Source organism: Triturus cristatus, chromosome 7 (assembly GCF_964204655.1).
Source record: "Triturus cristatus chromosome 7, aTriCri1.1, whole genome shotgun sequence".
In the NCBI taxonomy this organism is placed as follows: Eukaryota; Metazoa; Chordata; class Amphibia; order Caudata; family Salamandridae; genus Triturus; species Triturus cristatus.
In genome coordinates this window covers 1,719,053,203-1,719,197,381 of record NC_140590.1, presented here as the reverse complement: position 1 = coordinate 1,719,197,381, position 144,179 = coordinate 1,719,053,203, and positions in this window count along the sequence as shown.

Below are 144,179 nucleotides of genomic sequence, written 5' to 3'. Positions count from 1 at the left end.
TGATGAATGATACTAAAGTTACTGTATTATCCTGGTCCAAATGTGGACTTGCATCATTCTCGTCATTCCTCTTGGCCCCCCCTTCCATGGACACTCCGCACATCAATCTTGGGTACCACTGCCTGCCTGATGCGGATTGGTAAGGTAAGTGTGAGTCGTTTCTCCCACTATTGCACAGGTTAAAGGCCGGCCTGTAAGTGTAGATGGAAAAACAAATGGGGTATTGAACAATTACTGCATTTAAAACAATAAACTCAATTACAGTGGAGTGCAAGACGAGAAGACAAGACTCTGGAGAGAACACTTTCAGACTGAGGCAGCTTGGATAGGATACATAGTGTCTACTCTACAGCATTAAGCTACAACAACAACAGGACAGGACTCAGGAGCCAGCACAGCCACAGAACAGGAGAACCGCGGCAAAGGCCAGGCACCCTACCCCTTACTTACATTTTGACCGAGCCAGAGAAATGTCATATGCACTGCAGCAACCTAGCATTTTCCAAATGAAGTGACTAAATCAATGTGCCACTGTCCCTCATACCACTACACTCTACTCCAATCCACACCACTACACGGACATCTAGCCTAGGTCTGCTGTGGTTCCTGTTCAAACTGTTTACCTTTTAAGTCAGCCCATGAAACAAAGTTATTCCATCAATTTTCTCCGATCCAACTGACTGTGTGCAAAGATAGTATGCTCAGCAGCATCATCATGATGACCGTGTGGTACGTATTCAACAAAACCAACTCAGTCTGTAGTGACTGATTAAGTATAATATATTCCATATTACAAAATTGCAACGGATATTGGCCGGCACCTGCAGTGGTAGGAGTACAATGTGGTTCTTATTAAACAACAAGGAAACATTAACTGTCACCACACCTGAGTCACTTTTACTTTGTCGATAAACTAGTATAGTTCTACTTCATGCACAATTATTCGTAGTCACCCAGCATCCAATGCAATACATGCCATCATTCACAATATTAATCACTCATTACCTGTCTTGCTGTTCTCTTTGGCTGTCAGATCTGATGCCTGCCTAGCCTTCTGACAGTCAGTAATGAGTTTCTTTCGGCTTGGAAACAAAACGGAATATAGCTGGAGTCATGTTTCACTTCTTATGGAGGGACTGTTAGAGGCAACATGTATTGTACTATTCTCCATCTCCATCCAATGTCTGGCTTGCTTGAAACGTACTTAGGGAGAGTAAGGAAGATGGAGCAGGACCCTGAGGAGTGGAGTGGACAGTTATGCACAGACGTGCAACTCCAATAGGGAAATAAAAAGAGGAGACTGTTGATGGATTTGTTGTGATTAGATTTTGAACCAGAAAAACAGATACACAGTCACACACAAATAAAGGAAGGGAGAACAATTTGAAAGCCTAGTTGTCAGGGAAGAGGAGCTCGTCCTCAAACTCTGGTGGTTCGGACATAAGTACGTCTAACAACCCACTACTTATGTCATCGAAGTCGCTCTCCTCTTCCTGCTGTGATTCACGTATTTTGTACTCCGGTGGTATACAGTGTTGATTCATTTTGATCATGGTTAACCTCTCAACGCTTTTGGGCGAGAGACTGGTCCTTTTGACAGTAACAATGGCACCAGCAGCACTGAAAACACGCTCTGAAGAGACACTTGCAACAGGGCAAGCCACATACTTTATCGCCAGCCTGCTGAGCACTGGCCATTGGCTTCTTTTCCCATACCAATACACCAATGGGCTTTGCTCCATGAAGACCTCTGTTGTGTCATCTAGATAGGCCTGAACCATCCGCTCAATGTTCAGGGGTGCTCCGATTTGCTTGTCCTCTTTTGCCTTTGCATCAGTCATGGACGTACAAAACCCTTTCCGTAGAAACCAATCACATGCCGTTTTTTTAAATGTGCCTGATGATCCTGTTGGTGCTGTTGATGTTATTGCTGGCAGTGTTGTTGACTGCTGGGAGGCAAACACACTGCTCTCGGCCTCTGAAGTAGAACTTGACTCTGGGTGCCCTGCAGTGCTTTTTCTGCCCTGGCGGGGCGGGCCTCTAATTAAGATCCTTTCATTTTCAAAGTCAGTGGCTTCCTCAGCTATCAAAGTTTTGTACTGGGCAACATCCACTTCTGAAAAACGAATTACTTCCTTACTGCTAGCAATAATTTGTAACGTGGATCCAAAATTGAGGCAGTAATGTAATGTGGATGTGACACAATGTTATTTTGAATCCTTGTATTGTCAGATAAGCGAGCGACTAAGGTGTCTGCCAAATAATATGCGTCTCCTTTGTCATCCACACCTGCGTACATTTCTGACACCTCCTTCAGCTCTTGCTCTAGCATGTACAACAATGGGATAGCTTGGCCCATAGTACAGTCCTCCCTGCTCACTTCACGTGTGAAGACCTCAAAAGGAAGTAGCATCTCTGTCAGGCATTTGACGAGGTCCCATTGGGCCATCTCAACTCTCATGCCTTTCACAGTAGGATCCCCTGACCTTTTCATGAAATAAGTATTAAGTGGTATGTACTGCTCAAACAGACGCTCAAGCATGTAATACGTTGAGTTCCAACGTGTTGGCACCTCCTGGATGAGTGCTTTGACTGGCATTTTATGCTCACGTTGAATGACCCTCAGCTGCTTCCGGGCCTTAAAAGAATGGTTGAAATGTGTGCATATTCTTCTGCAGGTGGTCAGTAAGCTGCTGACTTTGCTTTCATTGTTCAGAAAGTCTTGAACAACAATGTTAATGCAGTGTGCCAAACATGGGACCCTGAAATAGCCACCATCTTTCATGGCCCTAACTACATTACTGCCATTGTCCGTGGCAACAAAACCAATGGTAAGCCCTCTTGGTCGCAGCCACTCAAACGCCTTGCTGTTAAACTCATCCAAAATGTTTGCAGCAGTATGAGATTTCTCCATAGCAAACATGGCTACAGTTGCATGTTTGCGAGTGTCTTTAAAAATCTCAGCGGTGTCAACAAGACCGTCAGATATCTTATCTTTAACACCCGCAAAAGAGACCCAGTGTGCAGTGATGCACATGTAATCAGTGGCTTGGCAACTGGTCCACATGTCTGTTGTCAGGTGTATACTCTGAACAGCACTCTGTTTTAAGGCTTTTCCAAGCAATTCCAGCACGTCGTGATGTAGTGCTGGAACAGCAACTCTTGTGAAATAGTAGCGGCTGGGAACTTTCCATTTTGGGCAGATGGTGGTCACAAATTCAAGAAAACCCACCCCTTCAACAAAAGAAAAAGGGAGAAGGTCCAGTGCTAACATTTTAGCCAGCTTCGCATTGTACAAACGTGCTATTGGGTGGTTGCGTTCGTACTGCCCCTCCGGCCTACTAAACATGCTAAGAATGGTAGGCTGCATGGTATTCCTTCCTGTGGTCAACGTCGCACTTTTTGGGCCAGCAGTACTCCTTGGTGTCTCAGGCTGACTCTTACTCTTGTGCCAATGAGATGTGGCTGAGGATGTGGGCGTTACCACTGCAGTGCTGGGGACAGGGCTACTTTGTGTACCACTAGCACAGAGAATGTCTCCCTCTTCTTCCTGTTCCACCGTGAGCAGACTTTCTACTCGTTTATGCCCAACAGCAATGGTTCCAGTTTTTTTCATGCGACTAAGGTGCTCCTTCCACTGGATTGCGTGGTGTTTTTTCAGATGGGTCATTTGGCCTCCGGTACCATAGTTTGTACCAAGCTTACCACGACTAACAGAGGTATGACAAACGGAGCATATAGCAATGTTCTCCTCCTTTCCGCTAACCGTAAAGAAGTCCCACACTGGGGAGCTTAACTTTTGTCTCCTGCTGGAGGTGCCACTCCCACTTCCAATGCCGGATGAACTGGAGGGTGTGTGTTGAATTAGACTCTGTGCAGTACCACTACCTACTTCTGCTGAGGTGGTGCTTGTGCTGGATGTAGGACGCTGCCGGCCCTTTGCTAATGTAAATATGGAAGCTGGAGGTTGTGTTGGTGTTACCTGTGTTGGAGGTATGCGTGCTACATCCCTCGCAGCCATTTTGGATAGTGTAAAAATATTGGTCTCCATCTCCTCAGGCCCGGGAGTGATGTTCGTGATGACTGGCTCACCATCATCATCATCATCATCCTCCTGCTCTTCTACATCAACCTCCATAAGTGTAAGGCTTTCTGGAACCTTCCTTTTCCCATGCCTGCTCTTGTGACGTGTTGCCCTCTCAGACTCAGTTTGTGGCTTCCAAGTGGCATCTAGATCATCAGAAGAGGGGCTTGGTGAAGAACTTGATGTACTAACCCTCCTTTTCCTTGCTGGGGATTTGGAAGCCAATGGAACTTCTAAAGGAGTGGCTTCCTCTTCTTCCTCTGCATGAGGCTCAATTTCCTGAACTGCCCCTACTTCGGGAGGAACTACAGGTACTATTGCAGGCGGTGGTTGCGGCTGTTGACCACTTATCTGCTGTGTTCCCTCCTGCGTTGATTGTGTACTACTTTGAGATAGCGATAAGTTTAGTTCAGGCTCAACATCACTGCTTTCCACCATAAGGCTGGCTACCTCTTCCACACTCATCTGCTTGGGCCTGGGTTGGTGGGTTGGGCCCACTGATGTGGAGGTGCTGCCCCCAGCTTGGCCCCCCGACACCGCTGCTGCAGGCGTCATTTTTGGTGTTCCAAAAAAGGTTTTGAGAGGCACACCAGACTTAAGTAACACTTCCTTCTTCTTCTGTTCCTTCTTCTCCATGGCAACTTTCTTGGTACCGGAGGACCTGCTACCTGCTTTCTTTGGGGGCATCTTCTTCAGATGTCAAACCAGCACTCAGTTGCACAAGTTGCAGAGATGCCTGGTCAGGTCACGCACACGTCACGTCGTGTACAGCAGCAGGACGTCGGTCTGGCACCACAACGGTCGATGATGATGACACACCTCCTCTGTCTTTTGTGCACCTAAAAGCAAAAAAGCCAGAAGAACATCAGTCAAAAGATTAATAATATAATATATAACTTCTTAGTGTCTGGTGGGTGGTCACAATTATTAAATTTTATGAAGTCAGTGAACAACAACAGTATAGCCAGCGATTAAAGAGACTGACAAGGCCAGGGATCCTGGTGTATTTGTACTGTGTACACTCAGGAAGAAGAATAGCAAAGAACAAAAACATAAATGTAGTCTAGCCTGTTTGCCCTAAATAAAAATTTGTGCATCTTATGGGATGGATGCAGCATCAGGGATAGGCCTGGGCTAAAATTTCGTTCCGTTCGCGTAAATTGCGATAATTTGACATTTTCGCGTTCCGCGAAAGCGCGAAAATGTCAAAATTTCCGCATTCCGCAGCTTAGCGATAATTTGGTTCTTGCTCGCGCTGTAAAATAATACATTCTCGCGCGCGCGATCGCCTTACCTGAATCCCTGCGTTCGCCGACAAGTTTTCTTGATCCGGTCACGTTCTCCATGAGATGTTGTATTGTTTTTAGCCATTTGCGCTGTCTCGCGACAGTTCGCGCCCGCAGTGACGTCATGCGTCGCGCGATCACGTCTTTCTTCTCGCGATCATGCACCGCGAGACAACTGAAAACAAGGTGGCCGCGCCCGCGAGCAACCACATGGGTAAGTTGGCGAGCCGCAACCATGCAGAAAATCTCGCGAACATGCGGGAAAAAAACTTCTGCATCTTCGCGATATTTCCGCGTGTTTGCGATAATTTTTAAAATTTTCACGATAATTTGCGAAAGTGGATTTCGCAATTTCCGCCCACCCCTAATCAGGGAGCAACAACAACGAACATATACACATAAAAACTAAGGGCATTTATTTACAACACCCAAAAAGTGAAATCTACCCCCAAAAAAAAGTAAAGGCCATATTTTACAATTCCATCCAAAGCCATACATGATGTTGAAATTTAACGCACAACACAAAAACACTTGTTTAAATTCCATGCACCCGTGATGATTGATGAGTAGTACCCCTGGGCCTACTGTACAACTAGGCCACAAGCTTGGAGGCCTATGGAAAAAGCACAGTGGCTGGTACCACAAAATGGCCGCCACCACATGGCCAGGCCACTCACAAAAACAAGAAAAGGTCAGGAATACAAGACAGACAATGCAGGCCTATTGCAAAAGCACAATGCCTGCCTCCACAAAATGGCCGCCACACATGCTCAGGCCACCCACCACAATAATAACCAAAAAGTGATTACAAAGGACAGGAACAGGAAGTTGTAGTCTCTGTGGGATTTACTTCCTCTCTCAAAAATATTTTAAAAAAAATAAAAGCTTCTCCGTGCTCCAAAACTACAGCTGAATGACAACCTGAGGAGTTTTTTTAGCAAAATGCACAAAATCAGCGTTTACGAGATGGATTTATGTTGCTCGCGAGATATTGTTTGCCAGATTGCATATGCTGCATGTTCGGGATCGCGAACTGTACAAAAATGCTTTATCGCGTGCGCGAACACGCATATTGAGAGCGCGAAAATGCCGAAAACTGTAAGTCCGCGTTGTCGCACTGTGCAGAGTCACCGAAAGTACGCGAGCTGAATCCCTAGGGTTACCTACTGGCTGAAAAGCCCTATTTATTTAACACACACAAAAACTGCTATCCCACCCCAAAAAAAACCTTTTGCAATGAAACCCAAAGCCATACACGGTGTAAAAAAATAATTCAACACACAACACAAAATGTAAATTTAAATAATGCACCAAAGATTTGAGGATGACTACCTCCGGTCGTACTGGCAGACTAGGCCACAAGCTTGGAACAGAATGGCAAAAGCAAGCACACTGCTTGGATGGCTCCACAAAATGGCCGCCACACACCCACAACAACAAGAAATGGAAGACAGTCAATGTACGCCTATGGCAAAAGCACAATGCCTGCCTTCCTAAAATGGCCGCCACACACATGCTCAGGCCATCCACCACAATAATAACCAAAGAGTGATTACAAAGGACAGGAACAGGAAGTTGTAGTGTCTGTGGAACTTACTTACTCTCATAAAAAATATTTTTAAAAAAATAAAAGCGTCTCCGTGCTCCAAAACTACAGCTGAATGACAACCTGAGGAGTTTTTTTAGCAAAATGCACAAAATCTGCGTTTTCGAGATGGATTCATGTTGCTCGCGAGATATTGTTTGCCAGATTGCAAATGCTGCGTGTTCGGGATCGCGAACTGTACAAAATTGCTTTATCGCGTGCGCGAACACGCATATTGAGAGCGCGAAAATGCCGAAAACTGTAAGTCTACGTTGTCGCGCTGTGCAGAGTTACCGAAAGTACACGAGCTGAATCCCTAGGGTTACCTACTGGCTGAAAAGCCCTATTTATTTAACACACACCCAAAAACTGCTATCCCACCCCAAAAAAACCTTTTGCAATGAAACCCAAAGCCATACACGGTGTAAAAAAATAATTCAACACACAACACAAAATGTAAATTTAAATAATGCACCAAAGTTTTGAGGATGACTACCTCTGGGCGTACTGGCAGACTAGGCCACAAGCTTGGAACAGAATGACAAAAGCAAGCACACTGCTTGGATGGCTCCACAAAATGGCCGCCACACACCCACAACAACAAGAAATGGAAGACAGTCAATGTACGCCTATGGCAAAAGCACAATGCCTGCCTTCCGAAAATGGCCGCCACACACATGCTCAGGCCACCCACCACAATAATAACCAAAAAGTGATTACAAAGGACAGGAACAGGAAGTTGTAGTGTCTGTGGAACTTACTTACTCTCATAAAAAATATTTTTTAAAAAATAAAAGCGTCTCCGTGCTCCAAAACTACAGCTGAATGACAACCTGAGGAGTTTTTTTAGCAAAATGCACAAAATCTGCGTTTTCGAGATGGATTCATGTTGCTCGCGAGATATTGTTTGCCAGATTGCAAATGCTGCGTGTTCGGGATCGCAAACTGTACAAAATTGCTTTATCGCGTGCGCGAACACGCATATTGAGAGCGCGAAAATGCCGAAAACTGTAAGTCTACGTTGTCGCGCTGTGCAGAGTTACCAAAAGTACACGAGCTGAATCCCTAGGGTTACCTACTGGCTGAAAAGCCCTATTTATTTAACACACACCCAAAAACTGCTATCCCACCCCAAAAAAACCTTTTGCAATGAAACCCAAAGCCATACACGGTGTAAAAAAATAATTCAACACACAACACAAAATGTAAATTTAAATAATGCACCAAAGTTTTGAGGATGACTACCTCTGGGCGTACTGGCAGACTAGGCCACAAGCTTGGAACAGAATGACAAAAGCAAGCACACTGCTTGGATGGCTCCACAAAATGGCCGCCACACACCCACAACAACAAGAAATGGAAGACAGTCAATGTACGCCTATGGCAAAAGCACAATGCCTGCCTTCCGAAAATGGCCGCCACACACATGCTCAGGCCACCCACCACAATAATAACCAAAAAGTGATTACAAAGGACAGGAACAGGAAGTTGTAGTGTCTGTGGAACTTACTTACTCTCATAATAAATATTTAAAAAAAAATAAAAGCTTCTCCGTGCCCCAAAACTACAGCTGAATGACAACCTGAGGAGTTTTTTTAGGAGAATGCATAAAATCAGCGTTTTCAAGATGGATTTATGTTGCTCGCGAGATATTGTTTGCCAGATTGCAAATGCTGCATGTTCGGGATCGCGAACTGTACAAAAATGCTTTATCGCGTGCGCGAACACGCATATTGAGAGCGCGAAAATGCCGAAAACTGTAAGTCCGCGTTGTCGCGCTGTGCAGAGTTACCGAAAGTACGCGAGCTTAATCCCTAGGGATACCTACTGGCTGAAAAGCCCTATTTATTTAACACACACCCAAAAACTGCTATCCCACCCCAAAAAAACCTTTTGCAATGGAACCCAAAGCCATACACGGTGTAAAAAAATAATTCAACACACAACACAAAATGTAAATTTAAATAATGCACCAAAGATTTGAGGATGACTACCTCTGGGCGTACTGGCAGACTAGGCCACAAGCTTGGAACAGAATGGCAAAAGCAAGCACACTGCTTGGATGGCTCCACAAAATGGCCACCACACACCCACAACAACAAGAAATGGAAGACAGTCAATGTACGCCTATGGCAAAAGCACAATGCCTGCCTTCCTAAAATGGCCGCCACACACATGCTCAGGCCACCCACCACAATAATAACCAAAAAGTGATTACAAAGGACAGGAACAGGAAGTTGTAGTGTCTGTGGAACTTACTTACTCTCATAAAAAATATTTTAAAAAAAATAAAAGCTTCTCCGTGCTCCAAAACTACAGCTGAATGACAACCTGAGGAGATTTTTTAGCAAAATGCACAAAATCAGCGTTTTCGAGATGGATTTATGTTGCTCGCGAGATATTGTTTGCCAGATTGCAAATGCTGCGTGTTCGGGATCGCGAACTGTACAAAAATGCTTTATCGCGTGCGCGAACACGCATATTGAGAGCGCGAAAATGCCGAAAACTGTAAGTCCGTGTTGTCGCGCTGGGCAGAGTTACCGAAAGTACGCGAGCTGTATCCCTAGGGTTACCTACTGGCTGAAAAGTCCTATTTATTTAACACACACCCAAAAACTGCTATTCCACCCCAAAAAACACCTTTTGCAATAAAATCCAAAGCCATCCATGGTGTAAAAAATATCAACAGACAACACAAACCGTAAATTTAAATAACGCACCAAAGATTTGAGGCTGACTAACTCTGGGCCTACTAGCAGACTAGGCCACAAGCTTGGAACAGTCAATGTAAGCCTATGGCAAAAGCACAATGCCTGCCTTCACAAAATGGCTGCCACACACATGGCCAGGAGGACACAACAACAACAAGCATAAGCCAAGAGGAACAAAGAAAAGAAATGCAGGCCTTTATGGAAAAAGAAGCACACACTACTAAACTACCACCACAAAATTGCCACAAGCCACATGGGCACTCACAGTCACAACAGGCCATGGAAAAAAATGAACTGAAGCAGGCCTATAATAGATGACGGGACAAAGGAGGCCTGCTAAACAACACAGCTTTAATCCAAAAATGAAAATCAACAGGGCTACGAAAGGATTGGAAAGAAGTTACACATCAAGCACACACATCCAACAAAGGTATTTCTCACACACACACACACATCAACAGTCAAATACACCACAGCCACATTTAGCATTTCAATCCTATGCCATCCATGCCCTACATGATGTTGAAAATTCTACAGACACCACGAAACATGGACCCATGGGTACCCTACTGGCAGAAATTGCAGAGAAAAACAAATAGGCCCCTATTGAAAGTACAGGCCATCCGCCGCAACAATAATTTTAAAAAACAATGAAAATCCCAGAAAAATGTAGGTACAAACAAGCCCCAATGAAACAAACACACCAATTCTCCAACCTACTTGTAGTAAATTAAATCTCAAATCAAAAAGTCCTCAAATAAATCCAATCCAATGGTATGATGCAGCAGACAGACACAAAAAGTGAACCTTCCAGCTCCAAATCCAAATGAAAGTGAACAGCACATGCACAAAGCACTGGGAGGAGCCTGCTGGACAGGAATAGGAAGTTGTAGACTCAGGGGCACTTCCTTCCTCTTGAAAAAAAGAGTTAAAAAAATTAAAGGACTCCTCCTTACACAAAAGACTACAGCAAAATCACAATCTGAGGAGTTTTTCTGAGCAAAATGATCATTTTAGAGAAGGTTTTATGAAGCTCGCGAGATATTCTTCGCCAGATTGTAGTTTTTGCATGTTCAGGATCGCGATCTTACCAAGACAGCCGCCGGAAGTCAGCTCGCGTGCCCGAATGACGTGTTCGCGATCGCACACTCTCGCGGGCTTGGGCAGCCATATTATAAATTTCGTGGCGCTCGCGAACGGACAGAAAAGCAAGTTGGCAATCGCAGAATCACGGTAAGACGTTACCGCGCGCGCGAGAATGAATATTGAGCGCGCGAGGAAGCAAAAGTACTACGCTACGCGCTAGATTGCATAGCAATCTGCAACTTCGCGCTCTACGCGAATCGCGAAGTTGCCTAAACTTCACAAGCTCCGCGAACGGAGCGTAGTTCAACGCCCAGGCTTAATTAGGTGGTTAACTTACCAGTCTTAAGTTGTCGAGTCAGGTCCGTGGTACCTGTAACTAAAAAATAAAACATTGCTACCTAGCGTATAACACTGTTACAGCAATTATTTAAGTATCAAACCATAATGGTGATGCTAAACAAAGCGCAATAGTCAAGCGCTATTAATAGTGTGGAGCGGTCTAAGAGAGGGGAATAAAACCCGGTAATCGAATTCTGTATACTTCATAACATGTGTTGACTACTCATGATGTACGTTTAATCACAATAATGCATAGGTAGTGCTGAAGTACTAATAAAGATTCACATCAGAATGACGGTATCTATTTAATTTGTACTACGAGAATTGTCAAATGTCGAGAAGGGTCTGGCGAGTTTAGTTATAACCTGAATGGTGGGGTGACACTACAAACAGTCATTTAGGTATATATTTATTTATCAAGCACTTGTCACTAGTTCAGACCGTGTTCATATCAGTAACTCAATCGTAATCGTAATGAGAGAACAGTTGTGTAGTATAATACCGTGGGAACAGGGCTGAAATGAGCGTAACTTTTAAAAGAGCAGATAGTCAGTGTTATAAATACCTCGACGTTCCTTAATTTGTGCTTCGTCGGGTTGCCGGTGAGCTCGCGGGACCTGTTTCTGTATGATAAAAAATAAAAATAATTTTGCCTTACTTGAACTATGAGAGAGGCCACGAAGTCTTGCGTCTCATGCTCACCGCTCCGCGTTACATTGCAGTTTGTGCTAGCTCTGTGTGCGGCGCCCCAGGTGACGTGGGCCCGCGTCGAGCTTCCGGATTTCTCTGTTGGAGTCTAATAGAAATAATAGAAAGACTTTCCGAGATCGGCGTTAGTGTTATACGACTTGATCTAGATATCACAAATCCTTTTCATTAGGTATGAGTGTAAACATCAGATGTCTGGTATATATCAAAATCATGACAATAATATTAGGGTGGAAAACATGGCTAAAACCCACGAGGTAAAAATTAAAGACTAACCTGTAATGAAGATTATCATTTGGTAGCAAATGTTTTCTGTCAAGTATTTTTTAGACTGTAAATGAATTCTAAATTAACCCTATTCCAATATTTTAGGATTCCACGTGATTTTTAATGGCCCTCTTTAGTAATTGGTTCTTTCAAGAGAAACTAGTGACTTATGGTGTTGTTAGTTATGAATTAACTTCAAGTTCTAGTTGTAACATCATGCCAAAGCGTGCCACGGAATATTGTCGTTAAGTCCCTCTGTGTCAGTTTTGAGTCGGTGCACCCATCATTGCTCTTTCTCGACCAGAATTCGTTCTGCATTGTGACTCTTTACTGACAGTGTTTCAAGAATCACCCAGGTCAGTTTGTCGATAGTATGGTTGCTATCTATATAGTGTTTACTCATCTTTGTGGTGGCCCACTTGCAGTTAACGTTGCTCTTGTGTTCACAGATGCGCTGTTTTATTTTGCGGCAAGTCATCCCTATGTATTTTCGACCACAGGGACACACTACCATATATACCACGTGTGTGGTATTGCAGTTTGTGAAATTGCGTAATGTCCAGATGAAATTTGGTAGTAGCTGTAGTGTTTTGGTGACTCTAGTTAACTTGCAGACTGAGCAGTGGCCGCAAGGATAATGTCCTACAATGGGACTCAAATTCCAGGCCGTGATGATAGTCTCATTCATTATGTTTGGTGTTGGTCTCGTATGAACCAAGATATCTTTGATGTTACATGTTCTTTTGTTGGCAAATCTTGGTTTTGGCCATTTTTGTGTACCTGACGTCAGTATCCTCCTATTTTTATTGATAATCTTCTTCACGGTGTTAGAAGACGTATTGTAGGTCGTGACGCAAGTCAGAAGATCTTCTGGTGGTTCTCTTGGTGTGGTAATAAGTAAGTTTTCCCTTGGTTGACTACAGGCTCTCTTTTGGCACTTTTTATTCGTCCTGGCTGGGTAATTCTTTCTTTGCAGTTTTTGGCTTAGTTCACCTGCTTGTGTCTTATAGTCTTCAAGCTTGTTGCAATTGCATCTAAGACGTAAAAACTGGCTGTAAGGTAGATTTTCCCTCAATGGACGGGGATGAAAACTATTGGAGGAAAGTATGCTGTATTTTGCTGTGGGTTTATGGAAGGTTTTTGTATGGAGTGTCTGGTTCTCAGCATAGATGGTGATATCCAGGAAATATAGTTGTTTCCTATCAGAGGTTTGGGTGAACTTCAGACACTCATCTCTGGTATGTACCCATTCCAGAAATCCTTCTAATGTTTCCTGTGTGTCTTCCTAAATCATGATGACATCATCAATGTAACATCTTCAGAACTTAACTTGATTGAGAAATGGGTTGACTTGATTCTGGATGTATTGTTTTTCGAAATTGCTTACATACAGTCCAGCCACACTAGGGGCAAATGTACTGCCCATCGATGTTCCGTGGCATTGTTCAAACAAAATACCTTCATACTCGAAGTAATTTTCAGTAAGGGCCAATCTGCAGCATTTCAGAACAAAGTGCCTGGGTGTCTAGTAGTTCCATTGTTCGGAGAAGAGGATGTCCTCCAGTGTATCTAGAGTCTTCCGTTGAGGCAAACTCGTATATAGACTCTCTATGTCAAGACCTTCTAGTTACATATTTTCTTCATTGTAATGCTGTCCTTCTAGTTGGTTCAGTAAGTCTTGAGTGTGCTTAAGATATGTAGGTGTTCTCTGTACCAGGGGTTTGAGGAATTGATCCGCAAATTGTGACAGGGGCTCCAGAACGGACCCTAGTCCAGAGACTATGGGGCGTCCTGGAGGCGGTGTCCTGGTTTTGTGAGTCTTTGGTAGCGAGTAAAAGTATGGTACTCTTGTGTTTTGTTTTTTTGAAAATAAGCTTCATGTTTAAAAATTCACTGATGGACCTCAGCTTTATCGATCATCAGTTCAATTGTCCGTTGTAATCGTTTGGTGGGGTCAGAGGTTATCCTTTTGTAAAATCTCTCATCCGAGAGAAGATTACAGCATTGCTGGTCATATCCTTTCTTGTCTAGAACTTAAAAACAACACCACCCTGGGCAAGATCACCACATTACATAAGGACTTCAAGTCCAACCCCAGCACACTTCCTGATTTGTCTGTCACAAACCCATGTTCGGACACCTCACACTCCCCTTCCTGGTCAACTATCCCTCTCAAACGGTGCAATCTCAGACCCAGACGTGCTACACCTGAAATGTCACATAATAAAGTGGAAGCCATGATCAACTCCAACGCCACTGCCAACAGCCTTTTCTCTTACCCCCCAAATCCCGGTGATGCTCAGTACGAGCAGAATCCCTCTCACCAATTTCCCTCCCAGACCACCAGTCCAACTCAGCTCCATTCACCTCATACTATCTGACCGGAAAACAGCAACTGCATTACATTTCATGCTCCTACGCTGTTAGCCAGCATCTAAGCACACCACTGAAATAGCGGAAATTATCCTACTTCATAAAATTAACCTATACTTTCTGACAGAAACCTGACTAAATGACCACCCATCAGCAATCATGGATCTCCTCACCCCACAAGGTTTCGCAATCATTTGTAGTAATGTGATGTAATGTAACAGGCATTTATAAAGTGCTCTGTTACTGTGGGGAGTCTCCTGTCTCTCTGCATCAGGTGTGTGGGACTAATAAAGTGACCTCACTATTAATTTTGATTAAAAAATACACAAGTTTTCCGTTTTTTCCGGAACTGGGAGGTGGCTGAAATGTTCCATAGGTCAAAAGGGAGTTTGTTCCATGTAGAAGGACCTTCGAAAAAAAAGGACAGGCCTCCTGACCCGGACCACCGGATCCATGGAATGTTTATCCCAAAACAGGTTGGCTGAGTACAAACGTCTGGAAGACATATAAAAGCTGATCTTTGCTCTAAGATCAGCTGCACCAGACTGATAGAGAGCCCTGTGTTTTAGAAGATGGGTCTTAAAAAGGATCCTTTTCCTAACGGGAAGCCAGTGCAATTCCCTTAAATATGCAAATATGTGTGTTCTCAAAGGTAGACCGAGAAGAATTCGGGCCACTACGTCTAGACCACCTGCAGTTTGGTAATCAGGAAGTGAGGCAGTCCTAGGTACAGTGCATTGCTGTAGTCAAGTATAGGTGTTATTGGCTTGAACTACCTGTTTCCTTGCTGAGAGTGACAGAAAGAGTAGAAACTTTCTTAACACATGCAGCAGACCAATACAGGTCCCAACCACAGCATTAACCTGAGGCAGAAAAGATAGCTTACATTCAAACTTAATACCTAGATTCTTCACCGTATAGGCCTGATGTAGTGGAGAAAGAGAATCCGCCAGCCAAAAGAACTGCAAAGGTTCTTGTGCCCTGACACCAAAGAACAGTATCTCCGTTTTTTCTGTGTTGCATTTAAACTGATGACAGGCCAACCATTGAAAGACAGCTGTTAGGCAGATTCTGATGTTTTTTCCCAGGAACATCTTATCCCTGCCCGATGAAAAAAGTAGCTGGGTGTCACCAGCAGAGGAAAATATTTTTACTCCCAGTGCCTCTGCCAGAGAAGCAAGGGGGGTGGGATAGAGATTAAAAAGACTCTGGCTTAAAGCAGAGCCCTGTGGCACTCCCACTAGCAGCTCATAAGACAGAGGGGGCATCATACCCCCCAACGTCTCCCCTCTAGGAATTAAGCTAACCAATCCCATGCAAGACTCCTAATTCCAATGGCTTGAAGATATTGTGACCGCAAAGATCGCTCCGGTGGTGGACTTGCAATCATATACAATAATGACCTCCACCTAATTCCCTTCCACACATTTGAATACTCAATCTTTGAAAGCCTAGGAGTTACCCTTCCTTCTAAAGACCCCAACCCCCTGAAACTCCAAACATCTATCACTCTCCAGGTGAAAAGCGTCATGTTTTTGAGGAAGTAGCAGACCATATTACAATGAACTACTTGAACAATTCCACAGACATTGTCCTAGGAGATCTAAACTCACACCTGAAGGATGTTGAGGACACTACTGTACAAGCACTTGACTCCCTCCTGGAATCGATAGGTCTTATTCAACACTGTAATACGCAAACACACAACAAAGGTGTTACCATTAATGCTGTCATCTCCATCCACAATGCCGTATCCCTCCGCACCATCCTTGCCATTGATTAGTCCGACCATCACCTAATTCTCCTTGACCTCAACAACAAACAACCTATGCCCCTACTCAAACTTACCTGCCAAAGCAATGGACAAAAAACATACACCAACTCCAGCGATCAGAGTTAGAATCCCCAATTATCTCCCACATTACTCCTCCACCCGAAATGACCACCACCGATGAACTCGCCTCCCACTACAACACAAAAACAAGCATTTGCAATGCAATAGGTCTTGCAGTTGTTAAAGTTTGAGCTATTGGCATTGTAAATGGCAATGCCATTTATTTATGTGTTGGTTTTTAAAACATAAATAAATGGCATTGTCACTTACAATGCCAATAGGTTAAACTCTCGCAAATGCGAGACCTATTGCATTGCAAATGCTTGTTTAGGACTTGTGCCCTGTCGGAAGCACTCCCCTTCAGCTTGCTGTAGGAGGCTGCTCATTGTAGCATGACGTCACTGCCCTAATGAAGTCCGGTAGGCGAGGCTGCTATGGGCTCAGCAAGAACACGCTAACATTCGTGTGAAAGGCATTCGAGGTACTACTTTCTATTTAACGCACACAAAAGTAGGACTCTCTGAGAAGGCAATGATTTGCTCGCGGATGCAAAGTGCAAGGGAGACGGATGCCTGGATCCGGCTCAGCTTGGGTGCCCTAGGACCACTAAGAATAAATGAGCCAAGTCTCTCCCACAGTGACCCTTCACCCCTTGGAGCCTGCCAACTATTCCTTCTCCACATAACAAAGTGCATTGGGTTGCTGTATTGCACCAACAAAAACAACAACTGATGGACAAAATGCACAACAATGTCATACATTCACCCCAGTACAGAGATCTGGGCCTAAATCCATCGTCTGTGGCATGGAGAGCACGGGACCCACGTCTGGGCATACCCTTCCCACTCAGGTATGACAATTGCAAAAACAACAGTTGATGGGCAGAATGTAGAACAATGTTATACATTCACCCCAGTACAGAGATCTGGGCCTAAACCCATCGTTTCTTTGCTCACCATGCCGTTCCAGTTTGAACCCAGCCATATGCAAATCAGTCTTGACCCTGTGCCTCATGAGTACAGTCCATCCCGAACTGCCAAGTCAGGTCCTCCCTGGACTGGAAACAAGCATCTTACGACCGGTTTCGGGGTTTCACCCCTCTTCTTCCAGGATAGCTTGATTCCAGTGGCATGGAGAGCACGGGACCCACGTCTGGGCATACCCTCCCCACTCGGGGTGACAATTGCAAAAACAACAGTTGATGGACAGAATGCAGAACAATGTCGTACATTCACCCCAGTACAGAGATCTGGTTCTAAATCCATCATTTTTTTGCTCACCATGCCGTTCCAGTTTGAACCCAGCCATATGAAAATCAGTCTTGACCCTGTGCCTCATGGGAACAGTCCAGCCCGAACTGCCAGCCAGGTCCTCCCTGGACTGGAAACAAGCATCCTAGGACCGGTTTCGGGGTTTCACCCCTCTTCAGACAGGATAGCTTGACTCCAGTGGCATGGAGAGCATGGGACCCACGTCTGGTCATACCCTTCCCACTCGGGTGACAATTGCAAAAACAACAGTTGATGGATAGTTGATAGCTCACCGGTCCTAGGATGCTTGTTTCCAGTCCAGGGAGAACCTGGCTTGGCAGTTCGGGCTGGACTGTTCCCATGAGGCAAAGGGTCAAGGCTGATTTGCATATGGCTGGGTTCAAACTGGAACGGCAGGGTGAGCAAAAAAAACGATGGATTTAGTCCCAGATCTCAGTACTGGGGTGAATGTATGACATTGTCCTGCATTTTGTCCATCAACTGTTGTTTTTGCATTTGTCACCCCGAGTGGGAAGGGTATAGCCAGACGAGGGTCCCGTGCTCTCCATGCCACTGAAATCAAGCTATCCTGGCTGAAGAAGGGTGAAACCCCGAAACCGGTCCTAGGAAGCTTGTTTCCAGTCCAGGGAGAACCTGGCTTGGCAGTTCGGGCTGGACTGTTCCCATGAGGCAAAGGGTCAAGGCTGATTTGCATGTGGCTGGGTTCAAACTGGAACGGCAGGGTGAGCAAAAAAACTATGGATTTAGGCCCAGATCTCAGTACTGGGGTGAATGTATGACATTGTTCTGCATTCTGTCCATCAACTGTTATTTTTGCATTTGTAACCCAGAGTGGGAAGGGTATGCCCAGACGTGGGTCCCGTGCTCTCCATGCCACTGGAATCAAGCTATCCTGGCTGAAGAGGGGAGAAACCCCGAAACCGGTCCTAGAATGCTTGTTTCCAGTCCAGGGAGAACCTGGCTTGGCAGTTCGGGCTGGACTGTTCCCATGAGGCACAGGGTCAAGGCTGATTTGCATATGGCTGGGTTCAAACTGGAATGGCATGGTGAGCAAAAAAACGATGGATATAGGCCCAGATCTCGGTACTGGGGTGAATGTATGACATTTTTCTGCATTCTGTCCATCATCTGTTGTTTTTGCATTTGTCACCCCAAGTGGGAAGGGTATGCCCAGACGTGGGTCCCCTGCTCTCCATGCCACTGGAATCACGCTACCCTGGCTGAAGAGGGGTGAATCCCCGAAAACGGTCCTAGGATGCTTGTTTCCAGTCCAGGGAGAACCTGGCTTGGCAGTTCAGGCTGGACTGGTCCCATGAGGCACAGGGTCAAGGCTGATTTGCATATGGTTGGGTTCAAACTGGAACGGCATGGTGAGAAAAAAAATGATGGATTTAGGCCCAGATCTCTGTACTGGGGTGAATGTGTGACATTGTTCTGCATTATGTCCATCAACTGTTGTTTTTGCATTTGTCACCCCGAGTGGGAAGGGTATGCCCAGACGTGGGTCCCGTGCTCTCCATGCCACTGTAATTAAGCTATCCTGGCTGAAGAGGGGTGAAACTCCAAAATCGGTCCTAGGATGCTTGTTTCCAGTCCAGGGAGAAGCTGGCTTGGCAGTTCGGACTGGACTGTTCCCATGAGGCACAGGGTCAAGACTGATTTGCATATGGCTGGGTTCAAACTGGAACGGCATGGTGAGCAAAAAAACAAGGATTTAGGCCAAGATCTATGTACTGGGGTGAATGTATGACATTGTTCTGCATTCTGTCCATCAACTGTTGTTTTTGCATTTGTCACCCCGAGTGGGAAGGGTATGCCCAAACATGGGTCCCGTGCTCTCCATGCCACTGGAATCAAGCTATCCTGGCTGAAGAGGAGTGAAACCCCGAAACTGGTCCTAGGATGCTTGTTTCCAGTCCAGGGAGAACCTGGCTTGGCAATTCGGGTTGGACTGTACCCATGAGGCACAAGGTCAAGGCTGATTTGCATACGGCTGGGTTCAAACTGGAACGGCATGGTGAGCAAAAAAACAATGGATTTAGGCCCAGATCTCTGTACTGGGGTGAATGTATGACATTGTTCTGCATTCTGTCCATCAACTGTTGTTCTTGTATTACACCAGTAGCACAATGGTCATGTTTGCACACTTTTATTTTTGCTTTGTGTGAAATGTATCTCACATAAAATAGTGTGCACATTCAGTTCCTCAAAAAACAACTACCTGAACAAGTCAAGTAAACAAGAACCTAACCAGGGTAAACAGGTGGTGTCAGAAGTAGGGGTGGGCGGAATTTGCGTAATCGCGTTACGCAAATCTCCGCGAAACGGTAAAAAATCTCCGCGAACATGCAGAAATTCCGCGAACACGCGGAATTGCTTGTTCGCGATACTTTTTTCCTGTTCGCGATCGCTGTTTGCGTGCTCGGGGTGAAATATCTCGCGAACACGCATATTGAGAACGCGAACAAGCAAAAAATTTCGCGAAGTTGCGGAACGTAGATTTTTTTGCAATTTCGCGTTCTCCGCGGAACGCGAAATTACCCAAATTTCGCAAATTCCGCGAACGGAACGGAATTTATCGCCCAGGCTTAGTCAGAAGTCAATTTGATCCTGAAGAACACCGATCAGAAAGAAAGGGAAGGATTATCTCTTTCTTGAGTCCCCTCACTCACCAGGGTTTCCCCACGGTGACATGCTTCATCATAGGGGTCCTCCCAGTCCTCTACGGACTGAGGCGTGCTACAAATTGCGAAGTTACGTAGGAGCACTAAAAAAATGGATTATGTGTAGTGTAAGTGAAAATGTGGTGGAGTGGGATAATTAAAATAATCAGCTAGTGGGCCAAGAATAAACTTTATTAGTGCTCTAAGCTGAAAAGATTAAAAACGGGGTAATATGCCAGGGAAACCTAACTATAATGGAAAGGTGTGCCTAGCATATGATCTGGTCAACTAGTTTCGAGCTTCCCCAGCTCTTCTTCAGGAGCCAAACCTCACGGACCGCATTCTCAGAATGTGGTCCGTGAGGTTTGGCTCCAAATAGGTATTAATGAATGTGGTGTTCGACGTACAAATGTACGAGATCGCCGCACCCCCTCCGTTGACCATGAAGCACATTGTTGCTTTGTACTAAACTATTTGCTGACGTACATTACGTATGTATTTTAAAACGCATGCCTTATAGTTACGGCATCACACTTATTGCACCTTATTCAGGTTAACTAGGAGTAGCAAGTTTCTCGACACTGGGCTGGTCCCAGTGTAGTCCTGAAGAAGAGCTGGGGAAGCTCGAAACTAGTTGACCAGATCATATGCTAGGCACACCTTTCCATTATAGTTAGGTTTCCCTGGCATATTACCCCGTTTTTAATCTTTTCAGCTTAGAGCACTAATAAAGTTTATTCTTGGCCCACTAGCTGATTATTTTAATTATCCCACTCCACCACATTTTCACTTACACTACACATACTCCATTTTTTTAGTGCTCCTACGTAACTTCGCAAGTTGTAGCACGCCTCAGTCCGTAGAGGACTGGGAGGAGGATGTATGTCGTTACAACGCACACTTTTACAACGCATGCACTTACAATGCATTTTTTACAACGCAAAATCCATTACAACGCACTACACTTACAACGCATGACACTACAACGCATTTTTTAAAAATACCTTTACAACGCATACCATTACAACGCATAATATTAAATTGCATTAAAGGTAAGTATTAGATAGTATAAGGGTAAAAATTACTTTTCTAACTGCAGGGGGTGCAACAGTAGGGTAAGTGTTGGATAGTATAGGGGTAAAAATTACTATTCTAACTCCAGGGGGTGCAACAGTAGGGTAAGTGTTGGATAGTATAGGGGTAAAAATTACTATTCTAACTCCAGGGGGTGCAACAATAGGGTAAGTGTTGGATAGTATAGGGGTAAAAATTGCTATTCTAACTCCAGGGGGTGCAACAGTAGGGTAAGTGTTGGATAGTATAGGGGTAAAAATTACTATTCTAACTCCAGGGGGTGCAACAGTAGGGTAAGTGTTGGATAGTATAGGGGTAAAAATTAATATTCTAACTCCAGGGGGTGCAACAGTAGGGTAAGTGTTGGATAGTATAGGGGTAAAAATTGCTATTCTAACTCCAGGGGGTGCAACAGTAGGGTAAGTGTTGGATAGTATAGGGGTAAAAATTACTATTCTAACTCCAGGGGGTGCAACAGTAGGGTAAGTGTCGGATAGTATAGGGGTAAAAATTACTATTCTAACTCCAGGGGGTGCAACAGTAGGGTAAGTGTTGGATAGTATAGGGGTAAAAATTACTATTCTAACTCCAGGGGGTGCAAAAGTAGGGTAAGTGTTGGATAGTATAAGGGTAAAAATTACTATTCTAACTCCAGGGGGTGCAACAGTAGGGTAAGTGTTGGATAGTATAGGGGTAAAAATTACTATTCTAACTCCAGGGGGTGCAACAGTAGGGTAAATGTTGGATAGTGTAGTGTAATATTATGCGTTGTAATGGTAGGCGTTGTAATGGAATGCGTTGTAAAGGTAGTTTTTAAAAATGCGTTGTAGTGTCATGCGTTGTAAGTGTAGTGCGTTGTAATGGATTTTGCGTTGTAAAAAATGCGTTGTAAGTGTAGTGCGTTGTAAAAGTTGCGTTGTAAAGGTTGTTCCCCCTGGGAGGACCCCTATGATGAAGCATGTCACCGTGGGGAAACCCTGGTGAGTGAGGGGACTCAAGAAAGAGATAATCCTTCCCTTTCTTTCTGATCGGTGTTCTTCAGGATCAAATTGACTTCTGACACCACCTGTTTACCCTGGTTAGGTTCTTGTTTACTTGACTTGTTCAGGTAGTTGTTTTTTAAGATATGTATTAGTGGAGGGTGAACCTAACCTATAACCTCTACTTCCCCCCGTTTTTTGGTAATAATTCACATTCAGTTCCTTCCAGCTGCCGACTTTGGAACTGTGAACCAGGTTCAAGTCTTGCAGTCGGCTCAACATCCTGTGATTCTGGTCAAATCTCCACGTGCCTAAACAAAATGAATGTGTAATTGTGTAATGTAAACGGTGCTCATGTAAAGCACTCTAATACCTTCGGGTCTAGGTCACATTATATAAAAATTAAAGATGTCTTCAGCATTTACTGCCCCTTCTAAGCCTGTGAGGCCAGGCTTCAGAGATTCAGATCACACCGCCTCGGTCTCCCCTGGGATCAATTCTCCAGGTTGCTCCTTACCTACATGGCCAGCTCAGGCTCTGTCAGTGTAGGGAGAGTACATGCAGGGCTGGCCTTTGCAATAATTGTGTCTTGTGCGATTTTAGTGCGTGTAGAGTGGGGTGGGGCTTCGGTTTTCACAAGCCAGGTCTTCTCCCCCCCTCACCGGAATAACCTCTTCAGGTGCTAAATTAGAGGTGAGGAGCCGTGGAAGGGGGTGGTGGTAAAAGAGAAAAGAGCGAGGGAAGGAAGCAAAGACAGATTAAGTGAAGGGACAACATAATCACGAATGCAGCGCCTCAGAAGACCGAACAGACACCAGTGCGCTGAAATAACAAGCGCGTGCGCGCCTCGTGCTAAAAGTGGGAGAGGTGGGGGGAGTGCGACAGCACACAAAGCGTTTCCCTTGCGGGAGCGAGCCAGGGGCACCATGTGTTTGTAAGTTAATTACAAACATATTGTTAAATGGTAGCGGCAGTTTCAGTCGATAACCCTTCAAGTATTGCCCGGCGGTAATCGCCTCTCATACCATTCGATAATTTACCAATGAAAGAGGCAGGCGCCGGAGACTGGAAGGCAGGAAACAAAGTTTTTATTCCGTCGGAGCAGAACACATCAGATCAGACAGCAAGGTATCGTCACGAGGTGCTCTAACTGCATCTCTGAGGCCTGGCCTCTTATACACAGGTTTATGACTTTATTGCAGGGTTATCATACATGGCACATTCTTGAGATTGTCTTGGAACATGAAAGAACATCCTCGGAATCCCCACTTCGAGCTCGTTCCCACACATATCTACAGTGGAAGTCCCCACCCCATCCACAGTAGGAGATGGCTATCACACAGCTGGACATTCCGCCAATTCCCGGGGGTGTGTGCGACCGGCCGGGTCTCAGGGGGTAGGGGCTTTGATCTACTGTAATCCCTTACAGTAGGGGCAATAAACTGCATCCGCAGGGCTAGGTGATGGCCTGGGATCGATTCGGACAATGGGGCGCAGAGGAAGGGGGTTATCAAAAGAGATGCATGACCATGTATGGGATGTCGGTCAGGCGTAGGATGTGGTTCCATGGCAGGGTCGCGCAGAAGGAGAGGGTTTATGGCCCGTGTATGAGAGAGCGGGGTTGGCCGGCGCGCGGGGGATGCTTGCAGCGCCAGGGGAACGCGCTGGCGATCGACAATGAGCGGGGGAGAGAGTGGGGTGCCTAAAATGGCGGCCGTGCGTTCGCTGTGCGTGGCGCTGGGGAGAGGCAAGATGGCGCAGATAATGTTCAGTTACAAGCTAAATTTCCACAGTCCTCCCTTTTAACATATCTCGCCAGCTTGCCTGGCCGACATTCACCTTCGTTAACCCTTCTGCTATAATATCGTTAATGTTTTTCATACATTTCTTAAAGATACAGAGTTTTTAGGGCAGGCAGGAGTAATCTGACACATTTGTACATAGTTACATACAGTTGATAAAGTAGGCGAGGAGGTAGTACATATAAAATTACATCAGCTGCGCCGCATGTCAGGCCCAGGGATAGGAGGAGGGGAGCTTGTTTGAGCACAAATAGGATACTGTAAAGCAAAAAAAATGTTTCTGGCAAAACAAGGGATATTTCGTACATTACTTAAGGCCCAGACTTCGTGTAGATCAAAAATAGTCAGTATAGTCGTGTGCATGGCATGTGTTGTATGAATGTCATTATACAAAGTTAGATTTTCTTAACTTCTCAGTGTACAGTCGGAAGTGATTGATGCAACATCATGAAAACTCGATAGGAAGATAGTTAATATAAAAAGGTGGTTGGGAGAGGATTTTCAACTTAACATGGGTTCTTCTTTCCAGTGTCCTATTATAAAGAGCCATCACTGGTAAGCTCTTATTGTTGTTCTTCTTTCGTTGGCACTGTTGAGCACCGGCGGTGGAGCTAAGGTCCAGCTCAAATCCAATTTCTCACGTGGCAGGGTGTGACCATTCGCTGTTCTCCGATCACAGTCCTGTTCCCTAACACAGTTCATCATAGGTACTTTGAGACAGGGTACCCGCTTTTTGTTCTTCTGTAGTTAGGTCAAATTCATAATCCATATAAAAGAGGGAGAGAGAGAGAAGGGTGTGACGTGCTTCGGGATGCCGAGGGAAGAGGGGGTGGAGTGGGATCGGATCAAAAATGCGGACCAAGGAGAGCAGAATCTTCCAGCACTGGGCCCATTAATCGGGCCCGACGGGTTGGGACTTCAGGCACGCTGGTCAGTGAGCAGGGGGCCTCGATGTAGCCCTTCGTTCTATTGCTTATCATCCTGATAATGGTGCCTCGTCTCACGCCCTTTTTGCTTCGTTGCTTCCCCCTTGGTCGATGCCATAGATGTTCCATGGTCTGCAGCCAGGCTGTGCGTCACGTCCGACCCCTCTCTTCCGATGGCAGCACGTTATCTTTAAATGAGTACAAGAAACAAAATCTTAGAGAGTTGGCAGGGAAGACATTTACATACTTCATTCTCTCTCCCAACCACCGAGTAGTTGCGGACATGCTTTTATCGGTTGCTGTATGATTGATGTCTATTAACTCTGATGTTAGTGTGCGTGTTACTAATCTATTAATCATTGCTGTGGTGCAAGTTTCTGTGAGTGTCCCTGTCCATCGTCTGGTCTTCTAGGTGTCGATTCCTGCGCCCTATAATCGTTGCAGGAAGCCTGACATCTGTCAACCTTCTGGTCTATTAAAAAATTCGAACCGGCTTCTCCGGTAGAGACTCGTTCATCTCAACACAAGTTTTGTTAATACACATTTTCCTCCGAGGACTGCTAAGTTTATGAAAAAAGTGCGAGGTGCTACTGTCATGGGTTCACGAGTATCCATTTCGGGGAGGAACATAAGCTAAACATTATTCTTGCTGGAGACAATAGGTAACCCTTATCAGTTTAGGCGATGTATTTTTTTTTTTTTTAGAGAATAAGGTCATCAGCTGTTTCGTTCGAAATACTCTGAGACGGCTAGTATAGGGCTGGGGTTATTTTGGGAGAACGGGATGCTTTAGACATTCTATTTCGGGGTAATTGGGCGGGGGCAATTCTGGGCGGTGGAGATGGTGTTGTTAAAGCTCTAAAAACGAAAACCACTGACATATAGTCCCCGTGATGAGGGCCAGATTGGGAGACATCAGTCGTCTTACCTGTCCTTTCTTTCTCAGCCAATTAAGCTCAATATTTGCAGAAAGGAGAGGTAGTAACGTGGTAAAGTATGGTCGTTTTGTTTCTGTCAATTTGTTCGAACACCACCGTGTTTCAGGCCAATTATACACTTACCGAAGAGGTATGTGTCGTTAATTTATTTCAAAAAGAAAGAGGGTAAGAAAGCCTTTAGAGAGGGAGGGAGAGAGAGAGAGTGAGAGAGAGAGAGAGAGAGAGAGAGAGAGAGAGAGAGAGAGAGAGAGAGAGAGAGGAGGGAGAGAGAGTGAGAGTGAGACGTGTGCGTCAAGTAGGCTATTTGGCATCTGTACGACACAAAACAAGAGAGAGAGAGAGAGAGACATGGGTACGATAATAGGCCACTTGGTGCACACACAACATGGAGTAGCATGGGTCTGTTCTATGTAAGAAAACACAAGCGGGGAAAAGACATAAATTCGGTGATCACGTACACACAAATACCGGATAGGGTGTGACAGTACATACATCAAGCGCAGAAACTTAAGACGGAGACTCAGGGCTACGTTGAGTATGGGGACCTCTCCTTTCCTGTCCTCTTTCCTATGCATGCTGCGTATTTTCAGTATTTTGTAGTTTATCTTGGGGGGGTGTCGGACCTTTTACTCTCCTCCCTTTGATCGATGGACGAGCACTTCAATCATACGGTGACGCTCTCTTCAAGTGACCCAAGCATGAAATGCATACACATTCATACCGTATAATCGTAGCACACACGCACAATCATACCATACAGTTTCTCATGTTCCCAATGGTGGTCTGCACTTTACGCACTATCCCACAACGTTTGTCTATGTTTTTCCTGATATTGAACACGGTGCGGTCCATGTCCACTCCATTCTTCAGTCGGAACTTCGTCGTGACCTATAGAGGGGAAAAAGAGGGGAGGGGATGTGCAGTATTCAAAGTACCTCAGCGCGCGTAGACACGAAAAAGTTCTACTTACCACGTACCAGGCTAGCCGCAGGAGTGGGTAATACCACAGACCTATTATTCTTTTTGTCCGAGACAAAGATGCTCTATTTCATTCATCTCCTAAATTCGGGTTCCCTGGTCGTACATGCATTTCTCAATCGGTCGTGTATTATGGTGCAAGATACCATACCTTGCGTTCGGCATATACCTTAAGCTATAGTTGACCATCGATTTGACAACTCTTGGAAAAGGACAGGTGTGATGGGTACAAATTCCGTTAATCAAAAAGATTCAGGCAAATGGGGTCTGCATTATCTGTCTTCTTTTGCTTGGGAGTAACAATCATTTATTCAAAAGAAAAACCTTTACCAACCTAGATGATTTGTCATGACACTGATTCCGTAATTCCTTTTAAGAAGCCCTTTATTTAAAACAATGTCAGTATACAAATACGGGCCTACAACCGCTATAGGCCGGCCACGGCGTGAGAGGCGTCGAGTATCACGAGCTACACTACTTTAGCAAAAATCGGTTCCCTCCCCGATCCCCCCCCGACCATCATGTGTGGAAGCATCGCATACATATCTCTTTTTAACACAAATGCCACGTGACTGGAACGCCACAAGGAGTTGTAGGCCTCTCCTACATCGGCGCCATTTTGGGGCGAGGTCGGGCCAGTGTACAGTCTAAGTCTTTCCATGAATTAGCTGTTGGACCAGAATTCCTTTCGGTAGTTCGAGAACTTTCGTTAGCGTCAGCTTGCGTCAGCATGGCGTCACCGCGATCTTGTAGCAATGCCGTGGTCCGTTCTTGGGGCGGGGCAGCAGGCGGGTTCTTCCGCCGACGTCTTGAATCAGTCTTTCTCACTGCACCAAGCGGAGGCAAGGTGGCTGCCGCCCGGGGCAAAGAACAATGGCGGCGGTTTGTCCTTACCGGAAGTCCCCGGGAGTCGAGTGACAATGACTCCCGCAGAATCTGCAAAGCTGAGGGGGCGTTTTGTCAAGGGTGGGGCCCACGCCCAAGCAGACAAGCTTTCGAGTCCAGAACCGTCTCACGGTGGGCTAGGCCTGGATCCGAAGAACCGACCGCCGGAGTCCAAAGGCAGCAGCAGCTCTTCGGTACAGCCACCGGGGTGGGTCCAGTAGCAGCAACAGCAGCAGTTCGGATGGTATCGCCACCGGGGCGGGTCCAGTAGTAGCAACAGCAGCAGTTCGGATGGTATCGCCACCGGGGCGGGTCCCCGATTACTCGGCTGCGGGGGCCCACTCCTCGCGTCGGGCGCTAGTGGCAATCCTGGTGAACCCGTGCTTGGGTGGTTGTCCGGCGGTCGAGTGCAGGGGCGCCAACTCAGCCGGACGGCGAATGAAGTGGCAGGGTGCAACTCAGCCGGCCGGCGAGTAAAAATGGCAGGGTGCAACTCAGCTGGCCGGCGAGTAAAATGGTTGGGGTGCCCTCATCTGCTGGTGAGCCTCCACCTGGGGAGGCGGGGGAAGCCCGTCCGCGTCGCTTCCCCCCGCCAGGGCACCCTTCGCTATTGAAGGAAGAAGAAGAGAATGGGAAGATCCGCACGGCGTGGCAGACTCCGCCTTGGCGCTGCCAGAGTCTTGGCGCTTCGTGTAGCCTCCGGCCTATTCGCACAGTCGTCCGCCACTGATGTCGATGGATTTTGCATGGCTTTTATAGCCCAAAGCCGACTAAAAGGACCGCCCAAAACAGGCCAATGTTGCAACTTCGAGGAAGGAGAGGCGAGGACGGTGTCACGTGGACGTAAATGCTTTGGGATGCAGTTCGCAGCAGACTGTCATGTAAATAGTTGTTTAAAACGTGTTTTAACCTGTTCATCTTGTCGGAATGTTGTTATACCTATAAGTTATTAAAATGTTTAACCATACTACTTTGTTGGAGTGTTGTACATATTTGTAATCTAGTTAGTGTAATCGGAAAATGGCATTGTCCAATTGCACGTGATCCTAGTCAAGTTCGGTGACGTTGATGGTGGGTATCAACAGACTTCCGGTTGTGTCTACTGGGCGGGGTGGGTGGTAGGGCAGACATGTTTAGGCAGCGAGAGCGATGGAGCCGGGCTACCTCGTGGCCGTCTTGACCGTGAGCTTGGTTCCTTCCCCTAGTTCCATATATCCCACAAAGGGCTATTTCCTAGCGTTTCTTTAGTTTTGTAGGGTCAAAAAGGATCCTACCAGTGGCCACTGACTCTCGGGGTCCCCCTTTGTATATTTTATGCCATAGCTTGCTATAAACTACGGCGATTAGTTCGTATTTTAGTGAGCATGTCCTTATTAGGGGTGCCTTCCAGAGGAGCCGGATGGTTCACCTCTAATAAGCGGTCCGGGCAGAACCAACTACCAATCAGTGGGGAGAAGATAGGCATGACGGGTTTCAACGGGGACAAAAGTCAGCACTACCTATCTTTTCACTGCTTGCAAAGACTAGACAGAATATCTCTATTCCTCGTTATTTGTAAGCAGAGAATACCTCCAAAGAACCAATATCGAACAACTAGTGTTCGGACAATCAATCAATCAATCAATGGGGAGATAAAGATAGGCACGACGGGTTACAACGGGGACAAAAGTCTGCGTTACCTACCCTTCACTATTTGCAAAGACTAGACAGAATATTTCTATTCTACGTTATTTGCAAACAGAGAATATCTCAAAGAGCACTATTCTTCAAAACAATCAATGTTCGGACAATCAATCAGTGGGGAGATAAAGATAGGCACGACGGGTTACAACGGGGACAAAAGTCTGCGTTACCTACCCTTCACTATCTGCAAAGGGAGAGAGAGAGAGTATTTCTACTCCTCCCCGTTTGTAGACAGCGAATATCTCAAAGAGAACAATCAATGAGCAATACTAGTATTTCAAAATTTCAAACAATCAATCAATTATTTCGCAATTTGTCGTGTTTCACGACCTTACCCGGACCGCGTGGACAGTTTCTCGTCTTCCGCCTCCAGCGCCCGATCGTCCTCTACTCTCCGTATTTGCCGCGGCACTCCTGATGGTTCCCAGTCAGGACCGTAGATCACTCGAGAGAGGTCTGCTCGGAACCAGTGAAGTTCGGATGATCGGCTGCCAGACGAGGGTCTATCGGGCAGGAGCTCTCCCGATCGTTGCAGTTGTTCACTCTGTCGTCAGGACCTCTCCCACTGGATCCACGTGTCGCTGATGGGCCCCACGCTTGGGACGCCAATTGTTAAATGGTAGCGGCAGTTTCAGTCGATAACCCTTCAAGTATTGCCCGGCGGTAATCGCCTCTCATACCATTCGATAATTTACCAATGAAAGAGGCAGGCGCCGGAGACTGGAAGGCAGGAAACAAAGTTTTTATTCCGTCGGAGCAGAACACATCTGATCAGACAGCAAGGTATCGTCACGAGGTGCTCTAACTTCATCTCTGAGGCCTGGCCTCTTATACACAGGTTTATGACTTTATTGCAGGGTTATCATACATGGCACATTCTTGAGATTGTCTTGGAACATGAAAGAACATCCTCGGAATCCCCACTTCGAGCTCGTTCCCACACATATCTACAGTGGAAGTCCCCACCCCATCCACAGTAGGAGATGGCTATCACACAGCTGGACATTCCGCCAATTCCCGGGGGTGTGTGCGACCGGCCGGGTCTCAGGGGGTAGGGGCTTTGATCTACTGTAATCCCTTACAGTAGAGGCAATAAACTGCATCGGCAGGGCTAGGTGATGGCCTGGGATCGATTCGGACAATGGGGCGCAGAGGAAGGGGGTTATCAAAAGAGATGCATGACCATGTATGGGATGTCGGTCAGGCGTAGGATGTGGTTCCATGGCAGGGTCGCGCAGAAGGAGAGGGTTTATGGCCCGTGTATGAGAGAGCGGGGGTGGCCGGCGCGCGGGGGATGCTTGCAGCGCCAGGGGAACGCGCTGGCGATTGACAATGAGCGGGGGAGAGAGTGGGGTGCCTAAAATGGCGGCCGTGCGTTCGCTGTGCGTGGCGCTGGGGAGAGGCAAGATGGCGCAGATAATGTTCAGTTACAAGCTAAATTTCCACAATATGGTGTCAAGCTCACTCCCACAAGGCAATCGCCACATGTGCACGCGTTGCCATTGAAGGCAATGGAACGCGTGCACGTTTTCGGCTGAGAAGTCGAAGCGATTGCTAAAGGTCTTTTTGCCTATGCAGCGCATGCGCGCTGCGTAGGCGAGACCTAATGACGGAACTTCTTGACACTATCGTCCCCTTAAAACACGAAAAATCAAGAAGTGGCCCCACCAGATCATGGTTCAACACACATCTTAACAACGAGAGGCAACAACTCAGACTGACGTAAAGAAAATGGAGAAATCAACCCTCTAGCCCCTTTCTCTCGCCTCCAAACAGAACACCTAAAATATAAAAAACATATCTTCAGAGAAAAATCTGCCTTTTTTAGAACCCAAGTGGACCATACCAGAAATCATCCTAAAGACTTCTTCAAGGTCATTAAAAACCAAACCTCTTCCATTCCGCAACATCCTATAGAAGTCTCCACCAAAATCTGTTAAGAATTCGCAAAATTCTCTTCAGACAAAATAACAAACATTGAACTCTCGATGGTCCCTTTCCCCTCTTCTCCTCCCACTAAAAACCCCACCCCCCACCAACAGATAACAACCTTTACAGCTCCATCCTCTCTGAATACCAGAACTCCATCTTCAATCACCTTCATCCAAAAACAACGCAACATGGTCTGAATTTGACTATATATCTGAAAAGGAAGTCAGTGAAATACTATCATCCATGAAGCAGACCTCCAACCTCTCTCACTAATATCATCAACTCCTCCCTATCCAGCGACTTCATGCCAGCTTTTCTCAAACTTGACCAACTTACCCCCCCTCATCAAGAAGTCTGATGCTGACCCCAATGACCTTGATAATTACAGACCCATTACCAACCTGCCCCTACTTGCTAAAACAATGAAAAATTTCTCCTCTCCCAATTAAACAATCACATTGAGAAATTCAACATACACAACATATTTCAATCCGTATTTAGAAAAGGTTGTGGTACAGAGAGTGCAATCCTGAACATCACTGATGACCTACATAGATGCCTCGACAAGAGAGATGCCTCTCTCCTAATCCTCCTGGACCTCTCAGTGGCCTTTGATACCATCAACCACAAAATTCTTCTTAAAACCCTCTCTCAATGGGCTGGCATCAGCGGTACCGTCCTACAATGGTTCTTATCCTACCTGAATGAAAGATCCAACGTAATCAAACTAGGCATGTCCACATTGACAGCAACATTAGTCAACCAGAGTCCCCCAAGGTTCTATTCTTTACCCTGCCCTCTTCAACCTCTACATGGAACCCCTCACACTGTTCTTGATACAAGTCAGGATTGCCTACCTTCTGTATGCAGATGACACCAAAATCTATATCAAAGTCACTTCATTTAAAGTATTCCTTACCCTCAACAATACTCTCTCCTTGATAAACACCTGGCTAAACACAACCACCTAAAATGAACCCCATAAAACCAAACTCCTCCTCATCCAGACCCCAAAAAATCCCTAACCCATCCACAACTGGCTCAACAGTTAAACTTCACTTAACAGTAAATTATCTATATCCAACTCTGTCAATTCTCTCAGGATTATTCTTGACAAAAGTCTGAACTTGAAAGAGCATATCAACACCTCAGCAAAACATGCCTTCTACACACTAAAACACATAAAAATTCAAACGATTAATCCCCTGCGAAGCCCATAATCCAATCCTTTGTCCTCTCCAAGCTGAACCACTGCAATGCAAAGCTCACTGGCACCCCAAAAATCCATCTTCTGCCAATTAAGTCCACACTCAACGCAGCAGCTTGATTGCTCTCTAAAGGGAGATGTTTCAACCACATCACTCCCACTCTCAAGAAACTCAACCGGCTACCAACTGAAGCGATACGTATATTCAAATCTACTTGCCTAACACACAAAGCACTCTAATCTGGAAAACCAACCTACTTTGCAAACAAACTCACAAAAGTAAGCTAAAAAAGACCTCAATGAAGCTCCAACATTCTTCTCGTCATCCCTCCCAAATTCAAGACATCCAAACCTCTCACCCGATCCTTCCCAGGGAACGCCCTTAGAATTTGGAATGCCCTTCCTCAGGAACCTCGGACCATCCAATCCTACCTTCCCTTCGGGAAAAATGTGTCTCTTCTCAACAGATTCGTAAACTCATCCGCCTAAATGACTGTGTTTGATTTACCAAATACTGCATCCAACAAATTCACTGTTCACCTCTATCCCCCCCTCTATGTACTCCAACCCTACCATATACTGTATTAATATACTTCTCCCACTAGTATCCCTCTCGTATAAACACCTCCTGCTTACCATATAATGTATGTCCTTTTCTTCCCATTTTTTGACACCTCATGTGAACGATGTTTATGTAATCCATGTAAAGCCTTATATTGTATGGCTCCCTTCTCCCCACTTTTGCTATACCTCCTGTAAACAATGTATATGTAATCTATGTAACGCCCTCTGATGCCCTCGGGTCAAGTTTGCGCTATATTAAACTCAAATAAATAAATAAATCTCCTGCATCAAGCCCTGCAGGTCTTGTACCATCTTCACTAGTTTTGCAAACACACCTTCCATCCAACAACCTTGTAGCCATCCTAACTAATGCCAGATCTGCAGTGTAAATGATTTCTTCCTGCATGATACAGGCATCCCCACATCTTCTGGGCATCACTAAAACCTGGTTTAAAATTCTTTATCACCTCATGTTGCCGACCTTCTACCTGATGCCTACACCATTCTGATCACAAAAAGCCCAGAGGGCAGAGAAGGTGGGTATAATGCAGTGGGATTCAGGGCCTTTCTCTGGGTTTATTTGCATAGTTACTCTTCAAATGCACCCTCAGCTCTGTTTCTTTGTTTGTGCACTAATGTGTCACCACCACAGAAGCATCTTAGTTTATTCCTTAGCAAACTGCTCAAGCTGGTTTGTATAGCTCCTCTATCTTTTAAGCATGCAATACTTTTAGGTGATGTGAACATTCGCGCAGATGAATCATTGCACAAATGAATCCAAAGTTTTACTTGGTTACCAAAACACTAATTATAAGTTCATGGAAAATGTCTTGACCTAATATTCTGGAACTGCTGAGTTGATGTAGAGAAGACGTTACGCTACTGGGAGCACGGGTGTGGCTGGAACAACAGGGCAGGAGGTATACGAAGATCTTGGGCGTTCGCATCTGTATTGGGCCTCAGAGAGCCGGCAGCCAGTAGCCTTCTACCTCCAACCAGTAACCACCAATGGCCTAGGCTTAACCCGTGACCTGCAACCTGTGCTATTCCTTGCACCGCGCGACCTCCTAGCGGCTCGCTTAAGGAGGACATGGCCACTGGGGCATCTGGAACTGCAGCAACAAGCAAGTAAGTGTATAGGCACTGCAAGGGGGTGCACCCGAGGCACATGGAGGCAGCAGACATTAGGTCGGTGCAGCCTGCAAGCTGTGGGCCCACCCCTATGCTTGTTGTTGCTTGTCTGCTTGTTTGAAGGTTCACTGAGGGTTCGCTTCCGCTAAGGCGGCTATTTTGAGACCCGGGCCATTGGGTACCACCAGCCATCAACCACCAAGTGGCAGCGCTGGGGTTTATGCCTCTTACTGCTGCAAGAAATAACTCCAGTTTGCAGCCCTACAGCCTCAACTCAGCCCACTTCCTCTCCTTATTGCAGCTGCAAAGGCCTCGTCAGGCCAATTCCAGGAGAACCTTTTGGCAGGGACTTCTAGCGTGCTTGTGCCCCTTCCTTGGAATCATCGCACAAGTAAAGTACCAGAGAAGGGGAGGTGGGGCTCACTGAAGATACTACAATACACCCCCACAGCACAGCACAGGGCACAGCAGAGACTGCATTATGTTTATGTGTTAGATAAAGGATAAAGCAAACGCTGCCAAACTAAGGATGAACTCGGGAGGCGAATATGATGCAGAAATATAAATGGATGATCAACTGAGCGGGGAAGTTCCCCTAATAGGCCTTAAACTAGGCCTTAATTAAGGCACAGTGGATAGAGCTGCAGCAAATAAATCATATGCCAGTATCATTGAGTGCATGTCAAAGCGGAGAAAAACCGGTCCCCAAGGGTCCAGCATTACCCAGAAAAATCAAGCAAATAATGGCCAAACCATTACAAATTATTTTGGGTCCCTTTTGTAGAAAGATTTGGTTGGTATTTCCCCTGTTGTGTCCCCACTGGTAGAACTGCAACAGCAGCCCCCACAATTATCTGGTCTATCTGGCTTGACTTCCATATCCACATAGCTTAAACTGATGGCCTCCAACATTCCAACGGCGCAGTGCAGAAACTAACAACAGACCAGAATCGAATAGCACGAGCTCCTAAGCTCACTCAAGTAGCCGATGTGGAGCTGGATGCTACAAGACACAAGGGAAGGCATACACCCTATGAAGCGCAGTGCGCAACAGATCCCCAAAAATTAAATAGCCACTTGGTATGGGCAGCGTGCACCAGACCCCAATGATCGTACCCTCACCTCCCAAGGTGTTTTCCTGTGTCTCAAGTAGCCCATTGAACTGGTCAACTAATGAAGATAAAGGGGTCCATGCCTCTTGCAGCCTGGCGCTTGAGGAGTGCATACAGTCCCAGGCCTATACCGGATTCCTGATCGTTAATAGATTCCAAATTGGCATTGGATTAATTTCCCATAGACGATGAGGATCTGATCAACATGAGAAGTAACAACGATGCAGATGTATAGCCCAAAGTGGGTCAACAGACAAATAGTTATGTGGGAAATTACCTACTGTGGACTCCAACCTCACCAGCAAAGGGTGATCGAAGAAATATAAGACACCACCTGCCCAGCCTGCCCTAAGTCTCATGAAAGCCATGTGTAGGACACTAGATTCAACAGCTATTACACTGACCTCACAGTCATTTTAAATGGATCAGGAAACCCAGGCACTAAGGAAACCCCTAAGCGCCGTGAATGCAATTACCAGAATGGACCAAAGAATGGCTGGCTTTGAGGAAGCTGTGAAGAGCATGCTTGCACAGCTAGCTACACCATGAGAGGTGTGCTCCTGTTCTCCCATGATGAATAAGCTGTGTGAGATTCCACACACCCCAGCCTCAACAATAGAGGACTGCAAGACAGCTCTCAAGGAAGGTGTGGTAGGCAGATTAGAAGATTCCTGCTCCCAGTAACACCAAGCCCAAAATTTAACAGGCAGAATAAAAACTGAGGAAAAGGTGTGGAACAAGGCACGTGGAGAGGCCACCAGCGCACATGGACTCCCCCCCCCCGAATCTCCCTTACCAGTACGACGTCCCCCGAATCCCCCAAACTATCGTCAAGTGCACGGAACCCTACATTGATCTCGTCTGCTGAGGCTTTGGAGGGGAAAGATGTCAACATACTCAAAACCCAACTAAACAGCACGCAGTTTCCGCAGCCTAGCAACCCACCACTTTCCGCACTTTTCCCCTACCTACACCAGCCTTTTATGTGATAACCAGTGCAAGATATATACACATATCAATAGATTACCCACTGACCAGAGACCCATCCAGGCAACCAGCCTGAAGACTAGTGAAGGCAAGGGAGCCCTCCTCACCGGTTGCACTTATGATAAAGCTGCATGCATCTCACCAAAAGCAAGCTGAATTCCATCCCCCAAGTGTGTCGCTGCCAGCTTAAGAAGACAACCCCACCAGGGCTCCAGGGTGGAGCCTTGGAAGGAACAGTGCCAGAAAATGTTCTCGGGGAAGGGCCATATGGGTCTCTACCAATGATGGCAACAGGATTTGCCCATGGATAGAGTTCACGGGGGGAATCATGGTATGCTAAACCGGAGCAATATTCTCAAACAGGCTAACTCATTACCAGGTTCAGCCTGAATAACTTCTAACGATCTGCTAAGCTTAAGCTTATCCCATGAGGGGGCCTGCAGATGCTAATGCTCTTAAGTAATTACACCGCACAGACCATATAATTAAGCATGTGAAAGATTTGTCAACCTGGGATTTAATAGTTGAGAAGTTGCCTGTTGAACCATACCCACCCATGTTTGAGGTAAGCTCTGAAAGGGATCATAATCCACATTTTAAAGAAAGGGTAGATTACCATCCAATTCTAAACAGAGCATGTGGCCCATCCTATCCTCTTCCATCAAAAACCAATCTTAAGAAGCTGAAGTTCTATGTAGCAACAAACCGCGCCATGCCATGGAATTCACAATTCCAAGCAGGTGGGCAGCCAGCAACCAGCTTTCAGTCCCACCTACTTGCAACCATATTTTGTCTGGTATCCCAATGGCACTGTTGGGCGACCAAGCTGTTATTTATAGGGAATGCAGCAATCCCCCAGCCAGCTCTCAATCAGATGCAGAAAACAAGCTGGAACAATGATGCAACAAGCAAGAAGCTGGAGGGTAAAGATTGGGCAGCGTATTGAAGCTGCAGGATATCTGCTGCCTGCAAGAAACGTGGGCATTAGAGAACACAGACCTAGAGGGGCTCATTTCTTTCTATAAACGTGCTTCAAGTCAGCCAAGATCTAGGGCATAGGGTGGCCTTCACATTTGGGTTAAAGCCTCATTTACTCCTAATACTAAACTATCATTCTTCCCCATAAGCAGTGCCATCCAAACTTGAAACTTGAAAAATGCAATGGAGTAATAGATCTTATCATTATATTAATTTACCACCTTGTGGGAAGAATGACACTTCAATGCTGCTAAAATAATAGGAAACATTGCTTTCGAACACAAGGCAGGAAAGTGCCACCACCCACCCATTTCTTCATCAGCAGGCGAGAATGATAATACTATGTAGGGACTTGAACACCAGCCTTCACCCAGCCCCGAAGGACCAATAAGCAAAATGGAGGAGGACCATGCCTGGGGTCCCCCACAACCCCCCTGCAAATGCTATAGTCATGGAAATCCAATAGAGCGGGTCAAAATCTTTGATTACATGGGTAATCAAATTGACGATAAGCTTAACTGGGGCGCCCAAGTAACCAAGTCAAAAGCGGTTCTGTCCCAACAGGCTAGTGATTTGCAAGCAAATGTAAAAATTGTGTAATAGAGCCTGCATTGACAGCATACAAAAATAAAGCGGTGGCCGCAAGTTCTTGTGGTGCCGCAATTTGGGTTATGTAAATGTACAGGCTTTACAAAAAGTGGAAAGCTCTTTCCTAAGACAATTGTTGTATTTCGGCCCAGGGACTCCAGTGGTAATCCTCTGAGTTCAATCTGGAACGACTTCTGTAGCCGAATTAACCACTTTCCACCCGGTAAGCTACTGGATACAAATATGGACCACCCCTGCTCTTGCAGATGAGTTTAAGGGACATCCTACTGGAAATGTAGAAGTCTGCCTTGGTTCGGCACATGGAGTACATGCTAAAATGAATAGATTGTCCAGATTTATGGCACCACCCAGAAAACATGACCAAAGCCACTTTACCAATGGCGAAAAGGATATATTGGGCTTTTTTGTGGCTAAAGCACAAGGCTACAAAAAGCGCCCTATTATCTAAATATCTGGACATGAAAGCTGAACCTCGTTGATTACCTTTCTTTGACCTGATTTCACCACTGGAGAAAAGGGCTTTATACCTCAGATTCAGGTTAGGCACACTACAGGCTCAGTCCTTCAAGAAATCCTTAAGGTAAGAGTGCTGGCTTGTGTGACTGCCCCCTGGGCAACCAAGAAACTCTGAGGCATTTCACGCTACTCTGTTAAGACAGTAGACCTCCGACGGTGTTACCTCCGCCCCTTGTTTTTAAAATACCGCTCGAGGAACTGCAAGGATGCCCTCTCACTCTGTTATAGATTGGACCGACCAGCAGGAAATATAGCAGGCTGTAGCATCATACTATGGGGCATATCAGCAACAGCCGGCGATAATTATCGCTCAGCGCTCTTAGCGTGAGGATAATTATCACCAGGTAACGTGGATTTTTATCGCTGAGATAGCGTGCTATTAGCAACGCTTATCTCCTCAGCGATAAAAATCCTCACGCTAACTGCCTAACGTGAGATTATCGCTGGAAACCCAGCGAAAATCTCACGTAGTGTGGCGTTAGCTTGCTGATAGGGCCTCACATACTTAGCCATGATATCCACCTTCCATAGAATATCATGGCTAAGTCAGTCCTGAAGCAGACGTAAGGAAAGTAGCGATAACAGATGCTATCGCTACTTTTCCTGCTGCTATGCTTCATAGCGTGGGGCTTGATGATAGGAGAAATGTCGCTTAGCGACATTTCTCCTGTCATGTTAGGTCAGGAACGCCCACTTTGCATCTCATTAGAGATGCAAAGCTGGGCGTTAGGAATCCTGACGCTAAAGCAAGGTTTCACGCATTAGCGTGGTCTTGCTAATTAGGCAATAAAATTATCGCCGCTTTTCGGCCGAAAACGGCCGCAAGATCGGCGATAATTTTTTATCGCCAGCTTGTAAATATGCCCCTATAGTTGCTGCTTGGAAGGTATGAAGACCGTCTAGAACACAGGGCTATTGGCGTTGCAACCCCAGTAAGACAGAGAATTGAGGGAGTTCATCCATGCGTCCTTCCAGCTCGGGGCATCAGGCTGATAATGTTTTATCTAGCGTTCAGTGTTTACACGAGGGGTCACTTAGCATCCTCAGTGAGATGGCTGTGTAGGGATGTTTAGGACCACGGTTGGCACTCCTACATCATGTCCTAGGCTGCCATCTACAGGTATTCTTCTCAGGTATTGCTGCATGGGCAAAGGTTCCGGAACAACGACACACCTCACTGCTCTGCTACCTTTATCTTAGGCTCCGCCCCTTTATTGACACCTTTTAGTTGCTATTGTTTTGGTAAAGCCTTCCTGTATGGTGTTTGGAACACATGTTTGTTCTTGGTCCGCACTGCACATGCACTTTCACCCGATGGGAGGATTAGGGGGATGACCTGAGTCTATATAGGTGCTACTACACATGAGCGGCAGTGCAGCACTTATAGCAGCTTAAGGCTGTATAGGTCTACCTCTTGTATTGATACATTTTACTCAAAGGCTGTGCACTGCACGAACACGCTCGAACTGTTTGGCACTAATAAAGTCTTCAAGGAGCGCCAACATTTTTAAAAGTTTACTAGCCGCCCTAGATGATAACTATAGATAGCATTCTTACCTTCTCCCTTAACAAAAGCATTTTTTTTCATATCTAAGTCTGCGGCCTGCACGTATGCACTTTAGTTGTTTTTGCATAGATGAAGCTCTTGATACTCACAAGCTCTCAGCAGCCATAGATAAAACCAATTCATAGCACTTACATTTGCCCTTTTCATGGATACTATACCATTTCGCGCCCGGTTTCTCCTTTTTCATACTCAGGGACCATAGTGCAATAATTTCATTACTCGTATATACCTAGATACCACTTTACGTCACAGTTTCTTCTGTACTGGAGAGGTACTTTTGAGCTAATTTATCTATGTTTTTATTTGTTGTGTGCCTACCCAACAAATCTACACTTTACCAGTGTTGTAGATGACGACGTGAAACATACTAAAACCTTTGAAACAGACTTCTGTCATCAAAGAAAGTCACGTGGACTAAGTGTAAGCCCATTGAGGTGCTCAACCGATGTAGGCTGCATCTTGCATCCAGAAAATAAAATAGAAATGAGACATGCTAGAATAAGGGAATATGCTGATGGGAATGTTTTTATAATGTTGTTTAGCATGGAGCATGTACATTTTAGGAAGTGTATGTGTTCAGGTATTCTGTAATATGTAAATATTATATTTTACTAATGCATGGCTTTATTGTGAGCTGAAACGAGAAACTTTAACTTGACATCATATTCGAGTTGTTACCTGACTTTCCGGCCCTGGAAAACAAGAAATATTCCGAGACTGATTGCAGTACTATGAAATCTTCGATCTAAACATTCTTTTCAGTCCTCTTGTTCACAGCTGTAGTAAACCCTTTTTCTGTGTGGTTACCCCATATTTTTCTCTCCTTTTGCGGGACCCTATATTTTTGCTGGCTTTAGAACTCTGTCCACTTTAACCCTGCTTGTCAGTAGTAAAATGCCCGTGCTCCCCCTTTGAAGATAATCGAATTGAGATATTTCTAATTGGTATATTTACCTTACATATACGTCCCTAGTTTATGGTAGACAATGTAACCAGCACCTTTAAGTTAAATGTGACAAGTAGACTGCAGCACTATTATTTTATCTACTACGATGACAGTGTAAAACATGGCTTCATCCCTACCACTTTAGCCTGACTCTGGCAGTTTAAATACCGCGATTCGACCTGTCAAAATAAAAAGAAATTCAAAACCAGGCCAAATACTCCCTGTCAAATATTAATAAGTCATTGGGATGTAGGCATTGTAACCCACAAGGCAGGGTGCATGATATTTCAAATTAGGACATGTAGACATTTAGTGTTAACATGTCTTTACAGTGACTGGCACCCAAAATCATTTTTTCACTGTGGCAGGCCTAGCTGTCCTATGCAGAAAACTAAAGTACATATTAAAATCCTTTATCTTAATCTCAGGAACGGGACTAGCTACAAAAATAATTCCACATCTATTTTATAGTTATTTAAAAATCCTTTCCAACGGTAAAGTCGGATTTTTAATAGATATTGAGGAAAAGTAACTTTTTAAAAGTTACCTTTTCTCTCCTTGACATTCCTGGAGGCCAATTTACATTTGCTGTCTGTGAGGAAAAGCCCTTTATGCATGATCACCTCAACTTTTTGCGTCTAGTTTTTTAGGTCTCGCCTGAGCCAGCGCATGCGCTGCACTGGCGAGACTTTTAGTAAGTGGGCTTTAAAAATCCGACCACACGCTTTTTGTGTGGTCTAAAGCGTGCAGTTACGCGCCCAGGCGCCATCTGGCTTACCTCTCTCGTCATGGTCACGGGCACCCTTACACTCATGGGACGCTGCAGCTGCTTTCACTTTTGCCGCCGCGCACGCACCACTCATGTGCTTTTTAAAATTTCCTTTTAGCGCTCGCACACAACTCCCAGGCTTGTTCTTAGAGCTCAACTGCCATTCTCTCCTGTCTTTCCCTCCACTGTAGATTTATCTTCCCAGGTATTTCGCCTTCCCTTTTCAACAGACCCACGATTGCCAACTCTTCTATGCTTCACGCTTTCCTAGAGTACTTTCTCTTGTTTTTTTTTTTAAACTTTTAGCGTGAGGCATGCGCGCTTGTTCTTCCAAGCCGTCCTCCCCCTACCCCCTCCCCCTCAACAATGCCAGCTGAAGGGTGGGGCTTGTCAAGCAAATTCCTTTCCAGCTCTCATTTGCTCATTTATTGCAGGCAAAAGGCATGCTTCATGTAACTATGACGCCCTGAAGCCGCCTCACCAGTTACTGTTCACCAAGTGACGATCGACTTGTGTAAATGCACAAGCCTTCTGTATGTGATTTTTGCAGCGGGTTACCCCAGCCCCCACGACTTTACTGCTCTTGGGCCCACGCTGCAGCCTCTTTTGAGACTTCCAAACGGGAATTACAAGACATCCTGGAGTGACCAAAATGACTTTTCTGGATTGCCCTGCTGCTGCTGGTAACGAGCACTCACATCCAATAATTTCTCTATCCCTCCCTCTCATGCATCGCTATAAACAGTTCACCTTTTTATTGCCAGTCCCTCCATATTTGGTGACGGAATGTTTGAAACAAAGCTGTCACAGTTATTATTTGTAAAGTGTTTTTCTTGTACAGCAGTTGCCCGCTTTAATTTTACTTGCACTATTTTTCTATTCATCAATTGCATTTCCAATGATTTTGATTTCGATTATCTTGAAGAAATAGGAACCTTCTTAGGGGTTCAGTGATACACCTGGTCCTTTAAACCAACAAAGAAGAGATTGGCACGGAAGCTGTAATATAAAAATAATGCATTTATTAACCTCACATGAGGGAGACTGCATCATACAGTACCCCCAGGCCACTGTAGGAGACAGTCTAAGGAGTACAGAGAAGAGGGGCCTTATATACCCACACAGGGGCTCAAAAGGAGGCGGTACAAGTACACATGAGAAGAGTTACACACATAGATGGTCATACAGAAAATGCACAGTCAACAAGTAGGAGGAATAATGAGTTGCTGACATCAGTTAGAACAGCCTGACAGTTACAGTCTAAGGCAGGTGCATTCTGGCAGCTATAGGTCTTTCTGAGCATGTGCAAGGCTCTGGAAGAGGGAGAAAGCAAATGGCTAACTAAAATGGCTGCCAGGAACAAAATGGCTTTTAGCCCATGCTAACAGCAATTCCTGCAATCTTTAACAGATGGTCCTTTTAGCATGAGCTAAAGACATCCCTATAATCTAGAACAGGGGTACTCACAAACTTTCTCTTGGGGGCCAAATTTACAGTGTGGTTTGTGGTCGAGGGTCGCACCCTGGGGGCGGGGTCATTGGGGAGGGGGCGGGGCTAGAGCAACAAAACAAAACTGTGACCATGAGGTAGAACACAGGTCCCTGCAGCGGACGCCTTCGTCCACTGAGCCACCGGACCCGGCATACACATATCTCTCTCTCTCCCTCTCTCTATCTCCCTCCCTCCCTCCTCCGTCTCCCTCCCTACTCCGTCTCCCTCCGTCCTCCGTCTCCCTCCCCGTCTCCCTCTCTCTCCCTCTGTCTCCCTCCCTCTCCCTCCGTCTCCCTCCCTCTCCCTCCATCTCCCTCCCTCCTCCATCTCCCTCCCTCCTCCATCTCCCTCCCTCCTCCGTCTTCCTCCCTCCTCCGTCTCCCTCCCTCTCTCTCTCTCCCTCCCTCTCTGTCTCTCTCCCTCCCTCTCTGTCTCTCTCCCTCCCTGTCCGTCTCCCTCCCTCTCTGTCTCCCTCTGTCTCCCCCTCTCTGTCTCACCCTCTGTCTCCCTCCCCCCTCTGTCTCCCTCCCTCCCTGTCTCCCTCCCTCTCTCTCCCTCCCTCTCTCCCTCTCCCTCCCTCTCCGTCTCCCTCTGTCTCCCCCTCTCTGTCTCCCCCCTCTGTCTCCCCCTCTCTGTCTCCCCCTCTGTCTCCCTCCCTCCCTGTCTCCCTCCCTCTCTCTCTCCCTCCCTCTCTCTCCCTCTCCGTCTCCCTCCCTCTCCGTCTCCCTCCCTCCCTCCCCCTCTCCCCCTATTCCCCTCTCTCCCTCCCTCTCCGTCTCCCTCCCTCTCCCCGTCTCCCTCCCTCTCAGTCTCCCTCCCTCTCAGTCTCCCTCCCTCTCAGTCTCAGTCTCCCTCCCTCTGTCTCCCTCCCTCTCAGACTCCCTCCCTCTCCCCGTCTCCCTCCCTCCCCGTCTCCCTCCCTCTCCCCGTCTCCCTCTCTCTCCCCGTCTCCCTCCCTCTCTCTCTCTGTCTCCCTCTCTCTCTGTCTCTTTGCCTCTCTGTCTGTCTCTGCCTCTATCTGTCTGTCCCTGTCTCTGACTATCTGTCTCTGTCTGTCCCTGTCTCTGTTAGTCTCTATCTCTATCTGTCTCTGTCTGTTTCTGTCTCTCCCTACTGCCCTCTGTCACCCTCTGTCCCCTTACCAGACACTCACACCCTGCTGTTCTCTTGTCATTCTTTGTCACCTCTCCCCCCCCCCGCGTGTGTGGCAGCTGAGGCAGCTTCCCTTCCAGGGCACACACACAGCCCCACCCGAGTACTTCACAGGTCTTTAAGAGACCATTTGCATGATAACAAGGCTTTGTTGTATTTCACCTCTTAGCGCCCCAGCAGCTCCACTCGGACTATCGCTTGAATCGCCCGGCCCCCACAGAGCAGAGTCTGTTTGCTGACACTGTTAAAAAAAAAAAAAACACCGTTATGATGTCTGCAAGGTCCGCGGGCCGCCAAGAAGGAACATAGAAAATATTTTGCACATTTATTCTCATAAATTCATCAATATTCTAATCCATTGCTAGGTGAGCATTTCTCATTCTAAATATTGTTAAGCGGGCATATATATGGTATAAGCAGGATTACAAAGGGAGCAGAGCATTGGGTCATAATTAACACACAGGTATCAGGAGAACACATATCTAATAAAAAACATTTTCAATAGTCTTTTCCAATGTTCTTTTCATGAGGGCTAGAGTATCACTTAATATACTTTAGGAGGAGGGCAAAGTAACATTTGTCAACTGCTCAGAAGAACGTTTCTCATGCAGAATAAACATTATTCCTAATGCAAATATTAAATTAGTCAGATATATTATTAAAAAAACAATCCTCGCTCCAGGGGACCAGGAGGACCCAACAGGGCCATGAGAATTAGGACGAGGAGTTGCAAAGGGCTGCTCCTCCTCAAAAATGGGACGACCAAAAGGGTACATTGGTAACAAAAAGAAGTCCTTGGGAAATTGAAGCCGCTGTACAACCAGCCAGAGGGAAGTCTTCTCCCTGTGTCCGTTTGAGCCTCACAGGCAGGCTCCTATTGTTCATCCAACGGTGGAACTGCACAAATAGCAACTCAAAAAAAATAGTTACGGCCCAGTTTCAAGGGAAAAGTTTCTTCTTTCAGGATAGGGCAATCACCTTCCGGGGCAATTGCCCTCAGCTATCCTGTCCAGTGTCTCAGGCAGTGCACCAGTTTTCTTCACTTTAATCTAGCAGGCACCAAAGACACAGCACCTGTACCCTGAACTCAAGTCCTTCCCTAACTCCTGTATTGCTCTGCTGACGCACTGCTCTTTTGTTGGGGCCAAAGATTGTATCCAGTATGCCCAGGCACTCTTGATCAAGAAACAAAGGTGCAGACTTTCATTTACTTCACAACCAGGATTCAGGGGTGTGATGCTGAAGTACTTGGAGCAACCCTTATTTCAAAGGGGGTCACCTCAAGCAAAAGCCTCCTTGCCATCCTTGTCGGTCTGTGACTCTCTCAGCTGGGCACCAAAAACTGCTTTCACAATTTCTGCATTCTGATTTGTGACCCTGTCTTTCGCCCAAGACAGTGGCAGGGGTACACACTTCACGTCCCAGTGCTTTTGGCATTCTACTTTCACTGAGGTCCTAGTTGCCAGCAATGCCTGTGCTGGTTCCCTTCACCTTAGGGCGAGAAAGCAAAACACACACAATTGATGGACGGAATGCAGAACAAATCAAAACATTCACCCCCAGTCAAGAGATCTGGGTTAAATCCATCATTCTTTTGCTCACCATGCCACCCCAGTTTAGACCTGGCCATATGCAAATCAGTCTTGACCCTGTGCCTCATGGGAACAGTCCAGCCCGAACTGCCAAGCCAGGTCTTCCCTGGACAGGAAACAAGCATCCTAGGACCGGTTTCGGGGTTTCACCCCTCTTCAGCCAGGATAGCTTGATTCAAGTGGCACAGTGAGCCCAGGACCCACGTCTGGGCTTACCTGGTGCACTTAGGGCGAGAAAGCAAAAGACACACAATTGATGGACGGAATGCAGAACAAATCAAAACATTCACCCCCAGTCAAGAGATCTGGGTTAAATCCATCATTCTTTTGCTCACCATGCTACCCCAGTTTAGACCTGGCCATATGCAAATCAGTCTTGACCCTGTGCCTCATGGGAACAGTCCAGCCCGAACTGCCAAGCCAGGTCCTCCCTGGACCGGAAACAAGCATCCTAGGACCGGTTTCGGGGTTTCACCCCTCTTCAGCCAGGATAGCTTGATTCCAGTGGCACAGTGAGCCCAGGACCCACGTCTGGGCATACCTGGTGCACTTAGGGCGAGAAAGCAAAAGACACACAATTGATGGACGGAATGCAGAACAAATCAAAACATTCACCCCCAGTCAAGAGATCTGGGTTAAATCCATCATTCTTTTGCTCACCGTGCAGACGTGAATCCCGTGCTCTCCATGCCACTGGAATCAAGCTATCCTGGCTGAAGAGGGGTGAAACCCCGAAACCGGTCCTAGGATGATTGTTTCCAGTTCAGGGAGGACCTGGCCTGGCAGTTCGGGCTGGACTGTTCCAATGGGTCACAGGGTCAAGACTGATTTGCATATGGCTGGGTCCAAACTGGAATGGCATGGTGAGCAAACAAACGGTGGATTTAGGCCCAGATCTCTGTACTGGGGTGAATGTATGACATTATTCTGCATTCTGTCCATCAACAGTTCTTTTTGCGGTTCCCTTCACCTTGGCTTCAAGCTGAACTGGTGTTAACTCCTCAGGCTGGATCTGATGTCCGGGCCCCTGTGGCAATGGTTGTAAGGCAGCAAATATCTATTGGTGGACAGAGCAAAAGGTCTTTAGACACGGCACAGAAATAATCTATCAACAGAGAGGATAGTCTCAGAATACCTTCTCAGTCTTGGGGCACCCCATACATTAGCAAGGCACCCAAGAACCACTTCATCTATCTAACATTGTACGCTTAGGACCATGCTCTTATGTTATAGGTGCAACAGGAAAATCTAAAACTCCTATAAAACAATATTTTCCTTCAAAAATGTTTGCTGAGGATCACATGGGCATATTCCCTGACATTATAAACCTTATGCTTTCCACTTTTCACGATGTGGACTAAGCAACATAATTTTCAAAGGAAAACACCCTATTTACCAGCTCTAATAAGGGCTGTCAGCTCAATTACACAGACTAACTCATAAAAGACTAACAATGCCCTTGCAAAACTGTATGTAGCATGAGAATAACATATAGTTTCCCCTTAAAGGTCAAATAAGGGAACAGCAATCTAGACTACTCATCCTTTTATAATTTCATTAGACAGGACGGGCAGTAACATAGCATATTTATTTATTCATTTAATTAATGCAAACAACTTTAAAACAGTATTACTGAATAGCCAATTTAATGTCTCATGGCCGTTTCGCATACAGCTTAGACAGGCTCAAAAGAGAGTGAGACAAAGAGAGAGAAAACATAAATTTGCCTACCCTTAATTTGCAGAGGAGCTAACCTCCTTCCCCCATTTTGACAGTAGGAAAACCTGAAACAGGTTTACCTTCTATCGACACTATCTCCCCTATTTGTGGCAGCTGGGCACAAACAAACTTGTAGGAGGTAAATAGCACATTGAGCTAGCTAGAAAACATTAATAACCAACTACCAATTCCTTTAGCAATTGTACTAGTGTAACATGAAGGCGCATGAATGCAAACTGAATTTCATTGCCTCCTTATTGTAGCCCTTGCACAGTAATCTTTAAACTAAAAGCATTATTTTTATACACAGGGCCCACATATACCACTATATTTCCTTCTGTTCATATGACTACACAAAAACTTGCTTTTGCCAAAAATAGTAAGCAAAGCTTCTCTTTTTCTCCCTGCGCTGTCATCTCGTCTTTCAGAATTTTTCAGAGGCCGAAGCGTCAAAGCAAACCTTGCCCGTAGCCCTGCTAGGCTGCTAAATGTAGAACTCGACCTCTAACCCTTACCAGCTGTCCTATTTTGTGCAAGGCTTTTCCATGCGGCTTTCCCAATTCAAAGCAACTTATGGAGACTGACAGCTGAAAAGCAGTCCTGTTCCGTTCCTGTTCGCCAGTAATTTAGAGGTAGGATAATAACTTCAGCTGGTTTTTATATACTTATTTTCATTTGTGTGCAGTGTGTGGTGTGCTTTTCTAGCAGTATAGAGGTCAGCTGTTTGTTCTGTACTTACATGTGTGCATTACTGAAGCCTGAGATCAGTTTGAAAACTGCTCTGAGTGGCAGAACTGCTTTTAAAAAGTAAATTTTGCAAAAATTCGACTTTGGTAGTAGGAGCACTTAAAAATGAATAACCTACAATGTTTTAGCATATTCGGGACCCCCAGGGTGTTTGCTAGATATCCCAGGAATGGGGAATCAGAAATGTATAAGGTACACCCTTAAAAAATGAGTTTTGTACACATGGGTAAAGTGAAATTTCACATTTTACTCCCCCCATTGTTGTAAAGCACTTCTCAAATTTAAACTTTGATGCTAGGAGCTATATATTTTTCACAGTATGATTATTAGACATTACAAAGAAAAACAAATTTAGTGCAATTATTTTTAATAATTTCTTTTTTCATATAGTCACATTTTCTTTTTTTTAAAATAATTATCACCAACCCTTTTTTTTGTGCAAATCTGTTTTTATTGGTTTTACAGTTTGGTGTGGAATTACTTTGTACGGCAGCATGTTTTACACACAGTGAGACATAAACTTAAACAGGTTGGCAGATCGTGCCGGCAGTCAAGGGGAGACAACCTGGTGTCTGGTTGCGCGCCAACCACCACCCGCCTGAGAGCCGGTCACTTTACCCTTAGCAGTTCCTGTGTCGTCTCTTGAGGAGGGGCCATCGCCACCACCCACCAGCCATTGAGCCGCACAGGGAAACTAATCTCGCCTACACAACTGAGGCATCAATAAAGACAGAAAAGTTACATGCAATACAAAAAGAAGAACCCATAACAGAGGCAGCGTGAACAGTGATTCGCATGTTGTAATTATCACCAACCCTTTTGATGGTTCTACATATGAAAAGCAAGTCTCATTCCTTTCCTTTTGCCTTTAAATGCATTTATTTATAACACTAAGCACAGAAGTTTTACTGAAACATGAATTAGCCTGCGCCACTTTTTAAAGAGCAGTGATAATTTTACCATCAGATCCACAGATGTACTTATGTAAAAAGGCATTAAGAAAGAAAATCCCTACTTTTAATCCTTTCACTGTTATCCAAAATAATGAAACTATCTTTTCTAACATTTAAAATCAGCAGATTTCAATGCACCCTTTCAAACCATGTTTGCACAAACTTAAAATATAGTTGACCCAGCAGTTTCCTTGTGGCTTGGGACCAATAGAGCAGAAACATTGACATTTTCAGCATCAGAAGTTAAGGATATCTATGCTTTAATTCAGGATACACCGTCTTTTAACGTCCAGAGTCGGTCCATCTCACAACAGATTCGGCAATTGGAATTTATAGCACGAAGAGCACTAAGTCAAAGATTACACGCATCCACATTGATACAATATCATAAGGTGCAACGAATTCCACGGGGATTACGTTTACCCATCAAGCCTCTTTTATATAAATTCCAATTTAATAAAGCTTTTATGGAGAAATGGCAGGCCATCTTGAATAAGTGTTCTCTAGACTTAATTCTCTTACTGATAGAAGAATTATCACGAACTATCAGAGAGCTTGAAGAAGAGATGAACGCCATAAAAACAGATCTTTCTGCTCGCTGAGAGGCAGACTATTGGAAACTTACTTTAGATGATCTCAATAACAAGCTAGACATCTATGGTAAAGAAACTCAAGAGAGAAAATGACGCAAATTTCGATGAGACACAATTTATTATAAATTAAACGAGGTGTATACATGGGCAGAAGTGTATGCTCGCAGACAACCCTATCAGAAACCTCACACTTCTTCCCAGGAATCAGTTGTGTCGGATCGCGAATTAGATCATGCGAGGGTTCCTATCATTATTCAATCAGAATCAACTAGTGCAGAGGAGCAAGCTACAACAGCAGCACCCCAACCATCAACATCCCAAGCACATTCTTCTTCTTTTTTAGCGAGCGGCCAGTCCACCGGTCGCCCACCAGATCCAAAAAAACCAGGAGGGGTAAAAGAAGGAGAAATCAGGAGCATGAGGAGCAGAGGGAAAGTCTTGTAATTAACATTTCCTCGATCGAACTCACACCTAGTCAATTGCAAGTTCTTAACAAAGGTACATCTTTTGTACCCATTTACCAAACCAATTCCTTTGAGCTAGAGGTTTCATTATTCAAATTCATGAGGAATTTACGCTTGAAACATTTCTTTACCAATGGAGTTCCTAGCTTACCAACCCAACTTCCTATTGAGGAAGATGATGATCTTGAACTCAGGAGATTTAGACCTCAAAGTGTGTTTTTGCCACCTGTATCACACAAGACATTAGATACGTTTGAGACGCTCATTCGGAAGGATTTGTCCCAACTCAAGTTTCACGCACCCACAGCAACAAACTTCAAGAAACACGAAGCTGCTATCATACGACATCTAGCTAAAGATGATAGACTAGAATTTCAAATGGCTGACAAGGGAGGTGCTCTAGTTATTATGGGCAGAACTTTTTACGTAAACAAAGTAGAGCAACATCTACAAGATACCAACACGTATCTCAAATTAGATCAAGATCCGACTGCCAAGATAATAGACACTTTGTTTCAAATTCTAGACCATGCAGAAGAAATGTCGTGGATCTCCCAAAAAGTTTGTAGCTTCTTAACAGTAACACATCCTAGAAGGCCAACACTGTACATGTTGCCCAAGGTTCATAAGAATTTACAAGACCCTACTTTCCGTCCCATTGTCTCGGGATGCGAGTCTTTGTTTACACCAGCAGGACAATTCGTTGATCATTTTCTCCAAAGATTTGTACAATCGTGGAGAAGTTATGTCAAAGACACTACACACTTTTTAAATCTTTTGAATAATGTCACAGATAACTTCTCTCCATCTTGGCTTCTGTGCTCTATAGACGTCACATCTCTTTACACGTCAATACCTCTAGCAGAGGGCATTGACACGTGTGAATGGGCTCTCCTTCAGCTACCTGACTTGGCTACCAACAAGGTGTTCATTTTAGAATTATTAACATTCTGCCTTCAGCATAGCTATTTTCAATGGCATGATGAGTATTATCTCCAGATCAGTGGCACCAGTATGGGGTTTTCCGGGGCCCCAGTATATGCCAACACATTTATGTCCAAATTCGAACAAGACCACATTTTCAATAACATTCATTGGAGCATGAACCTAGCATTTTACGTTCGGTTCATAGACGACATTTTTTTTATTTGGACAGATTCACGAGCCAAACTAGAATCTAGCATCAAAGAACTAAATGACAAGAACAGCCGTATTAAATTTACACATAACATCAGCACAGAATCTTTGTCTTTTCTGGATGTTCTCATTACCAAGAAAAGTAATTCTTTTGCCACTTCAGTATTTTCAAAACCTACTGATAGGAACAATCTACTGTTGTACTCGAGTTTTCACCCACCTTCTTTGTTACGCAATTTACCATTTTCACAAACATTACGCGTCAAGAGAATTACATCAGACCCAAATCAGCTAGAAGAGGCACTTTTTCAACAAAGCACTAAGTTTCACGAACGGGGTTATCCAGAACAATTTCTCAGTACAGCAATGGCTAAAACCAAACTTAAAGATCGTAGCGAGCTATTGAAGTCACAACCAAGGAGTACTCACAAAAGACAGGTGTTTGTGTCTAAATACTCCATTACATCACCCTTTATTAGCAAAATCGTTAATAATAGGTGGGAATTGCTTCAACACGAACCTGATTTCAATGGCTTGTTTCAGGAACAGCCCTTGTTTGCGTACAAGCGTAGTAGGAACATTCAAGAATTGCTTAAAAGACCATCCGCTGAAATTCAGACATCTTTCACAGGCATGCGGAAATGCTATAATTGTGTCAACTGCAATAATGTGATGCCAGGGAACATTATTAACCATCCGCACACTGGGAAAGCTATTCATTTGAGATACAGAGGTGATTGTAATAGTTTGAACGTGATTCACACCATCAAGTGTCCTTGTGGACTCTTGTATGTTGGCAAAACATCGCGAAAGACAAAAATTCGGATCTCTGAACATAAGAGTTCGATCCGCACAAAAAAACAGAAGTCTCACCTAGCTACACACTGGATTGAACACCAGCATACCGTAGCCCAATTAAAGTACACAATACTTGAAGTTGTACCACAGAAAATGGATTTGGATATTCCCAAATTATTGGCACAAAGGGAGGTCTGGTGGGTAAAATTCTTACATACACTGGTACCAGCAGGACTGAATGACAAGATAGAATTCGCTTGCTTCTTGTGAATGTGTCAAGATTGTAAGTACTGTCCTCACCACTTGTTCGCGGGAAACTACACTTTGCTTTTATACTTTTACTCAGCATGCACTATTTTTTCTACATCTTTCTTTGTTACAGTGAATTTACCAGCAGCGCACACTTTTTGAGGTAGACTTGATTCTCACACTTTTAGATTTTATTAACATCACTTCTTTATCTTAATTTTGATGGCTTTCATACATTTTCATTCCTGGGTGCGTTGTTGAGTTTCTCCTTTTGTTATTAGTTTTTTTCTATGGTCTTTACTCCTTATGCAGTAGTTGTTGGCTTCATTTACATTCATTTCATATTTTATTGTATACATTATTGGTTTCCAGCTTCCTCCAGAGAGCGAGCTCTTATCTTTACGTAGTATCTTACAGTATCACGAGGTTCGTTTTTCGTGTTTGAAGGCGTGCCATTTTAGATCGGGTCGGCAGCAACAACATAGGTCTTTAGCGTTAGTCCTTTCTCCAGTGTGTTGGCACGCGCATTGCGCAGTTGCACGCACAGACGTCTTCGTTGGATTTAAGTTCCGCTGTGAGCCACGCTAGCTCGCGGTTACAGCGTTATCTCCCATTTCGCATCAGCAGCTGTCTCAATGCTTAAGAAATCTAGGTAAGGTCTAACTCAGCGTCTTTACGATGGAGCTTGTTAGTTCGGTTGTGAATCAATATACCAGGATTCCTCACCATTAACACAGGGTTTGCGGTTTCTTGTTTGTAATAACAGGTTGGAAACTCTCTTTTACCGAGTTTGGGCACGTTGTGGTCATCAACTTTTAGAATACATAGCCTTCTGAAGCGACACTTACTGGCAGAGGACAGAGGTAAAAGCGTCTTTTAAGCATGGGATTTGTTTCGTTTTGATTAGATTACCCACACGAGTAATACAGTCAGTGACCTCATCCCTATTTTGTACACAGGCACCTGACCAGCTAGATTTTCCCATGGGGGTCATCTGCCGCAATACAGTGCTTTGCAGTATTCTTCCATGAGTGTTTTTTGGAGACGTGTTTAGTTGTTACAGCGGAGCTGTACCCTTTCAGTCAGGAGGACATTCTTGTTGTCACTGATTAGCAGCTATGGACATGGACACGTGACGGCTTTTCCGTAAGATCTAGCAGCTCAGTTTTGTTTACTTTCTTCACTTTTTTGAATAACTTTATTTCACAAACCTTGTTAAAGCAATGGGGAGCGGTGCACAGTGGTTTACTTTGGGGTTAAGGTCGTTTCTTAGTTGTTTTCAACTTCAGACACTGGTTCAACACTTGACTTTTCTATCTTTTTAACTCTGCGTGCAGGACAAGTACAGGTGTGCAAAGGCCACTCTGGCCATTAGACGATGTATCTGTTAAACATTGTACATAACATTGCATTGTACACAGTTAATTGTTGCAAACATGTTTCTCTGTTTTCTTTTTTTCTTTTATTTATAGGCCCCTGAAGAAGGGATTACCTATAATCCCGAAATGCATTGGGCTACATCAATCTCAACCGTCATTATGTCAAATAACATTTGCAATTCTGATAATTCAAATAATTGTTAATTGAAAAAATATATATATTTTCACAACTAAAGTGATTATTCATGTGATTGTTTGTAAAAAGTTCGTCAACCAAGAAGTTGCTTAAGCTCATGACTTCAATGAGTAAATGCCAATATCAACAATGTTTATTTAGTTGTTTATTTTATTAACAATTGTATACAACTGCTGGTTCAGTGGATTACACGCAGAAGCATACATTTTAAGCTGTGCAACCGGTATACAGATGCATAGCATCTGCCTTTCTCATGGGACCAAGAATAGCCATGTGTTATTGACTCAGCTGTGCTCTTGACCAGCAGGCGCCAACATCTCACGCCTTTCAAGCCAGCACAAATCTATCGTTCTGTAATGTTTGTACACAAGAGGCGCTTTTATGTAACCAGCAACTAATTACTCAGATAATGTGAATTTTTTAAATATCTAATACAATGTATCTAAGGAGAATGCTGTAACATTTTATATTGAGTCCTAGGTGTGTAAAGCACACAATTTCGGTTTTTTCTTCCTTTCTATGATGCCTATTTTCTTCCTATTGAATGTGAATTCTAATTTATCTTTAGCATTATGGCAATTTGTACACGTATGGTATCTTACTCTTTCAATTTTAATGATAGTGTGCAGCTATTTAGCATATGTTACATAATTAATTTCTGGAATTTTTAATGTAATTCTTTCAATGACAAAATTATGACAAAAAACACATTGAGCTCATTCCAGACATTTTCACAAAGGGGTCATACACTCAGAACATACAATACAGCGCGCTTAAGGCTTGCCATTCTAACACAAAGAGCACAATCGCTACTCACTCACACAAGTACCACCGGTGTCAAACCTACAAACCACATAGACATTCAAACACACGATCAAACCACAAATCAACACTTAGGACAAGAACAAGAGACAGCCCACTGACTGTACTGAAACCAAACCTTTTGTAAATACTAATTGTAAGTCATATTTACAAGAAAAGCTCTCAAAGTAGTCCAAAAGACTGCAAAAAAATAGCCCAAAAGACGGGTCCATGTTCAAGAAGCCAAAATACACCAAATTTGCCAGTTTTGGCTGGCAGAACACTCAAAAAGCGCTCTGCATATCACCACTTATGAATGTTACGAAGTGCACAGACCAGGATCCTTTTTTATGTACATATTTAGTTCCATGGGGCACTAGTCACCAGGGAAGAAATACATTTTTTTTTAATATAACTAAACCTATTTAGGTATCCCCTCTGGGGATAGTCAGCTGAGTACTTTCAAGATTCACATTGGTAACTCCAAGGAAGCAGCACATTCTACGAAGTGCGCTTGAAACAGGCATGCCAAGAATATTGTAAGATATACAATATTATACACAGAGTAGCACTTAACTCCAAGTGTGCCGTTCAAGTTTTCAAAGTTTCTCATTACCTGCCTATACAAATTGCAATTTGCATATTTCCAAACAAGTCAAAATTTTGGTCAAACAAGGAAACAAATGTCGACGACCTTACCAAGCACAAATCTCCAGCCTACCACTGCCAAGTTCTGAGTGACCTAACGGTCATTTTAGAATACTCACGCCAAAGAAGGTCTCAGTTGGGAGCGGCTAACACCTGGAGAACCAGAGCAGGGAGACCAGAACCACATGGGTCTGCAAAGACAAAGAATCTGTGCACAGGGTACCTCCTCAATAGATTCCTGTCCTGTCCTTCTCAGTAGATTCCTGTCTCCTGTCAAGACCACTCCCTTGGATAGCCGCTTCTCCGATGAGGTCCACGTTCGGGCACCATTTGAAGAAATAAAAACCTTCTTAGGGGTTCAGTCCTTTAAACCAACAAAGAAGAGATTGGCACGGAAGCTGTAATATAAAAATAATGCATTTATTAACCTCACATGAGGGAGACTGCGTCATCCCTCATGTAAGGAGTACAGAGAACAGGGGCCTTATATACCCACACAGGGGCTCAAAAGGAGGCGGTACAAGTACACATGAGAAGAGTTATACACATAGATGGTCATACAGGAAATGCACAGTCAACAAGTAGGAGGAGTAAGGAGTTGCTGACATCAGTTAGAACAGCCTGACAGTTACATTCTAAGGCAGGTGCTTTCTGGCAGCTACAGGTCTTTCTGAGCATGTGCACGGCTCTGGAAGAGGGAGAAGGCACATGGCTAACTAAAATGCTGCCAGGAACAAAATAGCTTTTAGCTCATGCTAACAGCAATTCCTGCAATCTTTAACAATCTCTGTACGCATCGTCCAGTCTTCCAGTACATTTAGAGCACGTGTGTGGGCCTGTGTATAAGGACACTGCTAATATTACAGTCTATCAATACTGCAGTTAAGTACAGTGGCGCTGAGGCCCAGGGTGTGGGGTCACTACACTTCAGTTAGGGTGCTAATATGTATATATTCACAGTTTTGAGGGGTAGGCTTAGTTCTTGCTTTCATTATGGCCCATGGTCCCTCTTTAGGGGGGTGGGTGGGATAGGAACACATACTGTACAGTTCATCCTCTGAAGTACAAAGGAAGCACACAATACCTTTGAGTAGACACATGCAGCATAATACTTCCCACAGAAGCAGAACACTACTGCCTTTAAAGTACATATGTAGCACACAGTGCTCTTCACTATTCTGTGACGTCATCGCCTTTAAAGCACGTATTTGCATGCAGCCCCTGCAATATATGTATGTTGCACACTACTTTACCATAAAACATGCAGCAGACTACTACGTTCCATAAACACGTGGGGCATAAAGTTCCTTTCCATATATCACTGCAGCACACAGCCTCCTTATAATGTCATACGATTCCCTTCCTTGTGCAGATCCTACACACTTTTTCCTTTCATACAGACAAGGCTTGTGCCTACGCTATATCCATATAGTACACAACAGCCTTCTCCATAAGCATCTAGCACAAAGACCCCTTCCGAACATGAGCCCTTTTTATACACAGACGAAACCCAGCCTGCCACCATACACTCATGAAACAGCAGCTCCTTGTATGTTTCAAAATAGCACGTAGCGCACATTCATCGTATCTGCACACTTGCACAGCACACCTCATTTCCAAATACTCCTGTCATACAGCCCCACAATCATTCCGCAAGGTACAAAAACAAGCATTGGCATAGGCAACAGATCTCGCCTTTTCGGCCGTATACGTGTTTAGCCATGCAACACTTGATGTTGTTGCACCTAGGATATTGTGCTGGATAACTAAACACTTATAAGGTCCCAAAGGCGAGACCTATTGGCTATGCCAATGCTTGTTCTAAATTTAGTGCTGGTTTACTGACTCTGAACACTGGGGCCAGACGTCTATAGCCCAGTGTATGTGTTCTGACACCTAAAAACATGCAGAATTGGCTAATCACTGATTGGCATATTTAACTTATATACTTGTAGGTCCTTAGTATATGGTACTTTGTGCACTCATGGCCTGCAAGTTAAATGTCACTAGTGAACTGCAGCAACTATTGTACCTCCACTAAAGTGACAATGCAAACCATGTCTTCAGCCCTGCCCCTGTAGCCTAAGTGTGCAGGTTTAAAACTGCAAATTTGACTCTGTGTAATAAACCTTTGGCCAGGCCCAAACCCTCCTTTTTAATACAGGTAAGTCACCCCCAAGGTGGGCCCTAAGTGCTCACAGGGCAGGGTGTATAGTATTTTAAAAGCTGGACATGTGTTCTAAAGATTTACATACCCTGGTAGTTTTTCACGGTGGCAAGGCTGGCTCTTCCATAGAAAAGCCCCCGGGTTACATTATAACACCTTATAATGGATACCTTTGGTTTGGGAATGGTTAGACCCATGATTCAAGGACTCAAATTAAAGGGGAATTTAAAATCCAATCTGTTAGTAAAGTCAGATTTTAAGTTGCTGTTTAGAAAATACCAAAAGCTGGAATTTTCCTGCCTAAAGCCTCTAATGGGCCTTTCTGAAATAATTCCCTGCTGTCACCTGGCAACCTGCTGGGAGATGTGAATTGCTCTCAGGAAGCAGAATAAAAGGGCGAGGCTGGGAGGAGGTGTGACCTCCTTCTAACAATATGGTCTAAAAGATGTGGACACTAACTGTACAAGCTTCAAAGGCACTGCCCATGCCACAGGCAGGTGTAAATCACACAGGACTGCCCCTGCCATTGTTCAGGTAGGCAGAATGGCACCAATCCTCAGTTGGTATCACTTAATCCTCAACCAAGTTCCTCATTACCCTCGACATACCTCAGAGTTGTGCCCATGTGGCATGTTGGTTATTGGCAGAGCAGGGCACTGCAGGATTAGGGCCAAATCCACAGGAAATGTTGTAAAAATGGGTAGGGTTGCCAATGGGAACATTTCCATCTTGGTTATGGAGCGCCCCCCACCCACAAGCTAGTGTCAGGCATAAAAGTGCCACCCCTGGATACCTTCCTCAGAACATCTCTGGGCCTGTGGAAGACAGAAGAAGAACTGCACCTTGAAACCCTGACTTCAGAAAGAGGTCTGCACATACGTTAACCTGTGTCAATTCAATTAAATGTTTTATTGTTTCCAGTTATTAAAAACTATTACAGAATACATTTAGATACATTCATTAAAAATACTCTTATTTTATACCGGTATAAGATCAAATTGTCCATAAAATTATTTATACATTTATCTATGTAATGTTGGTTTAAGATCAACTTGTCCATAAATTGTTTGAACATTTGTCTATGTAATGTTAGTTTTGAGTTTTTCGGGTTCTTTTATCCCCCCCTGTTCCACTTGTTGTAGGAGGGATTGTACCTGTCTCATATATTTAACCCCCCTAAAGGCCAGCATAGGAGATGTTCCATCTAACCATTGAATAACAGCTTGCCTGCATGTGCGAATGTTCAGTTTGTTAAAGATGTTTTTTAGAAATCGTCTCCTTATGTCCAATAGTGCTGGGCAAGCGCATAGCAAGTGGGGTAGTGTTTCATTTTTGTAGCCGCATAAGCGACAACAGGAATCCGTATAGCTGCCTTTATAAGTTAATAACAGATCTTTTGAAAAATGTAAGCCCAACCGATGTTCAATGTATCTCTGTTTTAATGTCACATTAAAATGACTTCTTAGATAAGACTGCGGCTTTATCCCGGAATATGAGTTTATTACTGCCCACCCATGTCGTCGCTTCGTGATTAATGATTGATCTTCCAAAAACGATATCCGTTTGACAGCATTGTTTGTTATTTTATTGAAGGTGGGTCTATCTGGGTTAGAGTCCCATAATGATTGGATTTCAAGGACCTTCAAAGATTGAGCCAAATAATATCCCCAACTGCCTTGCGTGTCTTTACTCAGCTGATTTCTTATTTCCTTCCAGCATAGACTATCCAATGTGCCTTCTTCGGATAGACGTATTTTGTGACAAAATTTTACAAAAGTGCCCATGCTACAGAACTTCTGGTTCAGAAGACCAAATTCTAAACAAACCTGGGCCGGTGAGGCTGATTTTGGGAGATTTAAAACTGCTTTGTATGCCCTCATTTGAAGGTTATTTAACAGCCCCGCCTCTTTACCGCACCAGGTTACCAAAGCATATGACAAGGTTAGCAAAATCTGTGATTTCATCACGTTTAACTGATGGATATAGTTTGGACAACTCAATTTTTTTTGTAGTAGCCGGTGTGCATAAATCAAGGAGTGGGTTTTTGCCTTTAGGTCTATTTTGATTTCTTTGTTCGATGAACCTCTTTCTATTTTTAGGCCTAGATATTTATACGATGGTTCTTCCTTTATTTGTACTTTATTTGCGAACCATTTAAATATCTGTTTTTTTGTATCTACTAAACGGACCACTTTAGTCTTTTCTTTATTTAATTCCAAACTTTCGTGCTCCAGATAGATTACCAGATTATTAATCAATCTTTGGAGTCCTATTGGGGTTTGGCTCAGTACAACAATGTCGTCCGCGTATTGCAGAAAGGGGATTGGGATGTTTGCCAACTTCGGCGGGTGTCCTTCTGCTATCTTCATATGCTGTGTGATGTCCGCCATATAAAGATTGAATAAGCTTGGAGCAAGGACGCATCCTTGTTTTAGACCCTGTTGCATATTAATTTCGCCAGTAGTACTGCTGCCGTCTCCCAATTTGACTCTTGCCCAAGTTTCGCTATGCAGGTTTTTTATTGCATCCAACAGGTTCTTTGGTAATCCCCATATATTTAATTTTTTCCATAGTTGGTTTCGATTCACTCTGTCGAATGCTGCTCGTAAATCAATGAAACATGCAAATAATCTGGTCTTCTTTTTTTCTGCTTTTCCTTTTAGGAGTGCCAAGGTTGTTAAATTTGTTAAGGTGCCCATTTTTTGCCTAAAACCTGTTTGAAACATAGGTATTATTTTTGTTTCCTCCATCCAATCTTGAAGGTGCTGCAGCAAGCATGGTCCATATAGTTTTGCATCCACATCTGTCAATGATATCAGCCTGTAATTTCCCGGCTCGTTATGATCGCCCTGTTTAAAAATAGGGTGTATTATACTTCCTTTCCAGGACTTGGGCGTTTTATTCTGGGTGTAAATCCAATTAAATAATGGGGTTAAATATTCGGCCCAAAACTCAGGGAAGTGTTTAAAAAGAGCGTTTGGGAGTCCATTTGGTCCTGCTGCTCCCTCTGTATTTCAAGTCAAGTCAAGAATACTTTATTCGGTTTTAAAGACAAAAACCATGAAAGTTACAGCAGTAAATTTCAGTAATACATAATACACATAGAATATAAAAAGGAGAAGGGTCAAAATTTAAAACATATTAAAGACCCAATGTTTTCCTGAGTTTAAAAACAGTTTTAAAAAAACTTAGGACTGCGGTAATGGTAAGAAGAGTATCCATTCTCTGTAGTTCTAAAAAGGCAAGGCGATAGTTATTGATTTTCCATTCTTTAAGAAGTGGAGTAATATATAACCTACGAGGTGTAGTATACAATTTGCAAAAGAATAAAATGTGAATATCTGACTGAGATGAAGAATCATCACACAAGCATGGAGGTAGATTTGACGACCACGAATTCATAACTGGGAGAGACAAAAGTCTAAAAACAATAGACAATCTAAAACGGGTCAAGATAAAACGATCATAATTTGATATCGACAATGATAAATATGGCTGTACTTTAATACCAGAGAGCAGAGGAAAATGTAGAGATACAGTCTTTTTCTTCATTTCCTCCACCCTTCTAATTTCCATGAGGTATTCCAGGGATAACCTAAACAAAGATTTCCTAGAAACCTGGTCCATTAAGAGTGGCTCTTCGAAATATTGTGGGCAACCAATTTTACCAAGAAATGTTCTAACATAAGTTAGCCATTCTACACAACCCACATTTTCCAATTTAAGGACGTCCTGCAGGATGGCCCGATTCATGGTGCACTCATTAGTTGTCCAGATCCTATGCCATAAGAGAACTGGCTGGATTCTAATCGAATCGGATATATATGTTAGACCAAGTTCAATGTGGCAGATATAGGTCGCGACACACTGAGGTACTGCCAGGACATATCTCAAAAATCTGTTTTCCACTTTCTGGATCGAATCAATGTTAAAATAGCCCCAAAGACCTGAGCCATACATAGCAACCGATATACATGTGGCATTATAAATTGTTAAAATTTCTTTAATCGGTTTCTTTCCCAGTTTTTTAATAAAATTCTTTAAGGCCATAATAGTTTTTTGGAACAAAAAAGTTCTGGCCTTAACTGCATGGGACCACACCCCATTTTCGTGGAACAGAACGCCAAGATAGGGGAAGGTAGAAGTAGATTCCAAACAAACTCCATTCAAGAACATTCTTTTAGTATGTTTGCCAGTTTTTTTGCCACAGTTCATTGTGAAGGTTTTACTACAATTAACCCTTAAATCTAGATTGGACATAAAAGATTCAAAGGATTGTATCAAAGATTGTAGCGCCATGGGGGTGCGAGCCATTAAAACTGCGTCATCCGCATATAGGAGCGCGGGGACGAACCTTCCCCCAATCCTAGGCATGTCCACACACTCCCGCAAGAGGTGGCGCTCAAGACCATTAATATACACCAGGAATAAGAAGGGGGCCAGGACGCATCCCTGACGCACGCCCCGGCCCACCCGAAAGCTCCTGGTACATTGGCCCCCACTGCCAAAGCGAACCGTAGCATTAGCACCTGAATAAAGATCCTTCAAGAAGCACACGATTGAATCCTCCACATCTATCTCTTTTAAAATTGCCCATAATTTAGCATGTGAAACACAATCAAACGCTGACGAAAGGTCAACGAACGTAAAGTACAGGCACTCACCCTTTATGCTAAGATATTTTGATTGTATTAACATCAGATTTAGGCACTGTTCAATGGTGCCAATACCCTTTTGGAAACCGTATTGTAGGTCACTCATTATGTCATTTTCTACTGCCCAGCTATGTAGTCTAGCCAAGATAATTCTCCCCAGGATTTTAACAGATGAGTCCAATAAGGAGATTGGTCTGTAACAGGCACAACATTGTCTGTCTCCCTTTTTGTAAATGGGTACAATCACCGAAGTGAACCAGGACGGGTTTAGGCCCCTAGCCAGTGCTGCATTAAATAATTGCACCAGCATGGGACCCCAAAGCTCAGCATTTCCTTTATACAAATCAGCAGGGATCCCATCGGGCCCTGCAGCTTTGCCGCCCTTCATTGCATTCAAACCCTTATTGACTTCCTCCAGGGTTACTGCCAATTTTTCACTCCCTTCACCTATAAGATCCCCAGTGATAGGGCTAGTAATATTGGGAAATTCTTGTGAACTATAAAGGCTAGAAAAATGCGCCACCCAATCCTCCTCTGTGATAGCAATCTCTATACGCGCCTTAGAATTATCGTATAGGAAAGGTGTATTAACAGCCCTCCAGAATGCAGATGTATCCTTCTGTTGCGATGCTTCACATAGCATTTCCAGGGCATTCTTTTTTATATCCATTTTCCTATTCTTTAAGGCTTCATTATATTTTTTCCTGCAGTGTCTTATTTCGATGGGATCACGTGGAGTTCTATGAACGGCTCTTTTTAAAGCTGTTAAAGATCTGGTGCAGGCATTATCAAACCAGCTTCTCTTACCCTTTGCACCGTTGTTTGCCTCCACCCACAATATATTCTTAATTGTGGTGGCTATTATATTAAAGTGTTCGATAATCAAGTCACTACTAGATTTATCATCTAAGCAGATGGCAAAACTACCAGGGCAAACCTTCAATAGGTTGTCTAAGAACCTTTCCGGGACAACCTTGTCCCATTTTAAATAGTACCCATTTTGACTACCAAGGGCCATATCCGATGCTATATGTGTAAGAGGCACATCCTCTTGTTGATCAGGAAAAAGATTTTCAACCACCATAATCTGGGGCAAATGATCGCTTACCGGCAGGTCCATGGTACTAGATTTAATATATTTGTGACTGCAATTATTAGAGGCAATAATAAAGTCGATGGTGGATGATGCACCTTTACCAATAAATGTAGGCACGAAGGTGGTAGGATTTTGGGCGGATTCATTTACATAGCCTAAATCATACATAAACATAATGTCATTCAATAAATCCCCAATCAGAGAATGTTCGAAATGAGTTAAGTTAGATTCCTGCTCTATCATTAACCCGCATAATCCCTGTTTACTCTTAGTACAAAGTTTAGAATTAAAATCCCCCCCCCAAACAAACATAACTTCTCTATCGGTTTTGTCTATTTCATGATATAAATCCTCCCTCAGTGTTGCTAGGACACTGGGGATTTCTTTCCTTGGTATATTATTGTAAAAATTAATAATAACGACATTAAGTCCCTTTATATTCCTTAAAATAATCAGTTGATAAAAGCTAGATTTTGGGGAAAACCAGATCCCATCATATCTAAGCAAATTCGAGACAAAAGTCAATAGACCTCCCTTAGCTCTACCATGGGTACCCCCCACCGCCGGGGTAAAAAAACTTCTATACCCATGCATGTTCACTGGGTCTAAGGACCATGTTTCCTGGAAGGCCAGGATATCATGACCATCCATGAGTGTGCCCCAGGATGGGTTATTGATTTTCTCCCTAAGACCTGCCACATTCCAAAATAGAAGTGTGCAGGTTTTCCTATTAACTTTAACTTTGATTTCCCCATTGCTTAAATTACTAGGGGTCCCAGACTCCTGGATTTGATTATGACAGGGGCTCCCAATGAGTCCCTCATCATTTAATTTAAATGTGTGTAAGGCCTTATGGCTGGGATCATAACTATCCATCCTCTTATTATCATAGGTTGTACTATGAATAGTTTGTGCATACATAATAACCTCGGTGCAAAATAATGACGCCTGTTCATTGGTGTTCTCCTGAGTATCGACATTATGTACACCTGGACTAATAGGTAGGCTATTGGGAGTAACGGTCTTGCGTCAATCCACATATTCTAACCCTGAAAAGACATCAAACCGGTTTTGGGTTGGTAAATTATAGGCAGGCAGGACAATGTCTCTATTTTCCCACAAATAATTGTTCAAACCTCTATTAGGAGGATGGGGTTGTCTAGACTGGCAATTGAATGATTCACGTGTTTGTGCAAGTGAAAATCGACTACGGCCGTAATGGTTAGGTTCTGATCTATTGACAATCTGCCAACCGTCCTCCTGGTTTGAGCGATATTGAACTGGTGAATATGGGTAAAAATAGTTAAGATAATGTGTCGAAACAGTATCACTGCTAATGTAATCATACCAATCCCCAATGTGTCTGACTGCTCTGTGGTCTTTAAAATTTACTATAATTACGTCCCCTTTTATGTCTTTGGGACGCGACCCCACCCATTCACAACGCCTAACATGCAGTATTTCCCCATTAATATAGGCGGGCAATGGTCTATTCTTGCGCAGCCAATAGATCACTTTATTCCGAAGGCTTTGATGATCTTCCCTGATATCATTAGTGAGCTCAGGGACGCCAGCTAGAACAATTGCATAGGGAGCAGCTTCAGGAGGAAGATCCACTATATTGTGGGATTGCCGAGGTTTATTAAGGGTATTCTTTAGGCCACCTTCCTTAATAGGCACATTGTTCATTTGTGTTGAAGCTAAATTTGATTCCGAGGTCAAATTATCGGCTATATTATCAATTGCTTTACTTTGCATGTTTTTATTCGTTTGGAGGGGCTTAGTTGGAGCTTTAGTAGATGGAAGGCAGGATGGCACATGTCTAATCTGGGTAGATTTTAGAGTAGTAGAATGGCTTAGTGGGTCAGAAGTAATATTACTCGGTGCTTTGGCAGAAGAATTGCCACAGCTACTGTTCTCTAGGCCTGTCACCAAGGCAGAAAGTGCAAAGGTGTTATCAGTGAGTTTTTTCTCAATAAAGTCAAAGCGCATGTTAGTGGTTACGACATTCTCCAAAAGAGGCTGAATTAGAGATTTTACCATATATTCAATTTTCGCCAAAGTATCTCTCTCATTAGGAAAGCAATGGTTGGTTACTAAGGATGGCATCTGCGAGGTCAATTGGCCTATTACTTCCCTAAGAATAGGAGTTATGATCTCTTGCAAATTTTCAGTTAGCCATTTTAAAGTTAAACCTCCCTTATTAATCTGGAGGTTAGTCCCTTTAGGTTCTTCATTGAGTGAGATTAGAGGAGAAGCCGGTGAAAAATTGAGCAAATTAGGAGACCCTTCGTCGACACTGCTAGCATAAAAACTCAATAAAGAGTCGCCAGCGTTGTCGGGCGTATTTAAAGGGGAATCTGCTACATAAAAATTATCCGAAACTTCGCCTACAGATCCCTCAAGATCAAAATTATGTAATGTAATGGGAGCTAATGGCAAATTTTGTGAATTAGGCAAAAATGATGGCTCTGTCCCTAAATGCCCCAAATCGGGATTTTTACCCAAAAACTTCTGCGTTAGAGCACCGCTTTTATAAGTTGAAGTTACTATTCTTTTTTGAGCATGCTTACCCCTATATCTACGTTTAGCTTTTTTAACTTTTCTAATCGATTTAGTAGATACCGGGGCATGCTCTAAATGAACCTTAGGGTTAGCTAAAGGGTCAACATGCCTTTCGTTATGCACCTGAACAGTAGTAGTAACAGCTTTCATTACTCCACAGGTAGGATTACTAGCCGTGTGTATATCAACCGATGGGAGGGACACTTCTCCAGGCATCAAGATAAGACTTTCTTTGCCCAAGGAAGCCCTCCTATCACTATTAATCTTGCTGACCTTTTTAATGAGATAATTATCCATTGGGCCCTTCATTGGCGGCATTTCATTAAGTTTGCCGTTGCTCATTGTTCCTACCACTCCACCAAATACTATAACAGATTTAAATCAGGAGTAGTAGGGTTCTTCAGAGACAACAAGCCCACTGTACCCACCATATGTTAACTCTAATAACCACTTAATGACACAACCATAAAGCGCGGGCTCACAATCAACCTCAAGGACGTAAATCAAACAGCAACAACGTCTCTGGCCCAGACCAGATCTCCTCAGGCCTCTGAGGGCCACAGAGGGCCCGCCCTTTGCCCGGGCTTAGCCCGGCGTTGCCCGCGCGCGGTCCCGCGACGCGGGGGTCACGGTGGTGTTTTGTGCGCCTCCTGGCGCGAAAACGGCGTGGGCGGCTCCCCTGCCGCTAAGGGTTCTGGGGGATGTAGTCTCGTCCCCGCTCCGCGGCCGCAGATGGTGAAAGCGGCGGCGGGGGACGGAGCTTCCAATGACCGGAGATGTCAGGCGTCAGTTAGCAGCGGCGGAAGGCAGCGACAATCCAGGCAAGTCCACAGGGAAAAGCAGAGCCCGCTCTGCCGGGGTCACGGTGGTGTTTTGTGCGCCTCCTGGCGCGAAAACGGCGTGGGCGGCTCCCCTGCCGCTAAGGGTTCTGGGGGATGTAGTCTCGTCCCCGCTCCGCGGCCGCAGATGGTGAAAGCGGCGGCGGGGGACGGAGCTTCCAATGACCGGAGATGTCAGGCGTCAGTTAGCAGCGGCGGAAGGCAGCGACAATCCAGGCAAGTCCACAGGGAAAAGCAGAGCCCGCTCTGCCGGGGTCACGGTGGTGTTTTGTGCGCCTCCTGGCGCGAAAACGGCGTGGGCGGCTCCCCTGCCGCTAAGGGTTCTGGGGGATGTAGTCTCGTCCCCGCTCCGCGGCCGCAGATGGTGAAAGCGGCGGCGGGGGACGGAGCTTCCAATGACCGGAGATGTCAGGCGTCAGTTAGCAGCGGCGGAAGGCAGCGACAATCCAGGCAAGTCCACAGGGAAAAGCAGAGCCCCTCTGTATTTAAATGTTTTATTATTCCTTTTAGCTGTTTAGCTGTCACAAGGGTGTCTATGTCCAGGATATTAGCTTCTAGTGCTTTACGTACGCTTGTGATAACTTTACCAATGTTGTTACTGAGTCGGTTCTTTTTGCCCGTGTTTGAAATCCTTTTGTCATCCAGTTGGTACTCCTGTGTTTTGAGCGGAGGCTTTTTTTGCTCCGATTCATTGGAACATATTTCACACTCTTTATTGTTGTGCCACTTTTGTCCGCTCTTCCCACCAGCGAACACATTTTTGACGTGCTTGATCCATTTGTTTTCTCCGATTCCTGCCTCTTGTTTTAGTGGGTTACCCTTTGTTAGTTTGTTAATTATACCCCAAAATGACCGGCCATTTTTATTCTTTCCAGCAATTAACAATTTGGTCCAGATTTCTTCTTGATGTACTTTTTTTGCTTTACTCAGCATTATCTTGTATTTATTTCGCATTGCTCTTAGTTTTACCTTATCTGGATTCCTTCCGTTTTTCATCATTATTACCTGCTTCCGGACTTCACGGGAAATTTTCTTTTTTTCCTCCCGGAGCGTAAGATTAAACCATGGCTTCTTTCCACTGTCTATTCTTCCGTTGTTTGATTTTGGAACTGGGGGGGTCTCTAGTTATGGAATCACATAAGTTTTCCCAAGCTTTTATGGTTTTTTTTTTCTTCAATTGGTTGTATTAACAGTAGTTTTTTTTAATTTCTCCATTGCTGGTTTAATATCTTTACCACCCCATTTCAGTTTCCGTAAATTGAATTTTTCCGTGTTTTGAATAACTGTTTTTATTTTTTGAGTTTTATTTACTGGCATTTTGATTTTGGTAATTAAAGGAAAGTGGTCACTTTCTGTCCGTTGCTCGACAGCGAATGCGTTTACCTTTGGCAGCAGGTTATTGCTCATTATTGTAAAGTCTATAGGTGATCTCCGTTTACCGCCTAAAAAAGTTGTTATGGATTTATCCCCATTTGTGTTCCCATTCAAAATTGTCAGGCCCAGCTCTCTAAGTTCTTGAATTAAATCTTTATCTTTCACTAGGTTGGTATTAAAGTCTCCTGAAATAATTAAAGGGTACCATTCATATGAAATTTGCAATGCTTGAAGGAGGGATATTAATGTTATAAGTCTTTCCTTCTTCTGTTTCTTTTCCGGGTGTACATATACATTAAGCACTAGTAAGTTATTAATCTGTACGTTTGAGTCAAACTTTGCTGTGAGTTTTATTGCTTTTTTTCTTCAATTGGTTGTATTAACAGTAGTTTTTTTTAATTTCTCCATTGCTGGTTTAATATCTTTACCACCCCATTTCAGTTTCCGTAAATTGAATTTTTCCGTGTTTTGATTAACTGTTTTTATTTTTTGAGTTTTATTTACTGGCATTTTGATTTTGGTAATTAAAGGAAAGTGGTCACTTTCTGTCCATTGCTCGACAGCGAATGCGTTTACCTTTGGCAGCAGGTTATTGCTCATTATTGTAAAGTCTATAGGTGATCTCCGTTTACCGCTTAAAAAAGTTGTTATGGATTTATCCCCATTTGTGTTCCCATTCAAAATTGTCAGGCCCAGCTCTCTAAGTTCTTGAATTAAATCTTTATCTTTCACTAGGTTGGTATTAAAGTCTCCTGAAATAATTAAAGGGTACCATTCATATGAAATTTGCAATGCTTGAAGGAGGGATATTAATGTTATAAGTCTTTCCTTCTTCTGTTTCTTTTCCGGGTGTACATATACATTAAGCACTAGTAAGTTATTAATCTGTACGTTTGAGTCAAACTTTGCTGTGAGTTTTATTGCTTGCAGCCAATTAACCCCGGTATCTATCTCATCCGCTTGCCATCCATATTGCTGAGAGATGTATACTGTTAGTCCTCCTCTCGGGTGACCGAATTTTGAAAGTTTTTCAGCTAAGATATGAAACTCTATGTAACCGGAGATGGATACTGGGCTCTGGTTCCAGGTTTCTTGAAGTAGTATTAGATCCTGTTGTTCCAAAAATTTCAAGGTTTCATGATCTTGTCCCATATTACTGAAGCCACGGACGTTCCAAGAGCAAATACTGATTGTTCTTATGTTCAACTCACCGAATTCGTCTCTGATTGCCCGATTTTTTCCTGATTCCCCATAATTATGGGGTGTTATCTGGAAGTGAGCTTTCCTGTTCTCGTATGAGCTTTTATACTGGTTAGGAACTCTTTTGGTTCAGTGCTTTGGCAATCCAGGACCAGTCTGTGCTCTTTTCCAGCCTACTATCCTGGTCCTCTAAGGTTGTTGGTATCATGCCTCTTTGTGTTGTTTTTTGCGGTGTTACCGAACATGCGCTTTTTAGGCATGATCTCTGATTATATTTGATTTCCTTTTCTGTAGATTCCGTTTTAATGGCTTTTAAAAGAGGGAATGGGTATTTTTTCCGTTGAAGACGTCTTAACCCAATACCCCATGCTTCAAAGATCAGGCTCATTGCAAGTATCCTATCCACTATGGTCTTTGAAGCCCAGGTAGTCAGCGTTTCTTCTATATCTGGATTGCTTGCTTCAGTTTTAAATTCTACAGATATCAGGTCTTTGGATGTTATTTCTTCTAATTCTGGAATTTCTTTAAAAAGTCGCAGTAAGTTCCCTCTATTCAAGACGTCTTGACCACCAGTTATCTGATATGCCGGTACAAATAATAATTTGTCAGGGCTTTCTCCTTGTATTTTAGTTACTAGTGTTTCTTCTTTTTCCTCTTGTTGTTGGTTCTTTGATTGGTCTCCCTTCGCTATTATTGTTCTGCTTGGAATTTGAATATTTTTGGTTATTTCTCCGATTGTATTTGTTGTTCTATTTCGCTTAAAAATGGGTGCAATAGGCCCGCCTGTTTCCAAATTTGTCCCTTCAATATTATGTTCAAGTATATCACTCTTTAAATGTATCGCTGCTAGTGGACGCTTTGAGAATTGGTCTTTTTGAGATGTCTTGCATGCTCTCCCATTTTCATTTAACTTTATTTTTATCGATGTTCTTATCCTTTCTTCTTCGCTATCTTGTCTCCTGAGGTTCCGTACTTCGTCGCCTTTGATAGTTAGTTGTTCCTTTTCTCGTTTTACCCTTTTAACTTTAGGAGATGAACTATTCTCTGCCCACTGCATTTTTGTTTCCCATTCTCCTGAGTTTTCTTTATAGGATATGTTATTGTCGCCTTCCATTTCAGTTCGGGCTTTGCCTTGTGGTTGCGGAAGTTTTTTTATTTGATTTTTTAGGTTTTTTTTTTCTTTTTTTCCTGTGGATAATTTGCCTTTATTGGCGTAAGGGATTTCTGTGATTCATTAAGGAGATCGTGCCCATTCTCTATCCTTAGTTGGTTTGCGTGCTCCAGGTTATTTTCAGATAGGATTGATGAAGTTTTTTCTGATAACCGTTTCTCTTTTTTTAAAGTTATTTTATTGAAAATGGAAAAAATCTGATCGTTTATTGGAAGCGACTCCTTTCGCTGAGTCCTCCCCTTTCTGGCGCGTTTTCTTTGTCTTTTTGTTAACTTTACGTGTAAATTGTCCATTACTCTTTGTGAATCTTCAATTTGGAATACTCCTTGATTTGAGTGTTCCTCATTTATCATTCTTTTGAGTCAGAGCTTCTATTCCATTCTATGTCCTCATTTTGGCTCACGCTTTCCTCTTTGATCTCTTTATCCCCGCCGGGGCTCGTATGTTTGTTGTTCCCTAGTGATGTTTGTACTACCCCTAAGATATCTTTTAGGATATCTGGTAAATTTGACAATTTATCCACCAATTTGCCACACACGCAGGTGGGCTTCGAGGCATTTGTATGTTGTTGGACCGAATCTGATCTTCTAGATAAAAGGGTTGTCATATGATCCAGCTTGATATTTATGCCTGAAATATGGCTTGCGATAAGGTTTATTAGATCGATTTGTACGTCTATTTTGTTTGACTGGAAATTCAAGGCCCTAATTGCCTGATCCAGGGTATTTAATAGTGCCTCACTCCACGGGACCTTTTGGTTCGTTCCTGGTAGTATTTCCAGACGTCTGACACCTCTTCCAGTCTGCTCACCGAAGAGATCGTGATTGGGGATGTCAAATTTAGTTTTATTGGCCACCCCTTGGTTTTTTCATGTTTCTCATCTGGTGCAACATAATTTTTGACTAGACATATTGGTGTAGATTCCAATCTATCTTCTTCAATCTGGCCCTTTGCCTGTTCCTGTTCTTGTTCTGGTCTATATCTACCATGCTGATTTTGCCGAAATTGGTTATTTTTAGGATCACCTTGTGTTTGAATTTGAATGCATTGTTCTATTTGAAGGTTGGGTTCTGTTAATCTGTCCGGGGTTGTCTCCTTGGATGTTAGGAGGGCTGACCAAATTTCCTCTAGCGCAATTATTTGCTCTTCCCCGGTTTTATTCCCCTCTATTGTAAAGCTTTTATCTTTAGCCTTATCTTTGGCCTTGGTCCTGTTCTCTTTTTTCGTGGATTTCTCCATTACTGTGGAACTCTGGTTATGTATCTGGGCTGCTACCACAACTGATTTATTATCTTCTGTTTTCCATTTTGCCTTTCCAGAGGATTGAGAAATTTGTAGCTGTTCTATTGAGTGGGTTGGGCTGTTGTTCTCAATGGAGAGTTTTTGAGCTTCTTCTTATTCTTTGCTTGCAGTTGTTCATTTTTACTGTTATTTATCCTTAATGCAGGTACGATTGGGCTTGGCAAGTGGGCTTGTTCCTGTGTTTGTCCATATATAGCCTCCATTGGGTCCTTTAAGAAAAATAATTTTTGAATCCCACTTGGTTAACGATGGTTCAGGTGCAGACACTAGTCTCTCTCTTTGTTGTATATCCTTCTCCTTTTTTTTCCCCATCTTAGATGACCCCTGTTCTTTATCTTCATCGTACCCTTTTTTCTTTTCGCTTATCTCTTGCCGCACTCTCCCGGATCTCATGTTCTCCCTTGTTGACGGCAATTGTTATCACTTCTCCTTAGTCCTCTCCCCTCCTTGTCCCCTCCTGGTCTCCTGGTCTCCAATGCTCCGACCCCCGTGCTAGTTTTTCAGGGTCACCGGCCACCGCCGGAGAACTGATGAGGACAACACGACAACTAACTATTTAGGCTTCTTTGCGGCAGAGAGGCGGGGAGGCTGAGGAAGCAGTGAGGCAGTGAGGCCGGGGTAACTGACGGCAGGAAAAAGCGGAAAATAGAAAAGACGGGTGGCCAGGAAAGGGTAAGAGTATTATAAGAGCCCAGCTAGGCTAGGGTTCACCTGTCTGCTCGTTATCCCTCCGCCTCCATCTCGTCGTCTTTCCTCATACCTCGTACCTCACTTGCTGCCTGACTCCACTCCACTCCACTCGCCTCCGCCCGTCTCGCCCGTCTCGCTCTCGCTCCTCTGTCCGGTTCTCTCTCTCGTTTCATCGGCTCCCGGCTTCCGGTTCCGACTCCTGGCACCCGCGTCTCAGATCCCAGGTCTCGGGTCAGACGCCCAGACCCGGCTCAGGCTGCTTCCTCGCGGCTTGACTTGGCGCGCTCACACCACTCGTTTTGCTTCCTGCTTCCTGCTAGCGTACGTCAGAGACACGTCAGTGGGACCTTCGTCTGTGTTTCTCTCTTAACCTGTGAAGAGTGACCCCAAGGGCTGGACCTGCTCCCACTTGTATCCTGGACAGAAGAGAAGTGGTAGTTGGCTAGCCTTCTGTTAAGCTCCTGGAACACAGAAGCTGCAAGAAGCCCAATAATCTGCTGAGCTCTGGGCTGAACTCTGCTGGTGGCTTCTGGAAGTGTGATTCCTAACCTCCAAGTAGTTCCCAATAGGTCCTGGACCCTGTCTGGTGTTAGAGTGTACTCTTCCAAACTTAAATTTGCAATGACTGGACTCCAAGAACTTGGTTTCAAGTTTTCCCTAAAAAAATACAATTGCTCATATTGGACGCCACTGAATCTGCAGCCGCCTTCGACAAATTATAGATCACATTCACCTAGCTAGACACCCAGTGCAAAGTTCCTTAAGTCAACAGCAATCATCCCTAGTCTGCCCAAGAACACGGACAGACTTCACAAAGGCCAACATGGAAATTGCATCTGACTGCCAACGAGGCCTTCCTGGATACAAACTTTGTATCTCGCTTGCGTGGAGCTCTTTGTGTCAAAAACGACTGCCCCATGCTTCCAGCCAATGCAAAGTTCCGACTGGGGACTAGGACTTCATCAGTTTGCCGTTGACTATCGGTTCTTCGGGTCCAGCTTACAGCCTGACCTGCTTACCTCATCCACAAGAATGTTTCTTCAGAAAAACAACTAGGTCACAGGTAAACTCATCAGCAGGACTACCCTGGTCTCTGTTTTCGAACCGCGCTCCATCACAGTCAGCCTTAACTTTTGACTTTCACTCAGTCTAGCCTGTCCAGATACCCAAGGTTAGCTTTATGCTGTTTTTGGCACTAGTAAAATTTAAAGCTTCAAAAAATGATCTCTGGTTCCCATGATCTGCTTTTTGTTGTTTTGGTGTCTATGTGCTCATTAAAATGTATACTATTTTTATTAATTGGAGTGTGAATTTTATTTTGATGTGTTTTTGACTTATTAACTGTTTTAGTAGTGATAAAGGTTTTACACATGTTCACTTTGAGTTAAGCCTCACTGCTCCGTACCACTGCTACCCAATGTCAAGCAAATGTTTAAATTAGGTAACCTAACTAGACCTGATATTGAATAGTAACATTATTACTTGGCGAGGTCCAACCACCCCAGCTAATAATCCATTGTCTCACAATGTCCAACTTTTCCCAGCCACTAATTAGCATTTGAATATGAATGAAAGAATGAAAGGATTTAATATAGCACGCAGCTACTCAACAAGAGTGACCCGACACTGAGGGAACATGTGGCAGGACTTGAAAAGCCAAGTTTTAGGATGTTTCTTGAAAGTTGCCAGTTCAGTAGTGGCTCTCAGCATAGCGGGTATTTTGTTCCACGCATGTGCGCCCAGATATCTGAAGGACCTGCCCCCCCATATGGGCCAAGTGTACTTTAGGGATGCGGACAAAGTCAGTGGAGGAGGATCTTAATGTTCGTGCTGGAATGTAGCGATGTATGCGCTTATTGAGATAGCTGGCTCCATGAAGGGCCTTGAATTTCACAAGGGCTTTGAACTTAATCCTTTCCTTCATTCACAGCCAATGTGGGGTCTTAAGGAGGGGAGGCATATGTGATCTGGGCTTAGGTTTAAGAATTGCCCTGGCCCACAATTTTGCACCACTTGCAGGTGCTGGATGAGGTAGCCAGGTAGCCCCAGGTACAAGACATTAGCGTAGTCCAGTCTTGAGGTCCCCAACGCTTGGACCACTTTTTTCTGGTGTCCGATGTCAGAAGCAGGAGAAATTTGTTTTAGCCTAAGGAGTATGCTAAAACATGAGCCTACCAGTGTTTGAACCTGTGACCTCATGGAGAAGGCACTATCCATGAGGATGCCGAGATTTTTAGCCGTTGTTTGGGCTGAAAGGGGGAGTGGGAACAACTCCTCAGGCCACCATAAACTCCAATTGCTCACTTGGGGCTGGCCGAAAAAAACAATCTCAGATTTATCAGGATTGCATTTCAACTGATTCACCTTGAGCCAGTGGAACACCTTTTTGAGGCCGGATCTAATATTGTTTCCATCAAAGTCAGCTCCCTTATCACAGGCAAAAATCAGTTGAGTGTCATCCGCGTAGGATGTAATCTTAGCACCATTAACCTCTGCTAGGGGAGCAAGGGAGGACATGTATACATTGAAGAGGGTAGGGCTAAGAACGGAGCCCTGGGAACTCCTACATTCATGCTAGGCATGGGAGCGGAGAAAGGAGGTATCCATATTTCCTGAGATCTGTCCTTCAAGAAAGATGTTATCCCGGCCAGTGCTGTCCCTCCAATACCCAAGTTGCTTAGTCTATCGAGAAGTCTCTCATGTGGGACCGTGTCGAAGGCCGCTGATAGGTCAGACGGTGTAAGGACCGCCTTACATCCCAGATCCAGTTTTCATTTAAGTGCTCTGTCACTTCCAACAGGGCAGACTCGGTGCTGTAATTAGCCCTGAAGCCAGCTTGTGACATGTGCAACAAATTAAGGCTTGCTGCCTGATCTGAGATCGCTCTGTTGACGTGTTTCTCTAATACTTTAGAGAGAGCAGGGAGGAGGAAGATCGGCCTGTAGTTAGCCGGGTCGTTCTGGTCAGCGGTTGTTTTCTTTAGGAGAGATAAGATTTTAGCCTGCTTCCAGATATGCAGCACTTTGCCGGTGGAAAGGGATAAATTAAGCACCTTATTAACTGTGGGGCTGATAGTAGGGGCTAGAGATGCTAATAGTTTAGCTAGACAGGTATCTGTTGGAGAACCAGACTTGAGGCCCTTGAGGTAAGTAAGCGATTCGTCCAGTTGTATTTCAGGGAGCTCTAATAATGCCGGTGGCTGCAAGGAGCCAGCCTTTTCATTCAGAGGTTGTGTATAGCCTGGTCCTCCTCCGTAACTCTAGAAAAAGACCGCAGAAATATAACAATCTTATAGTGATGGGATAGAGCCACCTGTTTGGTCCAATCAGCCGAATGAGGGGGTTCTTTCTTAACCGCCATGGGGTAAGTAAAATATTTTACTATGTTGAAAATTTCCTTTCCCTTATTGTGAGCAGTGTGAATGAGGTGTGAAATTCCTCCCAAGAATGGCTCCTTTGAGCTCAGCAAAAGGGTGGGGGCGGTGAGCATCCTTTGTGACATTTCAGTGTCAAATCTCTGTGACCTTAGAGGAGCTTTGAAGGGCTGAATTTGCTCCCTCTTGTACCTAGGACAGAAAAGTGGACTTCAAGGGCCACCAGGCTGACCTCCTGTTCAAGCTACAGTGATACGACAAGCTACAAGAGACCTTTCCTGATACTGCCCAGCTCAGCAGTCGCAACTGGACCTAGACTGGAGCCTGCTGTTGGCCTCTGCCTGATACTCCGTGATTCTCCCCCTGAGGCAATGGTGGGCTTTAGAAGTGTACTTCCTATGGTGGATTAGGATTTAAACGAATACGTCAGAAGTTAAATCCCACAAGGACAAACCTGGTTGGTGTATTCAACCCGTGCTTCATTATGATCAGTCTCAAATTGCAACAAGAATGCGGTCTATTGTGGCCACTGATTATCAATTACTATCACTGACGCTTTGTGCTTTTGGGTGCTAGTGCTAAATAAAAATGTGTTTAAAAATCATATCTCCATTCCCCTTTACTCGACTTTTATTATTTTGGTGTAATAGTATTTATTACATTTTATTTTGTTTTTCTAATTTGTTTGGGATCGTTATTGTTTTGCATTTTGACTTTATTACTGTTTTGGTACTGAATGAATACTTTACACATTGACTAAGCCTGTCTACTCTGTGCCGTTCCTACCAGGGGGTTAAGCTCAGTTAAATATAGGGACTTTGAGACTTCACCATGACTAGGGTTGTGATTATACCTGGGTCACCCACCCAAACAATAATCCACTTTCTTACAAAAGCCTACCTAAAATGTGTCAATTGACATATCTCTGAACTATGAAACCTTCAAACGGGACCCCTAGAACCAAGACTGCCTCTCGTCATACTCAAAGTTGATTATTCTAGCCTAACGTGAATCAGTGCTACCACAGCACTCAGTATCATGCCCTTAAAACCAATACTTATTTTTTCAATCTCACAGTCGATTTTTCTAGTACAACTTGCTACCATAGTGCTCAATATCATGCCCCTGTCAAGAATCTCAAAAGTCAAACAAAACTGCAAAAAAGAAAAATAAATGGCTCAATAGGGATCTCCTCAACCTGAAACACAGAGAAAGAACCCAAGAGAAGATGGTCTAAATCTCAATTGCCAGGTGATCTATTTGTTTGCATGCTTTTTCCTACACCAAGAACAAAAAAACAATATTCTATCCTAAATCAATGAAGCCAGGAACTCCTCCAATGAATTCTTCAGAGCTTCTAAAGAAATTGCAGCACCATAGTTCACAATTTCAGCCATATCGCTCTCCAAACATCTCTGTGGCAATTCAATGTTCTTCTATCCCAATTATTGGGTCGTTTATGATGTCATTCGGAAAGACTACGAACAGCATTCAATTAGTCCGAATCTGATTCGAAACCCACCTCTCTGACCGTCCCGGACACTTTTCTGAAAGAACGATTATGATGGCTGGAAGCCGTCCAAACTTTCCGACTTGGTTCCGAAAGGCATTCGGAGTAACCAAGTTGGTCAGAGCCGAATCGTAGCAGTCGACGAATTGCATTTCCAGCTGAGCGATTAGGATGTCATATTTAGACAGCCTTTCCAAATTGGTGGTTCGGACACGGATCGGCTGTTGGAATCTGACTTTAGAGACGGGTAGCAGGCCCCCCCTTCACCCGGGGCCCTCCGAATCGGGTCAGTGGGGGTACCCATGGGTCCTCCCTTTCCATGCATGCACAGTGTGGCAGGCACCATGGGGTGCCCACCATAGGGTGCAAGGTTTTCCCCAACCACCCCTTTTGTCGATGGGAGCCTGTGTTCTCGTTCGTAACACAGGCTCCCATTGAAGTGAATGTGAGTCCTACGGAACGATGTCCGGAAGCATCGTAAAAGGTCAGTTGGACTAGCAGAACCCAATCTAGTTGGAAACCATTCCGAAACCGATTCGGTCAGAAGAGTTTCCAGACAACATCGTAATCGGCCCCTATATCTTCACATTGAAATATTTATTGATAATAGGCCTAGCAAAATGTGTATTATGCATTGAAATTCGCAATATTAGTGCATTTCAAATTACATTATTTACTCCTGAGATGTTGCAGTGTCTGGCAGACGGGTTACTTCATTATAAATTTGACATATCTCCTCCATATTATTACAAGGCATTATATCTTGTGGAACATTTAATAAGGAAGCCGGGATAACAGTCACAATTTTGACAGAGTACCAGTCCACCAAATCTAAATCTGGGCCTAAGTCTCGGGGAAGACTTCTCCTTGTACCATTCTCCCTGCTTGTATCTCACATAACATTTGAACATGAAGTATGTCTTCTTAATAACATTTTTTTAGTTCTGCTCAAGCTTAATTGATGCATCTCTCTCCCCCCACTTCATTCCCCCCACTAACTCACAGCCCCTTACCACTGTTTATCATGTTGTCCTCTGACTGGGTTCTATCTGTAAATTTGCTCCACTCACCGGCACTTTCATTGCCAAACTAATGAACCTGGACCTTCCTGCTCTAGCTCCCAATATTACAAAAATCATCAATGCCTCACTCCTAAACAAGCATACACAACTATACTCCTTAAAATACTATTTAAGAAACCAGAGGTCATATGCCAATACAGAGCCATCTCCAGCCTTCCCTGCAGTGTAAATTCTGTGGCCACCTTTCAGGTCCCAAAGTATCTTCAATCTAACCTCTTAGTGCGCAAGCTTAGAACTTTCTCCTCAACAGCAGAAAAGAAGAGATACTGCAAGGGGCATAGACCAAGCCTGTTCTACGTTGCTTTGTAGACACCTCTTTGACACACTTATTTCTTCAAATTGGTTAGTAACTTAACCAGGAGAAGAAAGCACAGTCTTGTATTGGTTATCACCCTTTCTTTTGAATCATTCTTACAAAGTCAAGCTGGGCCAACTTCTCAGGTGTGGACCTTAAGACTGTCTCCTTTCCTCTTTAAGGTATACATGGTTCCAGGAACGTACATTTTGAATGCCCACAATGTTAGTTATAACATACACGCGCACATACAAAAGACACTGAGTTCTTAAAATTGGAAGACTGTTTGTGTTAGGTCATCATCTGATCCCTCCTTAATTGTTATAAACACGTCTAAATTTGGATGAACCACAACCAGCTTTGTCTGAAAGCCATGAGACAGAAATCTTGCTACTGGACAATGTTGACCCTTCACCTCTATCCATCTTGTGGCCTGATACAGTGAGTCTGCCTCCACCCCAGAAGGTTTGCAATCAGGGTGCCATCTTCAACAGCAACCTTTCCTTCACCAGTCATGCAAATTTAGTTACTTAAAGCACATTTCATCAATTATGTCTGCTTCAGTGCATATTTCCTTTTCAGCAATTCCAGCAAAAGATTGTGTTAGGCCTCAAAGGGGACTGCTTACTGGATTACTCCAAAAGCATCTTTACCTCCCTGAGAACTTGATTGACAAACTGTGAAGAATTCAAAATTACGCCTCAAGTCTCCTCAGTTGCGAAGATCACTGACCCATACCATACCCGCAGGTCTTTACATTGGGTCTCTAATAAAATTAGATACCACTTCAAAGTGCTGTATAGAAATCTGTTTGTGGTTGTGCATCAAGTTGTCTGACTAAAGTTTGTCTGATCAGCCATCCCTCCGAGCACTTGATTTCATCCTTTCAAAACTAACTGGTTGCTGACTCGCCAAAGATAAAAAGATTTGGGCGTAGCTCTCATCATTTAAAGGGTACCTTTCTATGAAAATTCTACCTTCAGCCTTCTAGATTGGACTGAGACATTGCAAGGGTCTGGATACGCCTAAGATTCACCTGTTCTGATCCTATCGCTCTGCTATCTCCCTGCTCAATCTATCCCCAATGGATGCCTAAGACTGGCCTATGTTTACTCAGACAACCACTTTCAAGGCTTCCAACTCTTCTGAGACAATATTATTTTTCCGTGGCAGGTTTTAGTGTTTTACGCTGTTAGCTCTGTTCACCTGCATGTTACTTTATTGCTATTATTCATACGTTTTTGTTCCAGTCTCAACCCGCTCAGTGCTGTATGATGGCAATTTGTGGTCTCATCGCTTACAAAAAACTCTAATTACCCTAAAATAACGTGAAAATAGAATCACCTCACCAAAATGGATATATTCTTTTTGCACACCCCAAAAATTAATCTGAACTACTATCTCACTTATTTTAACCGGATGCATTAATCTCAAGTAACTGGGGATGGATATATTATGTTAAACCTCCCTAGAGTAGGTACATTTTCCATATATTTCCCCAAAATAAGGAAAGTGGTCGAAACCACTGTAAAGTTTGGACAAGTAACTCAAGCATCCCCAAAACCGACACATATAGCCAGACAGCCTTAAGGCACATACATATTTAACTTAAAATTCATTCAAGTGGAATCTTTAAGATGATCAGATTTATTGGAAATGATTCATTGAGCCTTTTAATGATGCCATTTAGAAATCCCTCAAGTTCAGAATATTTTAAAAGGGGGATTGGTGGATATTCCCATCTGATCGTTTTAGGGTCTCAGGTCAGGACATTCCCAGAAGATTATTCTATGGGTCTCAAATAAGTGTAGTTTTGCCAGACCCTGGCATTAATTTCATGTTAGCGGCATCCATAGCAGAACCTTCCTACAAGGTCATAGTATTCACATCAGATCTTTTAAGGGGGCCCAGATGAGAATATTTGCGTCAGGGCGAGGCATTCCATTCAGATTAGGACATTATTTCCGTTGTAACAAGGCCGAGATTGGGACATTTTCACATGATCAGGCTATTCCTTTCATTCCAAATTAACCTTGACTAGGACATTTCCACTATTCAGGGCATTCCCAACAGACCAAGGCATTACCACAAGATCATTCCAAAAGGGCTTTTTATTAAAATGGAAAATTAATATAGTTAAAGAGGCGTATGCAATGTTAACCAGGGAAGTATTTTGTACTGACACGACATTAAAATTTGCAATTTTGTAGTAACTAGTTATATTTATTAGTGTAGGGCCTCAAAAATGTTAAAACAAGCTTCATTATTTTAGCAGCAAAACTGAGACGTGCATAAAATGATTAATAGTTGACCGTATTCTGACATATTTCTTTTTTTTAAAGCATCACACCGCTCTGCATTAAATAACGTTTTTAAATGTTTTTGCTGGAAACACTTTATCATTGAATAGATTCACTTCATATTATTTGACACGTTTAATACAATGCATGAATACAAAATGTTCATAGTCTAGCCTATTACTTTACGATTTATAATGAAGAAATGTGGTGCTGAATCATATTCCTTGCTACAAATGTTTAGTTTTACATGTCTATTGTTTAATTTAACATACAATCTACTGTATTAAAAGGTTAGATGTGCTCATATCCATGGTAAAGGAGGTCTAAGAATTGAAAGGCCTCACACGTAATTCTAGTTTAAATATTGTTTCACATTACAAGGTAATCCTTTGTGAGCTTGACAGTTCTCAAGAAGATTCGACAGCCCACTGGCTGGAATAAATGAGAAAATACAGAACATTTACAACATTACTCCTATTTGTTTACATTAATGCATGTCCCTAGAGTAGGTAAGGCACTCTCTACACTGCCCTTGCCTGATGCTTTTCCATACCCATACCTTTTGCCCGCATTCAAGCTGTATGCTAATGGTTTTATGCTAATGGCTGAATGCTGATCTACAACCCTACCAGAGCTGTTTGCTGATTGCAGTCGCTACTGCATGATTATTTTGCTTTGTGCGCCTCTCTTTATGGGAAGTTCAGTGGATTTGACTATTTGATCATTGAGCTTCATGCTCACTCTCACTCCTGACTCCCAAATTTGAACTCTTGAAGGCTTCCTGCCAACACTCATTTCCTCCCTATTCTTTAGAGTAGGGATTTTCTTTCCTTTATGGAGCTTGCGGTATTGCTTAATTGATGACTTGTTCTAACCAATATTTTTACTAGCAATTCTGTAATTTGATTGAAAACCTTTGACAAAAGAAAAAAAAAACTTAATGAAACTCTTGAGGAAAATAAAACCCTTAAAACTGATGAAAACCTCTCTTTATTGACTGGGCTTTAAACTACTATTGTCAGTCAGTCAGTCAATACTTTATTTCGGCTTAATAGCCATAAAAGCCAAAAGCAACAATAAACAAACATTTACATACAAAGCCATGATATACAATTATATACAGTAGACATAAGGTGATTTTATCTCCATGAATTAAGCAATACCAGATATAAGATATAAATAAGAATATTAAATTAGTTAAAAACCAGATTTTTTTTTATTTTTAAAAAAAAATGAATACCACTATCTAAAACTGAGGTAAACTAGATGTCATAATACCATAAAGCGGGGAGATCAATAAGTCCCCCCCCCCTGCAATTACAGTTTATGACCAGACCGTTCCCTAATGATATGCACATTGAATAAAAATCTACTTATACCAAATACCACTAATTGTGAGGTGTCAGATTTTAATATGCGCTCCGCTGCTATGTAAGACCTAACCCCCACGTGTTTACAAAGGGGTTTGATCCAACAGAGCCTTGGTTTCTTGTAAGCCGGACAGAAGAAGAGTAGATGAACATCATCTTCCCTTGCCCCTAATGAACACAAGGTGCACAGATCCAAACCGTTTTCCCCGTCCCACCTGCATGTGTAAGCGCTGATCAGTAAAACCCCGTACCTGAATTGCAAATATAGTGATTTTGCTAGTGGAGGGGCAATCTCATCCATAAATTCTTCAAAATTGGGTGTGTCTTTTATATTTAGGAATTTCTGGGTCAATGTGCCAATCGTAGATCCAAGGATTAGCTCACCGTTGACATAGGACCAGAAAGTATCCTTTAGAATTTTTTTGGAGAGCTGAGTCATATTCTGAGGCTCCTCCCAAAAATGTAAAAGCCCTAGTCTCTTAAACCACATACATATATACTTCAGCCACGGGGTTTTCAGGTACTCGTCAATCTTGATTAGTTCGATCAAGCCAGACTTGTAATCCCTCAGCTCTGGGGTTATCCAAACCCTAACCCAATACAACAGTGGTCTCAATGATGCTAAGTGCTCTGTTCTTTTAAGATTAATATCCAGAAATACGGGGACAACGGGGGTTCTAATCGGTATTTTAAGTAGACTACGCACAAAATTGTTTTCTGCCTTCCCAAATTTATTGGTACTACAATATCCCCATACCTCAGCACCATAAAGAGCTGCTGATTGGGCTTTTGCTTTAAATACCTCGAGTGTTGGAGAAATGGCTTTAGAATAGCTTGCGCCATGCACTTTTAAGATAGGCAGTGAATTTTGTTTAAGAGATAATGTGCTTTTATTCAACTGTCCTTTCCAAGTCAAATTACTATCCAGCGTCAGACCCAGATAATTGAAACTTCCTACCTGTTCCAATATACGATTCTCTAGGAACAGATTTTTCCTGAGGGTTTTTTTAGAATTTATAGCCATATATTTGGTTTTAGTTGGATTAATTTCTAACCCCTTCTCCGCACAACAACTTTGGAAGGAGTTGACCAAATTTTGCAAGCCTTTCGGGGTCTGAGAAATAAGAATAGTATTGTCAGCAAATAATAGGGACGTGATTATTTCTCCATCCAGTTTCGGGGAGTCATGGACACAATTCCTTAGGTAGCTTGGAATGTCATTAACATACAGCGAGAAAAGTGTGGGGGCTAAAACGCAGCCTTGGCGTACGCCTCGATCTACGGGAATGGCTTTTGATAATTCACCAGCCTTCCCCCATCTAATTTTAGCATAATTCCCTGTATGTAGCTTAATAAGTTCATTAAGTAGCTCACCTGGGACCGTCATCTTCCTTAACGTAGACCACAACAACTTACGAGGAACAAGGTCGAAGGCGGCCCTTAAGTCCATAAACGCCACATAAAGACTACCCTTCCTAATGTTTATATATTTCCAGCAAATGCACATAAACCTAAACACCTGATCGACTGTGCTGATTTTAGATCTAAAACCTGCTTGGTATTTGGTTAATATCTTTGTCTCCTCAATCCAGTCTAAAATCCTATTTAAAATATGTCTGGCAAAGATTTTTTGTAAAATATCTATTAAACTAATGGGGCGGTAGTTGCAAGGATCATGGCGATCACCTTTTTTGAAAATTGTTATAATTTCTGCCCCTTTCCACGATTCTGGGATCGGAGTTCCAGCCACAATTGAATTACTTAAAAAGTTTATGTATGGTCCCCACACCTCCACATCATGTTTCAATAGGTCACCAGGGATTTTGTCAGGACCAGGGGCTTTACCCATTTTAACAGCGAATAATGCCTGATTAGTTTCTTCTAAGCTGAAATGTAATGGTACAATACTATTGTCTAAATTATTTTCTACATTATCAGGGGGCAAATCATCCTTACTATTAGAGTAAAGCTTAGAAAAGTGATCACACCAAGTAGTTTCGTCCAAAAAAATATCCTTAGGTGATCTACCCTTCTTATTTCCCTTGGCAATTAGATTCCAGAACATACTTTGATCATGTAGCTTAGCTGCAACCAATAAGTCCTCCCATAGATCAGCATCCCATGCTTTTTTTGCTTGGTTCATAGTGGTTTTATAGGCGAGTCTTGCATTTTTTATGTCAATTTGACTCCCACGTTTTACTGCCAGAATCAGCCTTGATTTTGCTTTTCTACAGTCTTGATTATACCATTGATTTTTCAATTCTAAATGCTCCTTTTTTCTGTTTCCCTCTTTTTTATAAACTTTGCTCAGAAGGGGGGTTAAGGCGTCGACCAGCTTATAGTGTAATTCTACAACACCCTGTGTTCCTATTAAGGGCAACTAGGGTGTTCCGATGATTTCATTGAATTTATTATAAATGTTGGTCAACGCTTCTTTTTTACCCAAGATATATGACCATTTTAGAGCACGCCTATTATTAGATATCTGTAACTCCCCCGCTGGAGAGTTTAATGGGCCTTCTACATATGGTCTAAAGAAAAAGGGTGCAGATTCTAGCCATAATTGGAGAGGAAAATGATCACTCTCCGTTCTGGAATCGATCTTAAAGTCAATTAATGATCCCCATAGGTTCCGAGAGGCCAATACAAAATCTATGTGTGACCTAAGGTTTCCCTTAAAATAAGTGGGAGCTGGTGGTCTATCTGAAAAAAAACGGCCATTACATGCTTTTAAGTCATGTGACACAGTCATCTGTAAAATCTGTGTAGCAGCTATTGAACTTTTAACAAAACTTGAGGTCTCCAGGGGCATAATATCATTGGCAGCATCTTGTTCATCAAACAGTCTATCTAGGCCCTGAATGGGTTCATATTTACAATTAAAATCTCCACAAACTAAAACATGGGCATTATGTCCTAAATCTTCTAAAGTGGAATCCAAAATTTCTACCACCTTTGATTCCTTGTTAGATGGATACGGTCTATTGTAAATGTTTATTAGGTGAATAACTCCTTTCCCACTAGTCACAATTTTAAGACCTAGCAAATCAGGGGAGGGAATGGATAGCTGACTAACCTCTATTTCCAAGGTAACTTTGACCCAGATGACCAACCCCCCGGATGCCCTTCCTCTGTTTGATGATATTGCTTTAGAGTTAAAGGTTTTGTATCCTAATCTATGGGGGGTTTCTACCATCCAGGTCTCTTGTAAAAGGATAATGTCATAGTTTTCAATATATGAACACCATACTACATCCTTTAAGTTCCTGGATAGGCCAGCAATATTCCAAGATAGCAACCTAATATTAGAATTATCGTTTACGCATAGAGGAAATTTTCCTAATATATTGTCATCGCTGACAGTATCATCCACAAGTGTGGCTAGAGAATTTACTGCTTCCACTTTGTAGTTATCTTTAATATTACTTAATGCCTCTAACACTGGATGGGGCTTCAGAACCATATCTGCTCCAGCTCCAGCTAATTCGCCCAGCCGGTCACACGAAATCCCGACAGTGTATGGCAACTCGTCTACAGACGCGTCTAGTGGCCTTGGTGATACTATAATTTGTGAAACAGAAACTTCACTACATATAAGGGTCCCCCTCGCCTGGTTAACTAATGCTGGTACTGAAATTATATTTTTTTTATCAGCCTTTGGGAGTCAATCATTAGCATCTAGTGAACTCAGTGCTGTATATCTGTTCTCCGTTGGAATATCAAAAATTGGCAGGCTTTTAGTATACATAAATCTTTCCCTGTTCATAATTTGTACTGGCCTATCTAAATGTCTATAAAAATAACCCAAAGAGTGTACACCCACAACATTCTCCCCCGATATAAGAGATGCTGCTCTTAATAGGGCTGTAGCAACATGTTGGGGGTGTCTAAAATTTATAATGACACAATCCCCCTTACATGTTTTCCTTGTATTACCTATCCAGCAGACTCGTCTAGTGGACAATATTTGATCAGAAAAATTTGTAGGAAAGCCACAGTTTTTGTTTAACCAAGCAACTGATTTCCGTTTAAGTGAATCGTGAGTTTCCTCACGGAAATTAGGTGTTGCTTGGTCAAGGGGTGGAACATTAGAAAGAACGATGACGTAAGGTTCACTGGCTGGTGGAAGATTGACACAATGTGATTTTTGCACTAAAGCCCTAGACCCCTCACTACTAGATGGAGTTGTATTAATTCTAATGCTACTGCCAACTTGTCGCGGTAGTCTAGTAGAGCTGATGGAATTCCCAACCTCAGGTATAGGCAGCAGAACAGAGTGAGCAGGTTGTGTTAGTGCCTCAGGCGCATTTGTAGGCTGTTTTATCTCATCTAAAAGACCACCCAGTCTCAGTACCTCATTCGACAACAATTCAATTTTCTCCACAAGAGGCTTAATCGTAAATGCTAATTTTTCCTCAAATATCTTAGCAATAAGCCCCGAAAAAACAGAGCTTTCGACCTCGTTAGTGGACGGGGTCTCAATGTGGACCACGGTGCTTCTCTGGGATTGGTCCGACAATGGCTTGTGATGAACACTTCCCCTCTTGGTTGGGAGCTTCCTACATTTTCTAACCACTCTTCTCGGGGGGGAAGGGAGTGATACGGACTCTTTTGGGGATGCCAATACAGCACGACTTTGAGCATCATTATCATCGTCCAAGGGAGAATAGGACGAATTTCCCGTTAAGGATGCTACAATTGGGGGGTCCGCTATGGCAGGAGTATTAATACTAACATCTAGGGGCAGCTGCATATTATCTATGAAGGACTCCTTTCCCAATGATTTCCTTCTTTCACTGTTAATTATGCTAACTCTTTTAACCAAATAATTATCCATTGTGATTTTAGATTTTGCCATGACAAAACACGAATCACGTTATTTGACAATTACAACTATTGATAACAAGAAGGGGTTCACAGTAGAGTATCAAGTTTAAAGAGCCAACACCGAGACAATAAGTACCACTGATATACTAATGATGGCCAGATCACATATGTTCCCTATCGCGTGGATAACAATGACTAACAATACGCTGAAGGATATGACCTGTATAATAACAGTATCACGATACAATAAACTACGAAACTAGACTGACTGTTTCCTTTAAGCAAAAATGAAAAGTACTTGCAGTTCTAGCACAATCCGCACCGCTCAAGGGGGTGGCCCGACCCGACCTCTTCCGGCCTCCTAACGGCCACACAACGGCCCGCCCTTTGCCCGGGCTTAGCCCGGCGCTGCCCGCGCGCTGTCCCACGACGCGGGGGTGGAGTTACTTTTCAAGCGCCAGCGGGCGCGAAATGCCGTGTCCCCACTTCCGGTGCCCTGCCGCGGGTGTGCCTGGGAACTGGAGTTTTCCGTCTAACAGCGGACGCTGGTGTCGCCGCTACGACGGCGAAAGAGTGAAGGAGTCCGTAGCAGCAGCGTCGTGACAGCCCCCAAAGACCAAAGGGGGAGACAGGTAATAACTGCAGGCTCTGTATTACAGCAAAGAGCGTGTCCTGGCGATATCTGTTTTACCACCCCCAGGTGGGTGAAAGGTGAAGTCGGTGCTTGTTCTGGCGAGCCCCGCTCTGCCGGGGTGGAGTTACTTTTCAAGCACCAGCGGGCGCGAAATGCCGTGTCCCCACTTCCGGTGCCCTGCCGCGGGTGTGCCTGGGAACTGGAGTTTTCCGTCTAACAGTGGACGCTGGTGTCACCGCTAAGACGGCGAAAGAGTGAAGGAGTCCGTAGCAGCAGCGTCGTGACAGCCCCCAAAGACCAAAGGGGGAGACAGGTAATAACTGCAGGCTCTGTATTACAGCAAAGAGCGTGTCCTAGCGATATCTGTTTTACCACCCCCAGGTGGGTGAAAGGTGAAGTCGGTGCTTGTTCTGGCGAGCCCCGCTCTGCCGGGGTGGAGTTACTTTTCAAGCGCCAGCGGGCGCGATATGCCGTGTCCCCACTTCCGGTGCCCTGCCGCGGGTGTGCCTGGGAACTGGAGTTTTCCGTCTAACAGCGGACGCTGGTGTCGCCGCTACGATGGCGAAAGAGTGAAGGAGTCCGTAGCAGCAGCGTCGTGACAGCCCCCAAAGACCAAAGGGGGAGACAGGTAATAACTGCAGGCTCTGTATTACAGCAAAGAGCGTGTCCTGGCGATATCTGTTTTACCACCCCCAGGTGGGTGAAAGGTGAAGTCGGTGCTTGTTCTGGCGAACTACTATTGGGATAGTTGATTTTGTGATGTATAGCTCCTGATCTTCTCATAAATTACAACCAATGCCTGTTGCAGACAAATGAGAGGAAACTGGCACGTGAGCTGGAGCGGGGATCTACTGTTTTCATCTGAGATACAGATGCTAAACTGTTTTATTTAAAGTAGATTTCCGCTCTGGCAATTCTAAAGGGTGTAGATATGGATGTTTCTGCGAGTTCATGACATTCCAGCCAGGTTAGGCCATTCCTATTGTTCCACAGGAGGCCAAAGAACATCATTCCACCAGCTCAGGCCATTCCCATCGGACTGTTCTGATATGGTCCTGCTCGGGATAGTTCCACCACAGCAGGGCATTCCCTCCAGATCAGGCCATTCCCATCGGACTGTTCTGATATGGTCCAGCTCGGGATAGTTCCACCACAGCAGGGCATTCCCTCCAGATGAGGCCATTCCCATTGGACTATTCTGATATGGTCCTGCTCGGGATAGTTCCACCACAGCAGGGCATTCCCTCCAGATCAGGTCATTCCCATCGGACTTTTCTGATATGGTCCAGTTCGGGATAGTTCCACCACAGCAGGGCATTCCCTCCAGATGAGGCCATTCCCATTGGACTATTCTGATATGGTCCTGCTTGGGATAGTTCCACCACAGCAGGGCATTCCCTCCAGATCAGGCCATTCCCATCGGACTTTTCTGATATGGTCCAGTTCGGGATAGTTCCACCACAGCAGGGCATTCCCTCCAGATGAGACCATTCCCATTGGACTATTCTGATATGGTCCTGCTTGGGATAGTTCCACCACAGCAGGGCATTCCCTCCAGATCAGACTATTTTTTCCTTTAAATTAAGCCCAATTAGGACATCAAGGTCAAGATCAAGGCATCCTCACCAGACCAGGACAGGCACAGCTCACTAATTGTACTATATTGTATTATAGTTATATGTAGAACGCCCTACCCCTAAAGTTTCATTGAAGCACTTTGAAGGTGGGCTGCATGCTTCCCCACGAAGCCAGGAATTAGTTTGTAGAGCTAGTTTTAAAAGTTGCAGTTAGTTGTATATTATGTACCATTATTAGAGTTGTTATAGTGATAATTGCATGTGATTTCTAGTCTAGAGAAAAGTTCGTTTTTATTGATACGAATACTTTAGTTGTGTATCAATTTACATTTCGAATTGAGTCTCTCTGACTTAAGGTTATGTACTAAATTGGGGGAGTGCATGCAGTAAAGAATGTATATTATATACTTTAATGATATTTTTGCATTTGTGTGCTCTTTTTGCTATTTCAAAAGAAAAACATTTCACAAACAAAATGTTATATTATTAAACAGTTTTTTTTGTCCTGGTGCACTGTGTTATCGAATAGGGGCAGTGCTGTTGCAGAACCCAGTTTGAATATTTTGGGTCATGCTATTGATGGAGCAGGTAGAACAAAATTTTGTATAACTCCTCTATTTTGCATGAAAATACTAACTATATAACCTACTTATTATAATTTTACTAACAGTTTGCTGTGTTAAACTAAACCAACCATTCGCATACACCAATTACACGTGGGACTAATTGCTATTTCCATGGCAAAATAATTCTAATAACTAAAATATGTACGCATATTAATGGTAGTACATGTGGTAATAGGATATCGCATGATTTATGTTGCTTATGTGACATTTGCGTTCCTGTTTGGATCCTAAAGGTGAGTATTATTGCTTTAAATGTCGCTAAAGGCTAGGAGAATACTAATACATAAAGGGATTAGTGAGGGTTTAACATTAGAATCTTCATTTCTTTGTATTAATTATTCTTTTGTGTTTGTTTCGCTTAAGTTGACATTTGGGCCTACCAAAATATGGCGTCCGAAATTGAGTTCAGAAGTGGCCACCGTTTCGTAAGCGCGATGCCTACTGCGCAGACTCGGATGGCTCTGTGAACTTCCTGACGACCCTAATTCACCGTGTTCCTGGTCAAGGATAGGAACATGGAAAACTGCCAAAGTTCAGTCAGTAAAATCTGGTCTAAATGAACAATTGGGACATACAAGCAAATCTACAACAATGTTGCATAAGGGCAACACTGACAGAGGAAATGAACCAGCAAAATACATGAGAACCTCATAGAATAACAAGCATTTGCAATGCAATAGGTCTCGCATTTGCGCGAATTTAAGCTATTGATATTGTAAATAACAATGCATTTTATTTATGTTTCAAAAACCAAAAGATAAATAAAAGGCATTGTCATTTACAATGCCAATAGCTGAAACTCTGGTAAATGCGAGACCTGTTGCATTGCAAATGCTTGTTTAAGCACTATCATTGGGCCTTTATCAACTTCAAAGAGTGTCGATCCCATAGGACACCAAACAAAGAGAAAGTTTGTCTGAAAGGTTACACAGAACTTAAACATATGTTTCAAGGCAAGTACTTGACTGTTTATATAATTGGAATGTGAGTAAACAACCTCAAAACACCTTAATTGCAAGTAAACTGAACCTCAGTAATACACTGCTGAAGTACTGGTGAAACATTAGTGTGAAAAAAAAACCTATGACGTATGATTCATCAAACTCCAATTTTACCTTATCTGTATATACTATGTTAACATGGAATGCACAGCCGAAAAAAATTACAGAGCAAGTGATTAAACCAGGGTTCACTGCGATAATAAAAGAGAAAGTTACTTGTATTCCTAGAACGGGTACCGGAGGCACTCAACTTTCCAGTCTGTAGATGTAGTGGAGAAAAAGAGTGTTAAAACTCAAATAGAGGTAGACATAGTAGAGGGTAGTGGCAAAAGAAAACGATTGCTGAAAACAAAACCCATCAGAACTTTACTTACTTGGAGGAGAAAAACGGATCAGTTTTATCAAATGTGCTATTCATTGTAGAAGAGCGAGAAAGTAAAAGGGTTCTTCAAGTTCTGAGTGGGCTTGAGATAACTGCTTTTAGCAACAAACCCCGGTTTTACCAGCACAAGTATATGCTAATCTTGGGGCAGGCCCACTGTTCCATACCATCAAAGGTTTTCATGCTGCCTTTGCTAGTCACTTGAGAGGCCACTGTTCCGTGAGGAGGGGCTATAACCGCGCTGTATTGATAATGATTATTTCAATGTGCATGCGAGGCGATGGGGGTCAACTGATGCAGATAATGTTCGTAAGTGATGTGGCGAGGGGGTTTTCGAGGACCACAACTCTGACTTGTTGTCTTGTAAATAAAACAATACAGTCATTGGCATAGCCAATAGGTCTCGCCTTTGGGACCTTATAAGTGTTTAGCCATGCAACAGTTGCATAACTAAACACTTATAAGGTCACAAAAGCGAGACCTATTGGCTATGCCAATGCTTGTTTTAACTGCTGCAATCTATTGAAGCCTCACGGAGAACATCAAAGCGGCCGTGCGGCCGCGAAAGTGAAAGTAATCGCGGTTGTGCGCGGCGCGCGCGCCCGCGCACATGCACTGTAGCTCTAGGCTGGCCTGGTAGCACTTTTTGGAGCCCTCTCAATAAGTCTTGCCAGACCAGCGCATGCGCTGGGTCAGGCGAGACCTAAAAATCGGACGTTCCCCAACCAGCCAATCACCGTCTTTCTTAGCCTAAAATTTTTTCATGTTATCCCGAAATTTATTATAAAAGAGCAGTAGAATAGGGAGGAGTTTGGAATGGAGAGCGATTGATGCAGATGCTGCCTTCTTACTCGATGACCGCAAATCTCTATTAACCCCACAGGCGATGATAAATGCTGGCACGATTTCGGGTCATTTTGAGATCTTTGGGACTGTAACGTGCTGAGCAAAGAACTTTTGGACTTTGAGCTTTGGCCTGCTTTATTTGGATAATTTAACGACTAAATTCGGTTATGCAGAGCCAAATGAATTAGAGAAAAATCCAGATAGCAAGAATAGGTAAATATAAATGTCCTGAGATTTGTATTAATTGACTAAAATTCTAAACTTTGATTGATCATAAATGTTGAAATTAATTGCAAATAATATTTAGATAAACAAATATGATTAACGGAAATTACGAGTTTGTGGTTTTTCAATGAAAAGAGTAGAGGATTCTGAGTCTTAAATGTGTTTTAGCTAGTTCTAAATCACCATCAACCAATCCAACTAATTGGTCCGTCGACCAAGTGGTGGAGTGCCTTGATGTTTAGGATTAGGAATCTATAGGTGGTGAAAGCTAATGTATATTCTGTAAAATAACTTGTCTTCCCTATAGGTAATAAGGTACCCCCCACATGTCCCGCGCGAAATCATCATCCCTCCTGTGTGCAGACTCGTGAGTGGAGATGTGTGAGTGTTGGTGTTATGGGCCCACCAGGGCCGGACTGGTCATTCCGGGCACCGGGCAATCCCCCGGTAGGCTGGATGGGGTAGGGGCCGGATTTGTGACAGGGGGACAATTCTGTTTTGCTGGGGCCAATTTTGACCGACCAGGAGTCAGACCAAAACTTACATTAAGCACAACCAGGCTGCCTGCCTGTCTGAGCATAACGATTCTCATGCTGGTGCTCCGTCCGTGTCCGCCGATTTCAATTTCATTTATTTAAGGCAGCAGGCAGGCTACTATGAATGACCAGGCCGACGTCATTATAATTTATTGAAAACCACCTGACCAGATGACGTAGGTTAGGTAGACGCGCGCAGCGCGCAGATGTCACCGCCTCTGCGTCTGCGCGCCACAGATTTACAGTTAGTTCAGCCTTAGTTAGGGTGGGGTCTGCTGCCTGGTAGTGAATGATGCCCATGCGCATTGGGGAGAAAAGTGCGCGTGACTGTGAGGCGAGGTCGAGGGCTCGAGGCAGGCATCTCAGAGGCCAGAGACAGGGACTGGGAAAGAGAGGCACGCACCCCATAATTTAATTCCCCCTGTCTGACTGCCGCCCGCAGGTGAGTCTGTCTATTTACGACTTTAAAATTGCATGCAATCCTGCCCTGATCCTCCTGCTCCTGATGATCGGATTCATGGGTGGTGGCACTGTGTCTGTGAGCGTCGCAACTGGGCCAGAATTAAAAGCAAAAGGGGCCTAAGGAAGGGGCAAGGGCCTAGGCCCCGGCCCGATTCCACAGAGCAGTGGCTTTTGTTTGTTCGGGAGCGAGGGTGGTGGCTGGCCTCAGGCTCAGCCTTCCTCTAGTCTAGGCCACACTCTAGTACGTCTTTGGCATTGTTTCTAGGATTGCTGTTGGCCTGTTGCAGAGTGTGTCGTCTAACAAACACATGCAGAAAGTTGTAGCAAAATCTGCCAATTCAAGCATGCTACAGTGTGCATGCTAAGTACATTATCAGACTTCAGTAACTGTACTGTACATGCGACTATTCCATTTGGGTGCCTCATAATGTTTTCAAAGAATTTTAGACCGTGTTCTCATTTGCACCTCTGCAACAGCATGCCTGCATACTACATGCCTGTTTACCAGTTCTACACAGCGGCTAGCCTACTACACTATGGCTGCCCTCTGATTGTTGACTCGACGGCCATCCCGGACCTCAGCCACGGCCCAATCGATCCTCCATGTAATAGCCAGCCATGAGCCATCACCCCTCCGAGGTCGAAGCATGATGCATCAGGCCTGACATGCATGCAACCTGGAATCCAGACCAGGAGGAGGATCTCGGAGTCGGACTGGGTCCCAGACCTCGAGGGGTGAATGTGATGGCTAAGTTTTCGCTGTCGCCCGTCACTGATTTCCCATTCCTACGTCTCACCGGGCCCGGTTCTAGCGGGTGGACCAGGCCCACCCAAACATGACCCTTGGCCGTCCCAAGTCACGGTAGAAATGCCAATGCAAAATACACCTATTAACGTCTCCTGTGTCATTGCTGAACCTTGCAGTGTTTTCCAGTCCCTGCTTACCGGAGTTGCGTGATTGGGCCAGGCTTGGCATCTCCTTTTAGAAAGGTGGCGTTTGTCTCCTCTTACGAATGCAGGTTCATTAGGGGCTTGGAGAGGGGAGTAAATCTGTTCCTCTCTTCGGGGCACGGTTGGGATAATTTAGATTTCCATATGCTCTATGTGAGCTGCAGAAATATGTTTTACTGCTGTTTGGAACGCCATCCTGTTGCGCCTGATCCGATCGTGCTGTGGAGGAGGGGGCGTTTGATTTTAGGGATCAAAGAAGGTACATACTGGTGTGTGTGGGAGGGACAGCTACATGGGGGTGAGTTGGGTAGGCTGACACATTTCCACAGGAAAAAAACTGCTTATTCACATTTTTTAGGTTCTGCAAAGGTTCGAACATGACCCATCAATAAAACTTAATGTTAGATATTTGTTTTCATTAAACCATTCCTTTTCTGATTTTGTTAATTTCAATTATCATTCGCATATATATGTGCAACTGTGAATACATTTAGAAGTGCATTTTCTTATTTTTTTGCTGTTTTAAGTGTGAATGGGAAAACAATATCGGCCTTGGGTGATTTTACAAATTGTTCTGCCAGTGAGGCCTGCGTAAAACAGGCAATACAGTAAACCTATGTGTTGGAAATAACATCTCTAAAGGTTTGAATTTTGAGCTGCAGGATATAGACTGTGAGGCTTTGACCTGTTTTTCAGAGATTGAATATTTTGGTAGAGTGTTAGAGATGTTGGTGTGAGGAGTGATAGGACAGGTACCCTGGTAAGCAGAAGACAAGAGGAGTTAGGCTTTTAACGTTTTTTTTTTCTACGAGATTCATATTACAGGCAAACACTGTAACTTCTTCCTCAACTATTGGAGGTCTTGTGATGTGGGAACACAGTGCACCTTTTTAAGACTGCAGTGGGATCGGCTGACTGGTGTTGTAGGATCACCTGGACCCTAATGGAGACAGATCATTCCCAGTGGTGTAACATAAAGTGATGAGGCCCCCATGCAAAATGTGATGAGGGACCCCTGACCCTCTCATATCTCACAGAGATTAATTGGATTAGTGATGAATAGGGTCCCTTGAAGGGTCGAGGGCCCATCTGTACCACATGGGCTACAGGGGCCTGCATTACACCCTTGATCATTCCATTGAAAGCTATAATCAAAGTAGACATATGCAGAACTTAGGTGCTCTGGGACACCACACTCACAATTTTAAATGCCAAAATGAAAATTGGAGTTTATCAATGAAAAGATTGGCACACCGTGATAAGTAGAACAGACCAATTCTAATCAGCTCCTTTGGACTTTCATTGGTGGAAATGCACAGATCATTAATGGAGTATCCGTGGTTGCCGTTAGTAGGTAATTGTATGTTTGGGGTGATTGTTCGAGTCTCGAAGAAGGAGTGTAGCTCCTACTTAGGGGCATAGGGTTTGATCTCCTGCAGTAAGTGGCAACCAACTCTTGTGAAAGAGGCAAACGCCCTAAAGGTGATGTAGGCTGACCTGTGAGCCAGGTGCAGGCCAGGTGCTTGTGGTGATGATTTCAATGGCATCTTGAATCTCATAGGATAGGCGTTCTTCTGAGCTTGTCCATGGTTAATGTGTAGATTTCTGTTATGTTAACCTACTCTTGCTCCGTTTCCTCAGTAGTCTGAGATGGTACAAATGTGGTTTTAACACATTCACGTAATATTTTGTCCTCGAACTCCCATGCAAAGGACACGAGGATTGTAACCCTGCCAGTTGAAGATTTGAGTTCCAATTCCAGTAGCTCTCTCTAGGCCCCATTCCGTTTAGGAAGCTTTCTCCCATGAAAATATGAAGAAATCAGAAGCCATCGTCTGTGTATGGTGACAACTTCCCTCCTTGTAACCAGACATTGCTTCCAATCCTACACTTTAAACTCACAAATCATTGCTATTCGTGGTTTGTCTCATTCATTTGATAGAAGCAAACTAAGACTGCAACACACAAACTGCTTTCATACCTTTAGCACTACCCACTTCTAAACCCTAAAATTACCCTTAACTAAATTTACCACTACCCACCTCTAAAGCTATCCTTACCCCCTAATAAACGTACTTAATTTAATTATAATTATCATGTGTGGTAAAGGCTTATGCATGATAAAAGCATGTGTAGTAAAGGCTTCACTGTAAAGGCTTTGCTTGGTAAAGACAGTGTTGTAGATCTGTTTTCCCAAGAAATATGAGCCGTTTTTGTGATTAAAGCTACCTTCACTATAATGAATATAGGTATCAGACTACAGGCTGCAAATGAGTACTTACTGCACATATAACCCACCTGAAAAGGGATACCTTATCACAGAGTGTATTATATTGTTTGGCACTTGGGAAAAGCAGGGTCATATTAGTAATGCATTACATTTACGATGACAACCTGTATCTGGTGCAAGCATTAAGCCGTCCCTCTGTCGTTCTTGAGTGGATGCAGAGTGTATATATGCGGGCTGCCTATAACCCCTTCAACCCTTTAATGCGTTGTATTGCTACTCTGTTGATGCTAGATGAATCTACCTTCTTATTTCAAGCTCATGTCTGTGCTGTACATTCTTCTTTCTCCTGCATGGAACCTAGACAAATCTCCTCTGGCTGCCTATAACTGGTGCACTCCTTTGGATCACTTGTCATCACTGCTGGTTGACATCAAGATTATTTGCCATGGCTGGCATGTACACAGTACATGTCTGCTGGGTGCTCGCCTAATCTGGGGTTTATATAGAGATGTACCAGGACTATTGTTATAGAGATCAAGTCGTTTATCACTCATCTGTTGTAGCTAGGTGGATCCTAATATGACGTTCTAAATCCGATATTGTACATTTTAGGCATTCCATCTCTCACTCCTTCCTGCTATTATGCATCAAGTTAATTGCTACCAAGTAAGTTTCACAGGTCAGTGCATGACTAAATAGACTAGTCGCACTTTTTTCTTAAAATTCTGGGACTTGTAGTTCTAGTTGTATACTAGATTAAATAAGAATACAAGTCCCAGAATTCTAATTGAAAAACATATCTGGACTGGCCTTGCTAACATGAACCTGTAAAGAATGTCTATGGGTACATATGACTGGGTGGGTAACCTGGTGCTCTTTAAGGTCATCATTTACTGTGATTTGAAAGTTGATGCAATTGAATATGTAATGAAAAATGTGCTTTAAAATTCACCATTTTGGTCTGTCTTTTTCCAAAATTTTCTTGGGTGAAGAACATCCCCAACCCCCCCTAGTAGCGGTCGGGCTCGCTTGCTACGCACCGGGCAGGGGCTGGTCTGGCAAAATTTGCCAGGGCTGCTTTCAGTTCCCAGTCCGGCCCTGGGGCCCACCAATGAACAGTGGCGGCTGGTCCATAGGGGGCGCCGGGGCAGCGCCGCACTAGTCAGATTCAACAAGAAAAACTGCTCACGGGCAGGAAGAAATGTAAGCAGACGCAATTCGTCTGTTTACATTTCCGGCCTTTGCTGGCAGCTGCTTCACAGCCTCAAGTGCGCATGAGTCATTCAACACTAAACGTACAGCGCATGCACGCAGGCGAGAGCAGCAGGAGTCCAGAAATGGACTCCTACTGCGCATCTGCGAGCAGAGCGCTTTTTATTTCAGCACAGTTACTCCATTGACATTACATTAGGCATGCTGCGCATGCCTAGTGTAATGCAGGAGTCTGTAGATAAGATCCTGCTCGGGCGGTGACGTACAGTTGCCCCATGCCCTGTCAAATGCAGGATACCACGAGTAGCTGCCCCCAGTCGCATCCAGTCTTATGATTTGTCACTTGGACTCGGAGACGTGATGCGACGCGGGACCGGCAGAGGAGATGCCTCATCCTGATAAGTTATTTGTTTTTATTTTATTTAATGAATAATAATTAATGTCCTGCTATTTTTATGCGTTATATTTTGTAACATTTCTCTCATGTAACGTAACTGTGGTTCTATTGTACAGCGCTCCGACACCTTCAGGTAAAGTCCACGCTTTATAAAAATGCATAAATAAATTAACACCCCCGCCCCCCCCGCGCGTACGCCCGAGTCATGCTGGCCGCGACTGCAGTTGTACAAATTATACATATGTAGGAGTGTGTTATTCTGACTTTGCAGATTCTAGTCCAGATATTGAAGTGTTTTTGAATCTAGTTAGTCTGGCCAGCAGTTGGAAATTAGTGGCAATTACGCACGTTTGAGCTCGTGTCATATTAAGTTTCAAAATACGGGTCACAAAAGACTTTTACTTTCGCTTAGTCATACTGACAATAGTAAAGGCAGTATTAATCCTGTCTTCGCTCCACACAGTCTGCAGCAGCAGAATTCCAATTTAGTCTGGATCTACCAGCAAAACCTAAAAATGGCTATCAGGAAGTAAAGATAAATAAAATGTCGTATTTTGTGTGGATTTTCTGTTTCGAAGGTTTTGACTCAGCTGCCACCAGATCTGGAATGGGGTAGATTAAAAGTGAATTTGAGGTACTTATGTCAATGTTTTTCCAGCAAGTTACTCAGCCAGTCACCACAACAGAGTGCCCTGTATTGGATTGTAGGCAAAAATGTTGGAAAAGCAGAATAGATACCCCCCCCCCCGAGTCATGCTGGCCGCAACTGGAGAGAGGGACCTGTAAATTTGATGCCACCTCGAAACGCACTTAATAATGTATTAAAAGTATGTATTCTTACTCCAATGTTGTGGCTATACAGAGGCAGCATGTTACTGTTCACTAGCACAAGGAGCTAGTGTTTTGAAGGGCACGTGAGAGCGCTATGCGGTGAACACATGTAAAATAGCGCGAAGACACCTGCGTGTGTTTATTTCATTCATGGCCACAGTCCACTTATTGCTTAACACCTCTTATGGAAACGGTGCTGTGGGTGACCGTCGAAAGCGGTGCGCGAGACGTTACCAGTGTTTGGTGTAAGATACCAGGATGTGGCACTGAGACAATGCAGGATACATCATAAAATGAACGGAGTTCAGGCAGTTTCTTTTAAACAACATTGCACCGCGCCTGAATACAAGGAAGGGTGTCTTTGAAACTGCCTTACTTTGTGCCAGGCGTTGGTTTGTTGACTGGGCTCCTGTGGCTGGCGCAGGGGCTGTCACACAGGAGCGGCACACACTGTGCAGCCAGGGTGCGTGTCTTCTAATCATTAACCCAGGCAGTGGACAGGCCGCCTCCACGGCTCTAATACAGCTTGGAGAGGAGCGCATTCCTGGTGAGGTTTTGGACCTGGATGGAAGGGGGGCAGTGGGAGGGAGATTTGTGGGCAGCGCTTGGATGGCTTTATTCCTGTGGAAAATAATTCGGGGGAAGTTCAGACCCTTTCTTTGTAAATGTCGAAGACTCGAAGAGTCAGTCCTTTTACCACGTATGGCCTCCGGTGCTACCACCTGTCTGTTAAAGAAAATGTGCTGCTGTTGACTGGTTATTTGAGTTGTTGGTAAAGTGCCAAGAACTGTTGACTGTCAGTTTCTATTCATTTTATATGGCATGGATTCACAGGATGGCACAAGCTGGTGGCACTTATGCTAGGTTACCCTAGATTGCAGAGCATGCAGAGTACGGGTATGTGTGGACGGCTACATCGTGTGGGAAAGCGTTGTGACAAAAAAACATGTTTTGGGGGTTTTTTTGTGAAGTGGTTGTAGTGCGGAGATGTTACAAAAAACTAGAAGCGGGTTCCAGATTTTAGCACCAACATGGACCTGGGACTTCTTCCTACGCAGATTTCTGTGGAGAGAGAGAGTACTAGTCATGGCTGTAACTGCTGTAAACTGCTCCCTGATATGTAGTTGACTTTTGGCAGTCTGACACATTTGTGCTTTGCAGCCTGTAGCAATCAAAACATGTGCTGTAACACGGAAACGTTTCCATGATGCATGCTGGATTTGATGGAACTTATTCTAGGTTAAGAATTGCCATCATGCTTAAAATATGTGAGCATGTAAGGGCGGCAAGTTCCATCTTTAAGAGCGATATGAGCTCATTTAATATTCATTGGCATTTCTGGCTCATGTGTATTAGTTCTTCGGGCTTCTAAATGACCTTATGCTTGAACATGCGTTTATGGAGTGACTTTCCCTGAAACTAGTGCCTTGTTTTGTTGATACTAGTTGTGGGGCTGCTTGTGATGTTTAACTGCTCTTACCCTTGCTTGGGAAAAGTTCTATGATTCACATTTCCTTTGCCTGTCCGAGCTGCCTACTATTAGCTCTGAATTTAATGTGCAAAATATGGATACAATGCTCTTTAAAGCTAATCCTATTGCCTTTGGCACAGCTTTGTTACCTGAAAACATAGATCGGAACGACCAATGCAGAGGAGACAGACGGAGAAAGCAATGTAAACTTTCATACAGAGAAAACAATAGGAAAATAAAATGCAAGCACAGGTACCTTGAAAGCTACAGGCGAACAAAGGGAAAAACAGACAGGGAAAACATTCCGAGGAGTCCTGACCAAAACTTGAAAAACATGATACAGCGGAAAAAAACATAACTATTTTCTGTATACAACACAAATAATGTATTATGTGCTGATTACGTTTCTTGTACAGATGTAAATTAATCTGTCACGCATTACATTGTTAGGTACTCCACAGGAGACTGAGTGATACACCAAACAGCCAACAGAACAACATGAAAGAGTAACACTCCTATGAATAGAGGCAAAGTACACTGTGCATTTTAAAGAATTGGTAACAATAGGTCTGTCAGACAGCTGCACTGTCAAGCCAGTCCTGAAAACCAATGGGATAGCCAATACATATGCTCTAGCACAGATACATAATCTATGCACATGAGACATAGTTCCCATAAATTCACATATATAGAGAAAGCAACACCAATGCCACCAATCATGAACATACGGGGCAATAGGCCTAAATACATTTACATATTGTGGAAGGGTTCAATAAGGATGTGCTCTATTAAGCACTGCTGTTTTGCATTGCATTGTGTACAGTGCTGTACTTTAATGTGCTGTGTATTGTTGTGTTATGTTATATTCTGCTTTGATGTTCACTGCTCTAATCGAGTGCCAAGGGGTTTCCCATATTGAATCGAATGTCCGGATTTGTGCTTTTGTCGTGTGCTATGTTGCACTGTTGTATGCTATAGTTTTCTGTACTGTATTGTGCGGTAACGTTGTGCACTGTGCTTTCTATACTAGTCTTATGTTTGCTCCACAGTTCTGAGGCTTGCTGGACTGTGCTGTGCTTTGCTACACTATACTTTGTGGTGTTTTACTTGCTTTGCTGCACTGCACTATACTGCGCACTATTGATGTATACTGGAATGGCCAGCAGTCTGTGCTTTGCTGTACAGTGTTACACCAATCAGCGGCAGCTCTGCCACGGTTGAGCTCACAGCACTCTGACTCACAGACTGGGGCGATGGGATATTAATTAGGGAGGAAAATGTCTAAATGTATGGAAGTGCATTTCAGAACCTTTGGACCTTTTGAAACTTGAATTTGGACTCTAAGCTTCACAAGGAGGTCATTAGCTGGGGTTATATGTGGCACTTCAGAAGTTTTCCAATTGGAAGATATAGTTAACCCAGTATGAACGTTTCTTAACAGGGTGGTGTCAGTGGGAAGTAAGAGGTTTATTTTATTTTATTTTGGTTGTGATTAGTTTAAAGAGCTCATTTATGAAAGAGAGCTGTTTCTACAACAATGTTATATAGCAACAGGCCTCAGTCTCCTTGTAGTAATAAGGAGGAGGTCAACATTTTTGTTTTCACAGTGCGCTTTGGGAATAAAAGGTTCAAACTATGAAAAATAAATAAAAAACGAAATAAAGCAAGTCAGAGTATTTGCAAAGTGGCTAGATTGATTTTATTCACAGAAACAATAAAAATGTCATGATAATGCTGATGGTTAATGTTTTTCCTAGAGAGAGATCAGAGTTTTGTCTAGTGGAAGTTTTGACTCATGGAAAGGTAGCATAGAAGGTGAATGTGCGTGCTGCAAAGAACATGTACCTGATGCAGATCACAAAATGGACATGATGTTTAGATGTTTAGTTGTTTGTTAAATAAAAAACATCTGTGAGGAACTCAGAAATGCATTGTATCTCGAAGTCTGTTATGAAGATCTGTGGTTATACTGAATAAGCAGCTACCTAAACTGAATCAGCTACCTATGTTATATGACATCTCTTTATTAATGTAATAACTGCACTTTCACAATTGCTTTAGTAACCTTCCTGCTTTCACAAATTTGCTTGAAAATGCACCATTTGTCCACTCTTTTTTCAAAATTTTCTTGGGGGCAAACCCCCCGAACCCCCCTTAGGTTGTTCGGGCTCACTCGGTATACTCGCTCGCTACGGTCCAGTATGAAAAAACATATTACGCCCACCAGTTTAAAATGTCACCAGCCGCCACTGCCAATGAATGCGTGTGTGAATGAGCTAGTGTGACGACAGGTCTGCCACGCAAGAAGGGATAGTTGTAAATTTGTCTTCCTTTTCCTTCTCTGTATCTTCCCCCCCGGTCTCGCGCTGGATCACTGGCACAGGCTGGGTCATTGAATCTGGCAGGAAGAGTTCAGTAGGGTTAAGGGTGGAAGGAAGAGCAGTATAGGGCAAAATGAAACATGGACCAACATGGATTCAGTTAGCAAGGCTATGAATTAAGCCTTTAAGCAAGTCATTTGCATCTTGGCGGTGGCTCACATGCTGGGATCATGCCAATGAGTACATGTACAAGAAGACGTTTTCATGCTATTTTTAATTACAGAGTTACATACTTCAGATTATGTAAGTACTGAAAAGTGTCAGAAATTCATTGGTTCTGTTTGGTTCTCCAGAGATACGCGTGAACAAAGTGAGAATTCATCCTTTTTAGGTCTCGCCTAGGCAGAACGCATGCGCTGCCCTAGGAGATAACCTTTAGAAATTGGTCATCTCCTTTTCAAGCACACTCGTGCTTGTGGTGACATCCACCTTGCAGGAGCGAGCAACGGCGCGCCGACCATCTTTTTTTAATTAGCATGGGCGCGTGCCGCTGCTCCCGCCAGGGGCAAACCAGCACAAGCACGAGTGCTTTAAAACAGCTGTTTTTATCTTCCCTTTTTTTTCCCTCCTTAACTGCTTAGGTTACACTTTTGCTCCGTCTCCAACTTTCCCGCTATTGTGTGCACATCCGCTGCTCGGGCTACTATTAATCGTGCACTTCTGTCTTGCTATCCTCGCCTGTCTATAAAACAAGTAGAACTACAGTGGAAGAAAACATAAAACAAGCCGAGCCCACGAAGAGATATCAAAGACACCTCCACCCCACCACTCTAAGAAACAAAAAACACACTCATTTACAAATTAGAACGCCGATGGGCTAAACCCAACATGTGTGATCCAACCAGCCAATAACGAGTTGCGGAAGCAGAATTTGATTGGAGCACTCGCTTGACTTGTACCTTTATTGAATGACTTGTTCTGAACCATCATCTGTTTATTAGATTCCTCTGTAGTATGCCCATTGTTTAATAGAGTAGGTGTAAAAAAACAAATTACACATCCGCGAACAGACAAAATTACAGGTAGATCTGGGTAGAAGTGAGCATGCTAAATCTTAATCCTAATTTAAAAAAATGCATGGTTGTGGTGAGGGTGTGAGCATGCGTGAGAGCAGTGTTTTTCTTCTGGGCATGGGCTATCTTTTCTCGGTTAATGGGTTCTATGTCACTTAGGTAAACGGGCATTTGACAGCTCACGGAGCTGTGTTTCCGATGGGGTTTTATTAGAAGAAACTTGTGTATGCAGGGCTTGTTTCGTTGTTCACTGTCGCGCTTTCCACACACACAACTGCACTCTTGATCGTCTTTCATTTGCCGCCGAGGTACAGCTAGTAAACTAAAATATTCAGCAGAGTTATTACGATGAAAGTCAGAAAAGAAACATCCCAGCAGAAGGTGAGTAAATATGTGCCGGAAACTTGTGGGTTTATCTGAAGAAATTCGCAGTACAATGGGAGTGATTGCAGAACTAATTGCAGCGTTACTATTCTTGGTTTATTTAAAATTGAGCGTCGTGCGTCTTAGTGTTATTTCATTGAGAGGATGTGGTGTTACACTTTAGAACTGGGAAAGCAGGTTGTGGTTCCACGTTAGCTCAACATCTTGTGACTGCAGGCAAATCACTTCATATCTGTGCCGAAAAAAATGAATCTTATCTTGTGTAATGTAACTGGTGCTCATTTAAGGCACCCCAATTCTGTTGGGTGTAGTTTGCGCTATATAAAACTGCAAAATTAATAAAATAAAAAACATGGAAGTTACAGAGTTCTTCTCCTGTTAGTTTTGGAGTATGAGAAGTGAATGGAAGACAAGGCAGCCAGTCGTATTTGTAATAGTCCTAATATAGGCACAAGTTAGGGTGACCAGATTCTCAAAACAAATAAGCATTGGCATAGCCAATAGGTCTCACTTTTGGGACCTTATAAGTATTTAGTTATGCAGCACAATATCCTTGGTGAAACAACATCAACTGTTGCATGGCTAAACACTTATAAGGTCCCAAAGGCGAGACCTATTGGCTATGCCAATGCTTGTTTCCTTATGTAACCTAGTATTCCATCTTTGTTCAAGATGCGTAAGATTTTTTTTTTTTTAAATAAATGTTTTATTATTTTCCATTTCCATCTCCACATCATCTCTTACACAGGTGTTGTAAGCATTATTCAGGAAGATTGTGCTCCACCCTTCATCCCTACAAAGTTGTCATATTATGCAACCACAATGATTTACATTATTACCCACAGTCTCGTTGCCTATTATTCGCCAACTTCCGCCCTACCATCCCCCTTAAGCCCTTTTCCCCACAACCCTCCCGAAATCCAGAACTATTATTTCTACCCACCCCTACCCTCCCCACCAGTGTGCTCCCCCCCCAGTCGTTAATCTCAATGTGCCTTGATCTATAGGTGTGTGTTCTCTGTGCACTCTTGCAGTTGCTCGGCTTCTCTCCCCCTGCCACCCATCTTCCTCTCCTTCGGTTGTGCTTTCGATCCCCTCATTCTCCCATGCGCTGTTAACCACCCGTGGTCTAACTGTGGGCCGGCTCATCGTCTTGGTCTCCTCCAGAACCGTGTAACGGTTCAAGATGCGTAAGATATGTTGTTTTGGGACATGGTCATTTTTTTTATTTCTTTTTATTGAATATAAACACAAAAAATAACTGCAGATTCACATCATAGCCATGTTCACTTTCATTTCTGACAGTAGTATGGTGCAGTCGATTCCTTACCATCAAAAAGTCTCCCCACATTTTATAGTGTTTGCACTCTATATCTCTAGTTTTTCCGTGGTAGGCAGTGTCCGCATTTTGGGCGGTGTGCATATTTCTCCTCTATAAGAGTTCCATTTTATCCATATTTGCATCTATGTTTTGGGGCACCCCTAGACACATAAACTGTTTTCTCACAAAACATGCACCAATCCATATCGTTACTCCATTCTTTTACTGTCAGCACTTCTTTCGCCCTCCATTTCCTTGCTTTATTTCTTTTAGCAACCATTGCTCCCAGAGTTGCCCACATCTCCTTACTCCTCAGGTCCGTGGGTTACCACACATTCAGCAAACACCATTTAGGCTCTGGTTTCAAGCATACTCCCGACACTTCCTCCATACAGTGAACCACAACTTTCCAATGACATGGTAATTTTTAACTCATGTCAGCACCACCAACTTTTATGTTTTGTAAAGCGTCCTGTAAACTTTAAAGGCTCTTCCAGACGATCAGAGAGCAAGATGCCTTCTAGAGACCAATGTGATAGGTTGACCTGAATGCTCAGCTGCCTAGCACGGGTATGAGGACCAGGTGAGGGTTTCATACCGGCACAATGGTCGCCAGAACTTTGGTAACCCCACAAACATCAGAATCAGGGCCTCGGAACATACAACACCCTCAGATATGTTAAAGACAACCAACCCCATGGGCCATCCCACTTGAGTGACTCAGAGAACTCAGGAGACCCAGCGCCTGCCCCCAAACTAGAGTGTGTCCTTCCGTACGTGGCGCGTGCTGCTGTTCTGGGAAGGAGTGCGATTTCCTAGTGGCACCTCGTTTAGTGCCACGTGGCATAATATGAGTCAGACCACGTGACCTTGACATCTCTGTGTTAGACTAAGTCTTTCCCATTGCTAGTGAGATCATTATCCTGTTTATATTATGGAATTTACGTGAGGAAAAGGCACTTTTTTACCCTCCTGGTTAAATCGGGTTATTCGTGGTAGTCTGTGCCTGTGGGCAGTGAAGGGCATATTGGGGCAGTTTGGAAGAGAAGGGCGTACCCCTGACAGTGTGAAGGGCATTCTAGCACAGCGCCACCTTTCTTTTAATTTGAGGATGCCCAGATCAAGACATTCCCACCAAATGAGGGCATTCCTACCAGGTTAAGATATCTGCCCATCATCAGGACCTTTTCATTCAGGTCCTGCATTCCTTGTAAGCCAAAGAACCCACGATCAGAATGAACATTGCCGAGTCGAAAACTAGCATCAGATTGGGCCGCTACCTTCCTGCACGGGTGGAAGGATTGTCGGGTTACAAGCTCGCTATTCCGGGCTTTCACGACACTCTGGTTCGTTCCAAGTGCACCTCTCGGACTAGCACGTCTGGAAAGAAACTCTCTGAACTGGACCAGAGGTGTCCTTCCGGAAATGTCGTGAGCTGAGAGTGGCCTCGGCAGAGGAGGTGCAGCGCCTGCCTGCCCCGCTGGGGGACCGGCGTCTGGTTTCACATGCAGCAGGACTCCGCGTCACACCCAGGGGGCTGAACCCCCACGTCTGAGGGGGGCTTCGAGTCAGCGGGGCGGCCACAGGTGCGAGAGTGTACAATATACAGGAAGAGAGCGCCCGGTGCATGCTGGGAGGTGGCAGAGCGGCGCAGTAGGAGACGTGAGATAACAAAGGGGCTGATTGCTGGGGCCGGCAGAGGGGTTAATGGGATGTCTCAGCGATGGGAGACAGAAAGAAAATCCAATCAGTTCTTATCGTGATATGAATGGAGAGATCAGGAGTCACAAAGGGACAAGTTTGTCATAACCGACGTGTCTCGGTTCCATCAACTAACATTACAACGGTTTCTTTTAGCTTCCAAACTGTTTACCTATGGATAGAGTCCCGAATATCGCTACTACCGGCCCTGGCGATATGTTTAGGTGAAGCCCGCACTGACGGAGACTGAGTTCTTAGTTCTGGTGGTGATTGGTAAATAAAGATATCGGGGGAGGGGGGGCCTGGTTTCCACCCTCATCCTTTGGAATGCGATTGGTTCAGGATCCTGCCAGGAGCTTTGCTTGGTGTTGTGATAGCATTAGAATATGCCACTGACGCAGCAAATTAGATGAAAGGTGACCTACCTCCATGCCGACCTTGTAACTATGAATTATACCATTTCCAAGTGTATGGGGGGAAGGAGGGTGAGCGGGTTTACTGGTTATAAACCATAACAAACAGAACGCGTGCAAGGCCCACAGCTCAGAGCACAACATGTGCTCGACCGCCAGCAATAACCTCGGGGACAGATTCACGTGTCGGGAGCGGCTGGCCGTCCTCCCCCCCCCCCCCCCCCAGACGGGGCCTAGGCAATGCCTCACAGGTGATAACTTGGGTAGCTCTCTCTCCCTCTTTGGGATGTACTAACCAACGTGTAGGCAGAGCCACCGGAATTATGCGGTAGGGGAGGGCCACATTATGCGTCAAGGAAGGCCAAATTATGCTGCCTAATGCAGCACATTTCTTGCTAGTTTTAATTCATTATTTTGTACTTTTTACACTTGTTAACCCTGTCTGGCCATTGGGTGCATGCACCTCATTAGCACCAGTTTAAAACCCAAATATAGCAATAAGCAACAGAAAGGTAACCAGTCAAGCATTGCGAAGGACCTTCCACTGCAAGGCAAAACATCACTGCATTTTTACTAACTTTTGAACTGTTTAAGCTAGAAACAATGGTTTTAGCTACAATCTGCAGACTATGCAGCAGATGATGGATTATGTGGCAAATGCGGCAAGGCTAATTATGCGAAAATCACCGCAGTCACATTATTCAAGTGGTCTTGCGTATAGGTGAGGACAGAGAACCGTCTCTTTTATATGATGTGCTTGCCTGCACTTTGAGTCAGTATAGAAAGAGGCAAAGAGTGAAGTAGGTGTCTCCTCCATGCAGTGGTCGAAGTGGGGGAAAAAAAGTAGGGGAACTATGGGCGGAGAATCAGAGGGCGGGAATAACCCAAGGATTGGCTCAGTGGGCAGAGCCAGAGGTGTGGCCAGAATGAGCAAATATCACAATTATTGACATTAAAACACATTCACAAAGTGGGATATGCTTCTAATCACAGAATGTCCCAAATACGATAAAATGTGGAAGCACAAGCATTTTTTCGCAGAGCCATGGTGTTTATCATCAGCACTTCTCCCTTTTTCCACAACAGCAGTTCAAACATGAATGGCAAAATATCCTAGTTTGCAAATGTTTTCTATATAACTCTGGCTCTGCCATATTTGCCTCCTAATGCAAGATCTGCTGCATGATCTGACCATTTAAACTAATAAATTGTTTATAGCTCAAATGTATCATAAGTTAACAAAAAATGTGACTTGTTTTGCTGCGGAGTGGATGGCTTATTGCAAAGGTTGTCTGATCATCTTTCTCACTGTTGCATTTGTATGTTACACTGGTGCTAATAAGGCAAAATCTTTCCAAAGACTGTTAGCATGTGTACACATCAAAATAATAAAATATCAGAAAATATACTGCATTACGCTGCAGCCTTTTTTAAAATGCATAATTTAGTCAACACTGTAGCATAATTTTGTCCTCCTTTGCTGCATATTTAATTCCAGTGACCCCACAGCAAGCAGCACATGTTAAAAGTGCTTGTGAATGAAGCAGAGAGACTGTGAAGTTTGCGAACTTAGTTTGGTGTGCGTGCCAAATTCTGCATTGCCAATCCCTGGTGAGTTGCAGCTACTACTGCTGAAACAAGGCCAATGGAGCTAACTATGGTTGAGGCAGACTGGCCTCAAGGGCAGGGCCGGTCTTAGCACTGGTGGTGCCCTCTGCATTAATGTTTGTTAGTACCCCCCAATGACCACCTCTGCCATGGATTCCCTCACTACCACCCTTTAACAGTGCCCCTCAAGTCTCCATAACCACACTCTCTCTCAGATGCATTTAATTTGATTTACAGCGCCACTCATACCAGTGTAGGGTGTCAGAGCACTTTACATCACACACATTACTCAGAGACAATCAATATGTGTGTAAATCACTGAATAGAAAATGTTACATAAGACTAAGGACTAGAAGGTGTAGGAGTCACATGCCAACCATACTACTAGGCGGTATAGTTTAATAGTGATTGGTCTGGAGAAACAAACTCAGAATTTTAAAACATAATACCATGGTTGGGGGTTCTCTTTAATAATCAGAATTGATTTCTGTCTAAAAGAACACTTTTTGCAACATTAGGATAATCAAAGACTGGGGGGAAAAAACATAACGCTCTAATCTATACCTTGCTGTTTGTATGCAGCTCTTAGATGAAAGTTAATAGTTCACTGTTCTATGTTAGGATTTTAACTTATAAACTGCAAGTAACAAAAGGATCTCTCTGACAAAAGCAGTAGCTCACTGACCTATTTACATTATGTGCACTTTGTGATCTGTGTAGGAAGGTGGAATCTGACTACATGGTTGCCCCCACTTTTTTCCTGGTGTTTTGCTGGTTTTCGACTTAGTCTGGCTGGGATCCTGCTATTCAGGACCCCAGCCTATCTGCTTTCTCCCTTAAATTGATTACAAGTACTATAGGTATACTCCAGATTGGATTCTGGGGTACCCTTATAAGTCCCTAGTATATGGTATACTATGTACCAAGGGCAAAGGTACCCCAGAGGCCTACCAGGGGCTGCAGCATGTATTGTGTCACCCCTGGGAAGCCTTCCAAAATGACACCACAGGTCTGCTACTGCAGCCTGGGTAAGGTGGTGCATGCACCCCTTACTGAGATATAGGTTCACTATATCTCTCCATATCACTGCACATATAAACCTATCAGTCACCCCTATGGCAGGCCTTACCAATCCTGAAGGCAGGGTGCTGGGTTTTATGTGAGAGGGTGCCCATGCATGAGTAGAGCCCCTCAGCAGCCTTCAGAACCTTTATTCTGGGGTTGTTTGTGATTCTGCCAAACCATACACTCTTAAGTGCATTATAACCAAACGGTAAATGCTAACTTTGGAATGGCTGCACGGAAACATGTTGTATTTGGTGTCAAACACTTTGGAATCATACCCCCACACAAGTAACTGGTGTGGGAGTATGATCCCACCCTTCTAGAGGGAGAGACATGACAGCACCGGTATACCCGGTACCAGCTAACAGAGCCCTGGCATCACAAAATGGATGCTGTCAGCCACAGACACAAGTCTGCCCTCCTGTTGCTGGACGAAACTCCGGCAGGGGAGGCCTGGACAATAGGTTTCCTGTCACAGGGAGGTGTCACCACCTCCCAGAAAGGCTTTAGTGAATTGTGGCTGGATGGGTGCACTCCAAGAGTGCTTTGAAGTTCAGCACTGGGGGCACATTTGGTGTCTCTGTGCATAGTCCAGCTCAAACCGGTTGCAGGGGCTACCAGCCCCTGCTCTGGCGCGAAACTGGACAAAGGAAATGGGTGTAGCCACCCCTCTTTCCTGACCCTCCCATAGGTGGGTCCCTAGAGTTTGTCCCACCCCTTCCTTGGGTATAAGAAAGGAACCCCTGGCTACAGGACTTTAGATTACACCTGGACGAAACTCTGATACTGAATCCTGGAACTTTGACGATCTACATTGAACCAGATAAGGAAAGAATCTCCCTTGGAGTAAAGGAGTTACTCCCCTGCAAGGCAGGCACCAAAGACAGATCTGACCGGTTTGCAGCTCCGAAGCTCCCGCCAGACTCCGAAGAATTTTGCAACACAGGAGGTGGGTTTCCGTGGTCTTAGAGGTAGAACAGTGCCCACAGCAAGTCTGAGTCCCGTATCCCTCGTGGCGACCGTGCAAACCGAACCCCTGGACACCACGTCACTTTGCAGAAACATCAGCTTTCCAACAACTCCTGCAGCTAAGCTTTGGATTACTTATAGCCCTTGCCCCGAGCAGCAGTTGCACTGAAGATTGCCTGCCTACACTCCACGAGTGTTCCGTGAGCTGGCCCTTTGTGTTTTCTCTCGAGGTCCCTTCGCGATCCCTAGTCCGTCGACTGGTGGGTCCCTGTGAAGGCAACTTTACCTCTAATTAGGCTTACCTGATTGCTCCAGACGTGTCCTGACTCTCCATTGCTTGGGGAGTCCCCAGGTCCTTACTGGTCCGCACCAAAGCATCTTTTCTCTTTCTGCGTGGGTTGCTGTTGCCAAGGCTTGTTGTGTTCAATACGAGGACCGACACCCCAGCACTCGACATCCTTTGTGGGACAGCTCAAATCCAGCTTCTAGTTGTCATCGACGGCTCCTGGTCCTCGTGGCTGCAGAGTCAAGCTTCGCCTCTTCGCACTTGAATCACCCAACATCGGTGTGTTTTCGTCTACCGTGCCCCTGGTCACTGGCATGTGACCCAGACTCTGTACCCTCTGCTTTCAGGTTCTTCTGATCTTCGATCCAGGCTTGGATCACACCGGACACTTTTCTTCTTCCCGGCAGCAGCACTTTGCAGTAGATTGCCATTGAAATCAACAACGATCCCAGACACCATTTGACACCTTTGCACCCGGCTTCCCTGGGTGAGGTAACTCAAGTACTCCGGTGCTCCCGTGGGTGCTGGCCCTAGAACCCCTTAAGTCTAAAGGAGTTTTCTCAAAGTCCTCTCCTAAGTGTCCTTAACTTCTAAAATTCCAACTGTGACTTTCCCATAAAATAGTACGGGGCTCGCGCCTGTGTTCTCATACTGCACACGTCCCCTGTGGGTCTCCTGTGTCACTACCTTGGGTGGTTCCTTGGGGTCCCAGCGATTCTACGTGCTTTAGGCACTGTGTCTAGTGAAGTCGTGGTTCTTATACCACTTTCTTAATATATGGTTTGGTCCGCCCCTAGGGCCCACTGTATATTGTGCTATTTACTGTCGTTTTAGAACTGTATTATTGTGCATCTTGGACTCTAATCTCATAAAGAGATTAGTAGTGAGTGTTTAGAAATAAATACATATATTTTATATATACCTGTAATTCAAGAGGTTATAATCTGGTAAACCAAGCTGCTTTACACTCCTTCAAGACTTAGCCTGAAGGCTGCTCTCCATAGCTACCACTAGAATAGCTTTCAATAAAGGTCGTCTTTAAACCAATCATCAATAAGGGTTGTTTGGACTGGTACAAGGTGCCCACTATAACTAGTGGACAGCATATACCAGGCCAACTTCTCACAATCTGTATGGTACATGTTCTTTGCAGCAGGAACATTAACCCTCTGAGCTACCTTTCCATGAATCAGAACTTCCACTAGACAAAATGATCTCTCTCTAGGAAGAACATTAAACACCAGAGTCATCATGACATTTTTATTTCTGCCGAAAATTGCTGGAGGCCAGGAAGAAGGCAGCAAGCACTTTTAAAACCTTAATATACTTGCAAACATGATGCCTCCACCCAAAGTCAGCACCCGGTGCGGTCACACCGGTTGCACTGCCCTAGAGCTGGCCCTTCTCAAGTGTCCTGTGACCTCAGTGACAGAGTCACTGTCGCTCTAGGGTGTGCTGCTTCATAGGCCTGTCTGCAAGACTGGAGGTGAACTTCAATATGGATTGTGGTGGACAAACCTTGAAGGTTAACCCACACATGCCACTGCTAGGGTCCACCTGCTGGTGCTAAGACACCAGGGCTTCTAAGGTCTTGCGCAGCCTTCTAAGGTCTAGCATGGGATTGTGCTCTCTCAGGAGAGTGGTCTGGTGAACTGGTTATTAAGGCTGAACCTGGTTCCCCAGTTGCAAATTCAGTAGCTCTGGCCATAGTGCCACATTCTCTCCCCCACTGAACACCATACTGCCCCACTGAGAAAAACTCACACTGCCTTCAACTACAACCCAATTGCTGCCGGCTATAAACACCTGGATGTGGCTCAATTTAAATGACGCAGAGCAATATGAAGCCTACAAAAAAAAGTGACAACATCCTGGAAAAAGCAAACACTCATAGGTAATGCAAAATTTAGCAAACCATGTGAATTGTAAGCAGGAACAACATGGTTACCTTAATGCGTTTACACTCACTATTCAGAAATTAGTGAGTGCTCTTGCCTGAAAAGTTAAGGACATGACTACAGGGCCCTGAATGGACCCATTTCAATGCCCATTGCTTATATCCTTACAAAACGTAAGCAGTATGGTAAAAAGACCACATCCCTGTACGCAGAGCCGCAGTACACATTTTGTTTTCCAATCCACACTTTGCAGTACCTCCAGGATTGGTGCACTAGTTGCAAGCCCAGGGAAAACAAAGACAAGAAAACAAAAATAGCACTTCACTGGCAAACTCTGTAAAAGTGGCGCTAATGTGTTTGGGTGTGAATAAAATCAATCTGGTCAGTTTGCTACCAGCAGGCGCGCAACACCCATTGGACTCAAAGGACTTCAGCCGCCCCCCCCCTCCCCCCGTCGTGTGTGGCAGCCCGGGATGAGACAGCTTCCCGGGCACCCAGACAGCCGCACCCGAGCACTTCACAGGTCTTTTAAAGACCATTTGCATGTTAATGAAGCCTTGCTGTGGTTTCACCCCTTCTAAGAGCCCCTGCAGCTCCACTCTGCCTATTGCTTAAAGATTAAGCCCCCCCCGAAAATTTTTCTTTGCCCTCTGGCTACCAGTCTGTCTTACTTTACTTCGCTATTTTTCCTATTTTTAACCTTTTATTCCAGATGCTGCACTATGGAATTAAAATACGACATTTCCAGCAAAAATTATTTTCATTTTTGGATCCATTTCACAGGAGAGGAAATAAGAGAAAGGAGAGGAAAGAGAGGAAAGAGAGTGAAAACCCCGTCTTGAAGTCATGGTTTTCAGTAAGAGAAGAACTGCTAGACAGAAAGAGAGGGAAGAGGGAAAGAGTTGGGGGGAGGAGGGAATGCAGCTGAAGCTACAGAGCAGAAGCGGACACTGTATTTTTCTTCTCTGGGTAAGAAGAAAAAGACAGGGTCCTGTTACTTCTCTGCCGCCCGTCCTCGAACGCCAGGAACGCCGAGCTTTATAGGCCATGCCGATTTCTTGCGTCCCGGGACGCATTTTCAAAATAGAAAAGTAGGGGACCACTTCGACCACTGCCTCCATGTAATAGAGGACCCATATAGGGCAGACTGCTAAGTTTGTCGACCTCTGTTAAACCTGTCAGCCTTAGGGTGGTCTTCCCCTCATATGTTTTTGCCTTCATCCTTCAACTTTGCTGATCTCGTTTTTGCTGGCCTTAGGACTCTGCGCACGTTCCCACTTTACCACTGCTATCCTGTGCATGTGCTCACTCCTTAAAACACGGTAACATTGGTTTATCACCAACTAACGTATTTAATTTACTTGGAAGTCCCTTGTAAAATGGCACTGCATGTGCCCCGGGCCTGTAAATTAGATGCTACTAGTGTGGCTGCAGCACTGATGTGCAATCCAGATTATGTAGCTCTTTAAAAACGTCATAGGGCTGCCATTGCAGCCGGTGCAGTTTTTAACCATATTGACCTGGCCAAATAATCCTTTTGTCAGGCCCAAACCTTACTTTTTAGGTCGCAAATGTCTGGATTGCTATAGATATCTTGGGGACATCCAGAAAGCTGACCTAGGAATGCGTTCTGCCTGTTGCTTACCATTGGCGCTGTGGTTTGTAACTCATATTTTGCAGCTTACTATTTAGCTGGATTTATTTGCTTTAGGCTGTCCAGCTTGAGTTTGTCCCTCCTGTTGCACAAACCTTGTATACTGTATTCTTCCACACACTCGCTTTCTGTAAGCAGGCCTTTAAGAGTCCTGCTCTTATCTTGTCAAATTTGCGGTGTATTCAAAGACAGAGGTGAAATGTCAAGCTCACCCTCTTACTTTTCTTTCCCTTACTTCAAAGTGAGAGAATTTTTGTGACAATCCTGTTGAGTATCCATGGAAGAGAAGTGTGTGTAAGATGTTTTTTTTCCTAGCTCACAACAAAAAGAAACAAGCATTTGCATTGCAACAGGTCTCGCATTAGTGAAGGTTTGAGCTACTGGTGTTACAAATGATAATGTTTGTTAGATTTTATTTTTATCAAACATTATCCCAGCAGTAGCATAAGTAATTAAAAAAAATGGAAACATATGCTCAGCGGCAATATTTCTTTTTTATAATTGCATTAAGGATGCAATACCTTTTGTGGCCAATAGAGATCCATTTAAAACTTCACAGGGACACATAGTAACAGCCTGTGGTACTGCACCCTTTCTTTGCTTTGTGTATTCATTGCTTATGTTTCTGATGGGATATTTTCTGACAAAAAAAAATCTAACAAACATTATTATTTGCAATGCCAATAGCTCAAACATTCAGTAATGAGTGACCTATTGCACTGCAAATGCCTGTTCTGCTTATGGGAGGTGAGGGTGAGCAACACGGGCAACTAAGTAACAAGGCACCACTGATAACAAGTGGGAGGGTGGGAGATAAAGGTCAATGGGGCAAAAAAGTGCACCACAGCACTTTTTTGTTCTTATGGCGAACACGGACAACAGGAGGGTAGAGGGGAAAGAAGCAACACAGACAATGGGGGGGCAGGAGGAGGAAGTAGTATCAGACAACGGGGGATTGGGGTGAGAAGGGAAGAAGCAACACAGACAGCAGGGAGGGGAAGGGAAGAAGCTACATGCTCAATGGTGGAGGGAGGGAAAAAAGAAACATGAACAAGGAATGACAGGGGAAGAATAAAAATAAAAATACCTCAATCGCAGTGCAATCAGCGGTAGGACTGCAATCACGCTGAAGCGCTCAGTACTTTGGCCATGCTCCAGCGGAAAGAAGAGAAAGTGTAGCCGGGAGATGGTGGCCAATTGGAAGTTAGCAAATAAGAATGACGATGAAACCAATGAATGGTAAGCAAAGGCTGGGCTGCAAGCCCTTGTTGTATACAATATTCCTTGCAAGTGAGAGCGCATGCTCCGCCGCAAGCGAGACCTAAGTTGTACACATTCTGCGAATAGAGGCAGTTTCGTACTTGTAATGAAACGCAGCTAGTGCTCCTGAGGCGGAAGCCGGGAGCGGGTAATCCTTTTAACAATTTTAAAGTTGTTGTTTTAAATCTTGTACGTAATAACGTGTACCTGAAATACTTGAACTTGCATCCCGCGGTGTTGGCGCCATTCCAGGGAAGCCCCTCGCTCCTGGACACGCCCACTGACGCTCGGCCACGCCCCCTCCCACACTATTTAAATCGCGCCGTTGCACAGCGCGTATTGGTGACAGCTAGTGCTCCTGAGGCGGAAGCCGGGAGCGGGTAATCCTTTTAACAATTTTAAAGTTGTTGTTTTAAATCTTGTACGTAATAACGTGTACCTGAAATACTTGAACTTGCATCCCGCGGTGTTGGCGCCATTCCAGGGAAGCCCCTCGCTCCTGGACACGCCCACTGACGCTCGGCCACGCCCCCTCCCACACTATTTAAATCGCGCCGTTGCACAGCGCGTATTGGTGACAGCTAGTGCTCCTGAGGCGGAAGCCGGGAGCGGGTAATCCTTTTAACAATTTTAAAGTTGTTGTTTTAAATCTTGTACGTAATAACGTGTACCTGAAATACTTGAACTTGCATCCCGCGGTGTTGGCGCCATTCCAGGGAAGCCCCTCGCTCCTGGACACGCCCACTGACGCTCGGCCACGCCCCCTCCCACACTATTTAAATCGCGCCGTTGCACAGCGCGTATTGGTGACAGCTAGTGCTCCTGAGGCGGAAGCCGGGAGCGGGTAATCCTTTTAACAATTTTAAAGTTGTTGTTTTAAATCTTGTACGTAATAACGTGGACCTGAAATACTTGAACTTGCATCCCGCGGTGTTGGCGCCATTCCAGGGAAGCCCCTCGCTCCTGGACACGCCCACTGATGCTCGGCCACGCCCCCTCCCACACTACTTAAATCGCGCCGTTGCACAGCGCGTATTGGTGACAGCTAGTGCTCCTGAGGCGGAAGCCGGGAGCGGGTAATCCTTTTTAAAAATTTTAAAGTTGTTGTTTTAAATCTTGTACGTAATAACGTGTACCTGAAATACTTGAACTTGCATCCCGCGGTGTTGGCGCCATTCCAGGGAAGCCCCTCGCTCCTGGACACGCCCACTGACGCTCGGCCACGCCCCCTCCCACACTATTTAAATCGCGCCGTTGCACAGCGCGTATTGGTGACAGCTAGTGCTTCTGAGGCGGAAGCCGGGAGCGGGTAATCCTTTTAACAATTTTAAAGTTGTTGTTTTAAATCTTGTACGTAATAACGTGTACCTGAAATACTTGAACTTGCATCCCGCGGTGTTGACGCCATTCCAGGGAAGCCCCTCGCTCCTGGACACGCCCACTGACGCTCGGCCACACCCCCTCTTACTCACCTTAAAGGATGTGTTGCCTCCGACCGCGCAGCGGACGCGCGCAGCGGGCGCGCCGCTAGCGCGCCGAAGGCGCGCCAAAGGCAAGCCCGTCTGCGCCCATCCGCGCACGATCGGGCCCAGGGCCAGACGCTATGCCTGTCCTTCCAACTACAAAGGTAAGCTACTCTCGTAGAGAGCTACTTAGCCTTAGACCTAGAAAAACCAGCGCATGCCACGCTCCGCAAGATCCGAACCTTCCCTACCTCAGCTGCAGCAATTGCAAACCGACGAAGCTACTCCTCCCCAAATCCCCGGTCCCACCGCCTGTCCTCAAAATGGCGACACTCAATTGCAGATCGCTCCCGAAGCATGCCCTGCATATTAATCATCTTATGGTCGATCTAAACTTGGACATACTCTTCTTGACAGAAACCTGGATCACTGAGCACTCCAATTCCGACATGGTACTGGCTCTCCCCCCCGGCTTTCTCATCTTGTCCCAACCACGCCCTTTAGGTAGAGGAGGTGGTATTGCCATCATTTTCAGGGACCACCTCGCCTGCCGCATCAACACGATGGCAACCCCGGAATCAGAGAGCTGTTTCTTCACTTTTCAGCTTACTCCGACCAGCTCCCTGTCAGGCCTTCTGGTGTACCGACCTCCCGGCCACTTCGCCCCCTTCGCAGCTTCCCTCTTGGAAATTGTTTCCTCTTCAGCCCACTTGTCATCAAACTTCCTCATAACAGGTGACCTCAACATACACTTTGACGACCCACTGGATACAGGTGCTGCCGATCTTATCTGCGACCTGGCATCTCATGGCCTTCTCCTTGCCAACATTGGTCCAACACATGTTAAAGGGCACCTTCTTGACCCAGTCTTTTCGAACATCCCCTCCCTCCAATTTATTAACTCCCAACCACTTCCATGGACGGACCATTTTTTGATCACTTTCCACATTCCTGGGGCCACCAAGAAACCCCATAAAGCCCCCATCTTTACTAAAGATAGATCGTGGGCCAAACTCTCTGCGGTGGACTGGTCCATAGCTCTGGACTCTTCTACCCGAGCCTTGCGGCTGACCCGTCCGAGGCTGACACCCAAGTAAGAGGCTGGCTCTCCTCCTCCCTCGATAGCCTTATTCCCATAAAAAGTCGGGAGATCAAAGATAGGACAATGGGCCATGCCCTGTGGTACACCCCGGAACTCCGAGACCTCCGCAAGGAATGCAAAAGAGCGGAAAGACTGTGGAGGAAAGACTGGCTACATAGTAATAAAGATACCTACAACATAGCGGTAAGACGCTACAAATCGGCCATTAAACTAGTCAAGACCACCTTCTACGACAACAGAATTAAAAATGCGACCAATTCGGCCAAAGAATCCTTCCTGATAGTTAAGGAACTGCTCAACATCCCCTCATCTCCCGCTGCCTCTCCTCCCCCACCGGACAGATGCAAGGACTTAGCCTCATACTTCGATTCCAAAATCACGCGGATCTTGGAGTCCCTTCCCCCAATCAGCCCCCCCATCCCGGTTGATGCAGACGCCTGCTCCACCAGCCCACGGCTGTCCTCCTTTAGAGGAGTCTCCCTCGATGAGGTCACCACCACGCTGGCCAAAATGAGAAGTGGATCCCCCCTGGACCCGGCACCCGTCAGATTCTTAAAAACCGTTTCTCCCAGTACTTCACCTACCATTAGGGATCTGATTAACACATCTCTTGCCCAAGGCACAGTGCCCTCCTCTTGGAAGAGCGCAGTTGTCAAGGCCTTGCTGAAAAAGCCCAATCTGAATCCGGACGATATGGCAAATTATAGACCCATTTCGCTCCTCCCCTGTATCAGCAAGGTGGCTGAGAAATTAGTCAACGTGCAACTCTCCCAATTCCTCGAAACGAATAAAATTCTACGTCAGTCAGAAACCGGATTCCGGCCGGGCCACGGCACAGACACCGCACTCCTCTCCGTCATCGAGGAGGCTAGGTGTATCCTGGATTCAGGAGGATCAGTGGCAGTGATCCTCCTGGACCTCAGTGCCGCATTCGACACGGTGGACCACCGTGTCCTCCTCCATCGCCTGGCCAAGGCAGGAATTGTGGGAACGGCACATGCTTGGATCAAATCCTTCCTCTCGGGTCGCTCATTTCAGGTGTGGGACGGCAACTCCCGCTCAGACCCCCTTCCGCTCACATGTGGTGTGCCCCAGGGGTCCTCGCTTAGTCCCACCTTGTTTAATGTGTACATGGCCCCGTTAGAGGATGTGGTTACCCCCTATGGGATAAAAATAGTCAATTATGCCGACGACACCCAACTCGTCGTCTCTCTTTCCCAGCTGGACAATAACCCTAAAATCCTACTTAACTGCCTACAAGACATACACACCTGGATGTGTGAATCCTCGCTGAAGTTGAACGGGACAAAAACAGAAATCATGCTTCTGGGCAACAAATGGTCCTCCGTCCCTCCTTCAGTCTGGCCGGATTCCTTCGGTGACATCCCCACGCCTAAGACAGAAATTAAAACACTGGGCTTCTGGTTGGAGCAGGACCTCTCCTTGAAGACCCAGGCAGTCAAGACCGCGGGGACCTGCTTTGGCCTTCTCCGTTCAATTCGTAAGATCCTCCCCCTCCTGCCCCCCCTGTCCAGGAAACTTCTAGTTCAAGGGCTCATTCTAGCTCGTCTGGACTACGGCAACGCCGCATACCTCGGCGCTCCTGAATCCACCCTGGCCAGACTCCAGCGTGCACAAAACGCCGCGGCGAGACTCATTCTCAACCTTCCTCCCAGAGCCCCGACTACACTGGCCCTTAAATCTCTGCACTGGCTTCCGGTCCGCCAGCGAGTAGAGTTTAAGGCCATGTGCATCACGCACAAACTCATCAATGGGGCTGGACCTGCCGCCCTCAAAGATATGATCACACCTTATAAAGCCCACAGAAACCTTCGCTCGGACAACGAACATCTGGCCACAGTCCCAAGATTCAAGAAGTCGCGCACCGGTGGCCGCCGCTTCTCGGTTAAGGCCGCCTCTAACTGGAACGCTCTCCCTCGCCTGCTGCGCCTGGAACCTAGCCACGCACTTTTCCGCAAAAAACTCAAAACCCTCCTCTTCCCCAAATAGTTCCTGGTTTCCGCCTGTCCTGGATTTTACATTCTTATAGCGCGGGGATGCCCTCGGGTCACCAGGCGCTCTATAAATCTCCAAAAAAAAAAAAAAAAATAGATGTTTTAAAGGTATGGGTGACTGCATGCACTGAACCACCAGTCTTGAAAACAGCTGAACAAAATTTGCTCGCACACTGGCCCATCAGACTAGCCCTCCTGACAGTGCCAGAATGCCCTGTAGGCCAGACCGACTGTGTAGGTCACAGGTTCAACTCCTCTTAAAGCTCATTCAGCCTTTCATCATTCCAGTGATAGTAAAATTACATTTACAATAGTAACACTTGTTATTTATGGTATTGTGAGAAGTTGGCCTGGTATATGATGCTCACTAGTTAAAGTGATCACCTTGTACCATGCCAAGCAACCCTTATGGTGTGGTTGTAAGTCAACCTTTTCGGACTAGCTGCCCTAGTAGTAGCGTAGGCTAAGCAGTCTTTGAGGCTAAACTCGTGAAGCGTGTTAAGCCAGCTGTTTTACCAAATGTAACCCCCTTTTATACCAATGAAAGGACACCACACAGATATATATTCAAAATATATGTGTATTTATTTCTCAAAGTAACCCCTAGTCTCTTTATGAGCACAGGAGCACAAATCGTCAAACAAGAATACACAGAAGTTGCACTTTATATGGATAGGCCCTGGTGGCCGCTCAAACCATATACTAAAATAGTGGTATAAGTACCACGAACAGAAAAGGGAAAAGGCCTAGGGCCTCTAGAATCGCTGGGCCTACAAGGAGCTAACTTCAGTTAGTGACCAGGAGGTCCACGGGTGGCGTGTGCAGAGCAAATAGTCACACGCGTGCTCCCATAGGTTTCAATGGGTGCGTAAAAAGTACAAAGTTACTGCAAAGAGGATCTTCCGGATGGACTAGGAACTCAAGATTTGGAACACAGGCACTAGAGATGTAATACTACACTTGGGCACAGGTGTGCCAGCTTTACCTCACCCACAGGAAGCGGGTGCATAGGCCTCGAAGTGCGTCGGGTTTCTTCTATCTGTTCCGTGGAGCCTGAAGACAAAGATGCTGCAGGCGGTCGGTCCGGGAGAGATGCAGTGGATCCAAGAGTGGATCGGAGATGTTGAAGACCTGTAAGCAGAGGGGACAGTGTTCACAGTCACTAGCCAGTGACCAGCGTGGCACCAGGTGGGCACCAGGCAATGTCGGGTGCAAACAGGAAGAAAGGTGTAGCTTGTCTCTGCAGCCACGTGGTCCCTGGAGGTCGACGACGTCCAGGAGTCGGTTCACGAGCTGTCCCACGCAGGCTCTCGCTGTCGGCGGTGTCGGCGACTTGATCGAAGCAAACAAGCCTTGGCAAAAGCAATTGTTGTAGGAGATGAAATAAGCTGATGGTTCTGACCAGCAAGGTCAGAAGGACTGCTCCTTTGGAGGGGAGCAAGGGCCAGTCTGGAGCAACCAGACCAGCGGTGTATTTCGTAGAGTTCGTCGCCAAGATGGCTACTAGCCAGCGGGCCAGCAACCGGTTAGGCGCGTCGAGTGGCAAAATGCAGAAGGGCCCCACGCAGATCGTGGAGATGCTGGAGGGCTCACCTTTGCTGCAGATGTTACTCGGGTGTTGGGCTTCTCAGATCCCAAAGCACAACTTGGAGGGAGCCTCGGTTGTTGCGCTTGTCAGCTTGTCGTGGTCGTTTCAAGATGGCTGGCTCCACGTGTCTCGGTGCCTCCGCGGGTCTCCTCTTTTCAGGGACTGTGGATCGGGCGGTGAGAGGTCTGGAGGTCCAGGTCTTGTCAGTCTCTGGGCTCGGGCTCCGGCGGCGGCAAAGCAGACGTTGATTCGCTGGATGGTGCTTGCGTTAGCAAGGTGGTCACTCCCTGACCACAGGGGAGATTTCCTTCAGTCTTCTGTGCAGCAGAATGTCGAAGTTCCCGTCTTCTTCTTAGTTTCAAGTTGATTCCAGGATGTCTGAAGTCTTAGGACACAGCTCCTACCTTTATGCGGATTCTAGGGGCCGGACTACCTGCTAGGTCCCTCCCTATGGGTGGGACCAGGAAGGGGGGTGGTTACACCCCCAATCCTTTGTCCAGCTCGCCCCAGGCCCGGGACTGGTGTGCCCCAGGACCGGTTTGAACTGGCATATGCACCGAGGCTCCTTGTGAGCCACAGGCATGTCTGGTTTCTTTCAAGCCCTACCTGACCAATACACAAAATCCTGTCTGGGGTGGTGCACGCACCTCCCCTGGCAGGAAACCCTTTGTCCACACCTCCCAAGCTGGAAGGACTCCCAGCAGCAGGAGGGCAGACTTGTGTCTGTGGTGGCAGCATCCATTTTGTGGAGCTGAGGCTATGTCTGATTTTACCCGGGTTTCAGGTACTGTACATGTCGTGTCCCTCTAGAAGGGTGGAATGCTAACCCCGTCGCCAGAATTGGCGAGGGGTTAGTATTCCAATTCGTATGACACCTTACTCGACATGTTTTGATAAAGCCAAACCAAAGATAGCATTTAACCGCGAGGTTCATAATGCACTTAAGAGTATATGGTATGAAGATATCTGGAAACAGTAGAAGGAAGTTGTTCCGACCACTGCAGACAGGCTCAGCTCATGCCAGAGCACCATCTCACATGGAACCAAGCACTCTGCCTTCAGGATTGTTAAGGCCTGCCATAGGAGTGACTTATAGGTTACCAGGTGTCCCATTTAAGGTTAGGTATAGGTATACTACACCTAAGTAAGAGGTGATTACACCAACTTACCCCAGCTGAGTGATCAGCCAGTTGTGTCAAATTGTTAGGCCAAGCCTGGGGTGGCATAATACATGCTTCAGCCCTTGGCAGGCCTTGGGTACACCAATGCCCTGGGTACCTAGTGTACACTGGTACAGGGGCTGACAGGGTGATCCACTTCCAATTGGTTATGCACCTAGGGTGCCTGGTGTAAATTTAGTAGAGAGAACAGCAGGCTGGGGGTCTGATTGGCAGGCCCTCAGCCTCAATATGTCAAAAACCAGTGAAGCAAAAAGCAAAAATTTGGGGTGACCATAGGATAGCAGACCCTACTCTCCTACACAACCCCCCCCCCAAACGCTGGGACATTAAACTAGCCTTGACCAGTCTCGTCTTCATGTCCTAAGTGGAAGTACCTGGAGAGACCATCTGCATTCCCATGGTCAGTACCTGGCCGGTGCTCCACTGTAAAGTCCATCCCCTGTAGGGAAATGGACCACCTAAGCAGTTTGGGGTTTTCACCCTTCATCTGATTTAGCCACAAGAGGGGCTTATGGTCGGTCTGAATCTTGAAGTGAGTGCCAAACAAGTATGGCCTCAGCTTCTTCAGGGCCCACACCACAGCAAAGGCCTCCCTCTCAATAGCTGACCAATTCTTCTCTCTGGGGGTCACCCGTCTGCTAATAAAAGCAATGGGTTGGTCTTGACCATCTACATTAAGTTGTGACAGCACAGCTCCCACACCCAACTCAGAAGCATCTGTTTGGACAATAAACTCTTTGGAGTAGTCAGGACTTTTCAGGATAGGTGCAGAGCACATGGCCTCCTTCAGGTCATCAAATGCCTTTTGACAGCTTACTGTCCACTGAACCTTTTTGGGCATCTTCTTGGATGTCAGATCATTAAGAGGAGTCACAATGGACCCATAGTTCTTAACAAACTTCCTGTAGTACCCAGTCAAGCCCAAGAAAGCTCGAACTTGAGTCTGGGTGGTTGGAGGGGACCAGTCCTTGATAGATTGTATCTTACTCTCCAGTGGTTGAACTTGGCCTCCACCTACAAGGTGGCCCAAATATACAACCTTACTCTGCCCTATCTGGCACTTAGTAGCCTTGATAGTGAGGCCTGCCCTTTGCAGAGCCTCAAGAGCCTTCTTCAGGTGGATCAGGTGATCCTCCCAGGTGGAGCTAAAGACAGCAATGTCATCAAGATATGCTGCGCAAAAGTCATCCAACCCAGTAAGGACTTGGTTCACCAGCCTTTGGAAGGTGGCAGGTGCATTCTTCAGACCAAAGGGCATCACCACAAACTGGTAGTGCCCACCTGGGGTTGAGAATGCTGTTTTGGCCTTAGACTCCTCAGCTAATCTGATTTGCCAATAGCCAGCTGTTAAGTCAAATGTGCTCAAAAACTTTGCAGAAGCTAATTTGTCTATGAGCTCATCTGCCCTTGGAATAGGGTGTGCATCTGTCCTGGTGACAGCATTGAGACCCCTGTAGTCCACACAGAACCTCATTTCTCTCTTGCCATCTTTGGTGTGAGGTTTGGGGACCAGAACCACTGGGCTAGCCCAGGGGCTCTCTGAGGGTTCAATGACACCTAATTCCAGCATTTTATGTACCTCAGTCTTTATACAGTCCCTGACGTGGTCAGGTTGTCTGTAAAGCTTGTTCTTTACAGGCAGACTGTCACCAGTGTCCACCACATGGGTACACCAGTCAGTTTGACTAGGTATCAAGGAAAACATATGTGAAAATGATTGTAGAACCTGTCTACATTCAGTCTGCTGATGGGCAGTGAGGTTGCCTCCAAGGGTCACTCCTTCAACTGAGCCATCTTCAGGGTTCTGAGACAACAGGTCTGGGAGAGGGTCACTCTCTTCCTCCTGTCCCTCATCTGTAGCCATGAGCAAGCCCATGTCTGCCCTGTCAACATATGCTTTAAGCCTGTTAACATGGAGTACCCTGTGGGGACTCCTGGGAGTTCCTAGGTCGACCAAGTAGGTGACCTCTCCCTTCTTTTCCAGGATTGTATGGGGTCCAGACCATTTGTCTTGGAGTGCTGCTGGGGCCACTGGCTCCAACACCCATACCTTCTGTCCTGGCTGAAACTCAACCAAGACAGCCTTTTGGTCATGCCAAGCTTTCTGTAAGGCCTGGCTTGCCTCAAGGTTTTTGGATGCCCTCTCCATATACTCAGCCATCCTGGAGCGGAGACCAAGTACATAGTCCACTATGTCTAGCTTAGGCTTTTTGAGAGGTAACTCCCATCCTTCCTTCACCAAACACAGTGGGCCTCTTACAGGGTGCCCAAACAACAATTCAAAGGGGCTGTAGCCAACTCCTTTTTGTGGGACCTCTCTGTAAGCAAACAGAAGGCAGGGTAGAAGGATGTCCCATCTTCGCCTGAGCTTTTCAGGTAATCCTTTGATCATACCCTTTAGGGTCTTGTTGAATCTCTCAACAAGCCCATTGCATTGTGGGTGATAAGGGGTGGTGAACTTGTAGTTGACACCACATTCCTTCCACATAGCTGTCAAGTATCCTGACATAAAGTTGGTACCTCTGTCGGATACTACCTCCTTAGGAAACCCCACTCTGGAGAATACTCCCAGCAGGGCCCTGGCCACAACAGGAGCTGTAGTGGTCCTAAGGGGAATTGCCTCTGGATACCTGGTGGCATGATCCACTACCACCAGTATAAATCTGTGCCCAGATGCAGTGGGAGGATCCATGGGACCCACTATATCTATTCCCACTCTTTCAAAGGGGACCCCCACCACAGGTAGTGGTATTAGGGGGGCCTTTGTTGTGCCACCTGATTTGCCACTGGCTTGGCAGGTCACACAGGAGCTACAAAACTCCTTTGTATCTTCACTAATATGAGGCCAGTGAAAGTGAGGGACAAGCCTGTCCCAAGTCTTGTTCTGGCCTAAGTGTCCTGCTAAAGGAATATCATGGGCCAAGGTAAGAAGGAAGCCCCTAAATTGCAGAGGTATAACCAACCTCCTGTTAGCACCAGGCGTGGGGTCTCTAGCCTCTGAATAAAGGAGTCCTTCATCCCAATACACTTTATGGGTACCTTGAGCATTCCCAGCAGCCTCAGCAGCAGCCAGCTGTCTGAGGGGTTCAAGAGAGGGACAGGATAACTGAGCCTGCCTCAAGTCAGCCCTTGAAGGTCCCCCTGTCCCCAGAAACTCAACCTGATCAGGTTCAAGCTCTTCAGGGACAGTTCCTTCAGGGTCCTCTAGATCAGCTTCCTGGGAAGGCTGATCATCACTCTGAGGCAGGGGGGAAGGCACAGCCTTGACCCTCCTGTTCTTCTTCTTGGTAGGTGCTTGGTCCATTGTTCCAGGATCCAAGACCTGAGGTTCAGTGAGGCACTTTTTGGCCTGTGACCTGGTCACAGCAAGGACATGTGATGATATACCTAACATCTCTGCATGAGTCCTGTACTCCACTTCTGACCATAGAGAACTCTCTAGGTCATTGCCCAACAAACATTCTACTGGGAGGTCTGCACTAACCACAACCCTTTTGAGGCCAGTTACCCCTCCCCATGAGAAGTTAACAACTGCCACACTATGTGAAGTAGTGGCATTGCTGGCATTGGTCACCAGGTAGTTCTCACCTGGTATGTACTGTCCAGGGTCCACAAAGCCTGGTGTCACCATAGTGACACTGGCACATGTGTCCCTGTAGGCTTGAGCCACTTTGTCATTAATTAAAGGAGTCTGTCTGTACTTGCCCAGGTTACTGGGGCTCACAGTCAGGGACAAATCAATGTCCCCATCACAGATCAAGACTGCCTGTGTCAGGGTTCTGTCTAAGTCAGAATCTCCTTCAGTTCCCATAGTGATTCCCACTACACCCTTTGTCTGGGGACCAACACTGCTAACAGTAGTACTGGGAGCAGGTGCCTTAGGGGCAACAGTGTTGGGGGCTCCACCCTTTTTGCAATCACTAGTCCAGTGAGTTGTATTTTTGCAATGATTGCACCAGGGTTTCTTTTGACCTTCTTTCTTCTTTTTGGACTGTTGTTGGGACCCACCCTCCTTAGCAGTAGTTTGGTGCCCTGTTGAAGACTTCTGGTCTTTAGATTTCTGATCTCCACCCTTTTGGTCTGTTTTCTTCTGATCACCCCCTTGGCCCTGGTTCTGGTTCTTTTGCTTAACCCTGGTTCTGACCCATTTGTCTGCCTTCTTTCCCAATTCTTGGGGAGAGGTCAGATCAGAGTCAACCAAGTGTTGATGCAGTTGCTGGTTTTGACAGTTATTTAAAATCTGTTCTCTCATCATCAAATTATACAATCCTGTAAAATCAGATACCTTACTTCCCAGCAACCAACCCTCCAAAGCCTTAGTGGCACATTCAACATATTCAGACCAGTCCTGAGTCTGTGTCTTTTGGGTGTCTCTGAACATTAACCTGTACTGTTCAGTGGTTAAGCCTAACCCATCTACCAGAACACTCTTCAGGACTCTGTAATTTCTGACATCCTCTTCTCTAACAGTGAGGAGTCTGTCTCTGCCTCTTCCTTCAAAGGAGAGCCAGAGGATTGCTGCCCACTGGTCTTCAGGAACCTGCTGTACTTTGCAGGCTCTCTCAAGAGCAGTTATCCATTTGTGGATGTCATCCCCACTTTTGTAGGGGGGCACAACCTTAGACAGGTTCCTATTATCAAAGACCCTATCTTTGTCCTTAGGGACAATGCTGCCACCAGTGGGTATAGACCCACTCTCTCTAGGTTGCCTAGCCTTGTTCAGTTTTTCTTCCATCAGGGCTACTTCTAGCTCCTGCTTCCTGATCCTCAGCTGGGCTTCCTGCATTCTGGCCTCATGTTCCCTCCTCTGAGGGGTGGTCATCCTTTTCCTGGAGTGACCTTGAGAGCCTCTAGAGCCATGAGAAGCATTGGAGTCACCTGAGCGATTCCTTTGCCTCCCAAGCCCTGTGTTAAGTCCACTGGGGAGATCCAATGGGGTAAACCCACTGTCAATCCCCAATAGCCTTAGTTTAGCTGGGCCAAGTATAACACTTGGCACTGGGCTAGTTCTCCCTTCATCATCACTACTTTCTGTATCCTCTCCACTTTCCTCCCCTGTAGTATGATTCTCATCTAAGGGATGGCTATTGGAACTGGGTACCTCTGTAGCATCTTCAGAAGGGGGGCCTCCTGTTCCTGACCCTAAGGGGGCTAACTGGGAAGCTTTCCTGAGTTCTCTCTGATTCTCATCATTTTGTAAGAGTTCTCTGAGCTCAGCAGAGGTAGGGTTCTTGGGCTGTTTAAGGCCTCTAAGAGTTGCCAAATGCCTGAGCTCATTCTGGTTAAGGGTAGCAAAGCTGGATGGTGCCCTCTGGGGGTCACTCTCAACAGAGATGGGTACAGTGGACCCCTCTGCCCCGGCCATTGCTCTTAAGTGTGGGTGGATGTGTTGCAATCTACCTACACTTGGGTTTACCTACTAAACCTATCTAGTAGTTGTAGTCAGGGTGTGCTACTCCCTTTGCTCTACAACAACTAAGTTCAGTAGAACTTATGTATATCTAATCTTGTTTTATATGTACCTACAGGTACCTATGTGATCTTTCAATTGGTAACCAAGAGATTACAATGGTAAAACACAGCAAGCTCAAATCCAACCGCTGCTCACCAATGTGAGAAGTTGGCCTGGTATATGATGCTCACTAGTTAAAGTGATCACCTTGTACCATGCCAAGCAACCCTTATGGTGTGGTTGTAAGTCAACCTTTTCGGACTAGCTGCCCTAGTGGTAGCGTAGGCTAAGCAGTCTTTGAGGCTAAACTTGTGAAGCGTGTTAAGCCAGCTGTTTTACCAAATGTAACCCCCTTTTATACCAATGAAAGGACACCACACAGATATATATTCAAAATATATGTGTATTTATTTCTCAAAGTAACCCCTAGTCTCTTTATGAGCACAGGAGCACAAATCGTCAAACAAGATTACAGTAGAATACACAGAAGTTGCACTTTATATGGATAGGCCCTGGTGGCCGCTCAAACCATATACTAAAATAGTGGTATAAGTACCACGAACAGAAAAGGGAAAAGGCCTAGGGCCTCTAGAATCGCTGGGCCTACAAGGAGCTAACTTCAGTTAGTGACCAGGAGGTCCACGGGTGGCGTGTGCAGAGCAAATAGTCACACGCGTGCTCCCATAGGTTTCAATGGGTGCGTAAAAAGTACAAAGTTACTGCAAAGAGGATCTTCCGGATGGACTAGGAACTCAAGATTTGGAACACAGGCACTAGAGATGTAATACTACACTTGGGCACAGGTGTGCCAGCTTTACCTCACCCACAGGAAGCGGGTGCATAGGCCTCGAAGTGCGTCGGGTTTCTTCTATCTGTTCCGTGGAGCCTGAAGACAAAGATGCTGCAGGCGGTCGGTCCGGGAGAGATGCAGTGGATCCAAGAGTGGATCGGAGATGTTGAAGACCTGTAAGCAGAGGGGACAGTGTTCACAGTCACTAGCCAGTGACCAGCGTGGCACCAGGCAATGTCGGGTGCAAACAGGAAGAAAGGTGTAGCTTGTCTCTGCAGCCACGTGGTCCCTGGAGGTCGACGACGTCCAGGAGTCGGTTCACGAGCTGTCCCATGCAGGCTCTCGCTGTCGGCGGTGTCGGCGACTTGATCAAAGCAAACAAGCCTTGGCAAAAGCAATTGTTGTAGGAGATGAAATAAGCTGATGGTTCTGACCAGCAAGGTCAGAAGGACTGCTCCTTTGGAGGGGAGCAAGGGCCAGTCTAGAGAAACCAGACCAGCGGTGTATTTCGTAGAGTTCGTCGCCAAGATGGCTACTAGCCAGCGGGCCAGCAACCGGTTAGGCGCGTCGAGTGGCAAAATGCAGAAGGGCCCCACGCAGATCGTGGAGATGCTGGAGGGCTCACCTTTGGTGCAGATGTTACTCGGGTGTTGGGCTTCTCAGATCCCAAAGCACAACTTGGAGGGAGCCTCGGTTGTTGCGCTTGTCAGCTTGTCGTGGTCGTTTCAAGATGGCTGGCTCCACGTGTCTCGGTGCCTCCACGGGTCTCCTCTTTTCAGGGACTGTGGATCGGGCGGTGAGAGGTCTGGAGGTCCAGGTCTTGTCAGTCTCTGGGCTCGGGCTCCGGCGGGAGGCGGCGGCAAAGCAGACGTTGATTCGCTGGATGGTGCTTGCGTTAGCAAGGTGGTCACTCCCTGACCACAGGGGAGATTTCCTTCAGTCTTCTGTGCAGCAGAATGTCGAAGTTCCCGTCTTCTTCTTAGTTTCAAGTTGATTCCAGGATGTCTGAAGTCTTAGGACACAGCTCCTACCTTTAAGCGGATTCTAGGGGCCGGATTACCTGCTAGGTCCCTCCCTATGGGTGGGACCAGGAAGGGGGGTGGTTACACCCCCAATCCTTTGTCCAGCTCGCCCCAGGCCCGGGACTGGTGTGCCCCAGGACCGGTTTGAACTGGCATATGCACCGAGGCTCCTTGTGAGCCACAGGCATGTCTGGTTTCTTTCAAGCCCTACCTGACCAATACACAAAATCCTGTCTGGGGTGGTGCACGCACCTCCCCTGGCAGGAAACCCTTTGTCCACACCTCCCAAGCTGGAAGGACTCCCAGCAGCAGGAGGGCAGACTTGTGTCTGTGGTGGCAGCATCCATTTTGTGGAGCTGAGGCTATGTCTGATTTTACCCGGGTTTCAGGTACTGTACATGTCGTGTCCCTCTAGAAGGGTGGAATGCTAACCCCGTCGCCAGAATTGGCGAGGGGTTAGTATTCCAATTCGTATGACACCTTACTCGACATGTTTTGATAAAGCCAAACCAAAGATAGCATTTAACCGCGAGGTTCATAATGCACTTAAGAGTATATGGTATGACGATATCTGGAAACAGTAGAAGGAAGTTGTTCCGACCACTGCAGACAGGCTCAGCTCATGCCAGAGCACCATCTCACATGGAACCAAGCACTCTGCCTTCAGGATTGTTAAGGCCTGCCATAGGAGTGACTTATAGGTTACCAGGTGTCCCATTTAAGGTTAGGTATAGGTATACTACACCTAAGTAAGAGGTGATTACACCAACTTACCCCAGCTGAGTGATCAGCCAGTTGTGTCAAATTGTTAGGCCAAGCCTGGGGTGGCATAATACATGCTTCAGCCCTTGGCAGGCCTTGGGTACACCAATGCCCTGGGTACCTAGTGTACACTGGTACAGGGGCTGACAGGGTGATCCACTTCCAATTGGTTATGCACCTAGGGTGCATGGTGTAAATTTAGTAGAGAGAACAGCAGGCTGGGGGTCTGATTGGCAGGCCCTCAGCCTCAATATGTCAAAAACCAGTGAAGCAAAAAGCAAAAATTTGGGGTGACCATAGGATAGCAGACCCTACTCTCCTACAGGTATTAAGAACACATGCAATGTAATAGGAAGCACTGTATGTTAATATTAGAGCATTCAAACCAATTCTTCCCCAGTCAAAAGCGCACTTCCATTAGTGTGCACATTTGTCGCTTTTCCTGTGTATATTTTCCTATGAGGCTCTATCAGTGTGTTTATGTGTATGTACCAGTGTGTGTGTGCGTCTGTTTGTGTAGTAGTTTGTATGCATCTCTTGGCCTTTGTTTGTGTGTGCCTGTAGGTGTCAATCAGTATCTATGTATGTATCCGTGCCTGTGTATGTTTAGCATTGTATTTTTGTGTGTCTGGCAGTGGTTACATGCTTTGGCATGTGTGGCTAGCAAGGTGTTTGAATGTGTGCCTGTGTGCATGTGGCAGTGTGTATGTTTGTGTATAGCAGTGTGTATGTGTGTCTCTTGCAATATGTATGTGTGTTTAGCAGTGTGTGTGTTTAGGTGTGTGCATGTATCTGTGCTGAGTGTGATTAGCAATGTGTACGTCTCTGTGCTTGTGTATGTTTAGCAGAGTATATGTGTGTGTCTAGCAGTGTGTACATGACTGTGCATGTGTCTAGCAGAGTGTATATGCATGTACGTGTAGTAGTGCATGTGTGTTTGTGCATGCCTAGCAGCTTGTCTGTCTGTGCCCCTGTGTCTAGCAGTGTGTATGTCAGTGTGTGTCTCTAATAGTGTGAATATGGCTGTGCCTGACTTGCAGTGTTTGTGTGTACCTAAGTGTTTTTTAGATGTGTGTGTGTGTTTAGCAGTGTAACTATGTGACTATCAACGTGTATGTGTCAGGTGCCTGAGTGTGTCTAGCAGTTTGTGTGCCTGTGCTTCTAATAGTGTGAATATGGAGTGCCCGTCTTGCTGTGTTTGTGTGTACCTGAGTGTTTCTAGCAGCGTGTGTGTGTTTAGCAATTCAACTATGTGTCTAGGAACATGTATGTGTCAGGTGGATGCGTGTGTCTAGTAGTGTATGTGTGTGTGTCTAATAGTGTGAATATGGCTGTGCCTGAGTTGAAGTGTTCGTGTGTACTAAATGTTTCTAGCAGTGTGTACGTGCTTAGCAGTGTAACTATATGTCTAGCAACGGGAATGTGTCAGGTGCCTGAGTGTGTCTAGCAGTGTGTGTGTCTGTGTGTGTCTAAAAGTGTGAATATGGCTGTGCCTGTCTAGCAGTGTTTGTGTGTACCCAAGTGTTTCTAGCAGTGTGTGCCTATTTAGCAGTGTAACTATATGTCTAGCAACGTGTATGCGTCAGGTACCAGAGTATGTCTAGCAGTGTGTCTAATAGTGTGACTATGGCTGTGCCCGTCTTGCAGTGTTTGTGTGTACCTAAGTGTTTCTAGTAGCATGTGTGTGTTTAGCAGTGTAACTCTGTGTCTATCAACGTATATTCGTCTGTTGCCTGAGTGTGTCTAGCAGTATGTAGGTCTGTCTGTGTGTGTGCCTCTAATTGTGTAAATATGGATGTGCCTGTCTTGCAGTGTTTGTGTGTACCTAAGTGTTTGGGCCAACAGGGGGGTGCAGCACAGACCAGCTTGTTAGTGTGAAAAAGGCCGCTTTATTGAAGACAGGTGCACCTTATAAACAAATTCCTTGGCCGTACAAAACGAAACCTCACTAAATATTTTCCTCCTACCTTACCCCCAACCCCCTCTCCTAAAGTTTTCCCCTTTGCAACCATTTATAAACCGCCAAAACTTGCAACTTCTTAACCTTTCCTAACCTAGTTATCTATGTACCCTTCCTATGCTACTTCCCCTTCCTGCGTGCTTCCGGAGTGACCTTTTCCAACCAATAAACTGTAACTGTAAATAGAACTATCAACTATTACCCAGGAAAAAACGCCCCCACGTGGCAAACCATCCCTATACAAACCCATCACCTGCTTCAGGCGACAACCAAAACGTACATGCTTCCCCACCCAGTGCACCTGTTCCCAACAAACCCTACCACTTCCTATGCAAATTACCCCTTGGACCTTGCCCAGCTGCTATCTGTCATGGGCTCCATGAAAAACGGGAAGGGCGGGTGGGACAAAATCGCTCCCCTGCCCTACCCAGCCAGCTGTCATGTCACTACCACTGAAATGGTGGCCAGTGACTCAAAATGGCCGGCTAAATAACCCCCAGCCCAAACCTAGCCCAAGTGCAGCCCAACAAGCCCAACTGGGCTCTGGCTGCATCCCGCGGCCCAAAACCTCCCTGAAGGGGCAGGCCTCCCGCTGGTCGGCCGACCCCCCCCAAAGCCTTATTGGGCCAACAGGGGGGTGCAGCAGAGACCAGCTTGTTAGTGTGAAAAAGGCCGCTTTATTGAAGACAGGTGCACCTTACAAACAAATTCCTTGGCCTGTGCCGTACACAACTAAACCTCACTAAATATTTTCCTCCTACCTTACCCCCACCCCTTCCCCAAAAGTTTTCCCCTTTGCAACCATTTATAAACCCCCCAAACTTGCAACTTCTTAACCTTTCCTAACCTAGTTATCTATGTAACCTTCCTATGCTACTTCCCCTTCCTGCGTGCTCCTGGAGTGACCTTTTCCAACCAATAAACTGTAACTGTAAACAGACCTGTCAACTATTACCCAGGAAAAAACGCCACTCAGAAAATTCTGGCCCCCAGACTTTTCTGACCCCCCCAACTAGGGACCCTGTCGGATATCTACATATGTCCACTACCTCTTTAATCTGAATTATATACAATTCCATTCCGTACCGGGACAAGTGCACCCCATCTTCTCTAAAAACAGTAGACTGCCGCATATCGCAGTTCTGGATGCTCTACTCTCCCAATACAATCCCTGTCACAAAACAAACGCATGTCCCGGTTAATCTTCCTCCTCGCCTTATCTATCGCGGCTGGCCGGTCCGCTCCCCTCCACTGTCTCCTGGGAATAAACTCCGACCAGATCACGTAACAACCCGACCACTGCTGTTTGATCTCTAATAGATCCCTCTTCATTTGCTTTAACAGGGCCAAACCTTTACACTGTAACAGGTCATTCTCCCCCAAGTGAATAATCAAAACATCAGGGCAAATCCCACCTCTGATTGCCTCGTTTAAAACTGGAAACAACTCATGCCATCTCATACCCCCTTTTCACTGCCAACGACACCGAAACAACTGAGAGTCCAAGCCCAGATTCAAACCATTTCCTTTCCCATAACGTTCTGCCCTTTTTACAAAAGAGTGTCCTACGATAAAGATTGACAATGCTGCTGCAGCAGGCCCCGCCACCGCACCTGCAAAGACACATATGTGCGGAAAGAAATGAACATCATGCGTCCCCCTCCCCAGTGCCTCTCAACAGGATGTATGTTTTAAAGCAATCCGATTTCCAACGCCCCAAGCGCATAAGGTCTTCCCTCCCCCACCCTCTCTCTTAGCTGCGTTTGTGTCCGCACCGATGCGGCATGAATGGGTCCCATATTGCCCAGGATCTTCCGCCAAGCCTTAAAGGGTTCGCCTCAATACCCAAAGCAGCTGAGACGCTGACACCCTGCCGCCCTCCTTCCGCTGGAAAACCTCCCCGTCATCCTGCTTCCACCCCCTAACAAACCTCCTTCCCAGGCCGTAGGGCACACTGCCTTGTCCACCACCGGTCCCATGACCACCCACTTCCCCAAACCCTGCTGGTCCATCTTAGAACGCTTGAGATGTACTGCCACCTCGTTGACCCTCAAGTCAACTTCCCCCCCACCGAACCCCTCGTGCCCCCTTCGCACCCAACAACTCCGAAACCTCAAAAGCCCCGAAGTACATCCACGACATTAACGTGTAAAACAAAACCACCTCTTCTGGATTGCGGCATATCTGTGGCATAAGCCGAATCAAGCCGGCCAGACAACTTGCCCGCTATTGTCACTCTGGACAAACCCTTGTCAATCATGGTCAGAATAAATTGCACTACCTGCTCCTCCCGAACCCAGTGCTGCCCACGTCGCGTTGCGCCACTGTCAGGGAACTCCCGCCACGCCTGTTCGTATGCCTTCCAAGTGGATGGGGCCAGTGACCCTCTACCCAACTTACCAACTGAACAACCCTTTGTCTCCTACAGACCACATCCCCGCTGGAACCAGCGTCCTGCCTTCGTACGCCTCCGTGGCTAGCCCATGGAACCTCTACCACTGTGAACGAGACAAAGCGTCCGCAATGTCATTGTCCACTCCCGGCACATGCCTGGCTTGAAACAAAATATCATGCTCCAAACATCGCAGCACAAAAACCCTCAACAACTTCAGAACTTGAGCATCCCTGGCTGATTGTCTGTTCACAACCTGCATGACCAACATGTTGTCCATCTTAAAGATCACCTTCCTGTGCGCCAAATCCCGAGCCTACACTGTCATGGCCACCACCAGTGGAAAGAGCTCCAGAAAAGCAATACTCCTCCCCCCGTTCTTCCAATGTGGTGGCCATTCTTCTGCGCACCACCTCCCTTGCTAGTAGAGACCAACACGCCCTGCCCCTGCCGTGTCAGAGGATATGGTGACATCCCATTTCATTTCTTCAGGAGTTGCCATGGGAATGCCATTAAATTGCACCAAAAAAGGTCTGCCACATGCGCAGGTCCTCCTTAGGACCTGCTGACAGGCGCATATGGTAGTGCGGGAGGGTCAAACCAGACAAAGACAAACCCAACCGTCTGAAAAACGTGTGCCCCGCTCGCACCACCCTGCACGCAAAATTCAGGTGCCCCAGCAGAACCTGTACCTCCCTGACCGTCACCTTCTTTTTGGCCAGCAAGCTGTCAATTAACAACAGCATATGCACTTTCTTGTCCCCCGGCAAACAGACTTCCATCGCCACTGAATCCAGTTCAATACCAAGAAATGACAACACCGTACTGGGACCCTGTGTCTTTTCAGGCGCCAGGGGCACACCCAGGTAGCCCATGAGCTCTTTAAAACTAGCCAGCTGCTGCTGACAGTCTGCCGAACCGGACAGTCTCACCAGGAAAAAGTCATCCAGGTAGTGTGTGACCGTCTCTTTGCCGGTGCGCCATGAATAAGCCCACTGCAGGAATGTACTGAAGCGCTCAAACAAGGCACACAATATGGAACAGCCCATTGGTAGTGCTTTTTCTATGAAGACGGACCCTTCGAACTGGATCCCCAGCAACTGATAATCTTCAGGGTGTACTGGGAGCAGTCGAAATGCCGACTTTATGTAGCATTTTGCCATGAGAGCGTCCGTCCCTACTGTCGTGACCAATTACCTTGCCACGTCTAACGATGAGTAGTATATGGACGACAGCTCGGCCGCTATGAAATCATTAACCGACACACCTTCTGGCCACGACAGGTGTTGAATCAACCTGTATTGCCCGGGTTCCTTCTTCGGCACCACTCCAATTGGGGAGATGATCAGGTCCCGTATGGGGCTACTCCTGAAAGGACCTGCCATGTGCCCTTCCCGGACTTCTTTCAACAATTTTTCCCATCCCAGTCCCATTCTTCAGGAGTTGCCATGGGAATGCCGTTAAATTGCTCCAAAAAAGGTCCGCCACATGCGCAGGTCCTCCTTAGTGCCTGCTGACAGGCGCATATGGTAGTGTGGGAGGGTCAAACCAGCCAAAGACAAACCCAACCGTCTGCAAAACGTGTGCCCCGCTCGCACCACCCTGCACGCAAAATTCAGGTGCCCCAGCAGGACCTGTACCTCCCTGACCGTCACCTTCTTGAAAGGACCTGCCATGTGCCCTTCCCGGACTTCTTTCAACAATTTTTCCAGCACCACCGGACCGTGCGACTTGGCGGACTTCAAATTCTCAGCCCACCTAGCCGCCCTCGGACCCTCATGCCCAGCCGGAACCCCTCCTGAAAACCCCGTTGCAACAGTACTACGTCCTCGGTCCGTGGATAGGATGCCAAAAATTCCTCCAGGCAGCCCTGTTTAATGGGAGTATGAGCCTTTGCCCAAAGTCCCCTGTCCCCCCCCCTTCCGCCCCAACCCCCTGTTGGCTGTTGCCCTGCCTGGTTGGACAGCTGACCCTGTCCCCCGCCTCCTGTCCCCCAGCATTGCACCACGGGATGCTTTCCTGCACACTTCGAACATTCGTACAGAAACTTGCAGTATTGCCTTGCGCATGTGCCTTTGTTAAAATCCCAGCAAACTCCCACAGCGCCTTTGGTGCTGTTCCCCGCAGACCCCACCCCCCGCGGGTGGAGCGGTTCGGAAAGGGGCGAGGAGTGAGCGGGAGACTGCTCGCCGTATATATCGTTTTCCCAAACTTGGCCCCCCCATGGTCTGCTGGTATAAGTCCGAGTCTATCTCCCCCCATTTAGCCTCCCGATCCCAAGCCAACCGAGCCCAAAACTCCTCGTCGTAATGCGACCACACGTACCCTCCGTACGTGATCTGAGCCCGCCTGATCACATCCATGTATTTGAACAATGCCACGGACCTCTCGGGGTACTTCTCACAGTACAAACTGGCAAAAATCAGAAAAGCAGCCGACCAATTCTCAATGGTCATAGGCACCCTGGGTCTCTTGGCCAGCTCTATCTCCTCCTCTTTGGACCCATCTTTTGCTGTAAGCTCTCTATGTAAAAGCTTCAGCATGTCGACGTATTCGCCCTTCCATATTTTTCCTTGGTGGCCAAAGTAAGATGAGCCCCCAATGGTTTTGTGATCCCCATGTATGGCAATATTTTAACCAGAACGTCGTGACTCTCCTTTCCCTCCTCCTTGGCCACCCCTCTGTCATCCTTTTCCCCGGCGGTCACCCCCAACGACCCAGCCCCTTGCCCCTCCGCAGAGCCTGTTGCGCTGCAGCCCCGTCTGCATTACCCTCCTGTCGCGGCGACTCTGTTCCCACACCCGTGTCCTTGACATACGCCCCCTTCCGTAAGCGTACCTCCCCATCCTCCCCCCGAGCATCCGTGCCCACTGACACCATGGCCTGCGGTCCCGCACCTGACGGGCCCCCACCTGCCCTTTCCTTCATCTGCCAGTCCCTCCCCTCCTGCGTGTTTTCCCATGCCTTACCTGGCGTCAAGGTCGGCGTCCTGACCGGATCCCGCCGCCTAACCAGTCGTGAAGGGGGGCTGCCATGCTATCCACCATGTTCCGCCTGCCTGGACCGTTCTGTAAGAGACTCGACACAACATTACTCGTATCCCCCCTCCCATCAGACTGTTGTGCCTCCTCTCCTACAATTTCCCCTTCTTCCGTGCTCTCCTCGTCATAGTCCAGCAGCAATGGGTCGTCCAGCTCGAACTCCAGCCCGACCCCCATGCACATTCCCTGTCTGTGCAGCTTGGCAATGGGCCGCCCTCCGTGGACTCCAGCCTGCTCAAGCCAGCCCCCTCCCTGCATGTGCAAAGTAGCTTCCCAAAATCAATGCTCCCTTTCCGCTGCCCTGCGCGCTTGTTGCCTGAGTCCCGTGATGTGCTAGATGCAACCTGGATCTGTCGCTTGAGGCCGCATCGACCCACCGGGGATGGGACACCGGCGACCGGTCGCCCCTCCTCCTGCACACAACCTCTTGCACGTCACTCTTTGGAGCGCGGCCGTCCGCATGAGGCAGAGCCGGCCCAGCCTCTCGGTGGGCTGGTGCTGCATGCAACTCTCCCGAGCACCTCGCCTGCCGCCCCAGCCAAAAAGAAGTGGAGTCCAACATGCCGGGGTTAGTCCTGTCCTCCGACCCCACAAACCCAGAGTCCCCAACCTACCGACCATCCGCCACCCTCCCCGCGCCTGACACACCTGAGGAATGTCCCCCCCCGCCAAGCCGAGGAGCCCCCCCGGGCCCATGAACCACCCCCCGACCGGGGCGCCCCTCGCCCTCTCCCCCAGGAAACCCACGTCACCCCTCCTCATCGCTCCACTCCAAAGCATCCAACACCATCCTGCCCGCGTCGCCTTCCCATGCCTGGCCACCCTGCGACAAGCCTCCTTGGTCCCCAACTCCCCCTGCACACCTCCCTACCTCCGGGCCCCCCCCCCCCACCCATCCCGCTCTGTCCACCTGTTCCTGAGCCCCTCTGGGGCCCTCTCCTGCCATCCCCCTAACTCAAGAGATGGCATCGGTCCCCATCGTGGGCCCCCCTTTGCTGCCACGTCCCACACCCCGACAGCTCTCCCCCGTCCCCTCCCCGCTACCTGCCCCGCTGCTGGGCCCCTGCCTGGTGTCTGCCGGCTGTGCACCCACCCCACCACCCACCTGGTCACCCTCCCCCCCTGCACACCCACAGTCCACTTGGCTCCCTGCCCCGCCCCCAGGCTCCCCCCTTATGACCTGTGCACCTCCCCCTACTCTCCACTCCCCCCTGCAGAGTCCTCCTCCTGGCTGCTGTCAATTAATAGGGGGAAGGACCAGCCACTGCCCAAAGTAGTGGGGGCGGCTCCCCCTCCGCCCTATCCTTTCACCAACTGGTTCCGCACCAATGGGGTCCCCCAGCTCCCTCCTTAAACACCAGCGCGGGCCGCGCATTCGTGACCCGCCCCCCGCCACGCGTCTTCTTTAAAGGCACGGCCGCCTTTGCTGTGCGGCCGCGCCCCCCTGCCTCATGTGTTCGGCGCTTACGGATCCGCGGCGGCGAGCATGCTAAAACCACCACCGCAACCCCGCTCGCTGCCCGCCTGGGAGGTCTTATCTCTATGGCAGGCCGCAGCATGTCCGTGCGGCCCGCCTCCGCTAAGAGGCGAAGCGCCTCTGTGACACGTGGGTCCTCCACCGGTGCTGGAAACATCGCGGACAACGGCACCACCAAATCCACCGCGCAACGTCCCAAGAAACCACACGGCGCTGCTGACAAACAGACACAAATCTACCCAAAAACGCCTCAAAACCTACCAAAACGACCACCATAGTGCAAACCTCCGCAAAACCTGCACGACAAAATCTCTCCCCTGCCCTACGCAGCTGGCTGTCGTGTCACTACCACCGAAATGGTGGCCAGTGACTCAAAATGGCCAGCTAAATAACCCCCAGACCACACCTAGCCAAAGTGCAGTCCAACAAGCCCAACTGGGCTCTGGCTGCACCCCCTGGCCCAGAATCCCCCGGGAGGGGCAGGCCTCCCGCTGGTCAGCTGCAGTGTAACTATGGATCTAGGAACATGTGTGTCCGGTGCCTGCGTGTGTCTAGCAGTGTATGTGTGTCTAATCGTGTGAAAATGGCTGTGCCTGACATGCAGTGTTTCTGTGTACTACGTGTTTCTAGCAGTGTGCACCTGTGTGTTAAGCAGTGTTGCTATATGTGTCTAGCAGCGTGAATGTGTCAGGTGCCAGAGTGTGTCTAGCAGTGTATGATTCGCAGTGTGTATGTGATAGATCATTTACTTTGAAGCATTCCTGTCAACTGTCAGCTGATGTTTGTGACCAACATACACAAGACACAGAGGTGCGATTGTGAGTTCACATATACATTTTGTCGCTTTTGTTTGCATTTTCGACACAGAAAGGTTCATAATTGACCATTTAAAGGACATAATTTGAACTGGGTTAAAATTATGGCCAAATGAACGCAGTTCGTTTCCCTCTATTGGAGGGTTTTCTGTTAATGACCTTAGACACGAGCCTCACCCCCCTGCTGTCTGGAGCGGTCAGTGCTGACAACAGGCTCGTGGGGCTGGGAACGAGTCCTTTAATGCAGAATAAAGTCACGTTTGTCAAGGCAGGGTGCCTGGTGCTGTAGCAGCGTTCCTATTAATTTCTAACTCAACCATTTTTTAGTTTCAGTCCAATAATGCCTCTGATCATGTGTATCTGTGCCTCCTGTTCTCAAGAGGCCCTTGTGTGTATGTCTGGCTATTACGAGCCTCGGTGCAGTGAAATAAATGCGGAGAGAGGAGTCATAATTTTGGGTAAAAGAGGGAGCTTCACTGAGACTTGTACAATGTAAACTGCTCGTGTCCTTTTCATGTTTAAACGGCACCCCAGCAATGAAAACAAACTTTGTACTGCTGAAGGTGAGGTGATCGTAATTGGGGGAAAAAAAGCAAAAAATGGAGATAGAAGGTGCAGAGCTAAAAGCAAGGGGGTGAAGAGAGAAGAGAAAAAAAACAACCACCAACAGGAGCGAAACCAACAACAAGAGTGACAAGCGGGGAAGAGGGTGGGGATGCGGGAGGTGGGGAGTAAAGGTCGGATCTGAGAAGTGTGCCGTTCCACGCTCTATCATTGCCTATCGACGGAGAGCCCAGCCTCTGGTATTTGTCTTTCTGCGGTTAATTCAGGTTACTGGTTTCTATTGCTAAAGCAGATTTGGCACCTGCTTCGCCTCCAGTGGCGGCTGGTGACATTTGAAAGCGGTGAGCGTAAAATGATTGACGTAGTGAATTGTGGATTCCCAAACTCAGGCAGTTGGGTCTCTGCCTCAGCCATACCCCACACTATCATGGTGTTTCACGGGTTGGTGTTACAGTACCAGTGGATCCATCACTGCAAGGCCTCTTTAGTTATGATTGAAGTGACTGAGGGATAGTGACACCATATACAAAGACAAGAAGGCTTCTTCTGCCCACCAGTCCTGTTTTACGTCTAAACACAAACTCATCTCAATCTCCATGGAGCTATTTATTCAGCACGAAGATCTCAGAGGCGCAGGTCTGCCATCGCCATTTCCCTGTGTATTTAGAAATTCCCCAACGTCCCCAGTAGAAGAAAACTCCCAGTGAACATCCTACACACTGCCATATTCACAGAAAGCAAGTATTTGAAATACATAATGAGAAATTCCCCAACGTCCCCAGTAGAAGAAAACTCCCAGTGAACATCCTACACACTGCCATATTCACGTGCCAGGTAATAGGCCATCAGGGTTCCCTTTCCTAAAAATGAAATGCCATCAGTATTAATACCGACATATGCCAGGGTACTTCATATATTTCCCAGCCCGCACCACTTACTTGGCGGATGGTGACAGAGCGCAGACTGGCTGAGTTTGGAAAATAAACTCAGGAGGGCTGTGGTAAGCATACACTACGACTGGTCCCAAAGTCCCTCTGAGGACCCGTCCCCCACCCCCAACTCCCCGGGGGCAACACGTGGGCTCCCATTCCGAGGACATCTCCATTCCTACAGCATCAGGCCGCGCAACATCTCAAGTACCTACACAGAGTGCAGAAGATCACACAAGGCGTTCACAAAGGTTGCACCGGAGGGGTTTGATGCTATGCTAGCGCACACACTAAAGAACGGTACCAGAGCATATCATATGATGTTTACAACACACAGGGACATAAGCATCAGACAGTGCCATTACAATACGCATAGGACTGTAAACCACCACACAGCATAATATAACGTACAGTACCGTCTGTCATAATATGAATCACTTGATTACACAGCGTAGCTAGCATAGCATAACTCGCGGTGTCATGACATATTACAAAGCATAAGATGGTATAGCTAATATGCCAAAATGTGACACAACCCACCTTGCCATGATATAAGTGCAGCAGAGCATAATGCGTATACCGTGCAATGGTATACAGTAAAGTATATCAGAGCATACATGCTATGCTATAACATAGCATAACACAAGAAACATGATACCGTAACATATTACACAACAATATAAGACGCCGGGTGTCTGAGTCCACCTGGAGAGCGGAGACAGGTCAGAGCCCCTTCCACACCCTCACACTCGGAGTCAAAGTTGAC